Below are 112,897 nucleotides of genomic sequence, written 5' to 3'. Positions count from 1 at the left end.
CAGGACATATGTTTATGTGAGTTTAATGAATGTTTCGATCGTCCCATTCAGCTTTTGAGCAACAAGGGCAGGAATCGCACTGACCCAAACTGCCAGCATGTGATCCAACCATTAAACCCACTAAAAACCCTTGAAACTTAAACTAGGAGTTTAGCACAAAGCATCAAATTAACCTGGGTTTATTTTATGATGTGGTGATGCCAGCGTTGGACTGCGGTAGGCACAGTAAGTAGTCTCACACCAGGGTTAAAGTCTGACAAGTTTATTTGGTAACATGACGCTCCGAAAGCTCATGCTACCAAATAAACCTGTTGGATTTAAACCTGGTGTTGTGAAACTGCTTGCTGGGTTTATTTTAATAACGCCAAAGTAACAATGTAGGCTCTTGAATGAATTTAGTTGTGTGTGTGTGTGTGTGTGTGAATACTCAACATTCAGCCTGAAATTTCTTCCTTTTGTTTTAGCAGAAGTGTTAATTCAGCATGTTTAACTAGCGGGGAAAGTGCTCCTATTATGTGTCTTACCCTAGAGGGGATGTCAGGGCTTTGACTTAGTTTTCAATTTAGTGGGGTATCATTGCAGTGTACGCACACGGAGCAGGATATAAACCAGGCTGAATGGTGGGGGAGGTAGTGTGGGGCAGCTGGCCCTTCTAAAGGACCCCCGCAGCGTACTGTGCTGTGTTTCCCTAAGCTTGTGGAGTCCACTAGTGTAAAGAGGATGCAGGTTTGTTTTGAGACTGGTTATTGGCTCTGTGCTACTGTGAGCATTCCTACAGCACTGGGTAGTGCCTGAAATTACAGGTAAATTATCTGATCTCCAGACCGTTGTCATGCTTTTTTAAAAAGATTCCAAGACAGATTATTGTTGGTTTATTTGCTTGTAATTGGACCCAATCATGATTTTTATTTTCTTTTACATTTGGGAACATGATTATGAAACTAATTCTTGATTTTTTTTGACTTGAGATTTGCTTTCTTGTAACATATTTCTTGTTTTAAATAAATGTTTGGAAATTAAGATGCCTGAAATTGTACGAAGCAGAAACTGTTTTGGGGCGTGGTGGTTATATACAGTTCTGGGGAGCTGCTTGAAGTGTATAGGGATACCAGTTGCCCCATGTGTACAAGGTCCTGGCTTTGTGTGACTGCTTATCGGTTGCTTGTTAAACTCTGACCTGTTGTGGAACAGATGCTATATTTGCCACATTGGTGAGTTCTAGTCACAGCAAAAGATTTAGTTTGAAATCTCAAAGCTGTTTGGAGGGGTCACTGTAAGGTTTTGTTTAGAATTAGTGTAGAGAGGCAGTTTTCCCCTACCTATATGCAGTATTGTGTTCCCGTTTTTCTTTAATTTATTTTAATATATATTGTATTTTTTATTGGTGCTTCTCTGCTTGCTGATAAGTAAGCTTAAGTACATAGATTTCACACTAAACTCCATCTTTAGTCAATATCTCAGTTTTATATTATTTAGGGTGTGGAAGTGGTACGTGTGTAAGTAAAACCCCAATGACTGTTTGTCTGATTGCACACGTGTGATCATGACAAACTGACTCTGTGCTGTAATCGTTGAACCAAGATGTTGTTATTAAGTCAGATGTGTGAAAGCAGCCTGAGGATGTTTGTAAAGGATTGGAGCCAGTGGAATGGTCCTGAGCTAAAGGGGACCAGGAGGGTCTTGGGTCCAATGCTGAGCCAGCTGCTATTAGATGGGGCAATGATTGAGTATGAGCTCCTTGGACTAGGTGAGGTGGGGGGGGGGAAACAGGGAAAAGGTGGGTAATTGAAGCTGATGTCCCTTGCCAATGTCAAACGTGTCTGTGACTGTCAGGTGAGGACAAGGTTCTTGTGGTGCCACCAATGGCTGTATAGCCAGCTGCTGCCCGTCCGACAAAGAATATTTGTGTAGCAAAAGAACCAGACATCTATATCCCAGTCAGGGGTCAGTGTGTTCAGGAGAAGCACCATGGATATTGGAATGGGGAATAATACTGTAATAATGGAAACTGCCCAGACAGCGGCAGCGTGTGTTTTGATGTAATGCAAATTTTTAATGTCATTTTTAGTCTTGGCATTGTTTTCACGCTGACTACTGTACGAGTTGCACTCTCTTGTGTTCTCTCACTAGCTCTCGCCTCTCTGCCCCTCATATCCACCATTTATTATTTCAGTATGACTATGTTGCTGACGTTGATTGCATGTAACTCTAAATCCTCTCACGTGTCCAGATTGGAGACAATGACCTTTTTCCTTTTAGCTTCACCCTCTGAATTCAGGAAAGCAGCTGTCAGATGTGCAGTTAGGAATATAATCAGGCACCTCTTTGTGCTGCTAGTGTGTTGAAGATTTAGTTATCAGTTGAGTGTTTCTGAAATATCTATAGTCCCGGCATTGCTGATCGGGAGTTTCTGTTTCCAGTCAATAACCCTTGACCTTTTTCTTTTGTGAGTTTAGTGGTTGTTCTTGTAAATTTTAAAAATAATAGCACCAACATCATTGCTGTCACTCGCACCAAAATACAGCAATCTGGATCATTTTAAATGCATCCACAATTGTGTAGATGTTGGAGAGGTCGACAGGGCACAGGGTGGTGACCAGTGCTTTACCCAAAATAACCACTGGTGTCTGATACCACTGAATTGGTTTATTTTCTGTAAAGTACCGGTCTCCTTTATGGAAAGACTGTCTATAAATTGGATTCCCAGCTCCAACGCACTTCATTGCATAAATCTATTCATTGAATAAGTGAAAAACTGGAATGAGTACAGAAAACACTCAAATACAATACATACATCAGCGTTTGACCGAGGCTCATCTTTCCGCTAGACGCTCAGCCTGCTCTTTCTCTCGTCAGAGTGGTTTCTCTATGTGAAGTGTCTGTCGTTGTTGAGTATTTATGGGAATGAGGCTACGCTGAAGCCATTCTACTGCCTTTTCTAAACCCTGTCACGGTTGTTGCTGGCTTGGTACTGGCTGGTGGCACAGTGCTGTTCCACCCTATACAGCCTGGCTGGTGGCACAGTGCTGTTCCACCCTATACAGCCTGGCTGGTGGCACAGTGCTGTTCCACCCTATACAGCCTGGCTGGTGGCACAGTGCTGTTCCACCCTATACAGCCTGGCTGGTGGCACATGGAGTTTGCTCCGGTGTTTAGGTGTGGAATCAGTATTAAAACTCTGTTTTTGCCACAGCCCAATCAATTGCAGCTTTTTTATTTTTTAAAAAAAAACAACAATGTACAGGATGAAGTTTAATTTAAACACAGGCAAACTCTTTCAATGTTTTGGAGTTCAGCTCAGAGCAAATAATATCCAGGACACTGTTGGATAGGTTTTACGAATTCGGAATTGTGGTATTGAATCCTGCCAGTTCACAGAGCAGTGTTGCAGGACATGGAGATGGAGGGAATAAAAGGGAGCTCAACCAGACTTTTCATTAAAGAATCCGTAAAATCTATCCTGGTCTGATGTGACAGATTTTTTTTAAAGCTGTGATCGTTCTGGTTGGCTCCCAAACCAGTTCCTCACACCACCTGGTGAGGAATGTGTCTGCTATCTCTGTAAATGTTCCTTTGTTTAAATTGAGAAAAAAAACAATGTAAATCTAACAGTAATTGCTATTCAGGTACACATTGAAGGGCTATTTTGAACAGTGCTTCCTCTAGCTGTAGCACGATTTTGTAGATTGGCTTCTTGTATTCTGTTAGTGTGGTGTTCACAATGTGATTGCCTTATATGGTGCACAGTATCTTTTAATGCTGTTTATAGCTATTTGTAAACTTTGATCTCCGACGTTGTGGGGGGGGCAGAGGTTGCAAAGGAGGTCACAGGTCAATGACTCTGGTTGTATCATCTCTCTCTCTCGTGTCCATGATGGTTCTGTCAGTGTTCCATGCTGGATGTATGTCAGAGGTTTTGGGGAGTGCGTGTGTACAGACCCAGGGATGAAGCAGTCATTTAGGAGCAACAGAGATCTTTTTAATTTACTTTGGTTTCCCCATGGGTTCTAGTCAGCATTTATTCTGTCTCTCTGGAGTAGGCTGTTGGGCTCTTCCACACTGACTGTCTCTTTCCAGAAGGCGCTGCCAACTGCTGTCCCAAATGGGCATCCCTTTATCAAATGTTGATGGCTCACGTGAGTAGTGTTCATGACTCCGAGTCAGAAGGTTGTGGGTTTGCATCCCACTTGACCTGAATATAAAACCTAGGCTGACATCACCAGTGAAACACTGAGGGGATCAGACCTTAAACACTGACCCCATTTGCCTTCTGAGGTCATTCATTGGCTGGAAAGTGCTATGGGACATTGAAGATATAAATGTGTGTCTTTAAAATTTATTTTATCCATTTGCTTTGATGTCCAATGCTGAAGAGGTTATGCAAAAGGATTGAGTCCCAGGTGAACCTCACATAACGTTGTACCTATACTTTCCAACAATGAATACTCGAATTATCCTGGCCAGTGTATCAGAATCACGAGGTGCCTGTGTGGGCAGAGCTCCAGAGCAGTTTGCCCATGCACGGTAAGAAGCAGGCACCAACCATTCTGTATGGCATTGTTGGCCACTCATCTGTCCAACCTGTGTCTGTAACACGTTACCCAAAGCCTTGTGCCCATTTCTCAACTGCACAGTTCAGACTTGAGGCCATTGACTTTTCAACATGTAAACTTCAAAACAAGTACGTGGCAGTGGTTTGACCACCCAAAATTAGCATCCGTTACAGCAAGCAAATTTGTTTTTCATCTCAGTGCATGTGCGTGCAAGAGATAGGAGCATCTCACCTATCTGCACACAAGTCTTGAACCAAACAGCTCACTGTACCAACTTGTGCAAGATCAGCTCACTGGAGTAGTGAAATAGTTAAAGCCAAAAGGCCATTGATGAATCTTTTAAATCAAGACGGTAAGGCGTTGGGCAATGGGTGGATGTGGAAGCTGACTGGTATCTCTATGATTGCCCTGAACCAGTTTAAAACTGCTGCAGAATATAACCAGCCCTTTCCAATGAGTGCACCATTCCATTCTCACCCTCTAGCCAGCGGCGGGGGGGATGCTGGGTTAGACCTAAATTTGTTTAACTGTTGTGGAGCAAGAATTTAATGAATCTAAGTTTTTACCCACCTGGTTTGTTAGAATGGGTCTCTGGCTGAGGGAGTGGCACAGACTAAGCTAATGCAGTCTTCTAATTTGTGCCAACAATGCTCCAATTAAAGGGGACTGGTAACATAGAATCTTATAGTCTATTTGGCTCATTGTGTCTGTGTTGGTTCTTTGAAAGCTATCCCATTAATTCTGCCCCACCCCCCACCACTGATTTCCCCATAGGGGAAATCATGTAAAGGCTGTTACTATTAATCCTATTCACTTCTGAAATCTCTTCCACCCCCCTTTCAGGCAGTGCATTCTAGATAACGATTTACTGTGTTCAAAACAAAATCTCATCTCTGTTAATGCTTTTTCCAAATACCATAAATCTGATCTTCCTATCAATTTGACCAAATCCTTCATAATTTTAAACAACTTTAGGAATAAAATCTTCTCTTTCTTGCTTCTAAAACCAATCACAACTTCTCTCATCTCTCTTGCCATGTGATTGCTTTTATCCCTGTCATCATTCCAGTAAATTTCCATTGGTAATCTTTTGAGATCTATGATTTGAGTGAATCTCTGCTCATTTTCATGTGTAAAAAAGAGAATGAGGAAAGCAAATTATTGCAAATGCTGGAAAATCTCAGCAGATCTGGCAGCATCTGTAAGGAGAGAAAAAAAGCTGACATTGAATCCAGATGACCCTCTGTCAAAGCGGAATCTAAACCCATCCTGCTCTGAATCAGCTCCAAAGGGGATCAGTCTCTGAGCAGGTGGTTTGGGAAATGGAAGTGTCACATTGAGCCAGTCTGATCGAAGCACATTGTTGGATGAGAGTTAAAGGTTCATTGCTTTGCACTGAAGTTATCTCAGCTGGAAGTGCTCGAGTATGGGCTGGGTGGCTATAAACATGAAAACCCATCCCATTCCCTGTGACTAACACCCCTCATTGGCACAAAATGAGCAGAAATTGTGGCCTCTCTCCTAAACTAGATGTGTTTTTTTAAAAACTGAATATTGATGACTAAGGTGGGTCAGGTATCCAAACTGATTTTTATTTATTTAATAATCAATCTGCTTGAAACTCTCACCCAGAGGTAGGTGGACCCACTGTACATCCCCCTATGCCTCTGGGATAAGAGAAAGTGGTTGTCTAGTTTGGAATTTGGTGGTTTTAAACTGTGTAAAGCTGGCTGAATAAGTCTCTGTAAGGAATTAACTTAAAGGAAATGTGCATCAATCAATGTTCTAATTGTATTTTACTGGAAATATAATGCTTGCCTGTTGTACTGTTTCCTTTGCTGTGGTCTTTGCCTTCTTTTCAGTTAGTGATCAGATAAAGCCAATAGAGATACAGGCTGGTACAACATGGGTCTAGACGTGCAGTATTTGTTTCTTGTCTATCAGCTGAGATGGTCATCGTGGGCTGGGTTTGCTCTTGGATAACAGAGTGCTGGCCATTGTTTGACAGCAGAGGAATTCTCCTGGGGTCAATATTCATCTATCAACTGTGATCAGTAAAAAGATTATCTGGTCATTGCTGTTCCTGGGAGCTGCCACATTTCCCACATGATAACACTGACTGCATTTCTGAAGTACCTCACGGGCTGTAAATACTGTGGGAGATCCCAAGTGGATGAAAAGCCCCTTAAATATCCTTAACTGGAGTTGTAAAACAATTAGAAATGGAGTGTTGAACTATATAGTGCAGTGAAGGATGGAACTAGAACCAAGTTTTTTTTACTAACCAGAGGATAATGTAGATTAGTTGTCAAATCCTTCAAGATTGTCTTGAATCAGGTCTGTACGAGTACAAGAGCCCAGTACAGGTCCCAGCCTTACCGATCAAACAGGGGAAGGAGGGAGAAACCGATTGATACTGAATGTAGAAGATTGAGAGATTAATACACATGCCACCCTTTTGACAAGTTGTGTGTGTATAAAGTTTTATTACAGTCATTCACAAAGATTGCACTAATAATAAGTGTGCTTTGTTTTTTACAATGGAAATATTTACATTAAAGTCAAGGCCAATAGTGGAATACATTCACAAAATTATCCATTCTGGAGAAATATTAAAAATATAGAATTGTAAACATGCAGGTTGAATGCTTAGGGGCTGGCGTTGTGCCACGTGATGACAAGGTCATGTCACTGGATTAGTAATGCAGTGAGATTCCCTGGGATTCACACAATTTAAAATCCCTGTGTTTATTTTTCTATTTAAGGCGTCAAGTTAGTGTGACGATGGAACTCATTTCAGGACAGGTACAGCACGGGATTAGATACAGAGTAAAGCTCCCTCTACACTGTCCCCCCCCCATCAAACACTCCCAGGACAGGGACAGCACGGGGTTAGATACAGAGTAAGCTCCCTCCACACTGTCCCCATCGAACACTCCCAGGACAGATACAGCATGAGGTTAGATAAAGCTCCCAACAAGAATGCCATGTTCTGACTCAGCATAGCAATTCTGTCCTGTCAGTTCAGCACCAATTCCTGTTAATTTAGCAATTACCTCTTGAATCTTAAGCACAAAATACTGCAGATACTGGATGTGTACTGTGATGAAAGGTCATCCAGACTTGAAATATTGGCTCTATTCTCTTGCCACAGATGCTGTCAGACCTGCTGAGATTTTCCAGCATTTTTCTGTTTTAGCCCTTGAATCTTATCTAGTCAACCCACAGCAATATGGCTGATTCTACCCTGAGGGATGGGAATAAAATGCTGGCCCAGCCAGCAACACCCACATCCCATGAATGAATTTTTAAAAAGTGCTGTAGGAGCTGTAGCATGTTGCTTCAGTGCAACTTGTACACATTAAGTAGTGGATAGATTCCAAATCAAACAAGCTGCTTTGCCCACAGTAGTGTCAAGCTTTGAGTGTTGCTGGAGCTGTGCTCAGACAATGGAAGCATTCTTTCATGCTCTGGGACGTGTGGGGACTCTCATTCTCCCAGTGTCAACCTATCCAGTCACCTGAATCTTCAGTATCCAATTTTTTCCAGCTCAATGATTTATAAATATCAATAAATTGTTTTATCAAAGTGTTCAGAGCAATATTTTTAGTTAAAGCAATATTTGAACCCCAGCAGACAGCAAAGTGAAACTGGGATCGCACCAGATCAGCTGAAATGGTGGAGCAGGCTCGAAGAGCCGAAAGGTCAATTCCTGCTTCTAAATCCACATTCCAATGTCCTTAGGACCTATCCCTGGACTATAATCTTACCGGGAGTGATTAAGTAATATCAGGGGGTGAGCCTGCCACACAAAAATCGACCAAACTTTCTTCTACTAATCACCTGCTCAGTGACTCCTGGTTTACTTTTCAGCATCAGATTCGACCAGTCAGTAAGGAACTCACCCAGAATTATAGACTGCGAGTGCACCCTCTGGAGAGGGGGAAGCAAGCCCCTCTTGCTGGGATATAATCTCCATTAAACAAACACTCCTATAAATGAATATCATTGATAATTACCTTAAAAGAGCATTTTTAAAAAAATATATAAACTCTTTAGATTCTTTTGGATAATTTGTTCAGGCTGACGTTTGGTGAACACCCTGCAGTGCCGGGACTGAGTGCCGATTCTGTGCTGGGAATTTTTTGGTTCATCTGTTACCTGGCTGCTTCACAGCTTTGAGCTGGGAGAGAGAGAGAGCAGGTCCCTCATATCGATCAAAGCCTGCTCTAGGTAGTGAGCGAGTTTAGCGGCATTGGTCTCTGCACAACTGTTGAAAGCAGACACAGCAAAGTTGATGTGGGTGTCCATGGGGTTGTAACACACACCGTAACCATCAGGCACAACAGGTCCAAAGCACAAGAGGCAGTCAGTTTTAGCAGGAACCTAAACAGAGAGCAGATCCCAGTGTTACAACGTTCCTCTTCCAAAGGAAAGATAGATGTGTAGAGAAGGCAGAGCCACTGGGAGCCCCCAGAACCTTCATCACCTCACCCCAAATCTTAGAATCCCTGCAGTGCAGAAGGAGGCCATTTGGCCCATTGGGTCTACACCAATAACAATCTCACCCTGGCCCTAATCCCCCTGACACTAAGGGTCAATTTAACACAGCCAATCAACCTAACTCACATAGCTTCCCATAGCCTGTGGGAGGAAACTGGAGCACTTGGTGGAAACCCACGCAGACATGGCGAGAACATGCAGGCTCCACACAGAGTGACCCAAGCCCAGAATCGAATCCGTAACGCTGGCGCTGCGAGAAAGCAATGCTAACCACTGTGCCGCCACTAATGCAGCTCAAAATTCATTTCACTGCCCCTTCATCCCTCTGAAATCCTCCAGATATTCTCTATTCCCCCCATCCCTCCACAATCACTGCTACAGGGTCATCCTGCAGTTGGGAAAGCTGCTATATTAATCCCTTGAGTGGAAAATTCTAATCCAAGGGAAGGTGAGGAAAATCACCTGTCAGTTCTCCAACTGCCACTGGGCACAGCTGCAATGAGGGTTTCACCAGCCTTTGGGAGGGGAAGGGGTGGTCTTCAGCTGACTAAATAAGGAAGGGAGTGAATGCCTTACCTGACTGGTCGATAGATTGAAATGAAAAGCAACTGCATAGGATGTGTCCATGAAGATCTCCGGGATTCGAACTAGATCCTCGATGGCCTGAAGTTTCAGACCCAGGAGGTGTCTATCGATGGCTTGGCCTCTTACTGCCTGCAAGAACGAACAGGCATGAGCAGAATGGTACCCTGCCACCCTTTACCATTGCCCAGCCCCCAACCAATCCTACCCTCATATAGCTCCCCCTCCCCCAGAGATGTTAAATTCTCGAGTTTCCTGTTCCACAGTGAAAACGATTGAAATGTTCTTCCCAAATACAAGGACAGGATTACAATCCCGAATGCAGCTGAGGTTCTAGAGTTCAGAGCTGGGGGAGGGGTTTGGGAGGAATAACAGGCTGTAAACTCACTCACCATGTCTGTGTAGCTTGTGTGCCCTGCAACAGCTTTTCTCAGCAATGCCACTTTTTCCTGATTCTAAACAGAACCAAAACAGAACAACTTAGAATCAGCGAATCTCACAGCGCAGAAGGGCTCTTTGGCCCATTGAGTCTGTGCCAACATGCAAGAAACACCTGACCTTCCACCGAATCCTATTTACCAGCACTTGACCCATAGCCCTGAATGTTATGGCGTGCCAAGTGCTCATCCAGGTACTTTATGAGGCATCTCACCTTCACCACCCTCCCAGGCAGCACGTTCCAGACCATCACCACCCTCTGGGTAAAAAGGTTTTTCCTCACATCCCTCCTAAACCTCCTGACCCTCACCTTGAATCTATGTCCCCTTGTGAGTGACCCTTGAACCAAGGGGAACAGCTGCTCCTTGTCCACTTCGTCCATGCCCCTGAATCTTGAACACCTCTATCAGGTCGCCCCTCAGTCTTCTCTGCTCCAACAAAAACAACCCAAGCTTACCCAACCTCTCCCCATAATTTAAATGTTCCATCCCAGGCAGCATCCTGGTGAATCTCCTCTTCACCCCCTCCAGTGCAATCACATCCTTCTGATAATGTGGCGACCAGAACTGCGCACAGTATTCCAGCTGTGACCTCACCAAAGTTCTACACAACTCCAACATGACTTCTCTGCTTTTGTAATCTACGCCTCGACTGATAAAGGCAAGTGTTCCATGTGCTTTTACCACCACCCTACTAACATGTCTTTCTGCTTTCAGAGATCTGTGGACAAACACACCAAGGTCCCTTTGTTCCACAGAACTTCCTACCATTCACTGAGTACTTTGTCAAATTACTCCTTCCAGAGTGCATCACCTCACACTTTTCCGGTTTAAACTTGCAGCTAAATGTGAACGGAGACTGACTAAAGCTGAGAGAGCAGGGCTGTCAGAAACAGCAGAGGGAAAAAACAGCTTCACATTTAAGTGACAGATCCTGACTGATTGACTGCTGCAAACACTACCGTGCATTCATATAGCACCTTTAACACAATATAATTCCAGGCCCCATCTCAGGAGTATGGAGGGGAAGCACAACTATATAAGAATAAAGAAAATTACAGCACAGAAACAGGCCCTTCGGCCCTCCAAGCCTGCTCTGACCATGCTGCCCGACTTAACTAAAACTCCCCATCCTTCCGGGTACTATATCTCTCTATTCCCATCCTATTCGTGTAGTTGTCAAGACGCCCCTTAAGTCACTACCTGCCCCAGCAACAAGTTCTAGGCACCCACTACACATTGTGTAAAAAAAATGTGCCTCGTTCATCTGTTTTAAATCTTGCTCCTTGCACCTTAAACCTGTGCCCCCTAGTAATTGACTCTTCCACCCCAGGAAAAAGCTTCTGACTATCCACTCTGTCCATGCCTCTCAATCTTGTAGACTTCTATCAGGTCTCCCCTCAACCAGTGAGAACAAATCAAGTTTCTTCAACGTCTTCTCATAGCTAATGTCCTCCATACCAGGGCAGCATCCTGCTAAATTTTTTCTGTATCCTCTCCAAAACCTCCACATCCTTCTGGTAGTGTGGTGACCAGAATTGAACACTATATTGCAAGTGCAGCCTAACAAAAGGTTCCAATAAAGCTGTAACATGAATTGTCAATTTTTAAACTCAGTACCCCGGCCGATGAAGGCAAGCATGCCGTATGCCTTCTTGACTATCTTCTTCTCCACCTGCACTGCCACTTTCAGTGACCTGTGTACTTGTACACCCAGATCCCTTTGGCTGTCAATACTCTTAAAGGTTCTGCCATTTACTGTATATTTCCTATCTGTATTAGACCTTCCAAAATACATTACCTCACATTTGATTAAACTCCATCTGCCATCTCTTCAACTGATCTATATCCTGCTGTATCCTCTGATGGTCCTCATCATTATCCACAAATCTACCAACATTTGTGTCATCCTCAAACTTACGAATCAATCCAGTTACGCTTTCCTCCCAATCATATATATTGTAAATGTACTGGCTGATCTATGGGAAAACAGCTAATTACAGGAAGGTTTCGATTGTCCTTACAGGTAATGGATTCCCAATCACAATTGGTGAAAAATAAATCTCAACGCCACGCTGTATCTTCTGCCAATTATTTAAAATCCATGTCAGTTTCTCCCCAGCAAGGCTTTTTCAAAACCCTTCCCGATACCAACACCTGTCACCTGGCAGTTTCCCAGCGAATGCAACTCGGTCCCAGAGAGGTGGTGTTTGAGGTTCAGGTACCTGCAGCTGCTGATTATCCATGGCACGGGCAAAGGCCGAGGATTCGATGGTCGCTGAGCGGATTGTGTCTGTGCGTCCAAGATGAAACATCCGCAAGGAGGCACTCTCATACGTCGCACATGACTCTCCATAAATCCTGATGAGGGACACAACACAGCAAAATGGTGAGGGGGTGGGGGGATTCCTGTTCATGCCCTGCTTATGGCGGGGGGGAGGAAATCGACAACTGCTCCTGCAGTAATGATGACTTCCCTTTATCCAACCTCCTCCAACAGTTCTCCCTGTGAGGGAGGGGGTTCCTTTATCCAACCTCCCCAGTTCTCCCTGTGAAGGGGGCCGGAGGCAGTGTGTGTGTGCACGCTGAGTATAGGCGCACGGTTCCTGTTCTCTGGTTGTGGGAGGGGAGAGAAAGGAGGTAGTGACATTTATTGAAATGACACCAGGAACTAGGGACATGGAGACACTGGAAAAACTGGGGATTGTTCTTCTCAGGACAGAGGAGGTGGTGGTTGTTGTTGAGAACAATTTAATAAAACTTGAAAATGATGAGGGGTTTTGATTGAGTAAATAAGGAGAAACTGCTTCCACTGTCAGTAACCAGAGGTGATAGATTTAAGGTGACCAGCTACACCAGAACAGGATTTTATTTTCGTTTACAGTGAGTTGTGGATCTGGAATGTGCTGCCTGATTTTCAGTAAGGAATTGAATAAATACTTAAGAGTCAGAAGTTTATAGCATGGAAACAGGACCTTCTGCCGAACATGTGCTTGCCATCCAGTTTTTACCACTAAGCTAGTCCCAATTGCCCACGTTTGGCCCATATCCCTCTACACCCATCTAACCCATATAACTGTCTAAATGCTTTTTAAAAGTCAAAATTGTACCCGCCTCGACTACTGCCTCTGGCAGCTTGTTCCAGACACTCACCACCCTCTGTGTGAGAAAACTGCCCCGCTGGACCTTTTTGTATCTCTCCCCTCTCACCTTAAACGTATGTCCTCTAGTTTTGGACTCCCCTATCTTTGGGAAAATATAGTGACTAGCTCGCTAATTGATGCCCCTCATTATTTTATAGACCTCTGTAAGATCACCCCTAAGTCTTCTACACTCCAGGGAAAAAAGTCTATTCAGCCTCTCCTTCTAATTCAAACGATCAAGTCCCAATAACATCGTAGTAAATTTTTTCTGCACTCTTTCCAATTTAATAATATCCTTTCTATAATAGGGTGACTAGAACTGTACACAGTATTCCAAGTGTGGTCTTACTAATGTCTTGTACAACTTCAACAAGACATCCCAACTCCTATTCGATGTTCTGACCAATGAAACCAGGCATGCTGAATGCCTTCTTCACCACTCTGTCCACCTGTGACTCCACCTGCAAGGAGCTATGAACCTGTACCCCTAGATCTTTGTTCTATATCTCTCTCCAATACCCTACCATTAACTGAATAAGTCCTGCCCTGGTTCAATCAACCAAAATACATCACGTTGCATTTACCTAAATTAAATTCCATCTGCCATCTGTCAGCCCACTGGCCCAATTGATCAAGATCCTGTTGCAATTGGAGATAACTTTCTTCACTGTCCACTATGCCACCAATCTTAGTGTTATCTGCAAACTTACTAACCATGCCTACTAAATTCTCATCCAATATTATAAATGATTACTATAATTAATCATTATAAATGACAAATAACAGTGGACCCAGCACCAATCCTTGAGGCACACTGCTGGTCACAGGCCTCCAGTTTGAGAAAAGAGTGGCATGATAGCACAGTGGTTAGCACTGCTGCTTCACAGTTCCAATGACCTGGGTTTGATTCCTGGCTTGGGTCACTATCTGTGTGGAGTTTGCACATTCTCCTGGTGTCTGCGTGGGTTTCCTCTGGTACTCCGGTTTCCTCCCACAGTCCAAAGAAGTGCAGGTTAGGTTGATTGGCCATGCTATAAAAATCGCCCCTTAGAGTCCTGAGATGCATTGGTTAGCGGGGTTAGCTAGTAAATATGTAGGTATATGGGGGTAGGGCCTGGGTAGGATTGTGATCAGTGCAGACTCAATGGGCCAAATGGCCTCTTTCTCCACTGTAGGGTTTCTAATGATTCTAACTCTCTACAGCCACTCTCTATTGTCAAGCCAAGTTTGCACCCATTTAGAAGGGAAATTTGCAGAATAACTCGGGAACGGTCAGACATAACTGGGTCGTTCTTTCAGAGAGCTGGCATTGGCTCAATGGTTGAATAGCCTCCCTCTGAATCTATGTACATGAGAGATAACTGGATAAGGTGTGTCTGAGTGACAGTTTTTATACCTGTAGTAAGCCAGTTGCAGGGAGAGCTGGATAAAGGCGTCTGGACTCAGTTTCCAGGACTTAACCAAATCTTTGCCAAAGTGTGGGAACATGAAGCATTTGATATCCACATCACGCACCATCCTAGTGAGAAAGAAAGATAATCATTAACATCAGCATTGTCAACCCAGCAACAATCCCAACCTCCTCGCTCTTCTACAAATTCATCAACTTGTGTCAGGGTACAAGTTCACTTGTTAGTCTTCCTGTATATGGCCATAACTACATGCATGAGCTCAGACCATATGTGCCTGTGGGTTATTGAACTGCAGGAGGCATCACAGTGGTGCCTTCACTAGACATGCGCACACTTTCCAAATGGGGTCATTAGACAGCAATACGAGACTGAAACCCCCTCTCCCCCAACACATCCTCTACAGCCTGGGATCACTGAGGCGAACTACAGTGACACTGTGCATCGCTAACCCTACTCTCCCCCCACAGCTGCTATGCTTGAGGAAGAAGGGAGACAGGAGTTGGTGTGGGGGATTAGACCTGGTCCAATATATCACATCAAATCACCAGGGAAACTGCCTGCAGGACTTCCTCCAGGTGATCACATCCAACACTCTGGGTTAAACACAGGAAAAAGACCATGAGAGAACTAGGAGCAATTAAAGGCCATTTGGCCCCTTCAGCTTGCTTGGCCATTTAATACAATCCTGGCCGACCTTCTGCCTAACTCCACTTGTGCTTTCTCCACATTCCTTAATATCCCTAATATCCAAAAACCTCTGATTTAATTACACCGAGTGACTGAGCCTCTGTAACTCTCTGGGGTAGAGATTCCAAAGATTCACCACCCACTTCAATGAAGAAGCTCCCCCTCATCTCAGTCCTCAACAGCCACCCTCTTATCCTGCAACAGTGCCCATCTTCCAGTCTCTACAGCTAGGGGGGAAGAACAGCCTCAGCATTCACCCGGGCCAGCATCTCAGACAGACTACCTCTTGTGCTTCTAAACTTCGGAGCATATAAACCAATTCTCCTCACCACACCTCACAGGAAAGCCCACTCATTTCAAAGATTGGTCCAGTGAATTCTGCTGCACTCTCTCTGCAGCAAGTATATCCTTCCTCAGATTAAGGTTAGCTAAGATTGGAAACAATACTAAGTGCGTCTCACCAATACATGTACAAGTATCTCCCGTTCCTTCAGTCACTGGGTCAGAATCCTGGAACTTCCTCCCTAACAGCACTGAGGATGCACCTACACTCAGGGACTGCAGCGGTTCAAGAAAGCAGCTCACCACCACCACCTTCTCAAGGGGCAATAAATGCTGACCCAGCCAGCGACAGCCACAGGCTGAGAATGAATAAAGAGAAAGCTCTCACATGTTGAGGTTCTGTTTTGCTTTTTCAATGTCTCTCTTTATGTCAGGAGTGATGTTGAAACGCAGTTTCTGGGGCATGGCCAGTGGAATCATCGGAGAACGAACCATCTCTGAGCTCTTGCTGAAACAGAAGAGACCGAATGGACATTTATTTAGGGATTTACAAAGTCAACAGCATAGAAACAGACCATTCCTCCCAACTGTCCCACATTCTCAGTGCGCCTTCGTAAAGGAAGTCATGAGTGATGTACCAGAATTCTGAGAGAAACATGTTTTCGTGAGGAGCTGAAGGAAAACAGCATTAGTAAACAAATGGTTTTGGGGAAATTGATGAGATCGAAGGTGGATAAATCTCCAGGTCCTGATAACCTACATTCAGAGTACTCAAGGAAGTGGCCCTGAAAATAGTAGATCCATTGGTAGTTATTTTCCAAAATTCTCTGGACTGGTTCCTACAGATTGGCAGGTAGCCATTCAAAAAAGGGCACTGAGGGCTGAAGGGCCTGTACTGTGCTGTAATGTTCTAAGGGAGGTAGAGAGAAAACAGGGAACTACAGACCAGTGAGCCTAACGTCGGTACTGGGGAAGTTGCTAGAGTCCATTATCAAGAATTTCATAACTCAGCATTTGGAAGACAGTGGGATAATCAAAGTCAGCATGGATTCACTAAAGGGAAATCAATCTTGACGAACCTACTGGAATTTTTTGAGGCTGTAACTAGTTGACCAAGGAGAACCAGTGGATATCATTTATTTCAACAAAGTCTCACATAACCGATTACTGTGTAAAGTTAAAGCACAAGGTATTGCAGGTAATGTCTTGAGATGGGTAGAAACCTGATTAGTAGATAGGAAGCAAAGAGTTGGCATAAATGGGTCTTTTTCTGATTGGCAGTCAGAGACTAGTGAGGTTCCACAAGGATCTGTGCTAGGACTCCAACTGTTCACGTTATATACTAATGATTTGGAATAGGAATCTGAATGTATTATCTCCAAATTTGCAGACGATGCAAAGTTGGGTGGGAGGGTGAGCTGTGAGGAGGATGCAGAGATGTTTCAGTGTGATTTGGACAGGCTGAGTGTGTGGGCATCTGCATGGCAGATACTGTATAATGTGGATAAATGTGAGGTTATCCACTTTGGTAGCAATAATAGGAAGACAGATTATTATCTGAATGGGTGTAAATTGAGAGAGGTGGATACTCAGCAAGACCTTGGAGTCTCGTGCATCAGTCACCGAAAGTAAGCATGCGGGAGAGTGTAAAGAAGACAAATGGTATATTGGCATTTACAGCGAGAGGATTTGAGTATAGGGATAGGGATGTTTTGCTGCAGTTGTATAGGGCGTTGGTGAGGCCACACTGGGAGTATTATGTGCAGTTTTGGTGTCATTCTCAGAGGAAGGATGTTCTTGCTATAGAGGGAGTACAATGAAAGTTTACCTGACTGATTCCTGGGATGGCAGGTCTGTCATATCAGGAGAGACCAAGTCGGTTAGCATTATATTCACTGGAGTTTAGAAGAGTGAGGGGGTCTCATAGAAACTTATAAAATTCTAACAGGGTTAGACAGGGCAGATTCAGAAAGAATGTTCCCAATGGTGGGGGAATTCAGAACTAGGGGTCATAGTTTGAAGATAAGGCGTAAACTTTTCAGAACTGGGGTGAGGAGATATTTTTTCAGAGGGTGGTGAATGTGTAGAATTCACTCCCACAGAAAATAGTTGAGGACAAAGCATTGTCTGATTTCAAGAAGAAATTAGATATAGCTCTTGGGGTAAAAGGGGATCAGGATATTGAATTTGATGATCAGCTATGATCAAAATGAATGGTGGAGCAGGCTCAAAGGGCTGAATGGCCGCCTCCTGCTTCTGTGATACAATTCATCAGTTATCAGATTGTTTCATCAAAAAGAATGCTTGTCGTGAAACATTACCAGGGGTATTAGAAGAGGGTTGATTCAGGATGGGAGTTCTAAACACAGGCAACTTACTTCTGTGTCTTCAGTTTTATTTTTGCCTGAAAAGAAAGGGCACAAAAAGGAAATCTGTTTTTAAAAACGTTTTCCTCCATCTTTACAAATCTCCTGGCCCAGGGCACAGCGGGCAACCCCCATGCCCAGTGGCCGGGTAAACCCATATCTAATTGTTGTTTGCTCCAAAAACCAAGTTCCATTGGTGAGGCCGCAGCTGGAGTACTGTGTGCAGTTTTAGGCGCCGTACTTACGCAAGGATATTTTAGCCTTGGAGGGAGTGCAGAGGAGGTTTACTAGGCTGATGCCGGAGTTGAGGGGGTTGAGCTATGAGGAGAGGCTGAATAGATTAGGCTTGTACTCGTTAGAGTTTAGAAGAATGAGGGGAGATCTCATTGAGACGTATAAGATGATGAATGGGATGGATAGGATAGAGGTGGAGAGACTCTTCCCGCTCAGAAAGGACAGTAGGACTAGGGGGCATAGCCTCAAGATAAAGGGGGGGGCGGTTTAGAATGGAGTTGAGGAGGAACTTCTTCACTCAAAGGGTGGTGAATCTCTGGAATTCTCTGCCCGTTGAAGTGGTGGAGGCTGCCTCGCTAAATATTTTTAAGACGCGGGTTGATGGGTTTTTGATGAGAGAGGGGATTAAGGGTTATGGGGAGAGGGCGGGAATGTGGAACTGAGCCACGACAGATCAGCCATGATCTTATTGAATGGCGGGGCAGGCTCGAAGGGCTAGTTGGCCTACTCCTGCTCCTATTTCTCATGTTCTTAAGTTCCAATTGAATCCAATCCATGGTCTGCACAAGAGAAACAAGATCCAAGCCGACAGGATGTGACATCGCACCCCATCCCGGGCTGGATCTGACGCTTCACTTTAGCCAAAAGGTTGAGATGGCTTTGAAAATTTGCAAGAAGTAAAGCTTCAGTTTAAATCTTACTGACTAACCTGGTCGTTTACTCTACTGGACAAATCACCATTGCAGGCGTTAGTGCAACCCCCCCCCCCGCCCCCCACTTCCCTGTGCAATGGGCTAGCCTCATCACCTTCTGGATCACGGTTTCACCCCTGCCAGGAAGGCAATTGGCTCAATTGTGTTGTGATCGACAAGATGTTTCAGGTTGGTAAAGTGCAGCTGTCTCCAATTGAGGAAGTATTAGGGTTTCATTACTAGAGTGTAAAGAGGTGTCCCACTGGGTGTTGAGGGGGAATTGAGAGTCTGCAGGTTTGAAGGCTTAGTCTGGCTTTAGACTCACTCAGGCGATTATTGGAATTAACAAACCGTCTCGAGGTAATTAGGGATGGGCAATAAACACTGGCCTCGCCACTAACACTCCCACCCTATGAATGAACGAGAGAGAAATCGAAATTCTTACCAATATTCAAAGACATGGTCCAACAAGGCCATGATGGGAGGGCCTTCTGATGGAGAATGTTCATAAACCAAGCCACAAGATCCATCCTCTCCGATAATGAACTGGAGAAGAAGCCCAGAAAGGAATTAGTCGGTTAGTTATTCTCATTGGGTCAGTGATGCAGGTTCAATTGGTCTCAGTAACTCCTGTTTGGTTAGCATGATGCATGTGTTGTGCATGAAATTAACTCTGGTTCTCTTGATCAGTAACCGCTGCCGGTTCAGGACAGGATCAGGCTCGGGTGCAGGAGCCCACATGGTTGAATAGCTGCATGGATAAGGCAGCAGAGAGTGATGGGTGTCTATGGATCTTTGTCCACCCCGAGGATTCCTCCGGAGTTTTTAAAAGAAATGAAGAGTGTTTGGTTTAGTCAGACACTGGGACAGAGAGAACCACGATAAAACGGAACGTGCGCTGGAGTCGGGGCGCAGTGAGTTAATGCTGAGGCAGAATCGGAGTGAGGGGAATGGACGCGACGGACACTCAGTGTGGAAGCAGAACTAACCAGTGGATGGTTTGGAAGCAGGAGGAGGTGGAGGAGGGGGAAAGAGGTTCTTTGGGCTGATACCTAATATCTAACAGGTGGGTCTGAGTGTACCGCATATGTCGAGGGAAGGAATGGGAAGATCTGAGAAAACAATAGAAGGGATTTTTAAACTGGGAAAATAAAGTTTGAAATTTGGCAGTTTTTAAACCTCACACATTGAATAAAGTTCCTCCCCCGATGCTCTCCCAGATACACACTGATCCTAATGGACTCCCCAGATATACACACTCAAACACACATTGTGTGCACTTACACCCGGCGCCACATATACACACAACATGCATCTCCAAAAAGAAACAGTAAGTAGACTCACAATGCCAGGTTAAACTTCCAACAGGTTTATTTGGAAGCACGAGCTTTATAAATGCTGCTCCTTCATCAGGTGAGTGAAAAGGGCAATGCTCTGAAAGCTCGTGCTACCAAATAAATCTGTTGGACTTTAACCTGATGTTGTGAGACTTCTTACTGTGCCCACCCCAGTCCAATGCTGGCATCTCCACATCCAAAAAGAAAAACATATATATTTCTTCTCAAAGAAGCAAGTGTGTAAGTTCTGTTTGAATGGGTTTGACCCCATTGGGTCAGTGCCCAGCAGCCAGCCGCGAGTCCGTGTGCTTCCTCCTCACACTCACCTGCAGGGTTTTGTCAAACCACCTGTTTCCGCTGTTCCACCGGCTGCCACCCCCGTGCAGCATCTGTTCCATTACACGGCTCATATAGAGTTCATCTGACACCTTTGGCACTGGAGCATCCAGGCAGATGGTGAAGATACTTCTTTGGATGCATTTGACGGACTCTTTGTTCACCTTATCTGTTGGTGAGGAGACAAAGGACCAATAGACAGTCTCAAAATGCCAGGTAGCAGCATGACAATTAACCCTGCCGTCAAAAACAAATCATCTATAATGCGTTCAATTACTGCAAAATAGTCACTGGATACAGGGTGTATGCAGAACCCAGGCTGAGTTCATTTATTAATTACAGCTGAGATTCTGTAAAGGGCCAATCTGTCCCTCCAGGGCCCTGCTCCTAACTCCCATCTGACCGTTCACACTGCAGATAGGAGTGGACGTTGAATGGAGAGATCAGATTGAGATGACATTCCATGATCAAAGATGAGGTGGAGATGCCGGCGTTGGACTGGGGTGGGCACAGTAAGCAGTCTTACAACACCAGGTTAAAGTCCAACAAGTTTATTTGGTAGCACGAATTTTTGGAGCACTGCTCCTTCATCAGGTAAGTGGAGGAGCGCTCCAAAAACTCGTGATTCCAAATAAACTTGTTGGACTTTAACTTGGTGTTATGAGACTTCTTACAGGGTCAAATAAAGACACCTTTCAGAGTCAGAGGTTTATAGCATGGAAACAGACCCTTCAGCCCAACTTGTCCATGCCACCTTTTTTTGTTAAGACCCCAAAGCTAGTCCCAATTGCCCGCGTTTGGCCCATATTCCTCTTTACCCATCTTACCCATGAAACTTTTAAATGCTTTTTAAAAGAGATAGCAACCTCAGGATGACCCAAATCGCTTTACACTGAATGAGGTAATTCTGAAGCAACGAAGGAGCCAATTTACTCTCAGTGTAACTATCACAACACCACAATGGATTAGTTGATGGTTAAGGGATAAATACTGGCCACGACACCAGAAAAACCACCCTGCTCCTCAGACAATCGGGCAGGGAATGCCGCACCTTCTTCCGATGGGGCACACGATGTGACATTTCACTCCGACAGCTAAACAGCATTCCCTCAGCACTGACCCTCTGACAGTGTGGCTCTCCCTCAGCACTGCACAGAGTGTGTCAGCTTCAATTAAACCAGGTCTCTGGAGTTCGGTTTCAACCCACGATCTTCTGACCTCGAGATGGGTATGAGCCAGGGCTAACACTGCAACACGCTCTGTATAGGATGGTGACTCGGATCAGATAATGGATATAGACTGAACTTCGCAATAAGGAAGAGAAAAAGACCTGCACGGGCACAGCTCTCGGGCTGCAATGTACCTTCAGCATTCACAGATGATCGTAAATGATCAAGCTAAACTTTCAATGTTGTCATCTTAGACCCTTGATAAATTTGGTCAGTCACTGTTACAATTATCTGTCATTTTAGTGCTGGTTCCACCGTCTCTGTCCCTCAATCCTACGTAATTAATTCCCACATCCTCCTAACTCTCAGAGACTGGACTACCTCACACTGGGACTGCCTGATGGGTTGAATTATTTTTGCCACTGTGCGCTGGACACTTTCTGGAGACCAACCTTTGATCAGATTGTTATAGGCGTTGGCCCAGCTGTTTCGATGGCCGGTAGTAAGGATTCCGATTGGCTCCTTGTTTGTCTGGAGTGACGAGTGCCAGATCTTCTCCAGCTGCATGTAAATCTGGTCCACAGTCAGGGGGCTGCCGTCACTGTTATACACAAACAGCTCAAAGAACTGCAAAATACAAACAGCAATCATTAACGTCAACCTGGAACCGAAGGGAACAGAGCAGAACAATCCAAGGATCAAAACTCTGGTACTGGGAGGAGGTCAGAGTCAGCCAGGGACCTTACCTCTGACCACCACGCAATAACCCTGCTGTACATGGGATGTGGGCGTGAAGGCTTTATTGAAACGACCGTAACAGTCAACGAGGCTGCCATTTTCTAGTGCTGCTCACCATCTCTGCTCACATGTGATGAGTGACTTCTTGTGCAAGGAAAGCAATTGCTATTCAGTCGAGCTGCCTACCCCTGGCTTGGGACACCTTTGTTAGTACATTAGAACAGGGAGTAGTATTTTAGGATACAGTCAGCGTATAATTATAGAAACAATACGGAGTAAGCATGGAGTGGCTCAGGAGGAACAGGTTACGAGTGGCATAGTGACACAGTGGTTAGCACTGCTGCCTCACAGCTCCAGGGACCTGGGTTCAATTCCGGCCTCGGGTCACTGCGTGGAGTTTGCACGTTCTGTGTGGTTTTCCTCCAGGTGCTCCGGTTTCCTCCCATAGCCCAAAGATGTGCAGATTAGGTTGATTGGCCATGCTAAATTGATCCTTAGTGTCCCAGGATGCATGGTTTGAGGGATTAGTGGGATAAATATGTGGGGTGATGAGGGTTGGATCTGAACGGGATTGTTGTTGGTGCAGACTCGATGGGCCAAATGGCCTCCTTCTGCACTGTAGGGATTCTATGACTTTGGTCCCATAGTTCCCAAAGCTCTCCCCTACTGGGGGTTTTCCCCATCCTGTGCCCAGGCCCTTTGTAGACTCAGTGAGAGAGACTGAACACAAGAACAGCCAAGATACAAACACCAGTTTACTGATCAGTAAAAAACAAACTCAGCATTGAATCTAATCATTAACCACAATCTCCTCCGCTTGCTGGGGATGAGATTCTAAAGACTAACCATCCTCAAACAGAAGAAATTCTTTGCCATCTCAGTCTTATTTTGAACTCTGCCCCCAGTTCTAGATTCCCCCACAATGGGGGAACATCCTCTCAGCATTTACCCTGTCAATCCCATCAAAAGCTTCTACATTTCAGTAAGACCACCTCTCATTTCTCTAAACGTGAGTGAGTATAGGCTCAACCTTTCCACACAAGACTATCTGTTCTAGCCCACACTGATCACTGTGAATGGACTCTAACTCCATTATTGCTGCATTGTGGCACTGGCCAAAGGGGGAAAGGTGAATGAAATTGACCTTTTCTCTGTCTTACAAATTTCTGTTCCTTCAGAAGAGGAGGGAAGAAGCACGAAGAAAAGACAGTGACTCAGTTAAGTTTAAATGCCAGCTGGAAACTCACCTGGAAGTTGTGCACGACTGTTATGTGTGTTGGCTTTTTAGTCTGACTGTAGTTGACGACAGAATCAGTTTTGGGACCGGGGATGCGACAGGATGAGAGAATCTGGTAATACTGGTTCATACACAGTGGGTTCCCTCTCAAATGCTCCACAGGAAGGGTCTCACTGTGATAACAAGAGAGGAAAATATTCATCTATTCAGTCTTATGCACAACTCAGAAGGGTAACAATCAGCGCAACAAATTTGAAGTTTCCATCCTCCTTTTCAAATCCCTCTACAGCTTTCCTGCTTCCTCTTTCTGTAACCTCTGTCAAGCTCATAACCTTCCGAGCTCCCCATTCCCTCGCCTGTTGGGCATCCCCAAGTGACATCACCCCATCATTGGCGGCTGTTCCTTCAGCTACCTTGGTCCCAAATTCTGGACTTCCCTCCCTAAATCTCTCCACCTCTGTCCTTTAAGGCACTCCTCAAAATCTCTCTCTTTAACCAAGCATCTAGTCTTTATTCTATGTGTTTATGGGGTGTGGGTGTCACTGGCTGGGCCAGACTTGATTGCCCGAGGGGGTAGTTCAGAGTCAACCACATTGCTATGGGAGTCACATGTATGCCAGACTGAGTAAGAACGGATGAGGATAAGGATGGCAGCTTTCCTTCCCTAAAGGACATTAATGAATGAGATGAGTTTTTATAACAATCGACAATGGTTTCATTGTCACCATTAGACTTCTAACTCCAGATTTTTACTGAATTCAAATTTTACCACCTGCCACGGTGGGATTCAAAACTGGGTCCCCAGAACACTGCCCTGGGTCTCTGACCCAGCAACAATACCAGAAAACCACTGCCTCCCCTCCCTGGTCCTAATATCCCCCTCATACAGCTGGGTGTCAAATTTTGTTTGGTAATGCTCTGTGCTATGTTTTACTCTGTTAAACGTGCTAAATAAATGCAAGCTTTTTTTTTAATTCATTTGTGGGACACATGCATCGCTGGCTGGTCAGCATTTATTGTCCACCCCTAGTTACCCTTGAGAAGGTAGTGGTGAGCTGCCACCTTGAATCGCTGCAGTCCACGTGCTGAGGGTTGACCCACAATGCTGTTAGGGAGGAATTCCAGGATTTTGATTCAGCGACTGCGAAAGAACGGTGATATATTTCCAAGTTACGATGGTAGGTGGCTTGGAGGGGAACTTGCAGGTAGTGGTGTTCCCAGGTATAGAACACTACGCCCTTGTTCTTCTAGATGGAAGTGGTTATGAGTTTGGAAGGTGCTGTCTAAGGATCTCTGAATTGCTGCAGTACTTCTTGTAAACGGTACACATTGCTGCTACTGAGTGCTGGTGATGGAGGGATTGAATGTTTGTAGATGTGGTGCCAATCAAGCAGGGCTGCTTTGTCCTGGATCGCGTTGAACTTCTTGAATATTGTTGGAGCCGCACACATCCAGGCAAATGGGGAGTCTTCCTTCACACTCCTGACTTTACCCTGTAGATGTGGACAGGCTTTGGGGAGTCAGGAGGTGAGTTACTGCCCCAGTATTCCTAGCCTCTGACCTGATCTTGTTGCCAGTGTTTATGTGGTGAGTCCAGTTGAGTTTCTGGTCAATGGTAACCACAAGGATGTTGACAGTGGAGGTTCAGTGATGGTAACACCACTGAATGTCAAGGGGTGTTGGTTAGAGTGTCTCTTATTGGTGACGTATGGCTTTAAGGGAACCTGAGAGAAACATTTCATTCCAATGGCTGCAGTGACCTTGTGGCAAACAGAAGTTTCCCTTCATGCGCAATTCCCTCACCTACAATGAATCCTTAGACCTTGCTGTTAATTTGGCTGCTAAGTTAACATTCCCATCAATTGTCAAATTCATCTTTCGTCAGCTGCTATGAAAGCTAAATACCGCAGATGCTGGAAATCTGAAATAAAAACAGAGTGCTGGAAAAACTCAGCAGGTCCGGCAGCAGTGGTGGAGAGAGACTGAGTCAGGTTGAATGTGATTCTTTTTTCACTTCTGAAGAAATGGTATTTGACTTGAAATGTTAACTCTGTTTCTATCTCCAATGATGCTGCCCGATCTGCTAGATTTTGCCAGCACTGTTTGCATTACTCAATCACTCCATGGAGAGTATATATCTTATACCAACCATACTTCATCGTGGTTTATTGTTACATTTTGATTCTGCACTTACTTGTCAATCATAGCTTTAAAATCCAGAACACCAGAGATCAATTTAGCAGCAAACCTAGAAGAGAGCAGAGAGAGAGGTCTATAATAAACACCAACTAGCCTCAACAGCCACCCTAGACCAGGAACAATCACTGCTTTTCACTGTCCACAGCTGTGTTATTCACTCCGTTTGACAAGGGTCACATTTCCAAACCAAAGCCTTTCATCACCTCAGGATATCCCAAAATACCTCACAACCAAAGATGTATTTCTGATATGTAATCACTGCTGTGATGTAGAAAACATTGCAGCTATTTGTACACAGTCATGATTAGATTCCCGGTTTTGCCAATGTTCACTGAGGGATAACAATTGACACTGGGAAGAGCTCCATTCCCCTTCAAAATAGTGGCCGTGGGATCTTTTATATCCACCCGCGAGACAGACAGAGCTGGTTTTAAATGTCTCAGCAGAAACATGGCACCTCTGACAAAACAGCATTCCCGCAGTGATGGCACTGGGAATGACAGCCTGGATTATAGCCTGTCAAGTCCTTGGAATTGGATATGAACTTATGACTTTCTGATTCAGTGACAGTGCAGCAGGACCTGGGTGTCCTTGTGCATCAGTCACTGAAGGTGCAGCTGGCGGTAAAGAGGGCAAATCATACGCTGGCCTTCACTGCGAGAAGTTTTGAGTTCAGGAGCAGGGATGTGTTGTTGTTGCAACTATACAGGGGCCTTGGTGAAACCACACCTAGAATAGTGTGTGCAGTTTTGGTCTCCTTTTCTGAGGAAGGATGTTCTTGCTCTCAAGGGAGTGCAGTGAAGGTTTACCGGACTGATTTTGGGGATGGTGGGACTGATGTATGAGGAGAGATTGACCAGGTTAGGATTGTTTTCGCTGGAGTTTAGATGAATGAGGGGGGGGATATCATTGAGACTTCTAAAATTCTAACAGGACTAGATAGGCTAGATGCAGGGAGGATGTTCTGGATGGTGGGAGAGTCCAGAACCAGGGGTCACAGTTTGAGGATTCAGGGAAGACCATTTAGGATAGAGGTAAAAAGACATTTCTTCACCCAAAGAGTGGTGAGCCTGTGGAATTCATTACCACAGGAAGTAGTTGACGCGAAAACATTGAATGTATTCAAGAGGCAGCTGGATAGAGCACTTGGGGTGAATGGGATCAAAGGTTATGGAGAAAAAGCAGGATTAGGCTATTGAGTTGGACGATCAGCCATTATCGTGATGAATGGTGGAGCAGGCTTGAAGGGCTGAATGGCCTCCTCCTACGTTTCTATCTTTACCCTAGAATAGCGGGGAGCTATAACACAGCTATGGACACACTGAAGGTCAGATAATTTGATGAGAACGAAAGAAGCAGCTCCAAACAATTCAAGGTCGAATGCCAATGCATACTGAAACAGCTGCTGCCAGTATCAATAATTCTGAAGCAAAGTTCATCCTGTACAAAGGTTAGGCTGCAGACTGAACAACAGGAGGGGGACAGAGAGTACTGAGCGACATCAAGGGAAGGAAATTAAGAATGAGGAGGACAAGAGGACAGAAAGAAAGAGAAAAAGCTAAAAGGTGAAGGAGCAAGAGAGAGGGAGGAAGATGATAAGTAGAGGATAGAGAGACAGTGCGAGGTGAAGACAGAGCAAGAGTGAGATAATAAAAGGAAGGAAAAACAGATTATGAAAAAGAGAGTGCATAACATACGTTGCTCCAAAACCCTACCTCTGAGCAAACATTTAGCCACCTGGCCTAATATCTCATTATGTGACTTGGTTTGATTGACTGTGATGTTTTGCTATGTGGAATGCACTGCTTGAGTGTGTGGTGAAGGCAGGTTCAATCGAGGATTTCAAAGGGAATTGTGCTAGTATCTGAAAAGATAGAATGTGCAGGATTATGATGAGAGGGCAGATAGGAATGGCACTAGGTAAATTGCTCTTTGAGAGCCAGCACCAGAACAAGGGGCTGAATGGCCTCTTCCCGTGCTGTAACAATTCTGTGACTCTTTGTTAAACTTCTATCTAAACGCAGGCTGTTATGACTGGTCAATGGTTGTAGGTCGGGGGCATTGCTGAATGAAAATCAGGAAGCTCTGCCTGTTTATTCCTTCTGGCTTAATGCAGGGAACTGAGGGCAGTGACAGAGTTCCTGCTGCTAATCTGGGTGAGATCAGTGAGTTTGACACCGATCGGGGATTGAGTTGAGCACTGCTCTGACTGGTGTAACTGAATTTGGCATGCTTGGTTTCATCGGTCAGAACATCGAATACAGGAGTTGGGATGTCTTGTTGAAGTTGTACAAGACATTGGTAAGGTCACACTTGGAATACTGTGTACAATTCTGGTCAGCCTATTATAAGAAGGATATTATTAAACTAGAAAGAGTACAGAAAAGATTTACTAGGTTGCTATGGGGACTTGATGGATTGAGTTATAGGGAGAGGCTGAATAGACTGGGACTTTTTCTCTCTGGAGCGTAGAAGGCTGAGGGGTGACCTTATAGAGGTCTATAAAATACTGACGGGCATAAACAAGATAGATAGTCAATACCTTTTTCCAAAGGTAGAGGAATCTAAAACTAGACGGCATAGGTTTAAGGTGAGGGGGGAGATACAAAAGTGTCCACAGGGGCAATTTTTTCACACAGAGGGTGGTGAGTGTCTGGAACGAGCTGCCAGAGGTAGTGGTAGAGGCAGGTACAATTTGATCTTTTAAAAAGCATTTAGATAGTTACATGGGTACGATGGGTATAGAGGGATATGGGCTAAATGTGGGCAATTGAGATTAGCTTAGGGGTTTTAAAAAAATAGGGGTGGCATGGACAAGTTGGGCCGAAGGACCTGTTTCTACGCTGTAGACCTCTATGACTTTAATTGAGATAAATTCACTGAATTATTACAGGTTCCAGTAAACATTTTAACAAAACACAAGGAATAAGGAAGATTTTCGGATCAGGCATTCTTAAAAAAACAGGTTCCTAAAGCAAGGTGGGACTGAAAAGAGAAGAGAATACATTTCATCCACATCTGATGCTGTCTCTGACTCTTCCCAGTGGCAAGAGGCTTGGTGTCCAGAAGACAAACCAGCATTAGAATAAATTGCTTACACTGAGTATCTGGAAGGCGCTGCCTGAGAGGGAGGTGGAAGAAGATTCAACAGGAACTTTCAAAAGAGAAAGAGAGAAATTTACAGGGTTATGGGGAAAGAGCAGAGGAGTGTGGGATTAATTTAAAGAGCCAGAACAGGCATGAGGGGCTGAATGGCTTCTTTTCTCTACTGTGTCATTCTATACAAACTACACCTCTAACCTCTGGCTAATTTTACAATGGAATTTTTGTGCTGCTGAGCTATTACCTGAGCTGCCCTTGACGGTCATAGTAATCCTGCTTGGGCAGCAGCACAGCGGGACTGGAGTGAATGACCACGGGAAGCCTGTATTCCAGGTAAGCCGTCCTCAACCACCAGTCACAGAGCTGGGGGCAAGAGAAACAAGAGAGAAGGTGAGCTTTAGAGAAACGATCGTCACACGAGAACCTGGGTACTGAATGTGGAGAGATTCACTGCTGAGCTTTGCCCCGTGCACACACAAGCCCTTCCAGCAGGAGGCAGTAGATGCTGAACACGAGAAGTCCGGAGTGACTTTCTGTCCCCTCTCTAACCTCAGGGACTATATTCTCTAAACGGAATCCAGCAACATACAGCCTGACATTCACCCACACTATTAGAAGCCATGGACTTCTGACACATTCTGATCTAGCTCCTGGAATATCCAAGCTGTCTCTGCTCCAGCCATTACTTGCTACTCAATTTACACGTAGCCCTAGTTCCTCAGACATTTTAGCAATGGTAGTTTTAGTTTTATTTGTTAGAGTCACAAGTAGGCTTACATTAATAGCGCAATGAAGTTACTGTGAAAATCCCCTAGTCACCACACTCTGGTGCCTGTTTGGGTACACTGAGGGAGAACATAGCATGGCCAATGCACCTAACCAGCATGTCTTTCAGACTGTGGGAGGAAACCGGAACACCCAGAGGAAATGGGGAGAACTAGCAAACTCCGCACAATGACCCAAGCCAGGAAATGAACCTGGATCCATGGCGTTGTGAAGCAGCAGTGCTAACCACTGTGCCACTGTGGGATTTGTATGCATCAACCTAACTCACACGTCTTTGGAGTGTGGGAGGAAACAGGAGCACCCAGAGTAAACCCTCGCAGTCACGGGGAGAACGTGCAGACTCTGCACAGACAGTGACCCAATCCGGGAATAGAACCCAGGTCCCTGGTGCTGAGAGGCAGCAGTGCTAACCACTGTGCCACCCCCTACTTTCTCTTGAATTCTATTTCACAGGAAAAGAGAGAGATTTGGTGCCTCTCTGGGGATTTGGATGAGCGGGTTGGGAGGGAGATAGGGGTCTGAACATCATTCACACTGGCTCCTAACAGTGCAACCTTTGTAATTAAAGTCACTCGGGGCATCCAGTCCTTCTGCTGGTTAACAGGAGATTGAGATCCCTCCCATTAAAATCAGAACCAGACCTGCCCTACCAGCTTTACTGACCAACCACCAGGCAGCTTGGGACCACCTGACTCCCCATTTAATGGTCAGGATATAATTTGGGGATGAGCTTCGAAAAGCAGAATTACTGCCAAGGACACTGTATCTCACCTGGGGAGTGTCCCCAGAAAACGGGCAGTACGCCCATCTAACCTGAGCCCAGATTTAACAAGATCATTTATAGCACCTCAGTTTTCCCCTCTGTAAAACTAAGCAGACAGTTAGGGACTGAAACTGGGATCTTCCTCTGTAGCTTGTTAATTGTATGCAGATGGTGCCCATTAACTGGGGATTCACTTGTGTTCTTATAAATAGGATCAGATTCAAATAGTGGCTAAGAGGTCTGTGTTTGTAACGTATATATGTATATATTTAAATTCATTTGTGGGACAGCATTCATCACCCATCCCTAATTGCCCTTGAGAAGGTGGTGAGCTGCCTTCTCCAACAACTGAGTGGCTTGCCAGGCCATTGCAGAGGGCAGTTGCGAATCAACCACAGTGTTGAGGTAAGGACACTAGATTTCCTTCCCGTAAGGACATTAACCAACCAGATGGGTTTTTCCAACAATCGACAATGGTTTCATGGTCATCAGCAGATTCTTAGTTCCAGATATTTTTTGTTGAATTCTGGATTTGAACCCCAGTCCCCAGAACATTTGCTGAGTTTCTGGATTAATGGTCTGGCGATAATACCACTAGGCCATCGCTCCCTATCGAGTGTGTAAAGATTGGCTCCAGTTCTATTCTTCACAGCCTGGCTATCAATCCCACGTTAGGCAGCAGATTGATCCACTTGGAATGCTGTGAGAGAGGGAGCAGGACGTGGAGTCCCTTCCATGGAACTATTCCTGAAACTTTTGATGGGTAATGTTGAAAGAATGCCCATCTGGACATGTGTGAGAGAACACAACAGGACACACCATGACTGTGATATTCTAGCACTGCTGAAATCCTGCAGTGGGAGTTCTGTGGCAAGCACACTTGGCACAGCAGCACCACATTGTCACTCAGTGTCTACTGATTTCCTTTTTCAGTGTTCAGGTTGGTGGGACAAATACTCACGTCTGATATCCCAACTGACAACTCCTCCCCAACCTTCCCATCCCACCCTAAGCAGGTCTCTGCAACGGAGCAGCTTTGGGAAGGGTGTTCTTTATTACCTTCCCGACAAATCCGCCTCCTTCACCAGAGCTTAATGCTGTGCACCCCTCCCCACTGAAAACATTTATCCCAGCAGAGGCAAACAGAACATCAGAACACTAGGTGGGGAATTCTGGAACATGGTAATGCTTGAACTGAACAAGACCACAGCCAGTTCACAGTGGGCATTTCTCCCAACATGGCTATGAAGACACATAGCTAAGAAGCAGAGATGTGCTGGGCTATGGGCAAAGAGTTGGGCAAGTGGGACTAATTGGATAGCTTTTCCAAAGAGCTGGCACAGCACGATGGGCTGAATGACCTTTTTCCATGATTTGGAGACAATCACATGGTTAAGCCAACAGGTTTTTCCAAATGTTTGGTTGCTTTCAATTGACTGAAAGTCAAACCCAACGCTGACGTGATGGCCATCCTAAACCTTCAAGCTCTATTTTTTTCCCTTAATTTGGGATATCAGTCAAGCAAAGATTAACAACAGCCGAGTAACTTGAATCATACCCAGTTCTCAGTCTTCCTTGCTCTTCTTTCCAAACTCGCTTGAAGCCTTTCTCCCACACCACCCCTTTGGCCAAACTCCTTCACTATCAGCCTGGTATTTTCTAATTCCTCTTGACTGACAATGGGATCCAAGGCCAGTAGGTATCGTTCAAGGGTCTGTTGGAGAGGAGGAACCGGTAGCCGAGGCAAAGATTTTTGGTGGGCAAGGTAGCGTCCAGGTAGCCTCGTAGGAGCGATGGGCTTCACCAAACAGCCCGGCCTCAATGAGATGGGTCGCAGCTAAACGTAAAACAAAAGAGTTTGATCAACAGGTAGCAAACTAACGACTTGCATTTATATAGCACTTTTAACATAGTAAAACATTCCAATGTATCACAGAAGGTTTACAACAAAATCTGACATTGAGGTACACAGGGAAATATATAGACAGGTGATCAAAAGAGATAGATTTTAAGGACTGTCTTAAAGGAGAAGAACAGGCTGGAGAGGTTTGCAGGAGTAGGCCACCAGCTTCAAGCCATCCCTGCTATTCAATCCCATCATGACTGATCTATGCCAGCTCAACTCCTTGTCTGTGCCATTTCCCCATAGCCCTCTACAAACGAGAAGGAATGAAAAGCTCACTTGAAGACACATTTGGTGAAGGCACAGTAATTAAAATCACCACCAGAATGGGAAGATTGTTGAGATCCCAGAGGGTTGTAAACCCGGGGTAATAGTCATAATGGCACAGGAGGAGGCCATTCAGTTCATCGAATTGATGCCTCAGCTCCAACGTTAGACCCCACAATACACCTTTCCAGCCTGTGGACCCCTTTAAAATATACATCAGCCATGGATGTGCATTGGTTTGATTTGATTTGCAGCAAATTATTTTTTATTGTTGGCAATGTGCTGGACAGCGATTAGCTCCTGCCGTTGAACCGCACAAACCCAGTCGACATGATCCTCTCATTGCAAATGACAGGAACTATCACACCCTGTACATCATAACATAAGACACCTGGAGGAGAGCAGAAAACAGGAAAGAAAAAATAAAGACTTAAGAGATTGCTGACGTTCATAAACCTTGTCTGTTCACAAATAAACCTCTGTACTGCTGGCAACACTGCTCTATCTGTAATGTCCATTACAATATGAGGCATACATCGTACACAATGAAACTTCTGCAGCAACACAAGGGCTGTGTGTATGTGCTGATTTTTCACTGCAAGATCCCACTGTAAGATTTTGTTAAGGATACTTCAGGACAGGGATGTACCTCAATGGAGTATAATTCATAAACATAGGAGCAGGAGTAGGCTATTCGGCCCCTCAAACCTGTTTCACTAGATCATGGTTGATCTACCTCAGCACCATTTTCCACACCATCCCCTTCACGTTACTGATATCTAGAAATCTATTGACCTCTTGCTTTGAATATCCAGATATTGTCCAGAAAAATAGGGAGGACGTTTTGTTTGTCGTTAAATGCCCTTCCTTCAGAGAGGCACTGACGGAGAGGGTTCCATGAAGTTTTGGTGTCACGAGTTACAAAAACAAAAGTGTACAGATTGAAATGCTATTTTGGTTGGGGAAATTACTGAAAAGAGCTGGGAGAGAGCTAACTAGTCATACTGGGCTAAGAGGAAGAAAAATAAAGTTGCTTTTAAGCCTCCTCCACTGATTTCTCACCAGGATTTGGCTTCTTTGGCAAAACAGAAATTGCCAACTGTTTTATGATTCACACCATGGCTTCTCAGCCTGTGTTCTCTGGCTGGCCAGGCTGATACATAACATCTGATAATTGCCAGAAGGCTGCTTGTGCCATTAGAGGCCAGATTCTGGGGACAGCGGGTGGGAGTGATGGGTAGAGCAGGCATGGTGGAAGTTACAGGGTGATCTGGAGTGGCAGTGGGAGAGCATGGCAAGGGGGAAAACGGGATTTGAGTTAGGATGCAGGGTGAATGGGGATCACCGGCATGTGAAAGAAAGGGTTGATGGTGTGTGTTGGACTGGGGTAAGCACAATAAGTAGTCTCACAACACCAGGTTAAAGTCCAATAGGTTTATTTGGTAGTGCTCCCAAATAACCTGGTGTTGTGAGACTACTTACTACACCCATATATATGAGAGGTGTAAGCGTGGTAGAGAGAGAGATGACAGGATGTGTGCGAGCAAGTCTGACATGAGAATCCAGCCTTTTAGTCACACTCCTCTCATTAAAAATGACAAACAGATAAGACTTGGTGCTTTTTTTAGAAAGAATTTTTTAATGGTAAGAAATTTAAAGTAGCTTCATAAATTAGTTTCTGTACGTCTGTATCTACTGTGCAAAAACAACCAATTTCTTGTGATTTAACTGTTGGAAATAATAAGAATTTCTCTGGGGTTCCGTCAGTCCCCTTGGGAGGTCAAAAGTGTTCCGTGGTCAGAAAAATTTGGGAAACTCTGACTTACACCATCACCAAGAGGGAAGACTGGTGCCTGAGTCAGCAGTTAAAAATACAAAACAAACTGGCTCAGATTTCTTCCCTCCATGTCTAACCCATGTAACTCTCTTCACTCAATATGGCAATAATTGTTGAGTTATTCAGCAGTAGTGGCATCACAGCCAAACTCAAAGTCTCCTTCAGATATATCTTCTACGTCTACCACCCAGATGGACAAAGGCAATGGATACAATGGGAGCACCATCATTAGGCAACTTCTCCTCTACACACGCACCGTTCTGACTTGGAAATCCTTCGCTTGCCTCTGGATTAAAATCTTGGAATACCCACCCTACACGCAGTGTGGGTGTACCTTCACAACATGAATTCCAGCAGTTCGAGGAGGCACCTCACCACTACCTTCTCAAGGGGAGGAAATTAGGGATGGGCAATAAATGCTGGCCAAGCCAACAGGCCAAGAATGAATGAGTAAAAAAAAATCTAACTATTCTCCAGCCTGAATCCACACAACCATTTTCCAGCAGAGGAAAGCTTAGTGATTGGGAGCAGGCCCTCAGAGAGCTTTCCCTTTGACATCCCCACTTTCTGCTTAGCCTCATGACAGTGAAACCAATTGGAACGCCCATCGTTCCACCAAATTCCAAGACACAGCGTGGACTGTGTCCGATTCTGCAGGGTCCTTCCCGGTGTCTACATTTCCGTTCCAAAATGGACACAGTACTTGCTTTAATTCAGCCATTCTTTGTTTTCGTCCCTAAGACTGCAGGACTATCTGGATGCAGAACTTGGTTTTCCTGGAAAAGTGTTCAGATTGGTTAAAGCAGACAGGATATTAAAAGGAAATTGAATGTTAGTTTTGTGTTAGTGGAAGGAGCTGGCTGTTGCTTTGTTCTTGACAGATTTTGATTTGTAATAATTCAAACTGTACCTTCAGGAAATCCTTCCTTCTATCCATCGCAGAAACAAACATAAAAGCCAAAAGCACAGACTCTCTAATTCCACTCCACAGGAGTTAATCTGGGATTGAAATGATACACACATGTAATGAAAGCTGTGTTTAACAGCCTTCTCCTCCCTCGTTCTAAATCTGTCAAAAACAAAAATAAAAAAAAGGAAAACAGACCAGATATTTAACTACCAATATTATCACTGTCCTGACTTGCGAGGAACTGAAAATTCCCATTCCCTGACCATTTCTTCAAAAGGAGTCACTGTAGACTATTAAAGGTCAGGGGATGTGGAGGAATCAGAGCATTTCACAGCATAGAAGGGGGCCATTCGGGCCACCTGGGTTATGCTGGCTCTCAGTGAACTGGGAACACGGACTGATCAGCAGGAGGAGAAAGTCCTGACTGTGAACCCTCAGGTAGGAAGCTGGCAGGGTTGCTGCAACTGAGTCAGTGCCACGGGGATGTGGGAAAACTCAGTTCTGACAAAAAGGCAGAAACATTAACATGGCGACATGGTGGCACAGTGATTAGCACTGCTGCCTCATACTGCCAGGGAGCTGGATTCAATTCCCGGCTTGGGTCACTATTTGCGTGAAGTTTGCACGTTCTCCCTGCACCTGCTTGAGTTTCTTCCGGGGTGCTCCAGTTCCCTCCCATAGTCTGTAGACATGCTGGTTAGGGGTGCATTGGCTGTGCTAAATTCTTCCTCAGTGTACCCAAACAAGCGCCGGAGTGTGGCGACTAGGGGATTTTCACAGTAACTTCATTTCAGTGTGAATGTAAACTTACTTGTGAATAATAAGTAAACGTTTTACTTTTTAACTAGTCAGATCTCTCTGCAGATGTTGACTGACCTGCAGAATGTTTGCAGAGTTCACTATTATAAAGCCATAATATAATGAAACCCAGTTTCCCGCTCCTGATCACAACTGATTTGAATTGTAAAGGACTAATATCAGCTGTGATACTAATGATTATCATGCCTTAAACCACCATCTCTCCGCACACTGCCAGATCCTCAGAAGTCGAGGCCCTGGAGGGCAACTAATGCCTGTAAGAACAATGGCCAAGTCTACATAAACTCCGACAGCAGAGGAAACCAAGAAAATATTTTTTCCCCTTGAAAAATAAATCGTTAAAGTACATTATATAAGATTCTATATAAGATATATAACATTACATAATATGCAATACAGCTCAATTTATTTCAATAAGTACATTGCACTCTGAGGAGTCTCACTACGCTTACAATTATTGGTTTAATTTACAATATACATTTCATATCAAACATACAGTCAGAAGAGTTCTGTGTTCAGTATGGCAGAAGGACCTTCGACGATGGCCTTTCTCCATTGAGTCATTGTAGAAGCTGCCCCGAGGTGTAGAACAAAAGGTCCCCGAGGAAATAGTGACCATAACATGATAGAATTTAGCGTTCAGTTTGAATGAGAGAAACTTATGTCAGAAACGACTGCGCTAAATTTAAATAAGGACAGTTATAAAGTAACGAGGACAGAGCTGGCTAGAGCAGACTGGGAAAGGGTTGATCGGTAATGGCAGACATTTACGAAAATAGCTCATGACTCATCCCAGCGAGGATAAAAGATTCTAGAAAGGGGATAAATCAGTCATGACTAACCGAGGAAGTTAAGGGAAGTATTAAACTGAGAGAAAAAACATACCGTGTGGCAAATATTAGCAGTAAGCCAGAGTATTGGCAAAGTTTTAAAAAACCAACAAAAAGAGAGGGACAAATAAACTACGAGGGCAAACTAGCAAGTGATATAAAAACAAACAGCAAGAGATACAAAGAGGAAGAGATGGGCCAAAGTGAGCATAGGCCCCTTAGAAAATGATATTGGGGGAACTAGGATGTGGCAGAGGCATTGAAATACACGCTTTGCATTGGTCTTTGCAGAAGAAGACAATAATAGCATTTCAAAAATACTAAATAATCAAGGGGCAAAACTGGGAGACGAAAGAAATACAACAGCTACCACTAGAGAAAAAGCACTGGGGAAACTAATGGGGGTTAAAGGCCAATAAGCCCCCTGGACCTGATGGATTGTACGTCAGGATATAAAAGTAGTCACAGAGATAGTTGATATACTGGTAGCAATCTTCCAAAGTCCTTAAATTCAGTAAAAGTCTCAGAGGATTAGAAAACTGCCAATGTAACATCCTCATTTAAAAAAAAGAGGGTGACAAAACAGATAACTACAAGCCAATTAGCTTAACATGTCATTGTGAAAATGTTATGAGTCAATTATATAGGATGCAATAGTAGAGCATTTAGAAATGCATAATATAATCAAGCAGAGTCAACATGGCTTCATGAAGGAGAAATCATGCTTGACAAATTTATTAGAATTCTTTGAGGTGATAAAGAGAAGGGTAGACGAAGAGGAACCAGTAGATGTAACATACTTGGATTTCCAAAAAGCCTCTGATTAGGTACTGCACAAAAGGCTATTTTACAAGAGCCCATGGCATTGGGGACAGTATATTAGCACAAATAGAAGATTAGCTAACTGCTACAAGACAGAAAGTTGGGATAAGAGGGGCATTTCCAGGATGGCAACTTGTAACTAGACGATCAGTGCCACGGCCACAATTATTTACAATACTTAATGATTTAAACGAGGGAAGTGAACGTACCACTGCCAAGTTTGCAGATGACACAAAAATAGGTGGAAAGGCAATTGGTGAAGATGTCACAAAGAGTCTACATTAGTGTTTCAGATTTAAATGGCCCTTTTACAGAACTCCTACAGAAGGATATAGAGTTAAGTGAGTGGGCAAAAACTTAGCAGATGAAATATAATGTAGGAAAATGTAAAGTTATGCCGTTTTCTTGTAAGAATAAAAGGAGCTGAATATTATGTAAATGGAGAAAGACTGCAGAAAGCTGCAGCATAGAAGGATTTAGGGTCTCACGCTTGCAAGCATGTTCAGCAGACAATTGAGAAGGCAAATGGAATATTGGCCTTTATTTCAAAGGGAACAGAATAGGGAAGTCTTGCTAAATCTATGCAAGGCATTGGTAAACCACACTTGGAATACTGTGAAGAGTTTTGGTCCCCATATCCAAGGAAAGATATACTGGCATTTGCAGGCAGAGAAGGTTCACTAGGCTGATACCGGATATGGAGGGATTTTCTTACGAGGAGAGGTTGGGCTCGCGCTCACCGGAATTTAGAAAAATGAGAGGCGACCTTATTGAGACATTTTGGATTCTCCGGGGCTTGACAGAGTAGATGCTGAAAGGTTGTTTCCCTTTGTGGGAGGGTCTAATATCAGAGTAAGGGGATCACCCATTTAAGTCCATGATGGGGAGGAATCCCAAAGTCTTCTCTCAGCACATTAAAAGGGTGATAAAAGTTGTCGGGCTGATTAGGGACCTAAATGGGAATTTACACATGGAGCATGGCTGAAGTAATAAAGGAATACTTTGCATCTGCCTTTATCAAAACGATAAGATACTATCCAGACCATAGTGACAGAGGATCAAATTGTGTCAATAGAAAAGTTCAAAATTGATAAGAAGATAGTGTTGAACAGATGGTCAATATTTAAAATTTATAAGGCACCAGGACTGGATAAGATGCACCCAGGGGCAGACACAGGGAGATGCCAGAGGAGTGGAGAATTGCAGACATTATGCCTTTGTTCAAAAAGGGTTGCAAGGATAAGCCTGGCAATTATAGACTAGTTAACTTAACTGTAGTGGCGTGGGAGCTTCTAGGAACATTGAAATTGGAATAGAATTTGTAGTCATGTGGAAAAGCACAAGTTGATTACGTAAAAATCAGTATGGATTTCTAAGGGTGTTAAGACCCAGGCCAGAAACTCCATGGTGTTTTATGAAATTAGCCTAGACCCTAAGTTTTTATGTTTGAATTTCGCATAGGTGAGCATAAGGTGAGCTAAGGCCTACTCCAGGTATGATTCAAGTGACCCACAAGAACAAAGTTCATTGAAGAACACAGTTAAAATGAAATAAAAAGATTTAGCATAATTTTTACCAATTACAAAGCTCAAACATGACACAATATAAATCTTAACATGCGCCTAGTTTGGGGGCGTTTAAGAGATCTGTGGATAGGTTTATGGACGAAAAGGGATTGGTTTAGATTAGTGGGTCAGTGTTTTTTTTTAAAAAAAACTGGTCGGCGCAACATCGTGGGCCGAAGGGCCTGTTCTGCGCTGTAATGTTCTATGTTAACAAGCTAGCTATCTAGTCAAACAACATCCCACAAACATACACCCCTTCCTAGACTTGGCACAAAAAGCAAGTATGTTCACATGATGCTGGGTTTTCAGCTTTTTAACACTTGCTGTGAATTGATCCATTGAATGTTGGATTAAAATTCTGAGGTTTCCCAGTTCTGGAGCTTACCAAAAAGCCTCTGGGGAGAGAAAGGGAGTAAAAAGTCTGACAACACCAGGTTTTAGTCCAACCGATTTATTTGATAATACTCACAAGCTTTCGAGGTTTCCCTCTTCGTCAGGTGAATGGAGAGTTCTGGCCTCAGACTGAGCATATAAAGCACAGACAGTTTAGAGATTACTGATTAGAATGCGAATCCTTACACCTAACCTGCTGTTCAAGACCTGAAGTGGCTGACAATGTGAGTGGAAGGAGCACTGATCACAGGTTACAGAGATGTGTATTGTCTCCAGACAGTACAGTAAGTGAGGTTTTGCAAACCCAGGCAAGTCACCGGGGTTACAGATAGTGCGACATGAACCCAAGATCCCTGTTGAGAACATAAGAACATAAGAAATAGGAGCAGGAGTAGGCCATCTAGCCCTTCGAGCCTGCCCTGCCATTCAATAAGATCATGGCTGATCTGTTGTGGCTCAGTTCCACTTTCCTGCCCTCTCCCCATAACCCTTAATCCCCTCTCTTATCAAGAACCCATCAACCCGCTTCTTAAAAATATTTAGCGAGGCAGCCTCCACCACTTCAACGGGCAGAGAATTCCAGAGATTCACCACCCTTTGAGTGAAGAAGTTCCTCCTCAACTCCGTTCTAAACCGCCTCCCCTTTATCTTGAGGCTGTGCCCCCTAGTCCTACTGTCTTTTTTGAGCGGGAAGAGTCTCTCCACCTCTATCCTATCCATCCCATTCATCATCTTATACGTCTCAATGAAATCTCCCCTCATTCTTCTAAACTCTAACGAGTACAAGCCTAGTTTATTCAGCCTCTCCTCATAGCTCAATCCCCTCAACTCCGGTATCAGCCTAGTAAACCTCCTCTGCACTCCCTCCAGGGCCAAAATATCCTTGCGCAGGTGCGGCGCCCAAAACTGCACACAGTACTCCAGCTGCGGCCTCACCAATGCCCTATACAGCTGCAGCAAGACCTCCCTACTTTTATATTCAATCCCCCTCGCTATGAAGGCCAGCATCCCATTCGCCTTCCTGACCACCTGCTGCACCTGCAAGCTGGGTTTTTGCGACTCATGCACAAGGACCCCGAGGTCCCTCTGCACCGTCGCCTGCTGCAGTTTTTCGCCACGTAAGTAATAGTCCTTCCTACCAAAGTGGACCACCTCACACTTGCCAACATTAAATTCCATTTGCCATTTCCTGGCCCATTCGCCCAGCCTATCTAGATCCTTCTGCAGACTCTCCACACCCTCCGCACAATTTGCCTTTCCCCCAATCTTGGTGTCATCAGCAAATTTCGACACCCTGCACTCGGTTCCCTCCTCCAGATCATCTATATAAATGGTAAATAGCTGAGGCCCCAGCACCGACCCCTGGGGCACCCCACTAGTCACCAACCGCCAATCCGAATAGCACCCATTGACCCCCACTCTCTGCCTCCTATTTGACAACCAATCCTCTATCCACGCTAACACCCTACCCCCAACTCCATGTCCCCTGACCTTCTGCAATAACCTCTTGAGGTACCTTGTCAAACGCCTTCTGAAAATCCAGAAAGACCACATCCACCGGCTCTCCTCTATCCACTGCCCTAGACATATCCTCATAGAACTCCAGTAAATTTGTCAGACACGACTTCCCTTTAATGAAACCGTGTTGTGTCCGCCCTATCAAGCAATTCCCTTCAAGATGCCTCGCAATTTCCTCCTTAATGACGGATTCTAACATTTTACCTACCACAGACGTTAAACTAACCGGCCTATAATTCCCCGCCTTTTGCCTGGCACCCTTCTTAAACAACGGCGTAACATTAGCCGTTTTCCAATCTTCCGGCACTTCCCCGGAATCCAGCGACGTCTGGAAAATAACCACCAAGGCATCCACTATCACCTCCGCCATTTCTTTCAGAACCCTCGGATGCATTCCATCCGGTCCTGGGGACTTGTCCACAATCAGCCCCTCCAGTCTGTCGAGCACCACCTCTCTAGTAACAGTAATGTCATTAAGACCCTCCATTCCTACCACCTTTCCATCGCTAACACCCGGCAAATTATTCACGTCCTCGAGACCGTCCTCACGTGTGCGGAACTTGGCTATCAGTCTCTGTTCGGCGACTCTGCGCTGTCGTGTGTCGTGAAGGCTGCCTTGGAGAATGCTTACCCGAAGGTCAGAGGCTGAATGCCCGTGTCCACTGAAGTGTTCGCCAACAGGAAGGAAACAGCCTTGCCTGGTGATCGTCGAGTGATGTTCATTCATCCGTTGTCGTAGCATCTGCATGGTCTCCCCAATGTACCATGCTTCGGGACATCCTTTCTTGCAACGTATCAGGTAGACAATGTTGGCCGAGCTGCAAGAGTATTTACCATGTACCTGGTGGATGGTATTCTCACATGTGATGATGGTATCCGTGTCGATGATCCGGCATGTCTTGCAGAGGTTGCTGTGGCAGGGTTGTGTGGAAAGGGAGACAGAAATACTGCCTACTTCCACTACCTTCTAACAGCAACTCCCTGATAACAGAATGTCCAACTCCACAGAGGGAAAACAAAAGATACTGCTTTCTATCTCAAGTCCAAACAGCATCTGATAAAATGAAACTAAAACCTGGATATTTCTGTCCTTAGCCACATGACAAACTGTCAATCAAGCTGCACTCAGCAATCCCAAGGGGTTAATAAAAACCACAGGACGCTGCATTAGGTCAGATTAAAATCAGCATGACGTCTATTATACAGTTTCAGTAACAATTAGAGGACAATAGCTACGGACATCAAAGCACTAATATAGTGCTAAGGCCTACTTGAAACACTCTACAAAGGAACATGATTATACCACATTTTGTAAAGGTACAGTACCGTCATAAGGGGGCGAACATATTTAACTAATTTGCTGGAGTTTTTTTTGAAGAGGTACTAGAAGGGGTCAATGAGGGTAATGCGGTGATGTGAGGTACATGGACTTCCATAAGGCATTCGAACCAGTGCCACACAACAGGCTTGTGAGAAAAGTTATAACTCACAAATAAAGGGACAGTAGCAACATGGATACAAAATTGGGCAAGTAATGTGGTTGACTCTTAATTATCCCCTCAAAAGGCAATTAGAGAGGGGCAGTAAACACTGACCAGGCAAGCCAACATCCCATAAATGATTAATAAAAGGAAACTGCGAATAATGGTCAATGGGTATTTTTCTGGGTGGGTGAAGGTTTGTAGTGGAGTTCCCCAGGGATCAGTATTGTGGCCTTTCCTCTTCCTGATGTATATTAATGATCTCAATCTTGATATGCAGTGTCAATTTCAAAGTTTGCGGATGATACAAAAATTGGAAGTGTTGTGAACTGCGAGGAGGAACTTCAATAGAGCATAAACAAGATGACGGAGTGGGGAGATGAAGTTCAATGCGGAGAAGTGTGAAGTGATGCATTTTGATTGGAAGAACATGGAGAGACAATACAAAATAAAGGATACAATTCTCATGGGAGTGCAGGAACAGATGGAGCTGGGTGTATATGTGCACAGCTCATTAAAGGGAGCAGAACAGCTGGTGACAACAGTTGATAAAGTATAACAGTATCCTGGATTTTATAAATAGGGGCACAGAATCTAACAGTAAAGGAGTTATGCTGTACTTGTACAAGATGCTAGTTAGACCTCAGCTAGAATACTGTGTACAGTTCTGGATGCCACATTATAGGAAGGATGTGAACGTATTGGGGCAGTGCAGAGAAGGTTTGCAAGAATGGTCCAAGGGATGAGACAACTACATAAGATAAAGGTGCACGGTGTTACAGGTAATGTAAATTAGCAATGGATAGAGAATTGGTTAACTAACAGAAAGCAAAGAGTGGGGGTAAATGGATCTTTTTCTGGTTGGCAGTCAGTGACTAGTGATGTGCCTCAGAGATCAGTGTTGGGACCACAATTGTTTACGATTTACACAGATGACTTGGAGTTGGGGACCAAGTGTAGAGTGTCAAAATTCAGATATGACACTAGGATGAGTGGCAGAGCAAAGTGTGCAGAGGACGCTGAAAGTCTGCAAAGGGATATACATAGTCTAAGTGAGTGGGTGAGGGTCTGGCAGATGGAGTACAATGTAGGTAAATGTGAGGTCATCCATTTTGGTAGGAATAACAGCAAAATGGACTATTATTTAAATGGTAAAAAATTGCAGCATGTTGCTCTGCAGAGGGACCTGGGTGTCCTTGTGCAGGAATCTCAAGGAGTTGGTTTGCAGGTGCAGCAGGTAATTAAGAAGGCAAATGGAATTTTGTCCTTCATTGCTAGAGGGATGGAATTTAAAAACAGTGAGGTTATGTTGCAGCTGTATAAGGTGCTGGTGAGTCCACACCTGGAATACTGTATACAATTTTGGTCCCCTTACTTGAGTAAGGATATGCTGGTATTGGAATGGGTGCAGAGGCGATTCACTAGGTTGATTCCGGAGTTGAGAGGGCTGGCTTATGAGGAGAGACTGAATAGACTTGCGCTATACTTACTGGAATTCAGAAGAATGAAGGGAGATCTTATAGAAACACAATCCCACCCAGGCCCTATCCCCCATAACCCCATATATTTACCCTGCTAATCCCTCTGACACTAAGGGTCAGTTTAATATGGCCAATCAACCTAGCCAGCACATCTTTGGGCTGTGGGAAGAAATTGGAGCACAATGGCTGAATGGCCTCCTTCTGCACTGTTGGGATTCTACGATTGTAAAAGGGCCAAGAACATGAGGGCACAAATTTAAAATGATTTACAAAAGCAGCAAACGTGTTGCAAAAAAAAAACGTTTCTCACACAGCGAGTGGTTAGGGTCTGGAATGCACTGCCTGGGTGTGTGCGGAGGCAGGTTCAATTGAGGTATTCAAGAGGGCATTTTACGATTATTTGAACAGAAACAAAGTGCAGGGGTACAGGGAAAAGGTAGGGGAACAGCACTAAGACGTAATGTTCATTTGGAGAGCCAGTGCAGACACAATGGGCCGAATGGCTTCCTTCTGCGCTGTAATAATTGTGTCATTTCTTCAAGTGGGAGTCAAGATGGTGAGTGAAAAGTTATTTTCCATAATTCTGGTGTATCTCAAAGCTACTTTTGAGGATTGGTGATCAGAGCAGCAATAATGGCTGAATATTCCTTTTCTAGCCCAGAGGCAGTGAAGATATTGGGAAAGCCAAGATTACCACAGGAACTTAGCACAGACTGGAGGAAGGCAATGGGATTTTTATATTCAACAATTTCAGCCATCAGGGGCAGGGAAACAAACAGACAGCAATGGCAGGCATCTTGCTAAGATGCAGCTGTCACTGGGGAAATAAGGAAACGTGGAGAGAAATGTCAGATCACTGTCTACAATCCTCAATTATTCAGAGAGCTATATCTGGTTTTAAACCACTATTAATACAACACCATGCCCTTTACAACTAATGATGTGGGTATGCCAGCGTTGGACTGGCGTAAACACAGTAAAAAGTCTGACAACACCAGGTTTTAGTCCAACCTATTTATTTGATAATATCATCAGCCACTTCAGGTCTTGAACAGCAGGTTAGGTGTAAGGATTCACATTCTAATCAGTAATCTCTAAACTGTCTGTGCTTTATATGCTCTGTCTGAGGCCAGAACTCTCCATTCACCTGACGAAGGGGCTAACCCCGAAAGCTTGTGAGTATATTATCAAATAAGTAGGTTGGACTAAAACCTGGTGTTGTCAGACTTTTTACTGTCTTTACAACTAAGTCAGTAGGATGGTGAGCTGGGCAGAATTGTTCAGTCATTATTTCATTCAAAGTGGCAGCACTGCTGGTGTTTGTGGCTGGGAGGAAACGCCAAGCTCAATAAACCTAAAAACTGAACAACAGTGATATACGAATCCTAAGAAGGACAAAAATCAGCAGACATTGAATTTTGTCACGCACACTGGTGTGAAAGTTAAATTGGAATATTGTACTAATAGTTCCGTGCCACATACAGTTAGTAATACACTTTATGGAAATAGACAGGAGCCAAATGGCCTAATCCCATTGCTAAAATCCACAGTGTTTCAATCCTTAATGAAGTGTTAGCTTGATTCAGTAGGTGGCAGTCTCCTCCCTCAATCAGAGGGTCCTGAGCCTCAATCCACATTCTGAGGATTATGAACTTATCATCTAGGCTGATACTCCAATGCAGTATTGTAGGAGTTCTGTATCGTCAGGCACGTCATCTATCTAAAGAGACATTAAACCAAGGTCCCGTCTACGTCCCGTCCAATATTTATCCCTCAATCAAGGCAGCACAATGCTGCCTCACAGCACCAGGAAACTGGGTTCGATTCCTGGCTTGGGTCACTCTCTTGTAGAGTCTGCACATTCTCTGTGCCTGCGTGGGTTTCCTCCGGGTGCTCTGGTTTTCTCCCACAGTCCTAGGATGTGCAGTTTAAGTGGACTGGCTATGCTAAATTGCCCCTTAGTTCGGGGGACTGGCTAGAGTAAATGCATGGGGTTATGGGGATAGGGCCTGGGTTTGATTGTGGTCAGTGCAGACTCGATGGGCCGAATGGCCTCTTCCTGCACTCTTTGGATTCTATGAAAATCACAGCTGACTGTGGGATCTTGCTGTTTACAAACTGTTATGTTTAGCTACAAGTTGCTTTGGCACAATCTGAGTAAATGCCAGGTGTGACAAATGCAAGATTTTTACCAACTGATTGCTGCCCCAGCCCTACATTTAATAACATTATGTTATTCAGTTTTAGGATGTGGTTGTCACTAACCAAGTCACTGTTTTTTTGAATTCTCAACCCAGACAGCTGTAGATGCTTACTTAATCTTTGAGTATATTCAAGAATGAGATGAATAGATTTTGAGATATTAAGAGAATCACAGACATGGGGTGAGAATGGTAATGTGGAGTGAGATCCATCAGCCACGTAAAGGGCTGAAGGGCTACTTCTGCTCTCATTTCTTATATTCGACATTCATTGCTCAGCCTTAAGATGGGATAGTGTCTCAAGACAGGACAGGAGAAAATAAAGCCCTCCGATTTTAGGAGACATGGTGATGTGCTAATGTCTTTGGATTAGTTTTCCCAGAGGTCCAAGTAATGCTCTGGGAGACATGGGATCAAATCTCACCATGGCAGCTAATGGAATTTGAATTCAATTAATTAATTAGTAATTCTGGGACTAAAAGCTAGTCTCAGTAATGGTGGCCACAAAACTGTCATCCAATAATGCCTTTAGGGAATGTCAGACAAAGGCCACACCAAGTGAAGACTCCAGGTCCACAGCAATGTGGTTGACTCTCAACTAACCTCTGAAATGGGCAACAAATGCTCGCCTTGTCAGCGATGCCATACGCCATGAAAGAATAAATAAAATTGAGATCATCATCCTTGAAGGAGGTCATAGAATCTCTATAAGTGCAGAAGGAGACCATTCAGCCCAGTGAGCTTGCACTGACAACAATCCCATCCAGGCCTATCCCTGGAACACCACACAATTACCCTGCTAGCCCCCTGGCACTAAGTGGCAATTTTGCATGGTTAATCAACCAAATCCACACATCTTTGGACTGTGGGAGGAAACCCACACAGACAAGAGGAAAACTTGCAGACTCCATACAGACAGTGACCAGAGGCTGGGTATGAACCCGAGTCCCTGGTGCTGTGAGGCAGCAGTGCTAACCACCGTGCCACTCGTCATGTTCAGATTCTGACTGCAACTCAAAGCTATGTTTATCTGTATTTTGCAAATGTTCTCTTTGCACATTGCAGAAGACAGCCTTTGCACTTTCAAGACAAATCTTTACTTAAAAGAAAAATGAATGCATTTGTTCTTGGAGGGGGTGGGGTGGAGGGTGGGGTTCTCCAATATATCATGTTCTTTGTAACCTAACCTTTGTAACTAGATAAATCCTCACAGCTACTGATAAGGACAGGATTTGTTCTTTGCTTACTAAATTAATAACTGATCTGCACATTAATGGTTTAGTGGGTAATCCAGCTTGATTCTAAATTACAACTTATTAAGCACAATAGTAATAGATCAGGGCAAACTTGGGAGCAAAATAAAGACAAAAAAACTTCAGGACATACACTGCAGGCTTCCTGAAATTGATCGGCACTTAAACTATTGGATTACCAGAATGAGGTGAAAAGTTCAGGATTTAATCCTGGACCTTAAATTAGACTGACTAACCCAACTACTCCTTGAACTGAGGGGCGGAGGGTTGGGTTGGGTTGGGTTGGGTTAAAGTGTGCCTAAAGTTCATTCCAATCTTGTTTAAACTCAATCTCTTTACAAGCACAATTTTCCATTTCAGGTCAATTCTGAGGTCAAGAATGGAAACTAGAAACTTGCCCTTCTGTTGGCAACAAAGGCCACATTCAGCATCGAGAAGGATGAGGATTCAGCTCATCAGTTTGCATTCCTTATTTCAGACAACTCAGGGAAAGAAAAAGATCGAGGAACATTCTTCAGTCAAGTGGGTACTTGCTTCACAAACCATCAAAGAAACACACACATAGCACACAGTTCTATTTAATATTATGGCTTCTAGGCACCCCTGTCCCAAAACTGCTTCACTCAAGTGGCCAGAGTGTCTGGCTAAGCCTGGTCAGTGCGAGCAGGCTGTTCTACCATGGTAGGCATCACATTCCAGCTATCCATTTATATATGCTCTTCAGTAGAGATCATGGGTAATCCAGGGGCACTGAGGCCAATTGTAGACCCACCCCCGCTCTGCCAGGTAGGCTCACTTCAGCTAACTCAACACAGGGATGGGAACCTGGGCTTTCCTGCTCACACTGGTCCGGAGCTCACCACCTCATGCTGAGACACACACACACACACACACAGGTGTGCAAAAAGCAAGGCCGTTAAGAAACGCGAGGTAAATGTCTGTCACTCACCACGACCCGTCCTAAAATCGCCAACATTTTCCCCGCCGCCCAAAGCGCCTCCGAACTGACGGGCGACCGCCTCAGACCCACAACTTGCAGCCCTCAGCCCGGAGGGCGCGGCCAAGGAGTGACTGACAGCCCCTCTGACCAATCACAGCGCATCATGTGACGCCACAACCGCATCTAACCCAATCGCCGAATAGCAGAGGCGGGACCTCCGACGCCCCTGCATGCGGCGCCATCTTTGAGCGGGGCAGATGTATTTCCCTTTCTTAAAAAAAACTCTTCTAAAAACCTGACATTGGTCCACAGTCGCTAAAGGCGGAGGATTAAAATGCGTCTTTTCACCAGGAAGACACACTTATTGATAGAAGCCGAATGATAGGAAAGGAAATATTCGTCAATATGACCTTGTGCCCCTCACAATGATGGAGGGAGGGTTGTGTTTTCAGTTTGTTTACAGTCCGCGCCGTTATTGTGGATATCGACCTCGGGTCTAAATAAGAACAGGATTAATGTTTCCCTCGCTCTTAAATACAACGAGCTTGTCCTGGTTTGCACAGGCGAACAAAATAATTAATAGTGAAGGTCAAAGAGCAAAGGGCGGGGTTTGGGTTGTCCTTCCGGCTGGGGGAGGGGGGGGTGGGTGTTGTGAAGGAGTTACCAGGTTGTGAATATGGCAGGTTCCAGTGAGTCAGGTTAGTGTCTGAGAGACTGACCAGCTTCCTACATTATCTATTCACTGCTCTTTTTTTTTTAAACAGAGCTACATTTAGAAATATTCATAAACTTTTATTTTATTGTCTTTGTTACCTCACCAAGGCTGCCCCTGCTATTGATGGGAGTGAGACTGAGTTCAATGCCTCAAGTTGAATTATCATTTAATATCTAACGTCAGCTTTCATTGTTAGAGTGTAGTAAATTCTGAATGTAAGGAATTTCTGTAATATCCTGTGATTGAGCTGTAGTCAGGAGGAACAGGGAGAGGCCGTTCTGCCCTTCAAGCCTATCCCATCATTGATTGGGATCATGGCCGTATCTGTATCTTCACATCATTCGTGTCCACTTTATCAGTGCCCTTGTCAATGCCACATTGCTAACCGGGCCAGATTGCCTGGACTCATGCTGAGATGTTGCAGTCTGTACCTGAGACTTCAAGGCCCAAAGCTGCCTAAGGCTATGTTCACCTGAGGTGTCCTTTATGGAATCACAGCATCCGTCCAACTCCTGGATTTCCCGCAGGGACTGATTGAGATGAATAACATAGATCTGTTTAAAGGGAAGCTGAATAAATAGATGAGGGGGAGAAAGACGTAATAGGGTAGGATGAGAATGGGAAAAGGTATGTGTGGAATATAAGGACAGCATAGACCAGTTGAAATGAATGACGTGTTTCTGTGTTTGTAACTTCTATGCAACCATGGTGCCATAACCCTTGATCCCTTTATCAAGATACCTCTCCTTTAGAGAGTCAAAACAAGCTTCAGTCTGAAAGTGATGTGGGGGCAGAGAGTGGGAAACAATTGAATTGAGATTGGCAGATTTAACTCAGTCCTCATTTTAAAGTCATGTATGTGTTCCTATTATCAATTCCTACGTTCACATTTCTAATGGGGTTTGCTTTGTAAAGCTGTTACAAGGTTCCCTCTTACAGTTGTTGTGGTACAATGTCTCTGTTAGCAGGATGATCCAATTAGATAAGAGATATTCTCAGACACAAGATTTAAAAAGTGTGCTGTAGATATATTGGTCGCTAAAAGTATAACTGCATATGATTTTGTGTCATAATGTTGAGGTATTATCATTAAGGTTCACAATAAATAGCCGGCTGTGAGGTAAGCTGGTATTTGGATTTGAGAACAAGTCGCGACCATTACTTGAGAAGGATGTGTCAGCTTTGGCTCACTCTGTAAAGCTTAGGCTTCAAATGTTTCAAATCTCACTGCAGACATTTGAAGATTATGATTGAGGGAATCACTGCTTATTCCAGTACCCAGGGACTGCTCTAATGTTGGTGATTGCAGTCTTTCAGCTGAGGTATAAAATAATGATCCTGTCTCATGCTCTGATGAAGGATCATCTAGACTTGAAATGTTGGCTCTATTCTCTCACTACAGACGCTGTCAAACCTGCTGCGATTTTCCATTATTTTCTGTTTTTGACCCTGTCTATCCTAATTGGTAGTTTTAATAGATTCGGTGGTAATATTCAAGAGTGTGGGAGAATTCTTTCTGATATCCTGGTCAATATTTGTCCCTCTATCACCGTTAGTGTAGGACAGATTATCTGTCATTTATCTCATTGCTGTTTTGTGGGAGTTCTGCAAAATTGGTTGCTTTGTTTGCTCCATTATAACTGAGAATGAGTTTCATTGGCTGTAAAACGTCTGACATATCCTGAGGTCAAGACAGGTGCTACAGAAGTGCAAGATCTTTTGGTCTATCTGGATATCACAGCTGTAACTCTGTGTTCTTCAAGTGGGCTGCTGAGCATAAGACAAGATGTGGAAAAGTCCTCAGAATATCTCTCTATGCTTTCTTTCCCCACCCCACCAACCCCCTGCTTTCCATCTTCTGAAACTGCTGCTTTTACCTGGATTTCTTTTCCACATGAGCTTGTGACCCAGCTTGACCCTGTCATTGTCTAATGCTCATGTGCAAGAGCTTCGTGGCAGAGGTTATGATCAGGATCTGGCTCCCTGAATTGTCCTAGATACAGACTTGTATGTTATACACCTCACTGTGCCTTCACAACTGATAGCAGACAGATCAACCTTCATGTGAATGTCATAACAGCTGGAGGACCTGATTACCGATCCTTGAAGTGTTCTTTCTCATTCCTGTCATAGCCCAGAGTTATTGGAAATCTTTTGTAGCGCCCGATATGGGCACCTTGGATGAATTCAGAGGGTGTGAAGCTGGGCATTCCTACACTAATTCATCTCACAGGGTGGTCTATTCATCAACTTGTCCAATGAAATGGTTTGTATTGGTGGGTAATGGAGTGAAGTTTTCCCTCCCAAGTTTGTTTCTGATCTCTGTTGAGGGCAGTGATTCGTTATGGATTCAGCTCCCAGTGATTCTGTGCTGTCTCACTGTGAGAATGTTCAGCTCTTTCTCCCACTCCTTCCACACTGTGTATAATCCACACCGTCATCAAGGAATTCAATCGCAGTGATCATACTTAGCTCTGACGAAGGGTCATCTAGACTTGAAACATCGGCTCTATTCCCTCCCCACAGATGCTGTCAGACCTGCCTGATTTTCCAGCAATTTCTGTTTTTCTACCTAATTGATGGTTTTATATTTGGGTGCCGTCTTTCAAAATACAGAAAACATCTTTCAGCAGTAATAACAAGGTCGTTTAGAGGAAGAATCCAGTTTGAAACTGGCAGACACCCCAGATCATTGCAACAGACACTGCAGGGCTTTTTTTTTAAAGAGTGAATTTACTTCACTCTCCTTCCCTGATGACATTGACTCTTAGGGGTATGGAGAGAGTGCTGGTGCAATCTGCACATGCTCTCTTCCACCTTCTTCCGTTGGGAAAAGATACAAAAGTCTGAGGTCACATACCAACCGACTCAAGAACAGCTTCTTCCCTGCTGCTGTCAGACTTTTGAATGGACTTACCTTACATTAAGTTGATCTTTCTCTACACTCTTGCTATGACTCTAACACTACATTCTGCACTCTCTCCTTTCCTTCTCCCTGAATGGTATGCTTTGTCTGTATAGCGCGCGAGAAACAATACTTTTCACTATATCCCAATACATGTAACAATAATAAATCAAATCGGAACGAGTCAGCCACGATCATGTTGGATTGTGGAGCAGTTTTGAGGAGCTGAATGGACTATTTCTATTTTCTATGTTTCTAGCTGAGGTATGGGTCTGCAGCTTGACTCTTATTAGAGTACCTGAGACAGCCTGTTCAACAATGGGGGGTATGACAGCGGAGTCCAGTTGCTGTTGTTACCTGATCTCCAGATGTGTCCCACCGCTAATCAGGACTGGTGTGCTGGATGATTATTTTCCCTCCAGTCGCTTGTGACTGGTTATTCCTTGACTGGTGCTGAGTGGTGTGGCTTCAGAAAAACATGGGGAAGAGCCTGCCTATTGTAATTTTCTTTGTTCTTTGGTCCCCAGAAGGTAGAGGTTTTAGTTAGGTCGGGCAGCATGGTCGGCGCAGGCTTGGAGGGCCGAAGGGCCTGTCCCTGTACTGTCATTTTCTTTGTTCTTATTCACTGGACGAGGAGTCAGCCCTAACTTAACGTAGCTCTGTGAAGCAAGCTTCGCATCATCAAGAAAAGATTTACACAATGCAGTTCAAAGTAGGAAAATTTGATTGCACCGATCATAAGATGTCTCAGCTGGTGGAGGTTCTTCTAGCTCATTCATCTGTGTGAACTTTGAGAGTCCCATATCCTGGCATGATTTCTAATCAGACCATTCCAGCTACTGATCACCCTGCAGTGTGGACTTAAACCTGGTGTTGTCAGACTTTTTAGTGTGTTTACCCCAGACTAATGCCAGCACATCCACATCATGCTTCCAAACAAGCCAGAGCTTGCCTTTTCACAGCTTGGACCTAGATCTTCTTTCACTGCCATTGTTTAAGTTGTTCTGGGTTAGCTGCTCCCATTTCTGACCTCTTAACTGGATTAACATCAGTAAAGTAGAACAAAGAGCAAAGCCTCAACATCCTTTTGATAGTGTTGCGATCAGAATTGAACACTATATTCCAAATGCAGCCTAACTAAGGTTCTATAAAGCTGCAACATGACTTGCTGATTTTTAAACTCAATGCCCTGGCATTGGATCATCTGGTTTGATCACTTTGCACACACCAAAGTCCGAGAAACAAATTGGCCAATGCAGCTTTCAAAAGTGCGAAAGCGAATGTATTTTTCTTTTTGGTTATTCTCTCTTTTCCATTTGGAGAATGCTTGAAATGTCGCTTAAGTACGAAACATATTGAAAAGTCACTGGGTCTGTGCTGCCTTGTACCACTGCCTGTCCTGCTGATTGGATGTGTGGCTTGGATTCTGTGTGTATTGTTTGGTGGAATTGTCCTTCAGGAATGCTGGAATGAGCTGAGGGCCATCAAATTCACCTTCTACCACCCTGGCAGTCACTTGATGCAGTGATAACAGGGTTATAGACCAATCACAATGATTCACTTCCATCAATGAGGCTACAATGTTCCAGCGATGAAGTGAATCGAACTCCCAGTGACGGAGAGCTTTGGGAACCAGATCCAAAATCCAACTTCAGATGATTTGCTCTAGCCCACCTCGACCCCTTTGTTTTCCTTCCATTTTGTTTAATTTTTTGCTGTTCTCTATCTTATGTTTCTTTATTGTCTTTCTTCATTTTTCTTCTCCCCCTACTCTTTCTCCTTAATTCATCCCCCTTCCCTTACATTTTCTCCCCCCACTTCCCCTTTTCTACATTCTACCTCTGTTCAACCTTCCACCCACATTTTCATCTGTCACAGTTAACAGCTTCTCTGCCGGTTGGCCATTCACACCCTCTATTCTCTCTCTCGACTGCCATTAGCAGTTTTTTCCCCTGGTTTCTGTGGCTATGACTCATCTTTCATTCCTTCAGCCTGCAGCATAAATACCTCCCACATTCTATGCCTTTTAGCTTTGATAAAGGGTCAGCTGGACTCAACATCAGCTCTTTTTCTCTGCTTACAGATGCTGCCAGACCTGCTGAGATTTTCCAGCATTTTCTCTTTTGGTTTCAGATTCCAGTATCCGCAGTAATTTGCATTTATCCAAAATCCTCCTGTTGGCCTATGCCATGTCTCAGATTGCTCACTGCACCCCAAAAAAGTTCTTTGCTGATATTTTATTAAAATTTTAAAAATTCTTCAATGTGATGTGGGTGTCGCTGGCTAGGTCAGCATTTTTATTGCCCTTCCATATTGCCCTTTGAGAAGGTGGTGGTGAGCCACTGCAGTCCCTGTGGTGTAGGTGCACCCACAGTGCAGTTAGGGAGGGAGTTTCAGGATCTTGACCCAGTGACAGTGAAGAAACGGCCGATATATTTCCATGCCGGGATGGTGAGTGTCTCGGAGGGGAGTTTCCAGGTGGTGGTGTTACCGTGTCTCTGCTGCCCTTGTCCTTTTACACAGGTTTGGAAGGTGCTGTCGAAAGAACCCTAGCGGCAAAGTGGCACAATGGTTAGCACTGCTGCCTCACAGTGCCAGGGTCGTGGGTTCAATTCTAGCCTTGGGTGACTGTCCGTGTGGAATTTGCACATTCTCCCTGTGTCTATGTTGGTTTCCTCTGGGTGCTCTGGTTTCCTCTCATCTTCCAAAGATGTATGTGCTAGGTTGATTGGCCATGCTAAATTGCCCCTTGGTGTCAGGAGGATAAGCAGGTTTAATATGTAGGCTCATGGGGATAGGGCCTGGGTGGGACCATTGTTGGTGCAGGCTTGATGGGCCAAATGGCTTCCTTCTGCACTGCAGGGATTCTATGATTCTGAGTTGCTGCAGTGTATCTGGGGAAGGTACAGACTGTTTGTCTATGGTGGAGGGTATGAATGTTTGTGGAAGGTGTAGCAATCAAGTGGCGCTGCTTTGTGCTGGATGGGGTTGAACTTCTTGAATGTTGTTGGAGCTGCACCCATCCAGGCAAGTGGAGAGTAGGAACGTGGGAGCAGAAATGGCCATTCGGCCCCTTATTCCTGCTTTGCTTTTGAAGTAGATCTTGGCTGATCTTCTACCTCAATGTTACTTATCCGCACATTAGTCCCAATTCCCTTGATGTCATTTGTCTTGAGAACTTTCAGTCCTGAACATGCTTACTAGAGCACTCCAAAGATTCACACCCACCGAGTGAAATGAATCCTCCTCATCTCAGTCCCCTCTGGTTCTCGATTCAGTAACCGGAGGAAACATCCTTTCTACAGCTGTCTTCACACTCCTAGTTTGTACCATGTAGAATGTGGACAAGCTTTGGGAAGTCAGGTGTCAAGTTACCTGTGGAGAATTCCCAGCTCTGACCCGCTCTTGTCACAGTATTTGTATGTCAGATCCTGGTTCTTGATCAGTGGTAACCCACAAGGTGTTGATAGTGGGGATTCAGTGATGGTAATCCCATTGAATGTTGAGGGAAGATGTTTGGGCTCAGTGTTTGAGAAGTTGAGAATGATGCTGAATATTGTGCAGTCATCGGCGAACATCCCTACTTCTGATTTTATGATGGAAGGAAGGTCATTGATGAAGCAGCTGAAGATGGTTGGGTCCAGGACGCTACCCTGAGGGACTCCTGCAGTTGTATCTTGGAGCTGAGATGGTTGACCTTCAACTGCCATAAGCATTTTCCTTTATACCAAGTATGACTCCAACCAGCAGAGAGTTTTCCCCCTGATTCCCATTGACTCTGGTTTTGCGAGGGCTCGTTGAAGCCACACTTGGTCGAATGCTGTCTTGATGTCAAGGGCTGTCGTTATCACCTCACTGCTGCAGTTCAGCTCTTTTGTCCATGTTTGAATCAAGCTGCAATGAGATCAGGAGCTGAGTGACCCTGGCAGAAGCCAAACTGAGCGTCACTGAGCAGGTTATTGCTGAGCAGGTGCTGTTGACAACGCTTTCCATCAAGTTTGGGGTAAAAGAAGGAGAAAGTGTTTGACTGGCAGGAGAGTTGGTCATGCAGGTTGCAGAGAATTTCCTGAGGGACCAGGAAACTTCCTCTACCTAAATCTGGAATGAGCTGCCTGAAAGGACGGCAGAAACTGAATTAGATAAATTTTATTAGGGATAGATTTTGCAGGACAATGGAGAATGAGTAGGGATTTGGGAAAAATTGGATAGCTCTTTCAAAGGGCTACACAGCTGAATGGCCTCTTGTTGTGCCCTACAGAAGAATTTACACTTGTGCATCTGTTAACTTGAAGCAATCGCTCTCAGACTAGGACTTCAACTGGACTCACTGCGCACAGTCTGGCAGGATGACATTCCGGATCTTTCTGCTGACTCAGTCTGATGGGTCCCTGGCTCAAATTCTCTCTGTCAGCTTCTGCATCGGGTTTATTTATCTGTCGTTGAAACAGCACTGAACCAACTCGTACCACCTTCCACTAACCCACTCGCACCCCACAGCCCCACAGTTTTCTCCTCTTCAAATATTTACCCAGTTCCCTTTGGAAAGTTCCCATATCTAAAATTTATTTATTTGTCACAAGTAAGGCTTACTTTAACACTGCAATGAAGTTACTGTGAAAATCACCTAGTCGCCACACTCCAGCACCTGTTCAGGTACGCTGAGGGAGAATTTAGCATGGCACCTAACCAGCATGTCTTTCGGACTGTGGGACGAAACCGGAGCACCCAGAGAAAACCCACACAGACACGGGGAGAATGTGCAGGCTCTGCACAGACAGTGACCCAAACCGAGAATCAAACCCGGGTCCTTGGTGCTGTGAGGCAGCAATGCTAACCCGCTGTGCCACCGTATCGTGTTCCAGTCTGCAACCTTCTCCTGCCTGATTCTTTCTCTTTAAATCTCTTCCCAATGGCACGCTGGGTGAATGGGCTCTCTGGTTTTTCACTGGGACAGGGGGAGCTCAGAGTTCTGTCTCAGGACAGCAGCAGGGTGGATGCGATTTGCTCCAGTGCTTCTAGGTTGAAGGTATATATTTGAAAAGGATTACTGTTCTTGATTGATAAATCATAGTTAGAGGGTACAGTGGTGACCATGAACCGGAGACCATGCCTTCAGTTCCCACTGTGGACATTTTGAGAATCTGAATTCAGTTGGAAGATCTGGTTACAAAGCACTGGTGTCAGTAAAAGTGAGCGTGAAACTGTCTTTGAAAATCCTGTGTGATTCTTCCGTGCCCTTTCGGGAAGGAAAGTTTAACTGGCCTGGGCACCTATATGACTCCAGACCCACGACAGTTGCCCTCTGAAGTAACCTAGTAGGCTGCTTACTTGTTACATTGAGTTGGCAGATCATCACCTTCTCCAGGACACCTGGGGTGGGGTGGGGGGGCGGTGGATTGCAATAATTGCCAGGCTTGCAGGAATGCCCACGTCCCGGGAATGAATTTGGAAAAGAGAAACTGCCTCCTGGAGTTTGCAGCCTTGTGGCTGTGAGGAAGCTCTTCCAGCGCTCAATGACCCAACCCCAGCACTCATTGGCTGCACTCCCACCTACCTGACTGTGTTGAAAAGTTAGTTTGTCTTGACGGGTCTCTGATTAAACCCCCACGGTCCTGTCATATTGGTTGCGTGTCTTGTTGCAGGCGCCTGCTCCATCATCCGTATTGTTCTGTGGCAGCTGCTTGTGCCGGTTGAGAGCACTGAATGGGATAATGCTGTTACATTTTTAATGGGAGACCAACTGTCAGTGTTACAGGAGCTGCTGTCCTTTGTTCCGATGGATCTCGGTTCCCTCTGCTGCGACGTCACGGCACAGACTGATCAGCAATGAGTAGATAGCTCAGTCTCCACGATCCTCAATAATTGCATGCTCTCTTCCACCCCCACCCCCTTATGTGTCGCTGAGTATCCAGAGCTCCGGAATTGCAATCACCCTCTAACCTGGAGCCTAGGCCTGGCTATAAACCAAGTTGTGATCTTATTTCTTCTGTGTTTCCATCTCTCTCTCCTTCATTATTTTGTTTTGTTTTACCCTTCTGTCGATCTTTTTGGAGTACTTTTTTACATTCCTGACCAGCCCCTGATCCACACACGCTGCAGCTGGTTTGGTCCCATGCTGAGTGCACAGAGAAATGGATCTGGTTTTTGTTAGAGACTAACAACACCTATCCTCTCTCTGATGCAGTCCCTTTGGTGTCAGCGTTTGTTCAGTGAGTTACACACTCAAATTTGAGACGGGGGAGGGGGGGGGGGGCGTTGTGAGTTTGAGTTCCACTCCGGGGAAACTGTGTCTGTACTGAGGGAGTGCCACGCTGCTGGAGGGTGCTGTCTTTTGAGTGTTAAACTGAGTCGGTGCTGTCAGCTGGAAGCACAAGACCCTGTGGCACTGCTTCTTTTTGAAAGAATCGGGGGAATTAGCTCTGTTGTCCTCATTAGTGTTTATCCCTGAACCAACTTCACTTTTTAAAAAAGAAAGGCAGATTATCTGTTCATTATTGACCTCCTGGTAATGGGATCTTGCTATGCGTAAATTGGCTGCTGCATTCCCTACATTATAACAGTGCGCACACTTCAAAACATGGGTTGTTACAAGTTTTGAGATGTTTGGACTCTGAGGAAGATGCTTTGGGAAAGCAGATTGTTTTAACGATTGTGTGTGTGTTTTGTGCAGGTTCATCCCCTGAGGAGGAGATGCAGATCTCGTTCGCCAATCACAATTTCATTGTCCCAAAGAAAGAAATCAACATGTTCCCAGATATGGGAAAGTGGAAACGCTCGAAGGTACTGAATGGTTGATGGGTACACAGTTTACTGGGGGCCAATGATTATCAATGTATTAATTCGCCAACAGCAATGACTAAACAACCTGTGGAACTCTTTGCCGCAGAAGGCTGTGGAGGCCAGGTCATTGAGTGCCTTTTAGACAGAAATAGATTCTTGATTAATAAGGGGATCGGGGTTATGGGGAAAAGGCAGGAGAATGGGCCCTGTTCCTGTAGCCCTGCATATTTACCCTGCCTAAGCATCCCAGGACACTAAGGATTAATTTAGCACAGCCTGTGCACCTAATCTTCTTCACTCAAAGGGTGGTGAATATCTGGAATTCTCTGCCCGTTGAAGTGGTGGAGGCTGCCTCGCTAAATATTTTTAAGAAGTGGGTTGATGGGTTTTTGATAGGAGAGGGGATTAAGGGTTATGGGGAGAGGGCGGGAAAGTGGAACTGAGCAGCGACAGATCAGCCATGATCTTATTGAATGGCGGGGCAGGCTCGAAGGGCTGGATGGCCTACTCCTGCTCCTATTTCTTATGTTCTTATGTTCTTAATCTGCACATCTTTGGAATGTGGGAGGAAACCGGAGCACCCAGAAGAAATCCATGCAGACGTGGGAGAGTGCGCAAACTCCACAGTGACCCGAGCCAGGAATCAAACCCAGGCCCTTGGAGCTGTGAGGCAGCAGTGCTTGTCACTGTGCCACCCAGTTTGTACAGAATTAAGTTAATTCAGCCCTATAAATACTGTGACTACCAGAGCAGGTCAAAGGCTAGGAATCGTGCGGCGAGTAACTCACCTCCTGACTCTCCAAAGCTTGTCCACCACCTACAAGGCAGAAGTCAGGAGTGTGATGGAATACTCTCCATTTGCCTGGATGGGTGCAGCTCCAACAACACTCAAAAAGTTCAAAACCATCCAGGACAAAGCAGCCCTGCTTGATTGGCACCCCATCTACAAACATTCACTCCCTCCACCACCAATGAACAGTGTGTATCATCTACAAGATGTACTGCAGGAATTCACTAAGGTTCCTTAGGCAGCATCTTCCAAACCCATAATCACTACCATCTAGAAGGGTAAGCGCAGCAGATACCTGGGAACACCACTACCTGCAAGTTCCCCTCCAAGTCACTCACTATCCTGAGTTGGAGATACATCTGTAGCAAACAAATAAACCTTTTGGACTTTAAGCTAGTGTTGAGAGACTTCTTTCTGTTTTTACTCCAGTCCATCGCCGGCATCTCCACATCTTGGAAATATGTTGCCATTCCTTCACTGTCGATGGGTCAAATTCCTGGAACTACTTCCCTAACAGTACTGTGGGTGCACCTACACCACAGGGACTGTAGTGATTCAAGAAGGCAGCTCACCATCACCTACTCGAGGCAACAAGGGATGAATGCTGGCCTAGCCAGTGAACCCACATCTCATAAATGAAAAAAGTTGTGTTTGATGGTATGCAGTGGCTGTTAGGGAGGGAATTCCAGGATATTGAATAGTGACTCTGAAGGAATGGTGATATATTTCCAAGTCAGGGTGTTGAGTGTTTTGGAGGGGGACCTGCAGGGGGTGGTGTTCCTGGGTATCAGCTGCCTTTGTCTTCCTAGATGGGAGCGGTCAGGGTTTGGAAGGTAGTGTCTGAGGAATCTTGGTGAGTTCCCATGCCTGGCGGAGGGAGTGAGTGATTCTTTCTGGTTGTGAATGGGGTAGAAATCAAGTGGGCTGCTTTGTTCTGAGCCACTCCAGTGCAGTTGGAGCTGCACCCTTCCAGGGAAACAGTTAAAAAATAATTGAAAAACGGGATGGGCGTTTAAATCTGAGTTTATTCAAAGCTTTGAGATGGTCTGTGATTAACCTCCCTCTCTCTCCTCCCACTCTCTCCCCCTCTCTTCCCCCCTCTCACCTCACACTCTCCCCACTCTCTGCCCCCCTCTTTCCCCTCTCTCTCTCCCCCCCCCTCCCCACCTCTCTCCCTCCCTCCCTCTGTGTGGTTCCATCCTCCCTCTCTCCCTCCCTCCCTCTGTGTGGTTCTCCCTTCCCTCTCTGCCTGCCCCCCCTCTCTCTCTGCAGGCGTACGCGGATTATATTGGGTTTATTCTGACGCTGAACGAGAGTGTGAAAGGGAAAAAACTCACATGCGACTATAAAAGCTCAGAGGTAGGACGTACAGCTGGACTTCTGATAGCACCTATTATATATAAGCAAAGGTTATTTCCATATAGTCATCAGTGGGGTAAAGGATTCTTTAAAAGTTTATTTACTGGTGTCACAAGTAGGCTTACAGTAACACTTCCATAAAGATACTGTGAAAATCCTCTAGTCGCCACACTCCGGCACCTATTCGGGTACACTGAGGGAGAATGTAGCATGGACAATGCACCTGACCAGCACACTTTTGGACTGTGGGGGAAAACCGGAGCACCCGGAAGAAACCCATGCAGATTTGGGGAGAATGTGCAGACTCCGCGCAGACAGTGACCCAAGCTGGGAATCAAACCCGGGTCCCTGGCGCTGCAAGGCAGCAGTGCTAACCACTGTGCCACCGTGGAGGGCTGTAGTGGAAGAGTTTTAATGAATCAGAGCAAAAGTGTACATTTATAGAATGTAGCATAAAGCTCCAAATCACATCACAGTGCCCAATCAGGTGGAACTCTCTCATTGAGCCAAAGAAACAGTAAGTTGTCTCTCAACACCAGGTTAAAGTCCAACAGGTTTATTTGGTGTTACGAGCTTTCGGAGTGCTGCTCCTTCATCAGGTGAGTGCAGGATTTGGTTCACAAACAGGGCATATACATAGACACAGACTCAATTACAAGATAACAGTTGGAATGTGAGTCTTCACAGCCAATCAAGTCTTTACAGGCGCAGACAATGTGAATGGAGAGAGGGCTGAGCACAGGTTAAAGAGGTGTGAATTGTCTCAAGCCAGGAAGTTAGTAGGATTTTGCAAGCCCAGGCCAAATGGTAGGGGTTGCATGTAGTGTGCTCACTCCAGTCCAACGCCGGCATCTCCACAATCAGAGCCAAAGAAAGAGACTCAGAAACTTGATTACAGAGGTTGGTTTTAAAGGAAGAGGCGGCAGAGGGAGGAAGGGATTTTGGAGCTGGGGTGCAGGTAGGTGAAGGTGCTGGAGGTGTCTTTTTGCCCCTTACCCCCACTTCATTGTTGATTTGGGAATTAGATTAAACGGGACTAAGGCGTGGAGGTTGGGTGGATTGACCATGCTGAATTGTCACTTTGTGTTCAAAGATGTGTAGGTTAGGGGGATTAGAGGGTAAGTACTTGGGGTTACAGGGGAGGGCCTGACTAAGATGGTCTGATTTAATTTATTATTGTTATATGTATTAGTATACAGTGAAAAGTATTGTTTCTTGTGCGCTATACAGAGAAAACATACCGTTCATAGAGAAGGAAACGAGAGTGCAGAATGTAGTGTCACAGCCATAGCTAGAGTGTAGAGAAAGATCAACTCAATGTGAGGTAGGTCCATTCAAGAATCTGAGAGCAACAGGGAAGAAGCTGTTCTTGAGTCAGTTGGTACGTGACCTCAGACTTTTGTATCTTTTTCCTGACGGGAGAAGGTGGAAGAGAGAATGTCCGGGGTGTGTGGCGTCCTTAATTATGCTGGCTGCTTTGCTGAGGCAGCGGGAAGTGTAGACAAGGTCAATGGATGGGAGGCTGGTTTGTGTGATGGATTGGGCTACGTGCACGACCATTTGTAGTTCCTTGCAGTCTTGGGCAGAGCAGGATCCCATCAACCAGAAAGAATGCTTTCTATGGTGACTGTGTAAAAGTTGGTGAGGGTCATAGCTGACATGCCAAATTTCTGTCAGAGAGTCATTGCCAAATGGCCTTCTCCTGCGCTGTAGGAATTCTATGACTTGGAATGTAAGTAGCTGTTAACACCTGCTACAAGAATTGGTTTGCATCTTCTACTCTTTTATCCGATGGAGGAGAGTTTGACCTGGCTGAGAGGACTCTGATCATCTTCCTGCTCCTCTTGAGAATGCCAAACTTTCCCAGTGGGCACAGGAAAGCAGAGAGGTGGAGGGTTGTCCCCCTCTGCTTCATTCTGTCACCCCCGCAGTGTTTTTGAGATTAGCAGTTCACTGTTTCGGGGAACTTTGTCACAGATCAGTATACACTGCAGGGCCCTGGCAGGATACGATACAACTCTTAATATCAGCTATCACCTTGGGTATGTGTGTGGGTTGTTAGTGGACTGCGATACAAAATATCAAAGAAAGGATTGTACATACAACACCTTTCACAACCATCAATCATCCCAAAGCAATTACACAGCAAGTGTTCACTGTTGAAATGCTGGAAAAGTGGCAGCCAATTTGCACACAGCAAGATTCCACAAACAGTGGCATGATGATGACCTGTTTTGTGATGTTGGTACATAGAATAGAATCCCTACAGTGCAGAAGGAGACCATTTGGCCCATCAAGTCTGCACTGACCACAATCCCACCCCAGGCTCTATTCCTATAGCCCCACATATTTACTCTGCTAATCGCTTTGACACTAAGGGGCAATTTATCACAGCCAGTCAGCCTAACCCACGTATTTCTGGAGTGTGGGAGGAAACTGGAGCACCTGGAGGAAATCCACACAGAGAATATACAAACCCACTGTTAGAATATACAAACTCCACACAGGCAGTGACCCGAGGCTGGAATTGAACCCAGGTCCCTGATGCTGTGAGGCTGCAGCACTAAGCACTGTGCCACCGTGGCTATTGGATAATTCTCGGCCAGTACACCAGGAAGGAATCTTTAAATTAATGGATGTGGAATCGTTTCGGTCCATTTGTGAGCACAGATGCAGCCTAGGTTTAGTGTCTCATTTGGAAGATCACAGGTCTGACAGGAGAGATTGAGGAGACTGGCTCTGTGTTCCCTCGAGTGTCAGAGAGCGAGAGGTGACCTTATTGAAACTTACACGATCCTTACAGGGTGTGGCAGGGCGGATGTGGAAGGGATGTTTCCCCCCGGCTGGGGGTCTGGGACCAGGGGGCACAGTCTCAGAATAAGGGGCCGGCTGTTTAAGACTGAGATGGGGAGGAATTTCTTCACTCGGAGGCTGGTGAATCTTTGGAATTCTCCTCAGAGAGCTGTGGAAACCCAATCACTGAGTCTGTTTAAAACAATACGGGAATTGGGCCTTTGTGTCAGGGGGACTATATAGGGTAAATGCATTGGGTTATGGGGTTAGGGCCTGGGTCGGATTGTTGTTGGTGCAGATTCGATGGGCCAAATGGCCTCCTTCTACACTCTAGGGATTTTATGGTTTCTGATTCATTTGGGTGTCTGATTTCCCTCTTCCCACGGCCCCTCCGGAGAACTGCTTTCTACTGGGAGATCCTTGTACCCAGAGCAGCCCGTTCCACACTTTCTCAACCATCAACTATAAGATCATCCTGGCTCCCGTGAACCTTTTCTGGAAGAGTGATGGAGAGTAGTGCAGCACTGAGTAGCTGCCTCAGTTTGTATGCGGGTGTTAAACATAAGGGACTCATTCTGCAGAAGCACTGAATTAACTTCATTCTGTACAAACAATTAGTCTTCAACTCATATCCTGCACCTTTCATACAAGACATTAAACTGAGGTTCCGTCTGCCGTCGGGTCCACTAAAAAGAGGAGGAGTGTTTGCTCTGCTGTGCTGACAATATATATCCCTCAACCCACGTCTCTGACAAACCAGATGATCTTTGATTTGATTTATTGTTGTCACATGTATTAGCATACAGTGGAAAGTATTGTTTCTTGCATGCTATACAGACAAAGCATACCGTTCATAGAGAAGGAAACGAGAGAGTGCAGAGTGTAGTAAGAAGCTGTTCTTGAGTCGGTTGGTACGTGACCTCAGACTTCTGCATCTTTTTCCTGACGGGAGAAGGTGGAAGAGAGAATGTCCGGGGTGCGTGGGGTCCTTAATTATGCTGGCTGCTTTGCCAAGGTAGTGGGAAGTGTAGACAGAGTCAATGGATGGGAGGCTGGTTTGAGTGATGGACTAGGCTTTGTTCATGACCTTTTGTAGCTCCTTGCAGTCTTGGGCAGAGCAGGAGCCCATACCAAGCTGTGATACAATCAGAAAGAATGCTTTCTATGGTGACTGTGTAAAAGTTGGTGAGGGTCATAGCTGACATGCCAAATTTCCTTAGCCTTCTGAGAAAGTAGAGGCGTTGGTGGGTTTTCTTAACTATCGTGTCGACATGGGGTGATCTGGTCATTATCATGTGGTGTTATTTTTTTCCTGGGAGCTTGCTGTGCCCAATTGGTGCACTTTCTGCAGTATTTCATTGGCTGTGAAGTGCCCTGGGACATGCTGGGGTCATGATCTTCTTCCTGATTTGTGTGATGTGCAGAGAGAGGCAGTGACATCTCCCTTCTTTCCCCATCTACAGCCCGTGCAGAAACTAGTTTTACTCCTGAACACACTGGACAGGTGGATCGATGAGACCCCCCCGGTCGATCAGCCCTCCCGATTTGGTAACAAGGCGTTTCGCACTTGGTACAGCAGACTCGAGAAGGTACGTTGTAGTGAGAACAGTTGCATCTCAGTGGAAGTTTTAAAGTTTTAATGTCCCACTATTTAAATCCCTTTTCATATCTTTGACAATTCTAAACTTTAAAAAGTAGCTAGGGCTTGGTTTTTGGTGCTGGGGATGGAGGAGGCTTGCGGCGGAAAGACTGTTCAGTTAGATTTAAACAAAAAACAAACGTACTCAGTTCTTCGTGAAGAAATTGGATCAGGCTGTGGATTGGACACTGGGGAGGTGCCGAAACCGTGGGACACTCTTTCAGACACAGTTGCATATTATATGGGTTTATTTCCTGTGTGGACAAGTTGAATGCATTTTGTTTAATTTACATCGGTACAGGTAATAGTTGTTATCTCAGCGATTGACCATTGAGATTATGATGTGTCTGTCTCACTCTGTAGCTCCCCTCCAGTCTGTCTTGCCCTGTACAGTGACTAACTTGAAGAGACAGCGTCCAGACTCGGTCTCCAGTTTGCGCTGGACCTTGGGCAAGAAAATCACAGGTTTCCCACTCACCTGGCTCTTGGAAGCACAGTGCCCGGTGAGTTAGATAGTGGGCTCCCCCCTCCTTCATCATTCAATAGCCCAGTGACACGTCTGGTCCAGGCTGCCCCGTGAAGAGTGAAGATACTGGTGTGGAAAGGAGGCATGAAACTCTGGTAATGTAGGTGGGAAGTCACTTGAAGTATTGTTAGAAGTTCATGCAGAACTTGCAGCCCCTGACCCGTGGGAGAACTCCTTTCTCGTGTGGGAGGGTGGTGGCTGGGAGGGGAATTGCAAGGCTGTCCCGAGCTGTACAGGGCTGGGGTGAGGGCGAGTCTGTCTCATGCCACTCATGAGATCTCAGCACTGGCACTGATTTGCTTTCTCATCACAGGAGGCTGAGAACTTGGTTTCCAATGTGATTCCCCAGGAGTTGAGTGCTGCTGTTGTCGAGGCTTCAGTGTATTTAAAGGAATCCGTGGGAAACCCAACAAGAATAGACTATGGAACAGGTAACTAGCACTTCATATCCCTGTGTGTAGGCGTAGGGTGAAAATATGCTGCCTTATAAACACTTGCTGCAACTGCTTGCTTTGCTGTTCCTAGATTGTCCACTAGATGGTAGTGTCTGTCAAGTGATCAGATCATTGTACTTCCCCAGTGAGGGTCTAGAGCTTCAGCCTGCACTGTGCTGATGAACATAGTAAAAAGTCTGACAACACCAGGTTGCCTGTAATCTTCCCCCCTGCCACCCTGCTCTCTGTGCTTCCCATCTTCTCCCTGGTGGGTAGTGTGAAGGGACTTCCTGTACGGCCCCTCTGAACATGCCACTTGACAAGGCAGTGAGGGACTCAAGTTAATTCAGCTTCTGTTTTTTTGCTTTTGTTCATGTTTCCATGCCTGTGATGCTTGTACGTTGTGTAAAGATTTGTGTGGTTTGAATCCAGATCCTATCCCCCTTCAGTGCATTGTCTCCCAGTCACTGATTCCAGAGCAGAGATGTGGGAGCACGGTGGCACACTGTTTAGCAGCGCTACCTCACAGCTCCAGGGACCCAGGTTCAATTCCTGGCTTGGGTGACTGTCTGTGTGGAGTCTGCACATCCTCCTCATGTCTGCGTGGGTTTCCTCCCACAGTCCAAAGATGTGCGGGTTAGGTTGATTGGCCATGCTAAGTTGCCCCTTAGTGTCAGGGGGACTAGCTAGGGTAAATTCTTGGGATTATGGAGACAGGGCCAAGGTTGGATTGGGGTTATCTCAGACTTGATGGGCTGAATGGTCTTCTTCTGCAATGTAGGAAAAAAAAGTTTATTTATTAATGTCGCAAGTAGGCTTACATTAACACTGCAATGAAGTTACTGTGAAAATCCCCTAGTGGCCACACTCTGGCACCTGTTTGGGTCAACGCACCCTAACCAGCACGGTCTTTCAGACTGTGGGAGGAAACCGGAGCACCCGGGGGGAACCCACGCAGACACGGGGAGAACATGTAGACTCCACACAACAGTGACCCAAGCCAGGAATCAAACCCAGGTCCCCGATACTGAGAGGCAGTGATGGTAATCACTGCTACTGTGCTGCCCCAGGATTCTGTCAATCAGGTCCTCAGAGTGGAAAGTGCTGGAAATACCTGACCGATCTAACAGCCTCTGTGTGGAGAGAGAATGACAGAGTTAATGTTTGAGGACGGTTCGTGTGGAAAACAGGGCAGTAAAGGCTGTTTCTGTTTAAACAGTGAAGGCTGGTGGGTTTGGTGATGGTGGGAGTTTAGGAGCAATGATAGCCTTAGCGTTTTGCTGATCCTACTCTGCTAAACTCCCTGAAGAGTGTGTTCCCATCACCTGACAAAGTGTGAATGTTGACTGTCCTGAGACACACAAAGAAACAACCCCGGTTACCTGGTGCCTTTCTCAGTCTCTACAAACCTCCAGCCACTTCACAACCAGTCTAATCCCTGTTGTAATGTAGGAAATGGAGCAGATAATCAGTTTGTGGTGCTGGTTGAGTGATAAATATCAGTCAGGATACATGGGGGAATCTGTGCTGCTCCTCTGACACTGGATGTGGAATCTTTTATATCCACCTGACAAAACATCTCACCTGAGAGCTGGCACCTCCAACAATGCAGCACTCCCGCAGTGCCGACCTTTTCTTTTTTTTTGAGCTTATTTATTAGTGACACAAGTATTAGTCACATTAACACTGCATTGAAATTCCCCTAGTCACCACACTCCAGTGCCTGTTTGGATACACTGAGGGAGAATTTAGCATGGTCAATGCACGCTAACCAGCATGTCTTTTGGACTGTGGGAGGAAACCGCAGCATTGGAGGAAACCCATGCAGACACGGGGAGAACGTGCAAACTTTGCACAGACAGAGACCCAAGCCAGGAATTGAACCTGGGTTCCTGGCTCTGTGAGTGCTGACCCTCCTAGCACTTCCCTTGGCACCAACCTTCCCAGGCCCCCTCGGCCTCCCCCTCCCCCGCCCCCGGCGGTGCGGGGTCCCCTCGGCCTCCCCCGCCCCCGGCGGTGCGGGGTCCCCTCGGCCTCCCCTGCCCCTTGGTACTGTAACTCTCATGAAGTGAGCCTGGACCACAGACCAGTGACTCTGCGATAGGAGACAGTTTACCCACTGAGTAGTGACTGTATGAAGTTCTGTGAAGGTTGAAATGGTTAGAAGTCTGATAACACCAGGTTTAAGTCAATTATTTTTTTACCCCAGTCCAATGCCAGCATCTCCACATCAAGGTTGAAATGGTGCAGACAGTGCGCCGGGTTGTGGAAGTGAAAGTTGTTTAGTTTTATTTTGGGAGCTAATATCGCTCGGATGGTCTTTCCCACGCAGATCCGGTGATCTCCTCATTCAATCACAGTGTTTTTTCTGTTGGGTGAAAGTTCCCAGTATATTCAACGATGGGGCTTCAGGCTAATTTGTAAAGAACCACAATGATTGCCAAGTGCTGATGGGGTGGGAATGGGGGGTGGTAGCGGTGTGAGATACCCGGATTCATCCAGACAGTGAGATTAATGCAATATACTGACTCGCAGGATCAGGATTTCTGTATACTGTTGGGTTGCGAGGTTCGCTGGCAATGCCGGTATTTATTGCCCAGTCTTGGTCACCCTCAGGAAGGCTGGTGGCTGGCAGTCTTTGTGAACCGCTGCAGTCTGTGTAGTGAAGGTGCTTCTCATGTCGTTGGCAGGGGAGGGTGAACGCAGGTTTGGGAGGTGCTGTTGAAGTTTTGGTTTTCTTTCGCGTGATCTTACAGGGTAATTAGCGATGGGCAGCAAATGCTGGCCTCGCCAACGATGCCCACACCCCATGAACGAACGTTTGAAAAAATTGCCTTCCTAATCACTGCGTATCTGCAAAGTAGCTCGAGCCTTCCATGAGCACCACAGGGACAGGAGCGATTTATTGACACGCCAGAAATAATATCCTGATTTACGTAGGAACTAGAAGCAGGAGGAGGCCATTTGGCCCTTTGAGTCTGCTCCGCCATTCATCACCATCACGGCTGATCATCAAATTCAATATCCTTATTCCACCCACCCACCTAATATCCCTCCATCCCTTTAGCCCCTAGAACTATATCTAATTTCTTCTTGAAATCACTACTTTACAGAGGGTGGTGGGTGCCTGGAACTCGCTGTGGGGGAGGTAGTGGAAGCGGATACAATAGTGAGTTTTAAGGGGTGCCTGGACAAATACATGAACGTATAGGAATAGAGGGATGTGGTCCCTGGAAGGGTAGGGGGTTCTAGTTCAGTCGGGCAGCACGGTCAGTGCAGGCTTGGAGGGGCCGAAGGGCCTGTTCCTGTGCTGGAATTTTCTTTCTTCTTTGTTCTATTACACAACGTTTTGGCCTCAACTACTTTCTGTGGGAGTGGATTCCACACCCTCACCACCCTCTGGGTGAAGAAATTTCTCCTCACCTCAGTTCGAAAAGGTTTACCCCTTATCCTCAAACTATGACCCCCTAGTTCTGGACTCCACCACCATCACGTAGAAAATAGAAGCAGTGTCAGGCCATTTGGCCCTTCGATTTAGTTTCTTGCTGTTGACGGTTAGATTTTTTTCTTTCAAAAACAGGAAATGCTGGAAAATCTCAGCGGGTCTGACAGCCTGTGTGGAGAGACAATAGAGCCAACATTTCAAGTCTAGATGACCCTTTGTCACAGCTGGCACCTGCAGCATTTTGCCTTTATTTTAGGTTTTCTGTTTGACGGGCAGGGTTATTGTGGATGGTTTGAGGAAAGGCAGCTTCCCTCTGGGTATCGAAGCCAGTCTCCTCCCTCTCCTGCTGTTGTGACAGGAGCCACGCAGCCTCCCCTTCTCACCTCCCCCATCGGAGAGGTCACTGACCTTCACTCTGCCATAAAGCCTCTTAAACGTAACCTCCCGTGCCCTGTGATATCTCATGTTGAAGCTCCAGCTTCCTGCAAAAACTGCACTGGTGAATTTGTTCTGAAAAGTGTGTTTCTTACTTTCTCCCGCCGGGAGACCCATTGGCTCAGCATCGTGTGGTGGGGAGGGAGTGCGTTGTTGGGAGGGTGGGGGTGTGTGTGTGTACACATGTGCGTGTGTGTACACGTGTGTGTTGGTAACAACAAGATTGGACTTGGTTATCAGACACCCACCGACACGTTTACAACCCCTCCCCCCCCACCCAGTGTCCCTCTGTGCAAGGCCAGTGTGAGTTAGACAATAGGGGACGACCTGGAAGTGAGGGGTAGATGATAATTCTTTGTCCCCTGGTCTGGATGAAGCCACAGTCTTTGACGTGTTTTTTTTCTCTCTCTCCAGGCCACGAGGCTGCATTTGCGGCATTTCTCTGCTGTCTCTGTAAGGTTGGAGTCCTGAAGGTGGATGACCAGCTGGCCATTGTATTTTGTATATTTGATCGGTGAGTACAGTTTCATGATGGTCCGCCATGTGCATGTGCCCCTCGCGCGCCTCCGCTGTGTACGCATGCCCCATGCGCGCCTTCGCCTTGTGATAGGTTAGAATTCTGTGAAAAATTCTGGCGATAACTCTGATGGCTGCAACTGAAACTTGCATTTGCATAGCACCTATAATGTGGTAAAGCAGCCCAAGATGTTTCACCTCTCAATGACTTGGAGTTTGAACCGCTTGAGGTATTGGCGCAGTTATGCCAACGAGTAAAGCGTAGTCAGACACAGAGGGTTAAAGGTAGAGATGTCGAGGGAGAGAATTCCAGAGCTTGGGTTGCAGGCACAGCTGTCGGTGGTGGGCGTTAATGGCACAGAAGAGGCCAGAGGTTTCTATGATCTGCGCTCCGACAGAGGTTCTTACCCAGGCTCTCTCCCCTGCAACCAGTTACCACAGTCAATCCATCTAACCTGCACATCTTTGGACTGTGGGAGGAAACCGAAGCACCCAAAGGAAACCCACGCAGACATGAGGAGAATGTGCAAACTCTACACAGACAGTGACCCAAGCCGGGAATTGAACCCAGGTCTCTGGCACGGTGAGGCAGCAGTGCTAACCACTGTGCCACTCAACATTCTCGTGTCAGAAGAGATTACAGTGTTACAGAGAGTGGGGGAAGAATTTGAAAGTGGAGACATTATTGGACTGGGAGCAGATGTAGGTCAGTGAGTGCATGCGATTGGTGAACAGAAGGAACTCTTCAGGAAGTGGGTTGGTGCTGTTCCAGTCCTAAGGCTGAGTGTGTTTAAATGGAACATTTAAGGGGTCAGCGGGTACAGGGATAAAAGCAGCAACATGGCTTACAAGATCATAAAAATTGAAATAAAGCATTGGCGTCCAGAGTAAATACTTTTGGAAAAATGGCAAGTCATGCAGAGCTTGTATAGAAACTTGGTTATTCTGCACTGAACACAATTCTGGTTCCTGTTTTACAGACAGTCACTGAACTGAGGAACATAGGAGCAGGAGCAGGCCATTCAGCCCCTTGAACCTGTTCTGTCATTTAATGAGATCATACAATCCCTACATTGCAGAAGGAGGCCATTTGGCCCATCGAGTCTGCACCGACCGCCATCCCATCCAGGCCCTATCCCCATAACCCCATGTATTTATCCTGCTAATCCCCCTGACACTAGGGTCAATTTAGCATGGCGAATCAACCTGACACGCACAGCTTTGGATTGTGGGAGGAGACTAGGGCACCCAGGGAAAACCCACGCAGTTATGGCCGAACTGTGGCTTAACTCCATATACCTACGCACACAGAAAATGCTGGAAAATCTCAGCAGGTCTGACAACACCCCTGGCTTTACTCTCTCTCCAAAAATGCTGCCAGACCTGCAGAGATTTTCCAGCATTTTCTGTTTTTGTTCCAGATTCCAGATTCTGCAGTAATTTGCTTTTATCCATATTTCTGCCTTTGGACCATTTCCCTTAAAGACTTAACGAAACTTTATCCGTCTCAGTATTAAAGATTGCAACTGATCCTGCATCAACTGCAGTTTGTGGGAGAGAATTCCAAACCTCTTCCTCCGTGTGTGTGTGTGTGTGTGTGTGTGTGTGTGTGTGTGTGTGTGTGTGTGTGTGTGTGTGTGTGTGTGTGTGTGTGTGTGTGTGTGTGCGTGCGTGCATGCGCGGACGTGTTTCCTATCGATCCACCAGGAGGAAGTCTTCAGTTTCAGGATTTAATTCCATCTTACAAATCAAAGCAAAAGAACTTAATAAAGAAACTTCATTGCTCCAACACTTGAGGCTTCACCCTGGGCCAATCCAAACTCCCACACACCCCGGCAGCTTCTTATTTATACTGAGTCAGCTGACCACCTCGTCATTTTGTCATTGGTTACATAGGGCCAGCTGACCCAGTAAGCTAAGAGCATGTTACCATTGGTCACACGACAACAGATCCAATGTTATCACTAGTTACGTTCTAACTCTTGCTAAATTTAAAGTTTATTTATTAGTGTCACAAGTAGGCTTGCGTTTACACTGCAATGAAGTTACTGTGAAAATCCTCTAGTCGCCGCACTCCGACACTTGTTTGGGTACACAGAGAGAATTTAGCACGGCCGATGTACCCTAACCAGCACGTCTTTCAGACTGCGGGTGGAAACAGGAATACCCGGAGGAAACCCACGCAGACACGGGGAGAATTGCAGTCTCCACATAGACAGTGACCCAAGCCAGGAATTGAACCAGGATCCCTGGTGCTGTGAGGCAGTACGGCTAACCACTGTGCCACCATGCCTGACATCTCTCCAGAATGGTACAGTGCCTGGTCCTAGAATCTCCAACCAGTGGAAACAGTTTATCTTCATCTCCCCTGTCTTTTCCTGTTAGTATCCTGAAGATTTTAATCAGATTATCCCTTCCAAATTCTAGAGGTCTGATTTGTACATTCTCTCCTCAATTTATACCCCAAAGTCCAGGTATCATTCTTGTAAACCCATGCTGCGTTCCCTTCAAAGCCATGATGTGAAGATGCCAGTGTTGGACTGGGGTGGGCACTGTAAGAAGTCTCACAACTCCAGGTTAAAGACTTGAGTACCTGTAAAGACTCGCATTCCAACCATTATCTTGCAATTGAGTCTCTGGCTATATATGCTGTTTATGAAACCCCCCTCCACTCAACTGATGAAGGAGCAGTGCTCCAAAAGCTTGTGATTCCAAATAAACCTGTTAGATTATAACCTAGTGTTGTGTGACCTCTCATCTTGCCCAGAAAACTAGGAGTAATACCTATAGTATAGTCCCTAATGAATCCAATGGGGAATACAGGAGAGAAGTCTTTACCCAGAGAGTAATGTGAATATGATACTCGCTCCCATGGGGAGTAGTTGAGGTGAATGGTATAGACATGCTTAAGGGAAGGTTGGATGAAGGCATGAAGGAGAGGGGAATAGAGTGAAAGACAGAGAGAGGTAGGAGGAGAATCGTGTGGAGAATATGCACCAACCCAATCCAATTGGGACAAAGATATTGTAACATCCTATTGAATCCCAATGAACACAAAGTCTACATTTGACGTGGCACAGTGGTTAGCACTGCTACCTCACAGTGCCAGGGACCTGGGCTCGATTCCCAGCTTGGGTCACTGCCTGTGTGGAATCTGCACACTCTCCGCGTGTTTGTGTGGGTTTCCTCCGGGTGCTCCGGTTTCCTCTCACAGTCCAAAGGTGTGCAGGTTAGGTGGATTGGCCATGCTAATTTGTTCTTTGGTGTCAAGGGACTAGCTAGGATAAATGTATGGGGTTATGGGGATAGGCCCTGGATGGTATTGTGGTCACTTGATGGGCCAAATGGCCACCTCCTGCATTGTAGGGATTCTATAGAAGTAATGCGAAGGCTGGAAATCTGAGATAAAAACAGGAGATGGTGTAAATATGCTGTAGGTCAGGACAGCCTGGAGAGAGAAAAACAGAATTAACTTTTCATCAGAACAGATTAAGTTGATCTTTCTCTACACCCTACCTATGACTGTAACACTACATTCTGCACTCTCTCCTTTCCTTCCATATGAATGGTATGCTTTGTCTGTATAGCGCACAAGAAACAAGAAACAATACAGGTTTACTAGGCTGATACCGGAGTTGAGGGGGTTGAGCTATGAGGAGAGGCTGAATAAACTGGGCTTGTACTTGTTAGCGTTTAGAAGAATGAGGGGAGATCTCATTGAGATGTATAAGATGATGAATGGGATGGATAGGATAGAGGTGGAGAGACTCTTCCCGCTCAGAAAGGACAGTAGGACTAGAGGGCACAGCCTCAAAATAAGTGGGGGGGCAGTTTAGAACGGAGTTGAGGAGGAACTTCTTCACTCAAAGGGTGGTGAATCTGTGGAATTCTCTGCCCGCTGAAGTGGTGGAGGCTACCTTGCTAAATATTTTTAAGACGTGGGTTGATGGGTTTTTGATAGGCAGGGGGATTAAGGGTTATGGGGAGAGGGCGGGAAAGTGGAACTGAGCCATGACAGATCAGCCATGGCTAGATGGCCTATTCCTGCTCCTGTTTCTTATGTTCTTACGTTTCATTGTATATTAATACATGTGACAATAATAAATCAAATCAAATGCACAAAATCTCAAGATTTTGCCTCCTCCAATCCCACAGGTATCTGCAGGTGATGAGGAAGTTGCAGAAAACATATCGAATGGAGCCAGCAGGGAGCCAAGGTGTCTGGGGCCTCGATGACTTCCAGTTCCTTCCCTTCATCTGGGGCAGTTCCCAACTGATAGGTGAAGTATCACCTGTGCCTGGCTGCTTTTTCTGATTATCCTCCACGTTGGATCACCAATGTGGGTGGACACGGGGCGGGGGGGGTGGTGGTTTCACTGAGAATTATGGGGGGGGGGGTGTGTTGATTTAATTGAGAATTGCAGGGTGTGGGGGGTGGGGTTAATCAAGAGTTACTGGTTCTGAACAAAATCCAATGCTGATGGTGTGTGTGTGTGTCTGGATACTTCCTGCCCCCATTATCCTGGTCTCGTTTTCCGGTGCATTTCTCACCAAGGATGTCCCCTTCTGTTTCAGCCATGGCTCAGACAGTGGCACGCTCTCGTCTGAGCCAGAGCGTTGCAGGGGCAAGTCCCACTGCAGTACGGGGATTGACGCTCTCTGAGGGAGTGCCGCACTGTCTGAGCCGTCGTTATTCTAGAGACGCTGAACTGAAGGCTGAGGCACTTCCTACCTCCTCTCAGATGGGCTCACTATTCTGACAAAGAGCAAGGGAGTTCTCCACAGTGCCCCGGCCAACATTTATTCCTCAGTCAACATCACAAAATAAAATCGATATCTGGTCAATGTCACGTTGCTGTATGTGGGATCTTGCTGTGCACAAGTTGACTGCCGCAGCACTTGTACTTCAAAATATATTTGATTGGTTATGGGATATTCTAGCATTGTGAGAGGTGCTATATAAATGCAGGTCTTTGTTTAAATACCAGAGTTTTCACTCCTGCCTCGTCCACTTTTCTCGATTGGATGGCACAGTGGTTAGCACTGCTGCCTCACAGCACCAGGGACCCGGGTTCGATTCTCGGCTTGGGTCACTGCCTGTGTGGAGTTTGCACATTCTCCCCATGTCTGCGTGGGTTTTCTCTGGGTGCCCCGGTTTCCTCCCACAGTCCAAAGATGTGCGGGTTAGGATGGATTGGCCATGATAATTTGACCCTTGTGTCAGGGGGATTAGAGGGTAAATGCTCGGGGTTATGGGAGTAGGGCGTGGGTGGGATTGTGGTCAGTACACACTTGGTGGGCTGCATTGTGGGGGGTCACTCAATAACATGCTCAGAGTCTGGTGCGTGAGTGATTCCTTCACTGGTCGGTGAAACAGTTTAGCTGCAGTCACTTGAGAAGCGGTCACTTGGCTGAAGGGGTTTGTTAGAGGAAGGGTCAGTGCTTTCAGGAGAGGGGGGATGGTGTTGCGGGAGGGTCAGCAGTCTTTTCTGTTCACTCCGGGGCTGAGATTGAATGATTGTCCCTTCTCTTTTCTTTCAGATCACCCCACCCTTACGCCAGCCCACTTTGTGGATGAGAAAGTAGTGAACGAACACCATAAGGAATACATGTTTCTGGAATGCGTCAGGTTTATTAACGAGGTGAGGAGCTGAATCCCACGCTCAGTATGACGGAGTTACTCCTTAGGGAGGGGTGCTCTGGGGCTCCAAACCCACTGGCTGTATGTAACCACCCCCTCGAGGCTCAGAACAACTGTCAGGAAACAGGAGCACAACATCTGCACAACATACCGAGCGGAGCACAGGGTTCGTTAAAACGTTGGATTCTCGGTGTGACCCAGCAAACATTCTTCCCCAACCAGATCCCAAACCTTACTCCACACACAGAGTGTGAATCTCACAGTGCGCTCCAGGCCAATCGACATGAATTAAGCTCATCATCTGACCCGCAGCCTATGGGGTTTTGTGGGATCTCACTGTGCACAAATTGGTTGCCTCATTTTCTATATTACAACGGTGACTGCATTTGAAAAAGTATTTCGTTGTCTGTAAAGGCTCAAGTCAGGTGTGATGGAATATATCCTCACTTGCCTGGATGAGTCCAGCTCTAACAACGCTCAAGAAGCTCAACACTATCCCCAGGGCAAAGCAGCCCACTTGATTGGCAGCCTCACAAACACCTACTCCCTTCACCACTGACACACAATAGCAGCCGTGTGTGCCATCCACAAGATGCACTGCAGCAACTGACCAAGGTTCCTTAGGCAGCACCTTCCAAACACACAACCTTTACCATCTAGAAGGACAAGAGCAGCATTTACCTGGGTCTGCCACCACCTGGGGATTCCCCTCTGAGTCTCTCACCATCAAATCCTGGAAACTCCCCACTGTGGGTGTACCTACATGTCATGGACTGCAGGGATTCAAGATCAGCTCATCACCACCTTCTCAAGGGGCAATTAAAAATGGGTAATAAATGGCGACCTAGTCAATGGCACCCACATCCCATGAATCAAAAGGAAAAAATCTTAGGGACATGAGTTACTGGAAAACACTACAGAAGCAGATCTTTCTTGAGATAGGTGACTATTGCTACAGCTGATGTTAGAATAGAAGAAGCAGTGTGGATTGCTTTTTTAATCTAGACTTTGTTGCCTGGTGCCCGCTTTAGGATTCCTATCAATAACAGTCATGATGCCCAGCTCCTAGGAGCGTGGCTGGCATGGTGTCCCCTCCATAAGGACAACTCTCTGTGACCCTGCTACAGTCTAGAGTAACATTCCCTCTTCCCAGTTAGCCCTACAAATCCCATGGTGTCTCGACCGGATATTGACTGCTCATCCCCTGGGAACGCCGAGCACTGTCCTGTTTTCACCTGTCCGCAGTGTGTGCTGGGTGACAGTGGTTCGCACTGCTGCCTCACAGCGCCAGGGTCCCAGGTTCAATTCTGGCCTTGATCATTGCCTGTGCAGAATCTGCATGTTCTCCCTGTGTCTGCGTGGGTTTCCTCTGGGTGCTCCTGTTTCCTCCCACTGTGCAAAATGTGGGCATGTTAGGTGGATTGGCCATGCTAAACTGACCCTAGTGATGGGACTAGCAGGGTAAATGTATGGGGTGATGGGAATAGGGTCTGGTTGTGATTGTGGTTGCTGCAAACTTGATGGACCGAATGGCCTCCTGTACTGTAAGAATTCTGATTCTGCAGGTTTCAGAGTCCACAAAATTACTTCTAATTTACAACAGAGGAACCAATCAGGAGGCGGCCATTCAGCCCTTTGAGCCTGCTCCACCATTCATTTTGATCATGGTTGATCATCAAATTCAATATCCTGACTCTCCCCCCCCCGCCCCCCCCCCAATCCCTTGATCCGTTCAGCCCCAAGAGCTATATCGAATTTCTTCTTGAAATCACACAATATTTTGGCCTCAACTACATCCAGTAATTCAGTTCAGAAATTTCTCCTCACCTCAGTCCTGAAAGGTTTACCCCCTTATCCTCAAATTATAATCGCTAGTTTTGGACTCCCTCACCAAACACATAGGGTGGATTCAGAAAGAACGTTCCCAATTTAACCCTGGTAGAATTTTATTAGTTTCTATGAGATCCCCTCTCACTCTTCTAAACTCCAGTGAATATAATCCTAACCCACTCAGTCCCTCCTCATATGACAGACCTGCCACCCCAGGAATCGGCCTGGTAAACCTTGGTTGTACTCCCTCTATAGCAAAGACATCCATCCTCAGATAAGGACACCAAAACTGCACACAATACTCCAGGTGTGGCCTCCCTAACGCCCAGTACACCCCTATTCTTATACTCAAATCCTAGAATCATAGAATCCTACAGTGCAGAAGGAGGCTGTTCGGCCCATTGAGTCTGCACCAAACACAATCCCACCCAGGCCCTAACCCTGTAACCTCATGTGTTTACCCTGTTAATCCTCCTGACGCTAAGGGGCAACTTAGAATGGCCAATTAATCTAAACTGCATATCAGTTCACACGGCCAGTGACCTAGGCCAGGAATCGAACCCAGGTCCCTGGCACTGTGCGGCAGCAGTGCTAACCACTGTCCCACCATGCCACCGCTACTGTGCCTCTCACTATGAAGGCCAACATACTTTGATGATGTGCAGGTTAGGTGGATTGGCCATGCTAAAATTGCCCCTTTTGTGCCCTGTTATGTGTAGGTTAGGGAGATTAGCGGGGCAAATACTTGTGGTTACGAGGATAGGGTCTGGGTGGGATGATCCATTGGAGAGAGTCGGTGCAGACCTGATGGGCCTAATGTCCTGCTTCTGCGCTGTAGGGTTTCTATGATTTCAATTTTTCGTCCAAACCTTCCAGCTCTCTTCACCTCACTCTCAGCTTCTCTTTCTATTCCTATCTCCCTCGTGCTTATCAACCTTCCTTTTCAATACATCTTAGCTACTGGCCTTAACTGCTCCCTGTGGGAGCGAGTCACACACCTCACCACTGTCTGGCTAAAGAACTTTTCCCTGAAATCCCCATCAGATTTAGTAGCGACTGTTTTATGTCGATTGCCCAAGTTTTCCTTTGCCGCACAAGTGGAAAGACCTTCTCTCAATTTACCCTCTCAAACCCCTTCAAAATGTTATAGACTTCTCTAAGGTCACCCTTCAGGATGCTCTCTTCTCAAAAGAGTCCCAGCCTGTTCAGTCTTTCAGATGAGTTTGGAGATTGTTTTCTTAGTGAATACTCCCTAGAGCAGCTAAAAAAAATTTCACAACCTGTAGTGTGGCCAATCAACCTAACCCGTGCATCTTTGGACTGGGGAGGAGACTGGAGCACTTGGAGGAAACCCACACATCTATGGGGAGAATGTGCAAACTCCACACAGTCAGTGACCCAAGGCCGGGATTGAACTCGGGTCCCCTGGTGCTGTGAGGTAGCAGTGCTAACGACTGTGCCGTCGTGCCACCCCAGTTTCCACTTGGAGGGACTTGGATCTTGTGACTAGGGGGGGTTGGTAATGAGTGAAATCCCTGTGCTAGCAACTCAGTGTGTTTGAAGTTGGAGTTGGGATTTGGCTGGGGAAGAAGGCTGGCTGGGACACGCTGCTAGTGTTTACTGGTCTAACGAACCCTGTGCTGCACTCGGTATGTTGTGCTGTTATTTCTTGGCTTCTTTCCTGAGCTTTGAGGGGGTGGTGACAGACAGCCAGTGGGTTTGGTGCCTCAAAGCTCCCCTGACTACGCAGCATGTTTACCTCAGCATTGTGGGCGCAGGCGTGGAGGGCCTGTCCCTGTGCTATAATTTTCTTTCTTTTTAATTGCCCTTGTATTCTCTCCAACTGATCTGCTCCGTCTTCTTCAGAACCATATTTCACAGCTTCCTGTTCTTTGATGTCTAATTCTCTAAGGGTCCACATTTCATCTCAGTCCAACAGGACCCTCCAAAGCACAGTCCTGATAATTCTTCTCTGAAGATCACTGCTCATTCCGATACTGAGGAATTCTCTATGTTTGGAGCATTGATTCTTTGTCATTGTTATTCTAACTGGAATTTCTTCATGGTGGTGACCATTTGGACCAGATGTTTCCCAGTTACTTAAGTTGCGACACTCTATTCCAGCTGTTGACCATTTACTGCTGTCTCCATTATTTCTTCCAATCTTTGCAACTTTTGTATTTGTTTTACATTAGTTTTCCATTCTATTCGTTTCTACCACTTTAATTCACCTATTCATTAGCATCTATAGATCTTCTGCTGTGCTCCCCACTATCTTGGTCGTAAACCTGATTCCCTTCGCTGTTTGACTGCGTGCTTTTACGCCTTTCTAGATTTCATTGAGTGCCTCTTTTATCATGGCTCCTACAGAGATATAAAAGCGCGATGGCAATAGGAGGCAGCCTTACCCTCCAAGAGGTTAACGTTCATTTGTTGACAATGAACTAGCAGTGAGTTAGCAAGATAAAAGAGAGACTTTAGTTTCTATAGCTCAATCCATGACCTCAGGACCTGCACGAGCCCTTTACAGTCACTGTTACAATGTAGGGAAACATGCAGTCAGTTTGTGTGTAGCAAGCTCCCACAAAACAGCAGTGATATCAATGGTCAAGAGGTAAATATTGGCCCAGGAATATTTCCTCAACTGTTTCCACAAGCTGTGGGGTTCTTTATTTTGTCCTAGACTGTCACTGGTGAGGCCGACATTTGTTGGCCAGCCCTTGAGAGCAGCTAAGAATCAACCGCATTGCGGTGAGTCTGGAGTCGCATGTAGATGGGGCCAGATAAGGATGGCAGATTTTTTCCCTCAAAGGATATTAGTGATCCAGATGGGCTTTTAATGAAAAAATAATTCTGAAGGGTTTTAACCCCGTGTCTGCAAAGCATTAGCCTGACAACTGGATCAATAGTCCTGTGATTCACCACTGCTCCTCCAACTCCCCATTTATGCCCACCTGAGATGGACAATGGGCCCTTGTTTTCACGTGTGGTAGTGTTCCCTGGGTACAGTAGAATATGTACAGTACAGAGAGAGGCCATTGAGTCTGTACATCCCACCCAGGCCCTATCCTCATAACCCCACACATTTATCCTGCTAATCCCCCTGACATTAAGGGGTAATTTATCATGGCCAATCCACCTACCAGCACATCTTTGGACTGTGGGAGGAAACCGGAGCACCCAGAGGAAACCCACGCAGACATGGGGAAAATGTGCAAACTCCACACAGACAGTGACCCGAGGCCGGAATTGAACCTGGGCCCCTGGTGCTGTGAGGCAGCATTGCTAACCACTGTGCTACCATGCTGCGCAGATAATGTACTGCCACCGAGATTATTGGTCTGCGGTGCGACTTAAACCCAAAACCATCTGACCACAAGGCACAGGAACTACCTACTTGACCATAACCAATTCTGGCAGCAGGTGGCAAACATTTAATTTGAAAATGGCACTTCTGATAATGCAGCACTCCTTCGGCATTGCGCCATTGTATTTGAGAGCGATGATGTCATTGCTGTGCTCCGCCCCATTCTAATCTAATACTTTCCAGAAAGGGGACATTGGCTAATGATAAAATACCTTTACCATCATTTAAAATAGCTGGTTCCACAATGCTGAAAAGCTGCACAGTGTGAGAACTGGAATGCTGCCATTTGTATGAACCTATAGTAGATGAGTTTTTTTATATCTCACTGTTATGAGGTACCTCCCCTTTGACCTGCCTCACAGGTATGTGAAATCATTAACAATTATTTTCAAACTGATGGCACAGTGGTTGGCACTGCTGCCTCACAGCGCCAGGGACCTGGGTTCAATTCCCGGTTCGAGTCACTGTCTGTGTGGAATCTGCATGTTCTCCCCATGTCTGCGTGGGTTTCCTCCGGTTTCCTCCCACAGTCCAAAAATGTGTGGGCTAGGTTGATTGGCCATGCTAAATTGCCTTTTAGTGTCCAAAGATGTGTATGTTAGAGGGATTACTGGGGTAAATATGTGGGCTAATGGGGATAGGGCCTGGGTGGGATTCTATGTAGGGATTCATATGGCTTATCGATGGTTGGTTTTGGGATTACTGCTGAGGCATAAACTCTGCACACTTCCCAAAGAGTATGAACAAATGCGAGATTTATTTTTAAACCATTTTTCTTGGATTTTTTTCTCCTACTCCAGCACAAAGTCACCTGTCATTTTCTGCATCAAGTACACTTCTGCGCATTGATGCTGAGTTGGGACCAGTGGCTACTGAACCCCTTTGCGAGCACACTTGTCTCTGATTCAGCAAGTGTGTTTTCAAGTCCCACTACAGAGACTTGATACAACATCTAGGTCCATAGTTCCAGTACGCAGTACGATGGAGCACTGTGTTTTCTGGAGGCGCAGTACTGAGGGAGTGCTGCACTGTCAGAGAGTCAGTGCTGAGGGAGTGCCGCACTGTCGGAGGGGCAGTATTGGGGGAGTGCCACGCTGTCAGAGGGTCAATGCTGAGGGAGTGCCGCACTGTCGGAGGGGCAGTATTGGGGGAGTGTCAGAGGGTCAATGCTGAGGGAGTGCCACACTGTCGGAGGGGCAGTATTGGGGGAGTGTCAGAGGGTCAGTGCTGAGGGAGTGCTGCACTGTCGGAGGGGCAGTATTGGGGGAGTGTCAGTGCTGAGGGAGTGCTGCGCTGTCGGAGGGGCAGTATTGGGGGAGTGTCAGAGGGTCAGTGCTGAGGGAGTGCCGCACTGACGGAGGGGCAGTATTGGGGGAGTACCGCACTGTCACAAGTACAATCCTGGGGGAGTGTCGCACTGTGGCAGGGGCAGTATTAAGGGAACTGGTAGCTGCTGTCTTTCAGAATGAATGATTAAAGTGAAGCCAGCCTTCTCTGAGATGAGTGTAAAAAATCCCCGTGTTCTGTTTTGAGAGGTGGTTGAGTTCTCCCTTGTGTCCGAGCCAATATTTATTTTGCAACCAAGATTATTGAAACAGATTATTTAGTGATTATCGCATCACTTTGCGGGATCTTGCTGTTCTCAAATTGCTGCCCAGTTTCCTACATTAGAAGTATGACTCCAGTTATCCTGTTCATCCATCACCAAGCATGGCTCAATAGCAGCACTGACTGAGCTGTCTGAGTGCTAAAGCTCACGCCTGCTAGGCCAGGTCATTGACCAGGGCTGAGGAATCAGCAAACGGGAGAAACCTATATGCCTTTGTCCCCAACCCAGTCTACCTGTCGCAGATGCATCTGTCCATGATACATTGGTTGGAATCATCATAACACAATCCTCGTAGAGATGAAGTCCCGCCTTCACGCTGTCAATACCTTCCATCGTGTTGTGGGGCACAATCATTGTGCGAAATGGGATCGATTTCACGTGGATCTCAACTCAAAACTGGACATCCATGACACACTGTGGGCCAATCAGCAGCAGCAGGATTGTATGCACCCACATGGCCCGGCATACCTCCTGGATCTGAATAGACAAGTGACAAGGCAAGGAATAGAGAGGCACAGGCGGTCAGTCTGGGTAGGACAACGTGATTGGTGCAGGCTTGGAGGGTCGGAGGGCCTGTTGCTGTACTATTCTTTGTTTTTAAATAATATTTGATTTGTATTGATTTGATTTATTATTGTCGCATGTATTAACATACAGTGAAAAGTATTGTTTCTTGTGCACTACGCAAAGCATACCATTCATAGAGAAGGAAATTAGAGAGTGCAGAATGTAGTGTAAAAGTCATCGTTAGAGTTAGAGAAAGATCAACTTAATGCAAAGTAGGTCCATTCAAAACTCTGGCAGCAGGGAAGAAGCTGTTCTTGAGTTGATGGGTATGTGACCTCAGACTTTTGTATCTTTTTTCCAACAGAAGAAGGTGGAAGAGAGAATGTCCGGGGTGCATGGGGTCCTTAATTTTGCTGGCTGCTTTGCCAAGGCAGTGGGAAGTGTATACAGAGTCAATGGATGGGAGGCTGGTTTGTGTGAAGGATTGGGCCTCATTCATGACCTTGCGGTCTTGGGCAGAGCAGAAGCCATATCAAGCTGTGATACCAGAAAGAATTCATTCTATGATGCATCTGTAAAAGTTGGTCTGTAAAGCCTATTTGTAGTAGAACTGCGTGTTCTCCTGAGCTCTACAGTCCAGCCACAATTGCGCTGGGCAATTAAACAACTCACCGGAGGAGGAGATTCCACAAATTTCCCCATTCTCAGCGATGGGACAGTCTAGCGTTTCAGTGCAAAGGATAAAGCTGAAGCGTTTGCAGCCACTGTTAGTCAGAGGCACCAGTGGATGATTCAACTCTATAGATCCCCAGTATCACAGAGAATTTGATTCACTCCACATGGTATCAAGAAACAGCTAAAAACACTGGGTACTGCAAAGGCAAAGGGCCCTGAAAATATTGCAGCAACGGTTCTGAAGACCTATACTCCAGAACCTGCCACTCCCCTAGCCAAGCTGTTTACAGCTGCAAAACTGGCATCTACCCAGCAATGTGGAAAATTGCCCAAGTATGCCCTATCCATCAAAAGCAGGACATGTCCATCCTGGTTTATTACTATTCCATCAGTCTATTCTTGATCATCAGTAAAGTGATGGAAGAGGTCATTGACAACACTAGCAAGCAGCACCTGCTCAGCAATAACCTGCTCAGTGACACCCAGTTTGGGTTTTGCCAGGGTCACTCAGCTCCTGACCTCATTACAGCCTTGGTTTGACAAGAAGGGCTCAACTCCAGGGGTGAGGTGAGAGTGACTGCCCTTGACATCAAGTCAGCATTCGACCAAATGAGACGCCAAGGAGCCCTCGCAAAACTGGAATCAATGGGAATCTGGGGGAAAACCCTCCGCTGGTTGGAGAATGGTTGAATGGTTGGTTTTGGTGGTTGGAGATCAATTTACCTCAGCCCCAAGACATCACTGCAGGAGTTCCTCAGATTAGTGTCCGAGGCCCAACCGTCTTGAGCTGCTTCGTCAATGACCTTCCTTCTGTCATAAGGTCAGAAGTGGGGATGTTCAGCACCATTCACGACTTCTCAGTTCCTGAACATGTGTGTGTCTTTATCCAGCACCACCTGGGCAATATCTGGGCTTGGGCTGACAAGTGGCAAGTAATGTTCATGCCACACAAGTGCCAGCCAATGCCCATCTCCAACAAGAGACAATCTTGACATCCCCCTTGATATTCATTGGCATCACCATCGCTGAATCCCCCACTAGGTGGCACGGTGGTTAGCACTGCTGCCTCACAGTGCCAGAGACCCCGTATTATTCCCAGCTTGGGTCTCTGTGTGGAGTCTGCACGTTCTCCCGTGTCTGCGAGGGTTTCCTCCGGGTCCTCTGGTTTCCTCCCACAGTCTGAAAGACGTGCTGGTCAAGTGTATTAACCTGAATAGGCACCGGAGTGTGGCGACTGGGAGAGTTTTACAGTAACTTCATTGCAGTGTTAATGTAAGCCTTGCTTGTGACTAATAACTAAACTTTACTTTTACTTTATCAATATCCTGGGGGTTACCTTTGACCAGAAACTGACCTGGACCAGCCAAATAAAATACTGTGGCTATCAGAGCAAGTCAAAGGCTCGGTTTTGTAAAGTGAAGACAAAACTGTGCTCAGTATTCCATGTTTAGTCTGACCGAATGTCTACATAAGCATCATCAGTGACAGGTTTGAAGCATTTTGGCTGCCCCACCCAGCCGAATGGAGCCTGGGCTGTCAGCTGAAACAGTAGCACCCTACTTCATTTGTTGGGGAGGGAGGTGGAGACATGGTGGCACAATGGTTAGCACTGCTGTCTCACAGTGCCAGGGACTCGGGTTCGATTCCCGGCTCCAGTCACTGTCTGTACAGAGTTTGCACATTCTCCCTGTGTCTGCGTGGGTTTTCTCCCACAGTCCGAAAGACATGCCGGTTAGGTGCATTGGCCATACTAAATTCTCCTTCAGTGCACCCAAACAGGTGCCGGAGTGTGGCCACTAGGGGATTTTCACAGTAACATCAGTGCAGTGTTAATGTAAGCTTCCTTGTGACTCTAATAAATAAACTTTAAAATAAACTGGTGCAGATTTAGTGGAAAAGAATTGAGTGATGAGAGCTCGCCTTTGGCACACAAAGAGTTACAGCTTGCCTGTGAGTGGGAGGAAGGACGAGCAAGCTCAGATTTCAGTTAAACGGCAGAGGAAGCTTACACAGGAAGAAGGAAGCTTGAGGCCCCTTAGCTGCCAGAGAAATAGTTTAAAAGGGTCAGTTCCCCTGGGAGGACTGTGAAGCTTGAAAGTAGTCACTGAGTAATTTCCTACCCAAGATGGCTGCTATGACTCAGATTCCCCAAGGACCTCCCCCGCCAGCCTCAATGTTTGCTGAGAACCCAAAATAGCTTCCCTTTGCCTTGTGAAGAAATCTATTTTTCTCGTGTGAAATGCTGCAAAAGTAAATGTGCCACACTGCTGTGACAATGCGTTACCATCCCCTGCTCTGACTCCTCAGTGTAACTTCATCCTGACTTTATTTTCTTCATTTGAAGGGAAGGAGTGGACCAAATGTTTTTTCTTTTACTTCCCCTGAAGTCTGTTACTCCAGTCCTGTAGTTTTCTTTTTGATTTGTGTTTCTCTTTAATCAGATGATCCAATGGTTTGCAGTTTTCAATCACTGTGGGACAGTGCTTAGACCATAAGACATAGGAGCAGAATTAGGCCACTCAGCCCATCAAGCCTGCTCCGCCATTCAATCATGACTGATTTTCTCATCCCCATTCTCCTGCCTTTTAACGGAGACTAGAGTCCAAAGGTGTGTCGGGTTAGGTTTATTGGCCATGCTAAATTGCTCCTTGGTGTGCTGGGATGTGTAGGTTAGCAGGACTAGTGGGGTAAATGTTGGGGTTGTGGGGATTGGATTGTGGTCAGTGCAGACTCGATGGGCCGAATGGCTTCCTTTTGCGCTGTAGGGCTTCTAGCAGAGCCCAAGAATATTCTTCCAAATTTAGCCACTCTTATTGGGTTTGTTTGCAGTGTCAGACTGGCAGTTTTGGACTAAAGAGATTGATGTTAGAATCATAGAATCCAACAGTGCAGAAGGAGGTCATTCGGCCCATCAAGCCTGTGCCAACCACAATCCCACCCAGAACCTATTCCTATAACCCCATGCATTTATCCTAGCTAGTCCCTCTGACACTAAAGGGCTGTTTAGCATGGCCAATCCACCTAACCTGCACACCTTTGGACTGTGGGAGGAAACTAGAGCACCCAGAGGAAACCCACACAGACACTGGGAGAATGTGCAGACTCCACACGGACAGTGACCCGAGCCAGGAATCGAACCCTGTAAACTTTCAGATGAGACTCTGAACCAAGGCTCCATCTGTAACTGTAGGTGGGTGTGAAGGATCTCGCCACTATTCAAAAGGCCTAGGCCAATTTTTTTTGGTCATTACCCAACCTTACTAAGGCACAGTAGCTGGCCAAAATTGCATTACAGTTTGTGCGATAAGACCATAAGACATAGGAGCAGAATTAGGCCACTCGGCCCATCGACTCTGCTCTGCCATTCTATCATGGCTGATATTTTTCTCATCCCCCATTCTCCTGCCTTTTCCCCATATCCCCTGATCCCCTTATTAATCAAGAACCTATCTATCTCTGTCTCAAAGATACTCAATGACCCAGCCTCCACAGCCTTCTGTGGCAAAGAGTTCCACAGATTCACCACTCTCTGACTGAAGAAATTCCTCCTTATCTCTGTTTTAAAAGATCATCCCTTTAGTCTGAAGTTGTGCTTTGATCTTACTATCTGCAAATTGGTTGCCATGCTATAACAATTGTCCTTCAAAATTATTTTGTTGGCTGAAAATCATTGTGTTTGGTGTTATATAACAACAACTTGCATTTATATGGCACCTTTAACTGGTAACGCGACCTCTGAGGAACTTTGCAGGGCCAAAAATTTGACACTGCGCTGCAGTAGAAAGAGTGCAAAAAACATTTACTCGGATGCTACTGGGACTTGATGGTTTGAGTTATAAGGAGAGGCTGGATAGACTGAGACTTTTGTCCCTGGAGCGTAGGAGGCTTAGGAGTGATCTGATAGAGGTCTATAAAATAATGAGGGACATAGATAAGCTAGATAGTCAACATTCTTTCCCAAAGGTAGGGGAGCCTAAAACAAGAGGGTACAGGTTTAAGGTGAGAGGGGAGAGATACAATGGGTCCAGAGGGGCATTTTTTTCACACAGAGGGTGGTGAGAGAGGTAGTAGTAGAGGCAGGTACAATTTTATCTTTTAAAAAGCATTTAGATAGTTACATGGGTAAGATGGGTATAGAGGGATATGGGCCCAATATGGCCAATTGGTGTTAGCTTAGGGGTTAAAAAAAAATGGGTGGCATGGACAACTTGGGCTGAAGGGCCTGTTTCCATGCTGTAAACCTCTAAGACTCTGTGATCATTGGACAAGTGACTAAAAACTTGTCATAAAAAGAGAGGAGAGGATGTAGAGGTTTAGGGAGTGAATTCCAGAGCCTAAGATCCAGGCAGCTCCTTTACTGTTGGAGGTGCTGCCTTTAACACGTTAAGTGCAGAATGAGGCCATTGAGCCTGGTCAGGAAAGGCTAGCTGGCCCACGGATTGGTTGAGGTGAGTGGTATCAATGCATTTAAAGGGAAGCTGGATACACATGAGGGAGAAGGAATATAGAGATCTGCTGATAGGATGAGAGGACAAGGGATAGGAACAGTTGATGTGAAGTATAAACACCCGCATGGACCAGATGGACTGGGTAGTCCATTTCTCAGATATAAATTCTGTACCTAAACCTAAATCTTGCCATTGTCCAACACCTCTCTCTCTAAAACCCCATCATTGAGGCTGCCAGTGATTGAGGAGCGATGGAAATCAGGGATACTCAGGAACATTGGAGCAGCTCGGAGATCTCAGAGGCTTGTGGAGATGGTTCTGTAGGTGCAGGTCAGTGGGACTAGGCAGAAAAATGGTTCGGCATAGCCAAGGAGGGCCAAAAGGCCTGCTGTAATATTCTATGGTTCTATGGAGGAGATTAAGAAGTAGGGAGTGATGTGATAATGGAAAGATTTGGCATGGTGGCACAGTGATTAGTAATGCTGCCTCACAGCACCAAGGACCTAGATTCCAGTCCGGCCTCAGTTCAGTGTTGGTGTGGAGTTTGAATATTCTCTCTGTTTCTGCGTGGGTTTCCTACGGGCGCTCCGGTTTCCTCCCATTGTCCAAAGATGTGCAAGTTAGGTGGATTGGCCATGCTAAGTTAACCCTTAGTGTCAGGGGTACTAGCTGGGGTAAATGCATGCAGCCATAGGGATAGGGCCTGGATGGGATTGTGGTCGTGCAGACTCGATGGGCTGAGTGGCCTCCTTCTGCACTGTAAGAATTCTATGAAAATGAGACTGAGAATGTGCACTCTTTAATTTTGCTTGCTTCAATCTGACTGTGATAATAGTGGCACAGTGGCAAAGTGGTTCGCACTGCTGCTTCACAGCACCAGGGTCCTGGGTTTGATCCCCATGTATGGGGAGTTTGCACATTCTTGCCATGGGTTTCCTCCCCATCTCCTGAAAGACATGCTGTTTAGGGGCTTTGACCCGAACAGGTGCCGGACTGTGGCAACCAGGGGAATTTCACAGTAACTTCATTGCACTGCTAATGTAAGCCTTACTTGTGACTAATAAACTTTAAAAACTTTTAATGAGCAGTATATAAGCAGCCTGTCTGTGTTTGAGCTGCTCCTCCCCATCTCTTCATTGACTGGAATGTATAAATATTGAGATAGAACAAAGATCAAGCTCCGGTCTCTTCACCCTTTACAGCATTGGCAGATGTTTGCGTCTGGGAATGGTGGTGATGTATGTTGAAGGTGGTGGGACCCATTTCTTTGTCAGCTGATAAGACCATGAAAAAGACAAACAGAATCCCTTTGTACCTCCAGAGATAGACCACAAAAGCACGGAAGTAACACTGTACTTGTACAAGGTGTTAATTAGGCCACAGTTTGGAGGTTTGTACACAGTTTAGGGGCACCCATTGTTGGAAGGATGGAGAAGGTGCAGTGTGTAGGTAACCCTGCCGTGAGTTACACTCACCTCTGCCCTATACACTAGAATCAGCCTCTGGTTAGTGACAGCCTCAATGATAAGGTTTCAGAGAGATGTGTTGGACAACTGCAAGATTTAGGTTTAAGTATAGAATTTATATCAGAGAAATGGGCTGTTCAGCCCATCTGATCCACGCAGGTGTGTTTATGCTTCACATCAACCTGCTCCTATCCCTCTTCCTCTCACCCTATCACCTGATCCTTCTATTCCTTTCTCCCTCATGTTTATCCAGTGTCCCCTTAAACGTGTCGATACTGTTTACCTCAATCACTCCCTTGGAGAGAGAGTTCCAGATTCTCACCACACTCTGGGTAAAGAGCAGAGAAAATTACAGCACAGAAACAGGCCCTCTGGCCCTCCTAGCCTGCACCGACCATGCTGTCCGACTGAACTAAAACCCTCTACCCTTCCGAGGACCATATCCCTCTATTCCCATCCTGTTCATATATTTGTCCAAATGTCCCTTAAAAGTCACTATCATATCTGCTGAAGTTTCTCCTGAATTCACGCTGAGAATTTTTAAGGACTGTTGCATAAAAATTGTCCCTAGTTCTGATCTCTTTAGCAAATGAAATATTGTGTTTAGCCATTGTACCTTTCATCATTTTAAAAACCTCTATCAGACCACACCTCAGCCCATCTCATTTATAGAGAAAAGAACCTTGGCCTTTCCTGAAATACCCTGTGGAAGACTGCCCCCACTCCATGACAACCAATGATTGGCTCACCCTTGTTCACAATTCTTTTCTAATGATTTAGATTTTGGGATCAAAAACACAATTTCAAAACTCACTGTCACAGGAAATAGCTGTGACGAAGCAAGGTTTGTTTAAAGCAAGGCTGAATAAAGCAGTGAGGGAGAGTGAAATGGAAGATTCTGCCGATGGCGTGAGACAGAGGAAGGGAGGAAATTTGAGTGGACTAATAGTATGGGCCAATTGGCCTGTTTCTTTGCTGTATTTTTGTGTAATTCTGTATTACCTGTTTCTGTGCAGAGGTGAATGAAGCCGTAAACTACTGTGTTTGTTTCTGCAGATGAAGACCGGCCCATTTGCGGAACACTCCAACCAGCTGTGGAACATTAGTGCTGTCCCTGCATGGTCCAAAGTTAATCAGGGACTGATCCGAATGTATAAGGCTGAGGTGAGTGCTACTCAAAATGTTGTTTCCCCAAACCAGACCCTTCAGATTCGTACTGAATAGGGGAGGCCCCGTGCTGCTACTTCACAGCACTAAAGTCTCAGGTTCAATTCCAATCTTGGGTAACTGTGTGGGGTCTGCACATTCTCTCCATGTCTGTGTGGGTTTCCTCCCATAGTCTGAAAGCTGTGCTGGTTAGGTGGATTGGCCGTGCTGAATTCTCCCTCAGTGTACCCGAACAGATGCCGGAGTGTGGCGTCTAGCGGATTTTCACAGTAACTTCATTGCTGTGTTAATGTAAGCCTGCTCGTGACAGTAATAAATAAACTTAAACAGAGGCACGATGGCAAGCGTAATGTCTGATCTCTAACTAAAGCTTGCAGCAGAAGTGAGCTACGACATCCTCATCTGAGCAATGTTAATAAAAGCAGGAAACTCAGCTTCAGTAGATGCTAATCATAGAATCCCTGCAGTGCAAAAGAAGGCCATTCGGCCCATTGTGCCTGCACTGACAGCTATCCCACCCAGGCCTTATCCCCGTAACCCCAAGTGTGTACCCTGCTAATCCCCCCCAACATGGCTAATCCATCTAATCTGCACACCTTTGGACTCTGGGAGGAAACCAGAGCACCTGGAGGAAATCCATGCAGATATGGGGGGAATGTACAAACTCCATACACAGTCACCCAAAGTCAGAATTGAACCCGAGCCCACGATGCTGTGAGGCATAGTGCTAACCCACTGTGCCACCCCAGGGGTATGAATCCTTGCCAAAGCAGAGATTCCTGCTGGAAAGCAAGGCTGCATTTACTGGTTTGTGCTCAGCAGTGACACTCCCTCCAGTTGAATAGACTGACTGTCCAGGTTCACTTATGAGAATGGCCACTGTGTTGTGATGCCACAGGGGATGCCAGCATCCATTGAACTGTACACTGCTGAAAGACAATGGCCTCTCTGCCAGTGTAGTGACATGTGCAGACGGTACAACACTTTCAGCTTGATTTACTGGATAGCTCTCAACCCGCCGAATCAGAAAAATTCACACCCCTCTCCAGAGACCTGGGTTAACACTCACAGTGTCAGTGCTGAGGGAGAACCACACTGTCAGAGGGTCAGTACTGAGGGAGTGCCGCACTGTCAGAGGGTCAGTACTGAGGGAGAACCACACTGTCAGAGGGTCAGTACTGAGGGCGTGCCGCACTGTCAGAATGCTGGCTTTCAGATGAGATATTAAATTGAGGTCCCTTTAGCTGAATGTTACAGATCCCAAGGCACCATTTCAAAGAAGCGCTGTGGAATTCTCCAGGGTGCTCTGAGATAAAATATTTATTCCACACCCAGCATTGCTGAAGAGCAGGTAACCTGCTTGATGTCACACTGCTGTTTGTGGGAGCTTTCTGTGCTCAAATTGGCTGTTGTAGTTCCTACAAAGAGAGTGGGGGTTAGAAAAGTTGTGTGGAGGAGGGGATGCTGGGAGAGGCATGCCATGAAGAATGTATCTGTGGGTGTATCTTGGTGCCGTTGTTACTCTGGTTTTGGGCATTATGTATGCTGCAGTGTGGTGAAACTGTTGCTTCTCTCCGGTGAAGCTAGTTCTTATGGCGTCCCCTGATTTATGGTCAAAGAAGCAATTTGTACATTACCTTTCACACCCTCAGAGTGTCCCTAATGCTTTGAAAGCAGTCAAGTAGTTTTGGAAGATCGATCACTGTGTAGGAAACATGGCAAACAATTTGTGCGCTGCAAGATCCCATACACAACAATGCATTCATGACCACATAATCTGTTTCGGGTGATGTTGGTTGAGGGATGAATTTGGCCTGGATACCAGGGAGAACACCCCTGCTGTTCTTCAAAATGGTGCTGTCTGAGAGGGGCCAAGATTACAAAGGAAGGTATTTCTGATGGTGTGACACTCCCTCAGCACTGACCGTCTGGCAGTGCGGCGCTCCCACAGCACTGACCGTCTGGCAGTGTGGCGCTCCCTCAGCGCTGACCCTCTGGCAGCGCGGCGCTCCCTCAGCGCTGACCCTCTGGCAGCGCGGCGCTCCCTCAGCGCTGACCCTCTGGCAGCGCGGCGCTCCCTCAGCGCTGACCCTCTGGCAGCGCGGCGCTCCCTCAGCGCTGACCCTCTGGCAGCGCGGCGCTCCCTCAGCGCTGACCCTCTGGCAGCGCGGCGCTCCCTCAGCGCTGACCCTCTGGCAGCGCGGCGCTCCCTCAGCGCTGACCCTCTGGCAGCGCGGCGCTCCCTCAGCGCTGACCCTCTGGCAGCGCGGCGCTCCCTCAGCGCTGACCCTCTGGCAGCGCGGCGCTCCCTCAGCGCTGACCCTCTGGCAGCGCGGCGCTCCCTCAGCGCTGACCCTCTGGCAGCGCGGCGCTCCCTCAGCGCTGACCCTCTGGCAGCGCGGCGCTCCCTCAGCGCTGACCCTCTGGCAGCGCGGCGCTCCCTCAGCGCTGACCCTCTGGCAGCGCGGCGCTCCCTCAGCGCTGACCCTCTGGCAGCGCGGCGCTCCCTCAGCGCTGACCCTCTGGCAGCGCGGCGCTCCCTCAGCGCTGACCCTCTGGCAGCGCGGCGCTCCCTCAGCGCTGACCCTCTGGCAGCGCGGCGCTCCCTCAGCGCTGACCCTCTGGCAGCGCGGCGCTCCCTCAGCGCTGACCCTCTGGCAGCGCGGCGCTCCCTCAGCGCTGACCCTCTGGCAGCGCGGCGCTAGTATGGGGCGTGATCCCTGATTATTTCACTTGCAGGTGAGTGTTACCCCTTAGCCATAGCTGACCTCTGGTTATAATTATGAATTTCTGTCATATGTTGACCTGTGCTGGAATTAGGCAATAACATTGGGATGCTGTCGTTTCTCTTTCACCCCTCACCCCTGTCACCCATGGGGGTGGAGATTGGGAGAGGAGGTAAGGTGCGCCTGCGATTCGCCCATGTGCTGTATGGAGGGAGAGTGGAAAATAGGTGCCTCCCTGAACAGATGAAAGAAACTTTTTGATTTGATTTGTTACTGTCACATATATTAGCACACAGTGAAAAGTACTGTTCCTTGTGTGCTGTACAGACAAAGCATACTGTTCATAGATAAGGAAATGAGAGAATGCAGAATGTAGTGTTACAGTCATAGCTAGGGTGTAGAGAAAGATCAACTTAATGTGAGGTAGGTCCATTCAATGTGGCATCTGTAAAAGTTGGTGAGATGTGAGGTATTTGTAATGTCCTTTAAAATTCATTCAATTGGGTCTTTCTTGTGCGCTATAAAGACAAAGCATACTGTATATAGAGAAGGAAATGATAGAGTGCAGAATGTAGTGTTACAGTCATAGCTAGGGTGTAGAGAAGGATCAACTTAAGAGGCAAGTCCATTCAAAAGTCTGACTGCAGCAGGGAAGAAGCTGTTCTTGAGTCAATTGGTATGTGACCTCAGACTTTGGCCAGCATTTTGGCCAAATATGAGCAGCCAGTATCAGAATGGCGATGCCTGCCACTGGAAAGGGGCTCCAGAGTGTCCCGCCCTCTCTGCTACAGAATGGACATGGGCAGCTGGGTGCTAGGAATAGTTGTGGATTTGCCAATGGGGAGAAAGGTTTGAGAGTGGGGTGGGATTGACCTCCCATTCCATGTGGACTGTCTCTTTAAGCTGCTGGCCTGGGAGGAAGTGTTAGAGACGCCAGCCATGGGCAAGGCCTCCTTCCTGGAGCACAGTCCCTCCACCAGAGGAAACAGAGCCAAAATGTTTCTTGAGGCAAAACGCGAGACAAAAGGCAGCTTGTTGCAGAGGCTGGTGGTTAGGCGGGAAGCCGGAGCCTGTGTGGTCTCTTACTTGCTGCATCACTGCATTCCCCTCTCTTCAAAAATCCATTCAAACCTTGGTAAGATCATTGCTTTGAAAGGGATTTGAATCTTTCATTTCAGCAGCTTGCTTTGACTTTATTATTAGGTTTTGAAATACCTTTTGTTTTTGAAAAAAAATGAAGTTACGTTAAACTTACAGCATAAAACAGATCACTCTCTACGTCATGCTCTACATTAACCCACTCTCATCCCTCTACATCTCACCCCATCCTCATATCGTTCCTATCATAGAATTCCTACAGAGCAGGAAGAGGCCGTTCGTCCCATTGAGTCTGTGCCGACCACAATCTCACCCAGACCCTATCCCCATAACCCCACATATTTACCCTAGCTACTCCCCTGACACTTAGATCAATTTAACATGGCCAATCTACCTAACCCACACATCGGGACAGCACAGTGGTTAGCACTGCTGCCTCACAGCGCCAGGGACCCGGGTTCGATTTCCAACTTGGGTCGCTGTCTGTGTGGAGTTTGCATGTTTTTCCTGTGTCTGCGTGGGTTTCCTTCGGGTGCTCTGGTTTCCTCCCACAGTCTAAAGATGTGCGGGCTAGGTGGATTGGCCATGGTAAATTGCCCCTTAGTGTCAGGGGGACTAGCTAGGGTAAATGCATGAGGTTGTAGGGTTATGGTCTGGGTGGGATTGTAGTTGGTGCAGACTTGATGGGCCGAATGGCCTCCTTCTGCACTATAGGATTCTATGATCTTTGGACTGTGGGAGGAAACCCATGCAGACACGGGGAGAATGTGCAGACTCCGCAGAGACAGTGACCTGAGCTGGGAATTGAACCCGGGTTCCTGGCGCTGTGAGGCAGCAGCGCTAATCACCGTGCTGCTGTTCCTCTGTTCCTTTCTCCCTTGTGTTTATCCAGCTTCCCCTTGATCAATAAAAAACTCAGCTTCGGCACTCTGGTGCTGAAGTGAGGTGCACATTCTCACCAACCTCTGGGTGAAGAATGTTTTTCCTGAGTTAGATTAATTGGTGACACAAGTGGAAGCATCTTCTCTATCGTCTACCCCATCAAACCACTTTGTGATCTTTAAAAGCTGCGGAGTGAGTTGATCGAGGTCTTCACTTTTTTCTAAGAGAGTGAAGGAGTTCCAGCTTGTTCAGTCTTTCCCGATAATGCATCTGCTGACATTTCGTGCAGTCGGCAACTGCATTCGGGGGCGACACAGTGGTCAGCACTGCTGCCTCACAGGTTCGATTCCCGGCTTGGGTCACTGTCTGTGTGGGGTCTGCACATTCTCCCTGTGTCTGCGTGGGTTTCGTCCAGGTTCTCTGGTTTCTTACCACAGTCCAATCGATGTGCTGGTTAAGTGCGTTGGCCATTCTAAATCCTCCCTCAGTGTACCCGAACAGGTGCTGGAGTGTGGCAATTCGGGGATTTTCACAGTAACGTTATTGCAGTGTTAATGTAACCCTACTTGTGATGCTAATAAATAAACTTCTAACACATTGGTAGCTCAGTGGGCAGTGTGCTTCCCTCTGAGACTGAAGGCCGCGGATCTGAGCAAGTATTTTCTTGTACCTGCCGTAAGGTGTTATTTTAGGGAGGAATGATTCTGGCTGGAGTTCGGGATTCACGGGCTGTCTAGTGCCTTGCTCAAGTGGCCATTAGCCGGACTGCTTGGGCAATGTGCATCGACAGGCTGTTGAACAGTGTGAGGCATCACAGCCCCAGCTTTGGAGAGTGATTGGTGCTTCTTTTCCCAAAGCTTAGCCCAGGGACATTGAAGCCCAATAGCAGCTGCTCCAGGAATCAGGCTGGTGTCAAGCATAGAAACAGGAGTAGACTATTCAGCCCATTGAACTGCTCTCCCACTCAGTATAATCATGGCTGATCCTTAATCTCGACACCATACTCCTCTCCCCCCATACTCCTCGACACCTTTAGTGTTTAGAAATCTGTTAAATATATTCAACAAGTTGGCCTCCACAGCTTTCTGTGGTTGAGAATTCCACAGGTTCATCAGCTTCTGAACAAAGAAATTTCGTCTCATCCCAGTCTTAAAATTTATTGGAGTTCTATGAGGATGTGTCTAGGGTGATGGATAGAGGAGAGCCGGTGGATGTGGTCTTTCTTGATTTTCAGAAGGCGTTTGACAAGGTACCTCACAAGAGGTTATTGCAGAAGGTAAGGGGGCATGGAGTTGGGGGTAGGGTGTTAGCGTGGATAGAGGATTGGTTGTCAAATAGGAGGCAGAGAGTGGGGGTTAATGGGTGCTATTTGGATTGGCGGTTGGTGACTAGTGGAGTGCCCCAGGGGTCGGTGCTGGGGCCTCAGCTATTTACCATTTATATAGATGATCTGGATGAGGGAACCGAGTGTATGGTGTCGAAATTTGCTGATGACACCAAGATTGGTGGAAAGGCAAATTGCACGGAGGGAGTGGAGAGTCTGCAGAAGGATCTAGATAGGCTGGGCGAATGGGCCAGGAAATGGCAAATGGAATTTAATGTTGGCAAGTGCGAGGTGGTCCACTTTGGTAGGAATAATGGTAGGAAGGACTATTTCTTACGGGGCGAAAAACTGCAGCAGGCGACGGTGCAGAGGGACCTCGGGGTCCTTGTGCATGAGTCGCAAAAACCCAGCCTGCAGGTGCAGCAGGTGGTCAGGAAGGCGAATGGGATGCTGGCCTTCATAGCGAGGGGGATTGAATATAAAAGTAGGGAGGTCTTGCTGCAGCTGTATAGGGCATTGGTGAGGCCGCAGCTGGAGTACTGTGTGCAGTTTTGGGCGCCGTACTTACGCAAGGATATTTTGGCCTTGGAGGGAGTGCAGAGGAGGTTTACTAGGCTGATACCGGAGTTGAGGGGGTTGAGCTATGAGGAGAGGCTGAATAAACTGGGCTTGTACTCGTTAGAGTTTAGAAGAATGAGGGGAGATCTCATTGAGACGTATAAGATGATGAATGGGATGGATAGGATAGAGGTGGAGAGACTCTTCCCGCTCAAAGGACAGTAGGACTAGGGGGCACAGCCTCAAGATAAAGGGGGGGGCGGTTTAGAACGGAGTTGAGGAGGAACTTCTTCACTCAAAGGGTGGTGAATCTCTGGAATTCTCTGCCCGTTGAAGTGGTGGAGGCTACCTCGCTAAATATTTTTAAGACGCGGGTTGATGGGTTTTTGATAAGCGAGGGGATTAAGGGTTATGGGGAGAGGGCGGGAATGTGGAACTGAGCCATGACAGATCAGCCATGATCTTATTGAATGGCGGGGCAGGCTCGAAGGGCCAGATGGCCTACTCCTGCTCCTATTTCTTATGTTCTTATGTTAAATGGCCTACCCCCTGTCCTGAGACTGTGACCCCTTGTTCTCGACTCCCCCACCCCCCCAGCCAGAGGAAACAACCTCTGCATCCGGTCTGTCCAGCTCTGTCAGAATTTTATACATTTCAATGCAATCCCCTCTCTTACAACACTACAAGAGGCTGTTCGACCCATCGTGCCTATGCTATCTCTTTGAAAGATCTATCCAATTAGTCCCACATCCCCTGCTCCTTTCCTGAGAGCCCTGTAAATTTCTTATTTTCCAGTATTTATCCAATTCTCTTTTGAAGTTCTTGTTGAATCTGCTTCTATTGCTCTTTCAAACAGTGCATGCAGATCCCAACAACCAATATAAAACTCCCCTCATCATCTGTCTGGCTCACTTGCCATTACCTTCAATTGGTGACTTTCCGGCTTATTTATTTATTAGTCTCAAGTAGGGCTTACATTAACACTGCAATGAAGTTAGTGTGAAATTCCTCCAGTCGCCACACTCCAGTGCCTGTTCAGGTCAATGTCCCTAACCAGCACGTCTTTCAGAAGGTGGGAGGAAACCAAAACACTCGGAGAAAACCCACACAGACACGGGGAGAACATGCAGACTCCACACAGACAGTGACCCAAGCCAGGAATGGAATCCGGGTCCCTGGTGCTGTGAGGCAGCAGTGCTATCCACTGTGCCAGTGTGTGGCCCCTTTACCAACCTTTGGACTCATTCTCTCCCTAATTATTCTAACAAAATGCATTGTGATTTTGAATTCATGGTACCATGATTCATTGAAATAAGTTCTGACAGGAGATTTAACTTGATTTGGGGTTGCATGAATTACTTAATTATCCTGTCCAGTGGCCACATATAGCCTTTGACCATCACTTCGCTGATTCAGTGTAGGTTGCATCCGGGTCACCATGACATTACTTTTGAAGAAAACTTCTCTACCAGTCTCCCTTTTTCTGTTGCCAAGCTGTAACTATCCTGGGAGTGTTTGATGGGGACAGTGTAGAGGGAGCTTTACTCTATTTTTTTTTGTTCATTTGTGAGATATGGGCTGGGCCAGTATTTATTGCCCATCTCTAGTTGCCCTTGGAGAGCAGGTGAGAGACAACCACATTGCTGTGGCTCTGGAGTCACATGTAGGCCAGACCAGGTAGGGACGGCAGATTTCCTTTCCTGAAGAGCATTAGTGAACCAGGTGGGTGTTTTTCCAACAATCGATACTGGTTTCATGGTCACCAGCAGATTCTTAATTCCAGATGTTTCCACTTGTGTCACCAATTAATTTAACTCAGCAAAAACATTCTTTACCCAAAGGTTGGTGAGAATGTGCAACTCATTGCAACACAAGAGTGGCACAGCTGAATTTCTTATAGATTGAGGGGAAGTTAGATAAACACAAGGAAGAAGGAATGGAACATTATGGGAACAGTGTAGAGGGAGCTTTACTCTGTATCTAATCCCATGCTGGACCTGTCCTGGGAGTGTTTGATGGGGATAGTGTAGAGGGAGCTTTACTCTGTATCTAATCCCATGCTGTACCTGTCCTGGGAGTGTTTGATGGGGATAGTGTAGAGGGAGCTTTACTCTGTATCTAACCCCGTGCTGTACCTGTCCTGGGAGTGTTTGATGGGGGCAGTGTAGAGGGAGCTTTACTCTGTATCTAACCCCATGCTGTACCTGTCCTGGGAGTGTTTGATGGGGGGACAGTGTAGAGGGAGCTTTACTCTGTATCTAACCCCGTGCTGTACTTGTCCTGGGAGTGTTTAATATTGTCAATGTGTTCATAATATACAAAAAATAATTTTATAATTCATTCCCAGAATTTGAACATTGGTAAGACCAGCATTTTTTTGCTCACCGCTAATCTTGTGAAGGTGGTGGTGTCACCTTCCTGAATATATCTGAGTTGCTTGCTGCACCATTAGTGCAGTTAAGAGTCAACTACATTTACTGAGCATCTGAAGTCACATGTTGGCCAAACTGGGTAAGGGTGGCAGAGTTAATGGATACACATGAACCATTTGGAACTTTATAATAATCCAGTAGTTACATGGTCGTTATTATTAAGGTTATCTTTTTATTCCAGGTTTATTTAATTCATTGAATGTTGGTTTCAGAACTGCTGTAGTGAGATTTGAACTCTTGTCTCTGGGTCATTCGTTCAGGCCTCTGGATTACTTGTCCAGTGATTTGTGCTGCCACATCCCTTGTTAAATGAGATGGGGTTTTTTTTCTGCAGTGCGTTCCATTGAACTCTGCTCGTCCTTCCTGTTTCTTCGGGTCTCTCTGTGTGCTCGCAGCACTGGGTGACGTCAGTTGAAAAGACTGTACGCTGATTCTTGTCTCTCAGCTCCTGCCATGACTGTGTGCGCTGCGCCTTGGGGTTTAATTAGCCACTGAGCTGCCAGGACCTCTGACAGATCCCCATCACATTCCCGACATTCCGACTCTCTCTGTCTCTCTCTCTCTCTGATTCCCACCCTCCCTCTCTTTGGTTACATCACTGACCTCTCGAAAGTGTTTCTGTGAAAAGAGTTGAAAGTTAAATAGTTTTTTTGTTCCACTGTCCAATGTTCAGCTTCATATTCAGCGTGTCAGAAAGAGAGGCATAGAAGAAGCCCCTGCATTTCTATAGCACCTTTTGTGTCTGCAGGACCTTCGCAAATCTCTTTCAAAAAAAGAGTTTTAAAGTTTATTTATTAGTATCACATGTAGGCTTACATTAGCACTGCAATGAAGTTACTGCACCACACTCCCAACACCTGCTCGGTTACGCTGAGGGAGAATTTAGCCTGGCCAATGCACCCTAACCAGCGCATCTTTCAGACTGTGGGAGGAAACCAGAACACCCGGAGGGAACCCACGCAGACACCAGGAGAATGTGCAGACTCCACACAGACAATGACCCAAGCCGGGAATCGAACCCAGGTCTCTGCTGCTGTGAGGCAATAGTGATAACCACTGTGCCATCGCGGTGCCTCACAGCACTTTACAAGTCATCACACTTCAGAAAGCTTAACAATGTAGGAAACTTGGCAGCCAATATCTGAACAGCAAGATCCCACGGGCAACAATCGGGGGAGATAGTGGCACAATGGTAATGTCACTGGCCAAGTAATCCAGAGGTGATCTTAATGTTCTGGGGGGAGAAGGAGGGACAGGTTGAAATCCCACCACAGCAGCTGAGGGGAAGATACATTCAGTTGATAAGTCTGGAGTATAAAGCTAGTCTCAGTAACAGTGACCATGAAACTATCATCGACTGTTATAAAAAGAAATCTGATTCATTAATGGGGGCCGCATTTGGCGCAATGGCTAGCACTGCTGCCTCACAGCGCCAGGGACCCGGGTTCGATTCCTGGCCTTGGGTCACTGACTGTGTGGACTTTGTATGTTCTCCCCATGTCTGCATTGGTTTCTTCCTGGTGCTCTGGTTTCCTCCCACAGTCCGAAAGATGTGCTGGTTGGGTACATTGGCCGTGCTAAATTCTCCCTCAGTGTACCCGAAGCGGCAACTAGGGGACTTTCACAGTAACTTCATCGCAGTGTTAATGTAAGCCGACTTGTGCCACTAATAAACAAAATTTAAACTTCAGTGTTCTTTAGGGAAGGAAATCTGCTGTCCTTACCCGGCCTGGCCTACATGTGACTCCAGAGCCACAGCAATGCGGTTGACTCTCAACTACCCTCTGAAATGATGTAACTCGCTACACAGTTCAAGGGCAGCTTAGGGAATGGTTACATCAGTGCTGGCCACAGTCCATGAAAGAATAATTTTTAAAAAGTCATAGTTTTGTGTAATCTATTTTTCCCCTCGATTCCTCTTCCGGTTCTATTGCCAACAACCTCAATCTGTGTCCCCTTTGATTATGGATGTTTTTGCTGGAATGAAGGCTTCATTTCCTGCACAAGTTGTTGGAACTATACAAGGCGTTGGTGAGGCCGCACCCGGAGTATTGTGCAGTTTTGGTCTCCTTATTTGAGGAAAGATGGGGTGGCATTGAGGCGGTTCAGAGGAGGTTCACTGGATTGATCCCAGAGATGAGGGGTTTGTCGTATGAAGAGAGATTGAACAGTTTAGGCCGATACTCTCTGGAATTGAGAAGAATAAGGGGAGATCAAATTGAGGTTTACAAGATGATAAAAGGTACGGATAAAGTAGACGTGGAGCGGATGCTTCCTCTTGTGGGACATTCTAGGACGAGAGGTCACAGTCTGAGGATAAGGGGCAGCAAATTTAAAACAGAGTTGAGGAGAAACTACTTCTCCCAAAGGGTTGTGAACCTGTGGGATTCACTCCCCCCAAAGTGCGTTGGGTGCTGGGACAGTGAGTAAATTTAAGGAGGAGTTAGACAGATTTTTAATTGGGAATGGGTTGAAGGGTTATGGGGAGAAGGCAGGAAAATGGGGATGAGGAGCATATCAGCCATGATCGAATGACAGAACAGACTCAATGGGCCGAATGGCCTAATTCTGCTCCTATATCTTATCCTATGTCAGAAAGAGAGGCATAGAAGAAGCCTCTGCATTTCTATAGCACCTTTCGTGTCTGCAGGATCTTCCCAAATCTCTTTCAAAAAAAGAGTTTTAAAGTTTGTTTATTAGTATCACATGTAGGCTTACATTAGCACTGCAATGAAGTTACTGCACCACACTCCCGACACCTGCTTGGTTACACTGAGGGACAATTTAGCATGGCCAATGCACCCTAACCAGCGCGTCTTTCAGACTATGGGAGGAAACCAGAACACCCGGAGGGAACCCACGCAGACACAGGGAGAATGTGCAGACTCCACATAGACAATGACCCAAGCCGGGAATCGAACCCAGGTCTCTGCTGCTGTGAGGCAGTAGTGATAACCAATGTGCCATCGTGCCTCACAGCAGTTTACAAGTCATCACACTTCAGGAAGCTTAACAATGTAGGAAACTTGGCAACCAATATCAGAACAGCAAGATCCCACAGGCAACAATGGGGGGGAGATAGTGGTACAGTGGTAATGTCACTGGCCAAATAATCCAGAGGTGATCTTAATTTGCACATTCTCCCTGTGTCTGCATGGGTTTCCTCCCTATATGTTGGTTAGGTTAATTGGCCATGCTAAATTGCCTCTTAACATCCCAGAATGTGTAGGTTAGAGGGATTAGCGGGGTAAATATGTGCAGTTATGGCAATAGGATCTGGATGTAGACTCAATGGGCTGAATGGCCCCTTTCTTCATTAGGGAATTCTATGAAATATTGAAGTATGTTGTAGGAGTTGCGATTGTATCAAGGACTATAGTGGTAAGGTTACTTTTAAAAGGCTGTATGTCTGTAGGAAGAATAATGGGCGCAGGGAAGAATGAACCAGGATGGAGATTGTGCAGACTTAATTATAACGCGAAGAGGAAGGAGAGTGGATCAGGGGACAAGACAAGATCAGAGAGGGAGTAACCATAGTATTGTCAATGAGACAAAGGGCAGCAGAGATGGAGGATAGACAGCTGAACAATAATTTGCATTTATATAACACCTTTAACATAATAAAGTACTGCACTGGATTATCAACAAAACTTGGCACCAAGCCACAGCAGGAGAGAGAGAACAAGCTTGATCAAAGAGATTGGCTTGAAGGTGCATTATAAAGGAGGAGAGTGTTGGAGAGATTTAAGGAGGGAATGCTAGAGCTTTAGGTTAAAGTAAAAGTTTATTTATTAATGTCACGAATAAGGCATACATTAACACTGCAATGAAGTCACTATGAAAATCCCCTGGTGCCATGCTCCGGCGCCTGTTCGGGTACACTGAGGGCGAATTTAGCACAGCCAATGCACCTAACCAGCACATCTTTCAGACTGTGGGAGGAGACCGGAGCACCCAGAGGAAACCCACGCAGACACAGGGAGAACATGCAGACTCTAGACGGCAGTGACCCAAGCCAGGAATTGAACCTGGGACCCTGGTGCTGTGAGGCAGCAATGCTAACCACTGTGCCACCCCAGGCAGCTGTAGATACGATCATTAGTAAAGGGATGAAAGGATTGGAAAGGCATAAGAGATCAAAGCTGGAGGAATGCAGTGTTTTGGGAGGGTTGGCAGGCTGGAGGAAGCTGGGCAGCAGCTCAGTTCACCCGTCTGGTTTCTGCAGCAGAGTTTTCCCTGATTTCCCCTCCTCCTAACGTGTCTTATTTTCCTTTCCAGTGCCTCGAAAAATTCCCAGTCATCCAGCACTTCAAATTTGGCAGCTTGCTCACCATCAACCCAGTGGGTTCCTGAGCCAGAGGAAAACGGGCACCCGAAACGCCAGCAGCCTGGGATCCCCCTCTCTCCAAACAGCTGCAACGAAACAAACTTCCACCAAAAAAAAAACAAACCATGACTCTTGTTTTCCTTTAATAGAAATTTCCTTTTGGTTTTGTTTTAAGTGCGGACATATCTCTCTCTCTCGAGTGAATTGGTGTGGATTTTAACGGGGGAAATCGCACTTCACAGGGGCAAACAGACATCGAGCAGATTGGCTGTTTGCTGCCAGAGTTTACTGGTTGGCCCCTTCTCCTCACTCTCTGTAGCACAATCTACGATCTGCATCTCCGGCGTGGTGACAATATCTGACCTGATACGTGCTTTTCGGCTCCTGCTGCGTTCGAGCAGTGCTTGTTCGGTGACGCGCCACAAAGCTTCCTCTGCTGTTGCTGCCACTCCCAGTCCTGACAGCACGATAAAGTGAAAACTTCACCTTGCTTTTCTATGTCTATCTCCCTCCTCCTGCCCCACATCACCCCCACTCCCCCCCCAACATTGAGCTAGTATCAGAAAGTTCAGAATTGCCCACACAGTTTAAACAGCTCCTCCAAAACCGCCCATCTCAGTTTAAGGTTATTTAAAAAAAACCAATTCATAACGTTCTCCATCTGATTGTAAAGTAATCTGGGAAGATCTCACCCCATGCCATTGGAATATCCCCGCCGCAGGAATGAGGGGGGAAAGAGAATACACAAATGTTTCAATAAAATAGATTTAACAGCTTGAGAACGTGCCTTCGATCTATGGGGTGGGAGCAAAAATTCTGTGCAGATTAAATCCAGCAAACTGTGTTTAATTTGAAAGGAAAACTACTGCCTTGGTCAGGGGATGTTTTCCTTTCCCCCTCCCCAACCCAACAGCCCTGAAATTGAGGGGAAATTGGCGCTTTTAATAAAATAATTCACTCTATTAAGGTAGAGATGTTCTTAAATGTAAAATGGGGCAGTTCTGTGAAGTAACAAGTTATCAAACCACCCCCCACCCCCCCCCCCCCCCCCCCCAGCCATTCTCACTTCCCACCCCGCTGCTCCCCACCTTCCTTAGCACCCTGGTTTCTGCGATTTTAAGTGTCAGCTTTTAAATAAGGGAATGATCGCCAGTAACTGAAGTTTTCCATTACTTGATTTGGTTGGATTTATTCTCAGCCTGCCATTCCTATTTAAACAGTAAGTATAAATCTCATTAGACAAAGTATTAGGCAATGCAGTATTTAAAGGATGTGGATAATCTCAGCCCTTTACAGTGTGTTTGTGTGTGTGTCAGTCCAGGAATATACAGAGGACAACGCCTGGAATGTTTATCAATGACATTTAAACCCCTCGATGGAACCTACTCCTGTGATGTTATTGCATATAATAAAAAAAATTAAAAGGATTGCGGTTTCTCCAAACTCACTGGGGATGACTTCTTTCTATTTGAAGAATGCCAGAATGATTTGGTTTGATTTATTATTGTTACATGTATTAACCTGACAGTGAGAAGTATTGTTTCTTGTGCGCTATACAGACCATTCATAGAGAAGAAAAGGAGAGAGTGCAGAATGCAGTATTACAGTCATAGCTAGGGTGTAGAGAAAGATCAACTTAATGCGAGGTAAGTCCATTCAAAAGTCTGACAGCAGCAGGGAAGACGCTGTTCTTGAGTCAGTTGGTACATGACCTCAGACTTTTGTATCTTTTTCCCCAAAGGAAGAAGGAGGAAGAGAGAATGTCAGGGGTGTGTGGGGTCCTTGATTATGTTGGCTGCTTTGCTGAGGCAGCGGGAAGTGTAGACAGAATCAATGGATGGGAGGCTGGTTTGCGTGATGGATTGGGCTATATTCCTGACTGTTTGTAGTTCCTTGCAATCTTAGGCAGAGCAGAAGCCCATACCAAGCTGTGATACAACCAGAAAGAATGCTTTCTATGGGGCATCTGTAAAAGTTGGTGAGTCGTAGCTGACATGCCAAATTTCCTTAGTCTTCTGAGAAAGTAAAGGCATTTGTGGTCTTTCTTAACTATAGTGTCAGCATAAGGGGACCAGGACACATTGTTGGTGATCTGGACACCTACAAACGTTAAGCTCCTGACCCTTTCTACTTTGTCCTCGTTGATGTAGACAAGGGCATGTTTTCCTTTATGCTTCCTGAAGTCAATGACAATCTCTTTCGTTTTTGTTGACATTGAGGGAGAGATTATTGTTGCCGCACCAGTTCTGCTGTTTGACCATTCATACCTTCTGTTCTTTCTATGGGCTGCCGTTAGCAGCCTTTCCCCTTGTTTTTGTGGCTATGACTCATCTTTCATTCCCTCCCCCTGCAGAATAAATATCTCCCACTTTCTATGCCTTTTAGCTTTGACAAAGGGTCACCTGGACTCAAAGCATCAGCTCTTCTCTTTCCCTACAAATGCTGCCAGACCTGCTGAGATTTTCCAGCATTTTTTCCCAATGGGATGGCAGGTCTGTCATCTGAGGAGAAACTAAGTTGGTTAGGATTATATTCACTGGAGTTTAGAAGAGTGAGAGGGGATCTCATAGAAACTTATAAAATTCTAACAGGATTAGATAGAGTAGATTCAGAAAGAATGTTCCCATTGATAGGGGAGTCCAGAACTAGGGGTCATAGTTTAAGGATAAGGGGTAAACCTTTTAGCACTGAGGCGAGGAGAGATTTCTTCACCCAGAGAGTGGTGAATGCGTGGAATTCACTATCACAAAGTAGTTGAGGCCAAAACGTCTGAATCCAAGAAGGAATTAGATATAGCTCTTGGGGCTAAAGGGATCAAGGGATATAGGGGGGGGGGGAAAAAGGAATCAGGATATTGAATTTGATGATTAGCCATGATCAAAATGAATGGTAGAGCATGCTTGAAGGGCTGAATGGCCTACTCCTGCTTCTAGTTTGTGTTCCTAAAACACAATGGGCCAAGTGGCCTCCTCTGGTTGTATGATGCTGCGATTTTAGTTGTGAGCTCATGAGTTGGAACAAGAACAAGTAGCAGGCTGAGATTTTGATTTGACTTATTATTGTCACATGTATTAGTGTAGAATGAAAAAAGTATTGTTTCATTTCATTGGGCTTCATTCATGACCTTTTGTAGTTTCTAGATGTGGTGGTTACTGGTACGACATCCCTGAGAGGTTTGGGGCAGCAAGGCAAGGCAGCAGGAGAGGAGCTGTAATGGAAGCAAACCTTAGCACAGGGCTGTGGAGAGGGGAGGAAAGAAAAGGAATTGGAAGACTGGATGAGTAAACAGGTGTTGGCGTTCACTTCAGGAGACCTCAGATGGAACCTAGCCACCTGATCAGATACAGGGCTTTGTCATTGTGGTTCTGAGTCCCACAGAAACACAACAACAACAACTTGTAGCAGCCCAAGTTGCTTCACAGGGGCAATTATCAAACAGAATTGGATATTGAGTCACATAAGGAGATATTAAGATGGTTGGCCAAAACCTTGCTCAAAGAGGGAGGTTTTACAGAGCATCTTAAAGATGAAAAGTATTGTTTCCTGTGCACTACACAAAGCATACCATTCATAGAGAAGGAAAGGAGAGAGTGCAGAATGTAGTGTTACAGTCATAGCTAGGGTGTAGAGAAAGATCAACTCAATGCGAGGTAGGTCTGTTCAAAAGTCTGACAGCTAGAGGGAAGAAGCTGTTCTTGATTCAGTTGGTACGTGACCTCAGACTTTCGTGTCTTTTTCCCCAATGGAAGAAGGTGGAAGAATGTCCAGGGTGCGTGGGGTCCTTAATTATTCTGGCTGCTTTTCCAAGGCAGTGGGAAGTGTAGACAGAATCAGTGGTTGGGAAGCTGATTTGCGTGATGGATTGGGCTACATTCATGACCTTTGTAGTTTCTTGTGTTCTTGGTCAGAGTAGGAGCCATACCAAGCTGTGATACAACCAGAAAGAATGCTTTCTATGGTCATCTGTAGAAGTTGGTGAGAGTCATAGCGGATATGCCAAATTTTCTTTGCCTTCTGAGAGAGTAGAGGCATTGATGGGTTTTCTCAACTAGGACAGGTTATTGGTGATCTGGACACCTAAAAAATTGAAGCTCTCAACCATTTCCACTTCATTTCCATTGCTGTAGACGGGGGGTACGTTCTCCACTAGGCTTCCTGCAGTCGATGATTATCTCCTTTATTTTGTTGACATTGACAATAATCTCTCCCTCAGCGCACCAGTTCACCAGCTTCTCTATCTCATTCCTGCACTCTGTCTCATCATTGTCTGAGATACAACCCACAATGCTGGTGTTATCAGCAAACCTGTAGCTCATATCAAGTCATTGGCAACACCAAGAATGTAATTTTCAATGGACGCAGGATAGCCATTTGGTCTTTAATTGATAATTTACAGATTAGGAAATGATCTATTAGGGGGCATTTTCCTTGACCCCAGGCAGCCTAGAGGGAATTTTAATCTGCCTCCAAGTATGCTTAACTTCCAAATTTCCATACCCTTTGAGCAAAGGTTTTATTAAAAGCTGCAGAGTTTACTTGAACTGCAAACTGTGACTGAGATTTATTTTATATTAATGACAAAATATTACTCTGTACAACTGATGTCTGGCTGGCTTCCTACAAACAGCATCATGGCTGTCATTTACATGAAACGCCACCAGAGAGCACTAGATCACAGTCTGACAAGCAGGCAGGCTCTAGGAAGTGAATACACTGGCTGAGTTTTCCATTGCAATGCTTGAGTCAATATCACAGCTTGGTAGAGCGTTTATGTACAAGGAAAGTCCCTCAAATGACCCAAGTGGTTTAAACCCACAGAGCAGGAGGCTGCAGATTCAAATCAGGCTTTTTTTTTTTTACTTACGTTGGCAGATCAAAAACCTCGTGACAACTGGATGTGAGAATTAGTCTCTGTACAACTGGATTGGAGAGAGGCAGAGTTCTGCTGCTGGCCAATTATCACTTTCCAATGAGAACGAGTGGCTATGAAAATGGAGAATGAGACACAATTGTGACGCCTACTGTAGTAGGATAGTCTGACATTAACTGTCCAGTCAACAGACATGAGGAACAGCCAAGGTAAAAGAAAAATTACTGCAGGTGCTGGAATCTGAAACAAAGGCCAGAAAATGCTGGAAAATCTCAGCGAGTCTGACAGTCTCTGGAGAGAGAGAGAACAGAGCCAATTTCCACAGATGCTGTCAGACCTGCTGAAATTTAAGCATTTTCTGCTTGTTGTGTAGGAAGAATGGTCACTTGGAGGATGAGATACCAGTGCCTACAGAATAGAAACCCACAAGAGGGAGTGGGATAAATTAACCAAGAAAAAACCCAATGGAAAGAATTTTATGAATATCTCATACCTCACAACTCAACTTTTACAGATGCACCATAGAAAGTATTCTTTCTGGTTGTATCACAGCTTGGTATGGGCTTCTGCTCTGCCCAAGACCGTAAGGAACTACAAAAGATCGTGAATGAAGCCCAGTCCATCACACAAATCAGCCTCCCATCCATTGACTCTGTCTACACTTCCTGCTGCCTCGGAAAAAGTAGCCAGTATCCTGGACATTCTCTTCCACCTCTTTCCATCCGGAAAAGATACAAAAGTCTGAGGTCACATACCAACTGACTCGAACAGCTTCTTCCCTGCTGCTGTCAGACTTTTGAATGGACCTGCCTCGCACTAAGTTGATCTTCCTCTACACTGTAGCTATGACTGTAACACTACATTCTGCACTCTCCTTCTCTATGAATGGTATGCTTTGTCTGTATAGCACAAGGAACAATATTTTTCACTGTATAGTAAGTAGTCTTTCAATGTTTTGGAGCACTGACCCTTCACCTGATGAAGAGCTCCAAAAGCTCATGCTACCAAATAAACCTGTTAGACTTTAACCTGGGGTTATGATTCTACTTACTGTGCCTACCCCAGTTCAATGCTGGTAACTCCACATCATGGCTTTCACTGTATACGTGACAATAATAAATCAAATCTTAATATTGTAACTGACATACCGGATATACCCTACACCTATTCCTCTTTGTAACTTCAATATTCTAACCATACAATTTGCATAAAGAATTTTTTTAACCTTTTTAATTGTGGTCACAAACCTTATGGCTTATCACTGACACAGCAATTAGAACAATCTTCATTTACTTTACCATAACCCTACAAAGCCTTGAACAGTTCAATCACATCATCCCTTAACAATTGAGCTTTCTTACAGGAGGTTAAGATTCTTTTCAGTCTCATCTGTCAAAACCTCTGATAAAAATGCAAATCTTTTCTGCTCCTTTTAAACCTCCTTTTGTTGTCTGGAGGGGTGCAGGAGGAAAATAATACAGTCAGAGTCCCTACAGTGCAGAAGGTGGCCATTCGGTCCATCAAGCCTGCACTGACTCTCTGACAGGGTATCTTACCCAGGCCCTCTCCCCTGCCCTATCCCCATAGCTCCACACATTTACCCAAATATGTGTAGGATAATCCATCTATTCTACACAACTTTGGACACTAAGGGACAATTTACCATGGCCAATCCATCTAACCTGCACAGCTTTGGAGTGTGGGAGGAAACCAGAGCAAACCCTGCAGACACGGGGAGAATGAATGCCACAGTCACCCAAGGCTGGAATGGAACCCAGGTCCCTGGTGTTGAGAGACAGTGGTGCTAGCCACCATGCCAGCCCAGTTTCACCATCTTATCATAATCTATCAGATCAATTCTTGCTCTGGTTCACTGTCAATTGCAACTTTAATTCTAACTTCTAATACAGCCTCATGTTTACGACACTACTTCATTGGTTTTACATCTTCCTTGTGTAGAATTGTAAACAGTCCCAAATGCCATTGATAGATTTTTGACACATGTTAAGGAATGCAGGAACAGGCCATTCAGCCCATTGCATCGCTCTTTTTATTCCTTCATCTGACTTGGATATCACTGGCTTGTCCAGCACTTATTGCCCAAGAAGGGGGGCTGAGCCACCTTCTCGAACCATTGAAGTCTCTCTGGTGCAAGTACAACCAAAACACTGTCCTTTTGAGCTTAATCGATTTGTTCCATCTTCAATGGCCCAAGTATCAACAAATCTTTACTTCCCAACTCCCTAGACAATCTTTCCTCATTACAGCACTTCCTTTCTCCATTATTGCTTCCAAAATTTATTACATCACATCTCCCAATGATGTATCTGCCCACCCCTTGTGTAACATCCCAATGGATCAAACCCCTTTCCATTCACTCCCATTGTGCACAATCCCAATGGATCAAACCCCTTTCCATTCACTCCCATTGTGCACAATCCCAATGGATCAAACCCCTTCCATTGGGATTGTGTGCAATGGGAGTGAATGGGAAGGGGTTTGATCCACTGGGATGGTGCACAATGAGAATAAATGGGGTCAAACCCTTCCCATTCACTCCCATTGGATACAATCCCAATGGATCAAACCCCTTCCCATTCATTCCCATGGACACAATCCATATGGATCAAACCTATTCCCATTCACTCCCACTGTACACAATCCCAATGGATCAAACCCCTTTCCAATTCATTGTAAGAGGTCAGATGGCAGAGATATTAAACAAGTATTTTGTATGTACAGGTAGAGGGCACAGAATCCACACAGTGGGGAACACCAAGTCCAGTGTGTGAGAAACTTAAAGTCATTAATTTCAGAGAAAGAACTATGGGGGACTCTAAAAGCAGACATCCCCT

The 112,897-nt window shown here is 45.9% G+C and overlaps 2 protein-coding genes across 5 annotated transcripts; one reads left to right on the top strand and one right to left on the bottom strand.

The window, feature by feature from the left end:
• Positions 1-7,025: 7,025 nt before the first annotated feature.
• crata (carnitine O-acetyltransferase a) lies at positions 7,026-48,898 on the bottom strand. Of its 3 annotated transcripts, XM_080211868.1 has the most exons (15): positions 48,788-48,887; positions 35,476-35,634; positions 32,117-32,395; positions 29,254-29,372; positions 25,903-25,956; positions 23,719-23,881; positions 22,186-22,360; positions 20,555-20,733; positions 19,337-19,437; positions 15,988-16,107; positions 14,615-14,737; positions 12,301-12,436; positions 10,031-10,093; positions 9,633-9,770; positions 7,026-8,939 (listed from the first exon to the last, which is right to left on the bottom strand). In XM_080211868.1, the coding sequence occupies exons 2-15, from the start codon at positions 35,515-35,517 to the stop codon at positions 8,724-8,726; spliced, it is 1,908 nt and encodes a 635-aa protein (XP_080067994.1). In that variant the 5' UTR covers positions 35,518-35,634; positions 48,788-48,887; the 3' UTR covers positions 7,026-8,723. The 3 variants fall into 3 exon arrangements, with proteins under 3 accessions (XP_080067994.1, XP_080067995.1, XP_080067996.1); XM_080211869.1 differs by lacking the exon at positions 35,476-35,634 and having other exon boundaries at positions 48,788-48,898; XM_080211870.1 differs by lacking the exons at positions 29,254-29,372; positions 35,476-35,634; positions 48,788-48,887 and having other exon boundaries at positions 32,117-32,166.
• Positions 48,899-49,410: 512 nt separating this feature from the next.
• On the top strand, positions 49,411-105,883 carry ptpa (protein phosphatase 2 phosphatase activator). 2 transcript variants are annotated; one of them, XM_080211967.1, is made up of 10 exons: positions 49,411-49,476; positions 59,069-59,178; positions 61,241-61,327; positions 65,584-65,709; positions 66,599-66,716; positions 71,014-71,113; positions 75,271-75,395; positions 76,657-76,757; positions 91,715-91,822; positions 105,124-105,883. In XM_080211967.1, the coding sequence occupies exons 1-10, from the start codon at positions 49,455-49,457 to the stop codon at positions 105,196-105,198; spliced, it is 972 nt and encodes a 323-aa protein (XP_080068093.1). In that variant the 5' UTR covers positions 49,411-49,454; the 3' UTR covers positions 105,199-105,883. The 2 variants fall into 2 exon arrangements, with proteins under 2 accessions (XP_080068093.1, XP_080068094.1); XM_080211968.1 differs by lacking the exon at positions 61,241-61,327.
• Positions 105,884-112,897: the final 7,014 nt, after the last annotated feature.

This window comes from Carcharhinus amblyrhynchos, chromosome 25 (genome assembly GCF_965287045.1).
Source record: "Carcharhinus amblyrhynchos chromosome 25, sCarAmb.v2.hapA, whole genome shotgun sequence".
Lineage (NCBI taxonomy): Eukaryota > Metazoa > Chordata > Chondrichthyes > Carcharhiniformes > Carcharhinidae > Carcharhinus > Carcharhinus amblyrhynchos.
Note: the sequence above shows the minus strand (reverse complement) of the source record. Positions and strands in the feature narration are given on the sequence as shown.

Bases quoted from the DNA above. Each gene is read 5' to 3' on its own strand.
- crata (XM_080211868.1), bottom strand. From the start codon at position 35,517: ATGTTTGTTTCTGCGATGGATAGAAGGAAGGATTTCCTGAAG. The intron at 25,957-29,253 runs GTAATAGCTCAG...GCTCTCTTCTAG, and splicing joins GACCGTCAAGGGCAGCTCAG to GTTTGCTGCTAAATTGATCT. The intron at 20,734-22,185 runs GTTGGTCTCCAG...CCTCACCAACAG, and splicing joins CTATAACAATCTGATCAAAG to ATAAGGTGAACAAAGAGTCC.
- ptpa (XM_080211967.1), top strand. From the start codon at position 49,455: ATGGCAGGTTCCAGTGAGTCAG. The intron at 66,717-71,013 runs GTAACTAGCACT...CTCTCTCTCCAG, and splicing joins AAGAATAGACTATGGAACAG to GCCACGAGGCTGCATTTGCG. The intron at 75,396-76,656 runs GTGAAGTATCAC...CTTTTCTTTCAG, and splicing joins GGGCAGTTCCCAACTGATAG to ATCACCCCACCCTTACGCCA.